The sequence below is a fragment of the Ovis aries genome, chromosome 1 (genome assembly GCF_016772045.2).
Source record: "Ovis aries strain OAR_USU_Benz2616 breed Rambouillet chromosome 1, ARS-UI_Ramb_v3.0, whole genome shotgun sequence".
NCBI lineage: Eukaryota > Metazoa > Chordata > Mammalia > Artiodactyla > Bovidae > Ovis > Ovis aries.
Genome location: NC_056054.1, coordinates 3,765,569 through 3,909,747, shown reverse-complemented (window position 1 = coordinate 3,909,747; position 144,179 = coordinate 3,765,569). Strand labels below are relative to the sequence as shown.

Here is a 144,179-nt window from a genome sequence, read left to right as displayed (position 1 = left end):
CTGTGTATATTTTCTTAAGAAAATAGGATATTTGATATCTTAACTAAAATTGCCAGGAGTTAGCACATGATCGTAGCGATGTGCCAGGTGGTGCTTGGAATGTTAACTCATTTAATTCTCCTAACAATCCTACAGAACAGGTACTATTAACCCTATTTTGCAGATGAGAAAATTGAGACCCAGACAAGTGTTGCCCACACATCGAGTGAGTCCTCTGAAGAGACTCCAGACAGTCTGGCACCAGAATCTAGGCGCCTAATTCAATTGCCTGTTAGCTTCTTCATCTGTTAAAGTATCCCCATTTCACAGATGAGCAAACTGAGGCACAGAGAAGCCAAGTAATGAAACCTTTATAGCTATTTTCAAATCTCTTTAAACATTGTCTCATTCCTTCATGTGCCTGTGTGCATGCTCAGTCATGACCAACGCTTCATGACCCCATGGACTGTAGCCCACCAGGATCCTCTGTTCATGGAATTTTCCAGGCAAGAAAACTGGAGTGGCTTGCCATTTCCTCTCCAGGGGATCTTTCCAACTCAGGGATTGAACCTGCCTCTCTTGCATCCCCTGCATTGCCAGCCAGGTGGATTCTTTACCACTGCGCCACCTTTTTTTCATACTTGTATATTTCAGTGCTTTACTGTCTGAGTTCACAGTAAACTTCAAAGAACTCTTTTAATTCTTCTCCGTAGAACTAAAGCTTACAAAGCTAGTCCCATTTTTATATTTTTCATAAAAACATGTGATGTACAGATTTCTCTTAACAAACATCTCGTAAGAGAAATAAAATGAACATCAAAATATTTTTACCTAAAAATAGATCGAGTCAATTAGATGTTTTTCCTATGGTCACAATGATTTCAGAAGAATCTAAGTAAGAAAATGAACATGTGAATTAAGGCAAAGGGCACTGAGTTCTGCTCTAGTTCTTGACTGGAAAGGACTTGGCCATATGTCCATACATAACTTTACGGGACTTGGGAAGTAGAGTTTCGGTGTGTGTCCACCAAAGAGGAGACTGGGTTTTGCTGAACAGCTTACAACCACTATGGAATGTTCTTCCACTAAAATGTAAGCTACATGAAACCAGCAACTTTGTTTTGCTCACAGTTACATTCACAATGCCTAGGGCAATGCCTAGAACATATTAGACACTCAATAAATTCATTTTAAATGAAGGGAAAATGTGATCATAGGCAAACTTGACTTAAAGGTAATCTGAGAAGGCTCAAGCTACAGTTCAGGGCATATTTGAGAACAAATTCCCTACGACTCACGCTCCTGTTTATTTGCCCATGTGTACTTCTTGCAGATCAGTAACCTCAGAACTCAGGAGACTCGAAAGTCCCAATGTCGCGGTTTCCTTTAGTGGGCCTGATGAATAAAAACCATGATATCCAAAATGTCTGGCATTAAAGATTTACAAATGTATGCCTCAAAAATAGAAGCGAAAGGAACCCTGGCAATATTTTAAGCAGGTAGGTCACTAAGACTCTCCAGCTTTAGAGAGTCTCGAGATTTTTCCATCATTCAGCACTCACCCACACCTTTCTTGATCTTCAATGTACCTACAGAATGGGTTAGACTGATGAGAAGGTATACACACACACACACATGCACACATCAGGAAATCCGTTTTGTTCAGTCCATGTCCATGGCAATGTGCCAGCAAACAGACATGTGTTGAGACAGCATGTGTTGAAACATCCAGTTGACCAATGGGTGGTGCTTTCCAATGTCCATCTTATTCTGTCTCCTCCAGTTCACATCAGATGTGCACACATTTAGGACCCACACTGCAAGTTGTGAGGACAAGTATCTACACCATATCAAGCCCATGCAAGGGAAGAAACAGTTTTAACCAGCAATCCTATACTCAGAGAGTAGTGGCAGCTCTGGATACAATGACTGTGTGTGTGTGTGTGTGTGTGTGTACACATGTGCTCATGCACAGCCAAGCAGTGGACTCTAGACTGGAGAACTTGCCAAGCCTCATTTATCTAGAAACTTCTTTCCTGTTATCTACACAGTCAGCCTTATCAGGATTGGATAAGTAGGTCCTTGTCCAAACTGGCAGCTAGGCCAATTCGTCTTTCCCTAGAAATTGAAATGGGAGAGTTGGGTAGCAGAGGGGTGATGTTTTCCGATGCTGGGGAAGGGAGGGTTGTGTCAGGAGTTCCTGCAAGGTGATGAGAAAGAAATGGATTGGTTATGGGGTCTTGCGGCAGCTAAATGATGTCACCATAAAGCAGTCTTTCATAACAGTGATGATGACTTTTTACTGAAAACACACGATATGCCAAGCAGGGTACTGTTTACTTGTAAGAATTCTAGAAAGTAGATATTATTAACATCCTAGTTTATTAAAAACACTGGCTCTGAGTTGTCAAACTAACACAAGTGTTCTAGAATTCTGCTGCTATTATAGCAAATATACAACAGCAGTAACTTATCTCAATACAATTTTTTTTATTGCACAGTTTTGGAAGCCAGAAGTCTGAAACGGATCTTACTGGGTGAAAATTGAGGTGTGAACAGGACTGGATTCCTTCCTGGGGGCTCGAGAAGAGAGTCCTTTTCCTTGCCCTCTTCTTTAGAGGCTGCTAGCATTTCTTGGGGCTTCCCTGGTGGCTCAGATGGTAAAGAATCCACCTGCAATGTGGGAGACCTGGGTTCAGTCCCTGGATCAGGAAGATCCCCAGGAGAAGGGCATGGCAACCCACTCCAGTATTCTTGCCTGGAGAATCCCATGGACAGAGGAGCCTGGCGGGCTACAGTCCTTGGAATCAAAAAGAGTCAGCCACGACTGAATGACCAAGCACAGCATTTCTTGGCTGAGGGCCTCTTCCTCCACCGTCAAAGGCAAACACCTAGGAGCTCTCTGACCTTGTTTCCATTTTCATGCCTCACTCTCTGATTCTGATCTCTGTCCTGCCTCTTCCACTTTTCAGTACTCTTGTGATTAAACTGGGCCCATCTGGATAATTCAAAGAACTTCCCAGATGGCTCAGTGGTAAAGAATCTGCCTGCCAGTTCAAGAGATGCAGGAGACATGGGTTTGACCTCTGGGTCTGGAATATTCCCTGGAGAAGGTAATGGCAACTCACTCCAGTATTCTTGCCTGGAAAATTCCATGGACAGAGGAGCCTGGTGGGCTACAGTCCATGGGGTCACATAGCGTTAGACACAACTGAGAGACTGAGCACAAATAATCCAAAATAATCCCCTGTCTGCTGTTTAGCAGACTTAGTCCCATCTTCAAACTCAATGCCCCTCTGCCATGTAATGTAACATAATCACAGATTCCAGGCATGGGGATGTGGCCACCTTTGGGGGTGCACCCTTCTATCTGAATCAAGGTTGCAGAGCTGACAAGTAGCAGAGTTTGCATGCAGATAACAGAACTTAGAGTCATAATTGTCACATTCTCCTGCCTCTCATCTGATTTCCCTGCTGCTTGTTTTGCCCCTGGAATGACTTCTTGGGACACTTCAAGCCTGCATCCCATTCTTCAAAGCTCAGTGTGACTTTCATCTCCGCCGGGAAGCATTTCCTGAGTAAAGTTCTCCCAGTGAGCATCAAAGCCCTGGTCAAACTCCCATCTGTAATCTTCCCTTCCAAGTGTTTGCAGAGTCTGGAAGAACTGGAACCCAGCCTTATGCAGCCTACTTCATCTTCCACCATCTACCCATCTGGTTTGAAATCTTAGGACTGAAAAGAACTCTTCTACAGAAAAGCTTCTCACATGTGCAGGAAATAACCAATGACCTGTCACCTCGAATCTTCCCCTTGCCTCCTGGAAGACCTCTGCTTCCTTCAAGCATCCTCATGGTCAGGGACTGGTGCCACCTCCCACAGTGAGCATCCTCTCCTGCACACACACGTTTCCCAATGGGCTTCTTATGGAGCAGCAGTTCCTTTGGTGTGGTCTCACCAGACCTCCACCTAGACATCATATTTCCATAAACTCATGTGAAATCAAACAAGGTTTTCAATGGATATTTAACAGTGTTTACTCTTATTTGACTGAGTGAAGTCACTACAGTCATGTCTGACTCTTTTTGACCCCATGGGCCATAGCCTACCCAGTTCCTCTGTCCATGGGATTTTCCAGGCAATAATACTGGAGGGGGTTGCCATGCCCTCCTTCAAGAGATCTTCCTGACCCAGGGACCTAACCAGTGTCTCTGACATCTCCTTCATTGGCAGGTAGGTTCTTTACCACTAGCACCAGCTTGGAAGTCGCTACTATTAAACTATTATTTCTTTACCCTATATTGGAAAGTAGTTCATTTCTAGGATTTGGGTGAGCAGATCCAAAGAGAATTATTCACATTTATGGCTATCTAAGTGGATTTTTACACCTATGGCTAATTCATGTTGATGTTTGGCAGAAACCAACAAAATTCTGTAAAGCAATTATTCTTCAATTAAAAAATAAATAGACTTTTTAAAAAGTGGATTTTTATAGACTCAGCCCCCATCAATCAACTTCTCATCAGTCTCCCTGCCAGTGCACTGCAGGTGGATTCTTTACCAACTGAGCTGTCAGGGAAGCCCTTCATGCTATCTATAAATGCGAGAATAGTGAGCTCTGTATTTCTGTTCGTGGCCCTGATATAAAAGTCTAGATTTGGAGAAAGCTCTACAACACCAAGACCAAAAACCTTTGGGTGGCTGAGTCAACAATCCCTTTGGACACCGCTAGCCAGCTAGTAATTCGTCTCAGCATCCCAGGCTCGACCTCATATTTTTCCAGCATGTCCACAAGGAGATCTTAAAAAGCTGGTCAAACGTCTTGACAAGGAAGAGATGGTTCACTGTGCTGACCACATTCCCCAGCTAAACTCTGGTGAGAGAATTGAGAGCTGGGTAGTTCCAGCTGTACTGCTAACAGTTACTTTCCCCAGCTCTTCCAATGAACCAAATGCAGTGTAGGGATGTTTTCAAACCAGTCACCCTACATAAAATGGCAAATATCTTGTTTAACATCATGTAAGTGATAGAATCCAAGAACAGGGTCATGGAGACAGGTCTGCCTCTGATGCCTCTGGACACATCAGTGTTCCAGTGAAATGAACACAGGGTCTGCTCCGCTGTCTCCCAGGGCTATGTTAAGCGTCAGTTAGCTGAGATGATGAACTTATGCTTTGAAAGCCGCAGCACTGTACATTTAATGTGATCTTGGGGATGGTGGTTTAGTCGCTAAGTTGTATCCAACTCTGTGACCCCTATAGACTGTAGCCCGCCAGGTTTCTCTATCTAGGGATTTCCCAGGCAAGAATACTGGAGTGGGTTGCCATTTCCTCCTCCAGGGGATCTTCCTGACCCAGGTATTGAATCTGCATCTCCTGCAATGCAGGCGGTCTACTGAATGGCAGGCAGAGTCATTACCTGCTGAGCCACCAGGGAAGCCCAGGGTGATTTTGACATCATCCAAGAACACCTTTCATGGCCCTACCTAGATATCTTCAAGCAGCTCAGGAATGTCTACACATGGATACAAACCTCAGGGGAGTTATAGCAGCAAGAGGTTCCTTAAAAATGCACCTTCTATGTATGGACAGTTTGGAATTGAAGAGCCATTCATATAACTAAAAATAAAACATATGACTTGTTCTTAAGTTCCAAACTACTCATATGTAGTAGGTGCATTTGGGGCTTCTCTGGTGGCAGGGTGTTATAGAATCCACCTGCCAGTACAGGAGACACAAGAGACATGTGAGTTCGATCCTTGGGTCAGGAAAATCCCCTGGAGTAGGCAATGGCAACCCACTCCAGTATTCTTGCCTGGGAAATCCCATGGACAGAGGAGCCTGGACGGCTACAGTCCACAAATAATAGGACACAACGGAGCAACTGAGCGAAGGTGTATTTTTAAGGAACTTATTGAAACCAGAACTACTGCACATAAATAGATAAATAAGGACCTACTGTATAGCACAGAGAAATACCCTCAGCATTCTACAATAACCTAGATGGCAAAGAATCTGCAAAAAGAATACATAGATATAATACTATATGTATAACTGAATCGCTTTGCTGTACACTTGAAACTAACCCCACGTTGTAGATTAACTATGTGTCCTTAGTTGCTCAGTTGTGTCTAACTCTTCGCAACCCCATAGTCGGCCAGGCTCCTCTGTCCATGGGATTCTCCAGGCAAGAATACTGGAGTGGGTTGCCATGCTCTCCTCCCAGGGATCTTCCCAACCCAGGGATCGAACCCAGGTCTACCACATTGCCGACAGATTCTTTATACTTCAATTTAAAAAAGAACAATTCATTTAGTTGGAAACTTTAATAGTACTAATACCAAGAGAAAGGCAAACCTGCTTTGTTTTAATAGAACAAGTTTCATATGAAAGTGCTTCATTTTTATAGTCTGGCATCTTTGGGATGACTTGTCTGAAGAGAAAAGTTGACATTGAAAGGATACCTTTTAGGCACATGTGGTCATACCTGCTACTTGTGTGTGCTAAGTCACTTCAGTCAGGTCTGACTCTTTGTGACCCCATGGACTGTAGCCCGCCAGGCTCCTCTGTCCATGGGATTCTCTAGGCAAGACTACTGCAGTGGGTTGCCATGCCCTCCTCCAGAGGATCTTCCTGACCCAGGAATCAAACCCATGTCTCTTACATTTCCTGTATTGACAGGCAGTTCTTTACCATGCACACCACTTGGGAAGCCCACAACTGCTAGCTGGTGCCATGCAATAACCTGAGAGAGGACCAGCGCGAGGGATGAGGGTGCCTTTTCGCCAACTCTCATTCAAACACACAGAGCAGCAACGGGAAGTGTGCGAAGTGTGAGGAAACAAATGTAACAGACAAAAGACCAGCCCTCCTCATTCATCAAATGTGTGACCCCAACCCAGCCACTCCAAGTCTCAGAACTCAATCTCCTCATCTGTAAAGAGCATTCACCTTCTCTGCCTTGGTATCTCCTTTACAGAACCGTTGTGAAGGCTAAGTGAAATAATGTATATGGCATTGCCCACCCCAAAGCCAGGCTAGACCACAGGATTTTCCGTGACTAACATAGCAACAAATGTTTGCCTTGAGATGAATCATGGCTAATTCACACAAGACTAGCTGCCATGGATGACTGAACTTTGCCTTTGATCAAAAACTTAACATTCAGTATGATGCCAGAGCTTTCAGTCAGTATACCACAATCCTCAGCAAACCCACGTTGGGTGAAAATAAAACTTTATATAATGTATGAACACTTCCGAATGTGAACTTGTCTGCCTTTGCAATAACAAAAGCCCAAACATAAGAAGTCTTTTAAAAGTGGGGGGTGGTAGACGGCTTCACAGCTGAATTCTACCAAAAACTTAGAGAAGAGCTAACACCTATCCTACTCAAACTCTTCCAGAAAATTGCAGAGGAAGGTAAACTTCCAAACTCATTCTATGAGGCCACCATCACCCTAATACCAAAACCTGACAAAGATGCCACAAAAAAGAAAACTACAGGCCAATATCACTGATGAACATAGATGCAAAAATCCTTAACAAAATCCTAGCAATCAGAATCCAACAACACAAAAAAAGATCATACACCATGACCAAGTGGGCTTTATCCCAGGGATGCAAGGATTCTTCAACATCCGCAAATCAATCAATGTAATTCACCACATTAACAAATTGAAAAATAAAAGCTATGATTATCTCAATAGATGCACAGAAGATCTTTGACAAAATTCAACATCCATTTATGATTAAAACTCTCCAGAAAGCAGGAATAGAAGGAACATACCTCAACATAATAAAAGCTATATATGACAAACCCACAGCAAACATTATCCTCAATGGTGAAAAATCGAAAGCATTTCCCCTAAAGTCAGGAACAAGACAAGGGTGCCCACTTTCACTGCTACTATTCAACATAGTTCTGGAAGTTTTGGCCACAGCAATCAGAGCAGAAAAAGAAATAAAAGGAATCCAAATTGGAAAAGAAGAAGTAAAACTCTCACTGTTTGCAGATGACATGATCCTCTACATAGAAAACCCTAAAGACTCCACCAGAAAATTACTAGAGCTAATCAATGAATATAGTAAATTTGCAGGATATAAAATCAGCACACAGAAATCCCTTGCATTCCTATACACTAATAATGAGAAAGTAGAAAAAGAAATTAAGGAAACAATTCCATTCACCATTGCAATGAAAAGAATAAAATACTTAGGAATATATCTACCTAAAGAAACTAAAGACCTATATATAGAAAATTATAAAACACTGATGAAAGAAATCAAAGAGGACACTAATAGATGGAGAAATATACCATGTTCATGGATCGGAAGAATCAATATAGTGAAAATGAGTATACTACCCAAAGCAATATACAGATTCAATGCAATCCCTATCAAGCTACCAACTGTATTTTTCACAGAGCTAGAACAAATAATTTCATAATTTGTATGGAAATACAAAAAACCTCGAATAGCCAAAGCAATCTTGAGAAAGAAGAATGGAACTGCAGGAATCAACCTGCCTGACTTCACGCTCTACTACAAAGCCACAGTCATCAAGACAGTATGGTACTGGCACAAAGACAGAAATATAGATCAATGGAACAAAATAGAAAGCCCAGAGATAAATCCACACACCTATGGACACCTTATCTTAGACGAAAGAGGCAAGAATATAACAAGTGGTGCTGGGAAAACTGGTCAACCACTTGTAAAAGAATGAAACTAGATCACTTTCTAACACCATACACAAAAATAAACTCAAAATGGATTAAAGATCTAAACATAAGACCAGAAACTATAAAACTCCTAGAGGAGAACACAGGCAAAACACTCTCCGACATAAATCACAGCAGGATCCTCTATGATCCACCTCCCAGAATACTGGAAATAAAAGCAAAAATAAACAAATGGGACCTAATTAAAATTAAAAGCTTCTGCACAACAAAGGAAACTATAAGGAAGGTGAAAAGACAGCCTTCTGAATGGGGAGAAAATAATAGCAAATGAAGCAATTGACAAACAACTAATCTCAAAAATATACAAGCAACTTATGCAGCTCAACTCCAGAAAAATAAACGACCCAATCAAAAAATGGGCCGAAGAACTAAATAGACATTTCTCCAAAGAAGACATACGGATGGCTAACAAACACATGAAAAGATGCTCAACATCACTCATTATCAGAGAAATGCAAATCAAAACCACAATGAGGTACCACTTCACACCAGTCAGAATGGCTGTGATCCAAAAATCTGCAAGCAATAAATGCTGGAGAGGGTGTGGAGAAAAGGGAACCCTCCTACACTGTTGGTGGGAATGCAAACTAGTACAGCCGCTATGGAGAACAGTGTGGAGATTCCTTAAAAAATTGCAAATAGAGCTGCCTTATGACCCAGCAATCCCACTGCTGGCCATACACACTGAGGAAACCAGAATTGAATGAGACACATGTACCCCAATGTTCATCACAGCACTGTTTATAATAGCCAGGACATGGAAACAACCTAGATGTCCATCAGCAGATGAATGGATAAGAAAGCTGTGGTACATATACACAATGGAGTATTACTCAGCCATTGAAAAGAATACATTTGAATCAGTTCTAATGAGGTGGATGAAACTGGAGCCTATTATACAGAGTGAAGTAATCCAGAAAGAAAAACATCAATACAGTATACTAACGCATATATATGGAATTTAGAAAGATGGTAACGATAACCCTGTATGCAAGACAGCAAAAGAGACACAGATGTTTAGAATGGACTTTTGGTCTCTGTGGGAGAGGGAGAGGGTGGGATGATTTGGGAGAATGACATTGAAACATGTATACTATCATGTAAGAAACGAATCGCCAGTCTATGTTCGATATAGGATACAGGATGCTTGGGGCTGGTGCACGGGGATGATCCAGAGAGATGATATGGGGTGGGAGGTGGGAGGGGGGTTCAGGACTGGAAACTCATGTACACCCGTGGCTGATTCATGTCAATGTATGGCAAAACCAATACAGTATTGTAAAGCAAAATAAAGTAAAAATAAAAATTTAAATTAAAAAAGAAAAAAAAAAAAGAAACATTTAGCAAATACGGCAGAAGCAAAGGAAAATCAATGGATAACACAAGGTAAAATGAAGCCTCAATTGCTTAACAAAGAAGAAGGGAAAATGCATGAAACATCAGGCTCCAAGGCCCGTGAGGAGGACTGCCCCTCTGGTCTCATAAATCCTATGTAACAAGACAGAGATTACCAGCCATAAAGCATCTCTTTCTCATATGATGTCATTTCCATAAATATAGTATTTAAAGAACACAATGATGAGTGCTAACTCAGGTCACTAGGGAAAAGACAAATGTGTTCAGAAAGGAGTTTTTGTTGTCAAAGTGAGGTTTTAGAATTTGTCTCAAAAGGATGTTACAAAACTGCTTTGAAGAAATAAATACACACATATGCATGAAAAAAATAATAATAAATAAAAGTGGGGGGTGGTAAGACTGTTCACTCTTACTGAGATATAAAATAACAGAAATGCAAATGGTGTTTTAATGGTAATATTTACAAAAGCTTGTTTAGTTTTTTTTTTTTAATTGGAGCATAATTGATTGACAATGTTGTGTTAGTTTTAGGTGTAAAGCAAAGGGAATCAGTTTTACAGGCTTCCCAAGGGCCACAGTGGTAATAATTTGCCTGCCAATGCAGGGGACACAGGAGACACAGGTTCAGTCCCTAGGTCAAGAAGATCCCCTTGAGGAGGAAATGGTAACATACTCCAGTATTCTTGCCTAGAAAATTTTATGGACAGAGGAGTCTGTCAGGCTACTGTCCATGGGGTCGCACAGAGTTGGACATGGCTGAGCACACATGGACACACTCTTGAAAGTCCTCTATCCATATAGGCCATTACAGAGTATTACGTGCAGTTCCCTGCGCTGCACAGGTGTGCATTCTAAGTCGCTTCAGTTGTGTTCGACTCTCCGCAGTCCTATGAACTGTTTCTCTCTCCTCTGTCCTTGGAATTTTCTGGGCAAGAATACAGCAGTGGGTTGCCATTCCCTTCTCCAGGGGATCTTTCCTGACCCAGGAGTCGAACCCATGTATCTTGCATCTCCTGCATTAGCAGGCACATTCTTTACCATGGTGCTACCTGGGAAGCCCCATCTTATATATAGTAGTGTGTATGAGGGGCCACAGAGGATGAGATGGTTGGATAGCACCACTGACTCAATGGATATGAGTTTGAGCACACTCCAGGAGACAGTGAAGGATAGGGAAGCCTGACATGCTGCAGTCTATGGGGTCGCAAATGGTCAGACACGACTTAGAGACCGAATGACAACAACAGTATGTACAATACCTTTTCATAATAAAGAAAAGAATGTTCTGTAGCAGAAAGAAAGTGAAAGTAGCTCAGTCGTGTCTGACTCTTTGTGACCCCAGGGACTATAGCATCCTTGGAATTCTTCAGGCCAGAATACTGGAGTGCATAGCCTTTCCCTTCTCCAAGGAATCTTCCCAACCCAAGGATCGAACCAAGGTCTCCTGTATTGCAGGCAGATTCTTTACCAATGGAGCTATCAGGGAAGCCCTGTAGTAGAATAAAGTGCAAGTGAAGTCGCTCAGTCGTGTCCGACTCTTTGCAACCTGTGGACTGTAGCCCACCAAGCTCCTCCGTCCATGGGATTCTCCAGGCAAGAATACTGGAGTGGGTTGCCATTTCCTTCTCCAGGGGATCTTCCCGACCCAGGGATCGAACCCAGGTCTCCCACATTGCAGGAAGACGCTTTAACCTCTGCACCACCAGGGAAGCCCTTAAATACAAGAATACAGTCTCTCAGAAAACCTCCAAGAGACACAGAACTTTGGATCCAAGTACTAACATCAAAGATTTCAAGGGAGGAAAAGAAGCCAGGTTGAAAGAAGAAGGGGGAGGACGCGGGAGAGGGGGTGAAAGGGGTTGCCTTACAGTCATCTCCTGCCACCTGCAGATGCCCAGGTGTTATGGCACTTTTCCCTGGGCCTGCAGAGAAGGGAGGACTGGAACTCGGCTCTACCAGAAATCAGACCAGACCAGAACCAGAGTTCGAGTTCTCTGCCAAGAGGAGGTGATCAGTCTCCAATCCTCAGCTCAGGCTGAGGGCCCTTCGACCAGATTCCTGCATCCAGGACTGGGGGACTAGAAAAATGGGGAAGAATAGGAAGGGTTAAGGAGAGGAAAGAGAGGGAAGGGGAGAGAAGGCAATAAAGTCTCTTGTTCCTTACTGGTTGGGGCACTCTGGCCAGTTGTCCACATCAGGAGGAGACCAGGGACAAGAGGGTCCCAGTTGCGGCCGCTGGGTCTGGTCTATTGGCAGGCAAGCTGGCCCCTGAGTACCCCGAGGGGTCAGGATGTCAGTCTCAGCGAAGAAGAATCCCACCAGAGTTGCCATTTGTTGCAGGAAGGCGCACCCCTTCCAGGGCCCGAAACTGGGCTCTTGTCTAACACTCGGAAATGAATTGTCTGAGGAGACATATGTGCTGACAAAGCAAGAGATTTTATTGGGAAAGGGCACCCGGGTGGAGAGCAGTAGGGTAAGGGAACCCAGGAGAACTGTAGTAGAATAGTTAATACTAAAGATTTAAAACAAAAAAAAATATGTATTGAACTATGCACATACATTAGGAATCTTCCACAGACATTAGCTCAGTGAACCATTTTTGCAGACAAGAAAACTGAAGCTTAGAGTGGTTAGGAAGCTGCCTCTGCCTACACAGATGTTCTGGGCCCAAGGGGAGATTCAAGTCCAATCTGTTCCGCTCCACAGTGTGTACCTTTTTTGTCCGACTGCAGACTCCAGTAAAACAAGCTGCCTCCACATTCTTAGTTCACCTCTTGCCACTTTTTTCCCAATTATCTGGGAAAAAATATTCAGGATGCTCAATACGTTTACATATTGAGGTCTAAGGAAGTCATTCTGGCTTATGCATGAGATAACTTGAATTTTATGCTGACCAAACATACATTGTGCATTTTCTTTAATTATTTTTTTTAAAAGGGGCACATTGATCAGAAGTAAAAGAATAAATGCCTCCTGCCGTGAGACACTGATGCTGGTCCTCCTTCAATGCTAAGAGCTCCTTCCCAGGTGCCCAGGTTGGGTACATGGCACATGGATGTGCTGAGTTGCCGTGTACGTGCTAATCTGGTCTTATTTTGAAACCTTAAAGAAACACATCCACAACTTGTTTAGTTTTTTTTCCCCCCTTTATTTTCATGTTCTTTTCCATTCTGGTTAATCACAGGACATTGAATATAGTCTCTGTGCTATACAGTAGGACCTGGTTGTTTATCTGTTTTATATAAAACAGTTTGCGTCTGTTAATCCCAAGCTCCCGATCCTTCCCTCCCCTGGGCCTCCCCACCTTGGCCTGTTCTCCAAGTCTGTGAGTCTGTTTCTGTTTCATATATAAGATCATTTGTGTCATATTTGGGGCTCCACACATAAGTGATATCATATGATATTTGTCTTTTTCCATCTGACTTGCTTCATTTGGTATGATAATCTCTGGGTCAGTCCATGTTGCTGCAAATGGCATTCTTTCATTCTTTTTTATGGCTGAGTAATATTCTGTTGTGTGTGTGCGTGTGTATATATATCATATCTTCTTTGCCCATTCCCCTGTTGATGGACATCTAGGTTGTTCTATGTCTTGTTTGATGTTCTTTGTTCTGACAAGATATAAAACTGCGCTGAAAGCCCTGCTTCTCCAGAGAAGTTCCTCAGAGTGATCAGAGAGGCTGGCTTCTGGACTATAGCCCTCGGCTTGTCTCAAATAAAATGCTGTTCTATTCCTATTATAGATTACTTCTGGATGATTTTCATCAATCTTCTGGAACTGCCTCCCTGAGCTCATACCACTGATACTTCCCTTTCTGCTTATGGTCAAGGAAACTGGGGAACAGGACATGCTGGAGATGAGAGTCTGAGTCAAACAGGCTTTGAATTACGGAGGGTGGGACATGGCTGGAGGAAGCCAGGACCCTCATGGCTTGTGTCCAAGTGTGAACAACCTTTCAGCCGAACCCAAGTGGATGAGGATACTGAGAAACAGCCATCAGGTTGGTCTACATATGAATCCGGAGGATCTGGAGGTCCTGTATACTACCTGGCTCAGGTCATCTGCAGACAAGGACTGGAGCAGAGGATCCAAGACCTAGCACTCCCAGAGGGAGCTGAAGTCAGACAGGAGTCAAGACCTCAGCCAAGACTGCGGTGGATCCCGAGCCTCAAAGATAAGAAACTGTTTGCTGCAAACTGAGTGAAGAGGAGTATGGCTGAAGGCCACAGGATGCTCCGCTGAGCAGAGGCACTTAGGCACTATAACCCTTTTTTTGCTTTAATCCAGTAGCATCAGGAACACTGAATGGCCAAGGAGCAGCATTATTTCCTACTCACTGGATGCATCATTGTTATAAGACTGGAAATCTCAGTTCTTCCTAGGGTACTGACCTCTTTAACCAAGAATATTCCAGAGTCATGGTAACACACCCAAAAAAAATGCAGTCAGGTCATCAGGGAAACTTGTGGGAAATTGCATATCCCTTTTCACATGACTGTTCTTAGAGTCATGTATATTAACTTCAGAAGAAAGAGCAGCATCTCTTAGCCTATAGGCCAACCGCTTAACATCACAAGCCAATGGATCTGATTTTCAGTGCTGCTCATTTTGAGTCCCTGACTCTTGTACCATGGTCCAAGAGCCAGTGTAGAGCCTCATCCCTTGCCATTTCTCTCATCTGGTTACCACAAAAGGAGTAAATGTGAGAGGGTGGTGCCTAACACGCAGCTGCTGATGGTTACCTCCCTCCCTGTTCGGATAACTTCGTTGAATTCAGTTCAGCTCAGTTCAGTAGCTCAGTCATGTCTGACTCTTTGTGACGCCATGAATTGCAGCACGCCAGCCCTCCCTGTCCATCACCTACTCCCAGAGTTCACCCAAACTCATGTCCATCGAGTCTGTGATGCAATCCAGCCATCTCATCTTCTGTTGCCCTCTTCTCCTCCTGCCCCCAATCCCTCCCAGCATCAGAGTCTTTTCCAATGAGTCAACTCTTCACATGAGGTAGCTGAAGTGTTGGAGTTTCAGCCTTAGCATCAGTCCTTCCAAAGAACACCCAGGACTGATCTCCTTTAGAATGGACTGGTTGGATCTCCTTGTAGTCCAAAGGACTCTCAAGAGTCTTCTCCAACACCACAGTTCAAATGCATCAATTCTTTGGCACTCAGCTTTCTTCACAGTCCAACTCTCACATCCATACATGACCACAGGGAAAACCACAGCCTTGACTAGAAGGACCTTTGTTGGCGAAGAAATGTCTCTGCTTTTCAATATGCTATCTAGGTTGGTCATAACTTTCCTTCCAAGGAGTGAGCATCTTTTAATTTCATGGCTGCAATCACCATCTGCAGTGATTTTGGAGCCCCCCAAAATACAGTCTGACACTGTTTCCACTGTTTCCCCATCTATTTCCCGTGAAGTGATGGGACCGGATGCCATGATCTTCATTTTCTGAGTGTTGACCTTTAAGCCAACTTTTTCACTCTCCTCTTTCACTTTCATCAAGAGGCATTTTAGTCCTCTTCACTTTCTGCCATAAGGGTGGTGTCATCTGCATATCTGAGGTTATTGATATTTCTCCCGGCAATCTTGATTCCACCTTGTGCTTCTTCCAGCCCAGCATTTCTCATGATGTACTCTGCATAGAAGTTAAATAAGCAGGGTGACAATATACAGCCTTGACGTACTCCTTTTCCTATTTGGAACCAGTCTGTTGTTCCATGTCCAGTTCTAACTGTTGCTTCCTGACCTGCATACAGATTTCTCAAGAGGCAGGTCAGATGGTCTGGTATTCCTATCTCTTTCAGATTTTTCCAGTTTATTGTGATCCACAGAGTCAAAGGCTTTGGCATAGTCAATAAAGTAGAAATAGATGTTTTTCTGGAACTCTCTTGCTTTCCATGATCCAGAGGATGTTGGCAATTTGATCTCTGGTTCCTCTGCCTTTTCTAAAACCAGCTTGAACATAAAGGAGTTCACGGTTCACGTATTGCTGAAGCCTGGCTTGGAGAATTTTGAGCATTACTTTACTAGCATGTGAGATGAGTGCAATTGTGCAGTAGTTTGAACATTCTTTGGCATTGCCTTTCTTTGGGATTGAAATGAAAACTGACCTTTTCCAGCTCTGTGGCCACTGCTGAGTTTTCCAAATTTGCTGGCATATTGAGTGCAGCACTTTCACAGCATCATCTTCCAGAATTCCATCACTTCCACTAGCTTTGTTCATAGTGATGCTTTCTAAGGCCCACTTGACTTCACATTCCAGGTTGTCTGGCTCTAGATGAGTGATCACACCATCGTGATTATCTGGGTCGTGAAGATCTTTTTTGTACAGTTCTCTGTATTCTTGCCACCTCTTCTTAGTATCTTCTGCTTCTGTTAGGTCCGTACCATTTCTGTCCTTTATCGAGCCCATCTTTGTATGAAATGTTCCCTTGGTATCTCTAATTTTCTTGAAGAGATCTCTAGTCTTTCCCATTCTGTTGTTTTCCTCTATTTCTTCGCACTGATCGCTGAGGAAGGCTTTCTTACCTCTGCTTGCTATTCTTTGGAACTCTGCATTCAGATGCTTATATCTTTCCTTTTCTCCTTTGCTTTTCGCTTCTCTTCTGCCCCTCCTGACCTTGAACGTGGAGTAGCAGGATGTCTTCGTGCAAGGTGGATAAGATAAAGGCCCCGAGCTCTGCTTTTAGGGCGTTCTCCCTTCTCTGTAAAGGCCCTGAGTAAGGGCGGAACTCAGCAGCGCGCCACTGTCATGTGCACTGACTCTTCTTGTAGAAACATCTGTACGTCCTGTTCCATTTTTCTTCTCCATCAGCTGTTAACGACACGGGCTGAAGAGTTGGTGGCACTGTGACAGAAGTGGGAATGTGAGCTACTTGCTCTGGCCAGGTTCTGGGGTCTGCAGACCCTGCTCGCTCTGACCTGGATCTTCCACTGAACAATGGAGTGACGCGGGGCACACGTGACTAGATGGGTGGCTGGTGGATCGGGCATCATCTGGCTCATGACTGGGGACCTATGGCACTGTCCCCTTGCACTTAGTACCATGGAGGAGCCATTTCCAAAGGAGAGTCTCTACATTGTTGAGAGTGCATGGACGACTCCAAACTCCACGGGAACTCTGCAGTGATTCCATCCACTGGGGGGCTCATCCTGGCTCCTTGCAACTCCCTCATGTCCATGGACAATTCGGGGAAGTCCGACTGTTGAATCACAGCTGGTCCCCGTATGCTGGTTCCCTGTGTCTGTCTTATGATAAACTCAAAAGCCTTCAAAGAAAACAAGCGGATAGCAGTAAAAATAAATTTAGAAGATCCAAGGCCTGAAGTTCACAAAGTTTAATTTTGGAAGACATGAAAAGCATAAGTAAACAATCTAAGAAGCTTTCACATTCGAAAAGGAAAAATGAAGCCGCGTAAACTGAGATCCTGAACACCCAAGAAGCTATTAAAGAGGATTAAAAGATGACACAAAGTTTTAAAATGATTCAAGAGGAAGAAAGTGAAAAACAATAGAAAGACGAATGATTAGGGAATAAAGTTGAAAAGGGCAGAAAGACAGTGTTGAAATAAGACGGCAGTTTGAATTCCAATGCCTCACTTGACAAAGGGGAAAGGACCCTTCAGGTGGTCTACATGGACCCCCCACCTCTGTTTAGAGGGGAGACCAGGCAAGGCCCTCGAGTTGACATCCAAGCAAATATGTGGCTCCTTGCCTTATTCAAGCAAGGGTTTGGGAACTGGACGCCTTGGAGGCTGAGGCCATTTTGCCCTCAGTAGGACATTGGCACATGGCCATGAGTGTCCCAAGAGATGTCCTAACAGCCTTCACTGCCAAGCGGCCAACATCCACACATTCACTCTCCATTCCAGGCAGATGCATTGAGTAAGGGGTCCTGTGGGTCGTGAGGGACACACGAACTAATCCAGACCCTGGCTACCGAAGACTCATGGAATACTTAGGAGCAAAAGTTACCCACAAAAGTTACTGAGACCCAAACATCTGTTTTCTTTGTCCAGTGACCTTCAGTTTTGATCTTTTCCCATCTGCAGGGTATGACTTTGCCTTGGGTCCCCAACCAAATTTGAGTTAATGTCCCTTTTTGGTGGCTCAGACAGTAAAGACTCTGCCTGCAATGCAGGAGATCAGGGTTTGATCCTTGGGCCGGGAAGATCCCCTGGAGAAGGGAATGGCTGCCCACTCTAGTGTTCTTGCCTGGGAAATCCCATGGCAGGATACAGTAATCCTGGCCAGCTACAGTCCATGGGGTCACAAAGAGTCAGACACGACTGAGCAACTAACACTAACCAACTAACTATTCAAAAGTTTGGGGCTCATAGGAGACAATATATTACAGATAGAGCATTTCACTGAGAAACTCAGACACCACTCACCAGGCCTCTAGTGGTACCCAGCCAGTGGGTACATCCTTACTGCCACAGGTCAGGGGTGACAAACCAGCACCTGAGATGGAGATTTGGGTGCAGAAAGGTTATTTTTTGGGGACATGTCTTGGAGACCAACTCTGCCATCTCTGAGAATGGTCACACTTCTTGTGATGGAAGAGACGGCAATGAAGACAGTGAAAAGGAGGCAGGCAGACGACAGCAAACCAATGGGAGGCAAGAGTTTTCACTGGGCCGGTGCAGGGGTGTGGGGCAGTAATGGCTCTGGGAGGTGATGATGGAAGCAAGATGGCACACGCACCCTCCAGCCCCGGCATCGATGGGATTCAAAGCAAACCCCTTCAAAGGGCTGAGGCAGACGGCATCCCCTGGGGGCGGAAAACTAGTTTTCAAGCAAGGCAAATAGGAGGGGGAAAAATCACTCTGAAAATTTTATTGAAAAAAAAATTTATTGATATAAGGCGAGTTTGCTGATGGCAGCAGTGATTCAGAAGGCTCAGGGGCAAGGTTTGGGAAGCAGGGAAGAAGTGCAGGATGAAGAATCTTAATTAGGTGATGTAGAGGGCACATGGGAGATGATTGCAGGCTGCAGTGAAGGATTAAGCACCCTCATATACTGGCCAGTCCAGAGCTTCTGCAGAAGGGCTTCTGGGCAGCTTGTGAAACCTACAAGCAGCCTCAGTCAATACTGCTCACTCTGCATGTTTCAACCAAATAAGGCACTATTCCAGACCCTACCAGAAGGAAAAGAAACCAGACCTCTGGGGGTCAGAATTGAGAAGCAGAAGATGAACGAGGTACCAGTGGCCACTTCTCCTAAACCCTGCCTGAAGGAAAGAGGGAGATGAGCAGCAGGCCTGAGCATCCAGCCAGTGGGGGGCAAGGCCGGGACTGGTGCCACGTGAGGCTGTAGCAGTACCGCTGCTGCGCACCCATATGCAGAGGCCTCTTTATTCCTGTGCAGGCCACTTAGAGCTGGGGTCAGCCACCTGTGTCTTGTGCCCAAGGATGACCTGAGAAGCTGAGAAACCTGAGGCCTCTGTTCACGATCGCTGAGGTTTCCCTGGCTACAGAGCTTCGGTGAGCCGCCACTCAGTTTCAGCAGGTGGTGCCCGTGATGTCTGTGCCACAGCCTGGCATGCCCAGGCAAGCCACACTTAAGACCCCAATGCCTGAGGGAGGGAGGGAGTGAAAGCCGCTCAGTCGTGTCAGACTCTTTGCGACACCGTGGACAATATAGTCCATGGAATTCTCCAGGCCAGAATACTGGAGTGGGTAGCCTTTCCCTTCTCCAAGGGATCTTCCCAACCCAGGGATCAAACCCAAGTCTCCTGCATTGCAGATGGATTCTTTACCAGCTGAGCCACGAGGGAAGCCCCCAAAAGTGAAAGTCACGTAGGACTCTTTATGACCACATGGGCTGTACAGTCTGGAATCCAGGCCAGAATACTGGAGTGGGTAGCCGTTCCCTTCTCCAGGGGATCTTCCCAACCCAGGGATGGAACCACGGTCTCCTGACTGCCTAGGAACCGTGAAAGCTCACTTCTGTTGATTAACAGCTGACCTGGGGATTTTGCCCTTTGCTGTGGTTCCTTGAGTGAGACATGACTTCTGACACTGACTGGTGGGGGATCAGGATCCAGGGCAGTTGTCAGAGAAGGGGCCCAGGGCCTGTGCAGATGGTCAAGCTACATCTCCCATGCTGTTTTTTAACCTGGAGATAGAGATTGCAATAGGAAGGCAGGTAGCAGAGAAAAAGTTTATTGTTGGGGGAGACATTAGATATGAATTTTCAGTCACATCCAGCTCTTTGCAACTGCGTGGACTGCAGCCCACCAGGCTCCTCTGTGCACGGGCTTCCCCAGGCAAGACCACTGGAGTGGACTGCCATTTCCTTCTCCAGGGGATCACCCCAACCCAGGTCACCAGCATTGCAGGTCAATTCTTTACTGTCTAAGCCATCAGGGAAGCAGATATGCGTTCAGAAAAATGTAAGGTCTTGTAAACAAAAGGAAAATGGTAAGCACTTTAAAAATGTACAATATTTGTGAAAATCATTTACTAAGTAATCTTTCAAACAGAACAATAAATAGGCCCAAAGGAAAACAGACAAAGAAGTCAAGACAGACGTTCAGGCCATGTTGAATTCAAAGGCCAATTTGTCCACCAGCAGCTATATGGCTCAAATCTTCTCTGAGCCTCCACTTCCCTGCCTGCAAAATAAGAGCTGCTACTAGGCTCCTTTCCAACCTCCCTGTTCCCCTTGACATAAGCCCAACAGTCCATGATGACAGAAAGTGGGAGAAGATTGTCCACCTGTGCTGAGATACAATTGTGTCCTTTGCCTGCCGATATCTAATAGTCAATGTCCCTCTGACTTCAAGGTATTAAGCACAACCCTTTTGCATGACGAGTAAGGTGCTTGAAGACCCGTGGGCTGGCTTTCATTCCAGCATCATCTCTACCATCTCAGGCAGGTCCAGCAACAACAAAACTCACGTCTCCTGAACACTTGCTTCTCTCCAAAACCACCAAGCCATTGTGCTCAGGGATACCCCTCATTCTCACCTCCACTGGAGCAAGTATCTTGTGTTTCCTTGTCTGTTCATTGGCCTCTAAACGCTATTTAAGGGGCGGGGCCAAGATTTTCATTTTTTTCATCCCTACGGGCTTTCACAGGCTCATTTGACAGTGGTGTCTCTGCCTTGGGCATTCCTCTATCAAAGCTCTTGCTGTATCGCACTGCAATCTTTAAAACAAATTTTATTGGGGTACAGTTGATTTGCAACGCTGTGTTAGTTCCAGGTATAGAGCAAAGTGAATCAGTTATCCCTGTTGCTGTTTAGTTGCCGAGTTGTATCCTACTCTTTTATGACCCCATGGACTGTAGCTCGCCAGGCTCCTCTGTCCATGGGACTTTTCAGGCAGGAATGCTGGAGTGGATTTTCATTTCCTTCTCCAGAGGATCTTCCCAACCCAGGGACGGAACCCGTGTTTCCTGCACTGCAGACAGGTTCTTTACCACTGAGCCACCAGGGAAATCCATACATATATCCCCTCTTTTTCAGATTCTTTTCCCATATAGCCATTGCAGAGTGTTGAGCAGAGTAGAGCTATACAGTAGGTCCTCATTAGTTATCTAATTTATATATAGTAGTGTGCATACGTCAATCCCAATCTCCCAATGTATCCCTCCCCTTCACTTCCCTGCCCCGGTAACCGTAAGCTTGATTTCTACGTCTGTGATTCTGTTTCTGTTTTGAGGATATTCATTTGCCCTGTGATTGTTGTGTGCCTGTCTGTCTTCCCTACTCGAGTACCGTTCCCCCAGCTATTAACACAGAGTCCATCTGGGTGGGGCACACGCAACCCCCGGCCTGCAGGGTCTGGTACCGCACATCAAAAGAGTTGTCAGGCTCACACGCACCCTCAGGCACGCCAGCATGACTGTTCTTAACATTGTCTGGATTTTGTCATTACCAGATACGACAATGCCCAGAAAGGGCCAAATCTCCGAGGCTGGAGTGAGAAGAAGGAGTTGGTCTGAGCTTCTCTTCCAGCAGCTTCTTCCTCCAGGCACTTCATTTATGATAACATCTTGAGCGTTTGGCTCACAAGACAGGTCAGCCTCCTCTCTCCTCGTGACCCTGAGTGCCCAGCACATTCAGGACACCCCCTGCGTTGTAGCACAGATTCTGTTTACTCTTCCTAGAAACAGCCTTGCTGGACACAATGGATCTTCAGACAACCCTGGCAACTCTCACAGTCAGGCACGTATTTACCATCAGACCTGCAGACCTTGTCATTTGCTCTAATCTTCTGTTGAGGGTCACATCTAGTGATTCTGAGGTCAAGCTGGGTTTTATTTCCAGGCCGCAGCTCAGAGTTCTGCATCGTTGCAGACCAGACACAGCATCAGTGAATGTCCACGCAGCACCTCTAAACCTGAGACTGCAAACTGCTGGCCCGAGGGCCAGGTGTGCCTGGGGGACATTGACTAAACCTGAATGCCCATCCGATGAACCTCTCCCCACGCTGTACCACAAGCTCTTAGCAGTCCCTTCCCCAGCCTTGCTCATCTAGGAAGCCTGCCAGGCCCTTGAAAGATTTGGGTCTGAGAGGCCACCCACCTCACATACTGCATGAGCTCCAAACAGATTCGGAAGCTGAGACTGGGGGCGGGTCTCTGGTCCATCAGGGAGGCTCTCTGGTTGCTAACACTTTTCCTTTGCACCGTCCCATTCTGTCTACTCTGAAGGGTGGGGACCCCCAGGCCCAGAAGCCTAGGAAAGCATGAGCCTGGATGTCAGAGCGATCACAAGAGGGCCTGGCCTGAAAGCCCCGGGCTGGTGGGGCTCCTCTCTGAAAGCAAAAACTAATCTTGGGCTGGGGTTGGCGTTGCAACTTCTGCCAAACAAGGGAAGCACAGAGGCCCAGAGAGACCCAGCAGACGGTTCCTGTATTTTCACAGCAGACGAGAGCAGCCATGGTGGGGAAGACTACTGCACCCTGCCTGCTATTTTTAGCCTCCTCTCTGCCACGCTGGCGAGGCTCTGCTGTGAAACGGCAGGCAATGGGATCCGGGTGTGCAGGCTGGCCCACTCCCAGCAGCTGCGCGTTTCCTTAAAAGGCAGGAGAATGTCCAATCCGACGGCTACGGGGCCGGAGCGTGGACCCCGAGCAGCCGGCGAATTTCCATCCTAGAGGGCTCTTCAGGAACAAGGAAACTGACAAGAGCTTGCGTGTGAGCATCTTTTCAGTGAAAAGGGGTGTTTATTTTGAAACTCAAATAAAGGCGAGGATTTGAGCTGATATACATTACATTCTGGTCATCAGAGGAAAGACTATCCCAGTGTGATTCATCTGTGGCAAGACTAGAGACCTACTCGTATAAATTCCCTTCAGACATTTACTTTACAAACCAAAGCTGTTTGGCTATTTGGTTCAAGTTTGATGCTAAACAGACCGGGACTTACTCCAGCCTTTCCCAGGGTGATCCCACAGAAGGAAACGGTTTTCTGAATATATTTTAACATAGAATAAAATGAGCAGAGTAGGACAGAATGGAGCAGAATTAGAACGTATTCTAATTTGACACCCTTACTCTAAATAGTAGAAAGCAAGCACACGTTTTTGCTTGCGGAAATGGTTGATCCTTATTTTTATTATTCCGAAGTTGCGTCTTATCACGAGTAGCCTAAATTCCATTGATGGGGTGGGAAATTCGACAAGCTATTATACGTAAACAAGGGCCAAGCACTTGAACATTGAATCTCTCTTTTGTCCATGAAAGTGCAAAAAGAAAAAAAGGTGGACAGATCAAAGTCTTTTTTTGCTTGCTGTTTTCCAAGTACTGCCATGGGTTACAAGCATAGTGCTGGCCTTAGGATGAGTGAAGGAAACCAGAAAAATTGAGAAGGTGGGGAACTAGGCATGGGCGGGAGTGTCAGGCAAGGGCCACCGCCATCCAGGTTGAGAGGCAACAGAGCAGGTGCCTCACTGAAGCAGTTGAGTTGACATCTTGGCTTTTCCTGGACCACAGAGAGGGACCACTGTGAGGGACCACAATAGACAGGAAATGTCCGTTAGCCCCATTGGTTCAAGTGCTCTTTAACAAAAACTACAAAGTTCTGTTTCTGCTGTTTGGTTTTTTCCTTTGAAAAAATATCAAGAGCTGATTTACAAGAATAAAGCTTACACCCCTGGGGGAAGGACACACTGTTTATTACATGGCACATGGCACTATGTCATGGACACACACATACACAAACCTGTGCACATACAGCAACGGATACAGCCAGCCCCCAGCCCCTGACCAGAGTCCCACTGACCTTCTCGCCGTGGGCCCGTTTGTCTAAGAGTCATCATGCCAGTGCTCAGATTAGGAAAGGCCAAGCATGCTCAGTCGCTAAGTCATGCCTGCCTCTTTGTGACCCCACGGACTGTAGCCCGCCAGGCTCCTCTGTCCATAGAATCCTCTAGGCAAGAATACTGGAGTGAGTTGCCATTTCCTACTCCAGGGCACCTTCTTGACCCAGAAATCAGATCTACATCTCCATCTCCTGCATTGGCAGGTGGATTCTTTACCAGCTGGGAAGTACCCCCCAGGAAAGGCCACCTGAGCCCATTCTAAACGTCAGAGTTCCAGAGGTGTCTGCTGGGAAGCTGCTGGGAAACACACCATCCCTCTCAAGACAGCCACAGAAAGAGACGGGCCTCCTGTTCCTTTAAATATTGCCATCTCCAAATGGGACCATCTCGATACCAGTGTAAAGGTAGTGCCCACACTGAAAATAGCACAGGTGATGAAAAGCACCTGGTCCTGGATGACATCAGTCAACCATCTAACCGACGGACCCCGCAGCCCATGCTCTGGATTTCCTGTAAGGTGGGGATGAGAAATTGTCTTTACAGGAAAAGCCAATGAGAGACAGGGTTTCCGTTCCTGGCTGCAGAGGGCACCTAACATATAGGTCAGCAACTGTGCAAACCTTCTAGAGACCTCCCTGCCCTCATCTCAGCAGCACTCAACACAGCCGCACACACTCTTCTTCAAAGAGTTTCCTTCCATTCTCTCCAAGATATCCTTCTCTCCTGCTTGTCTTCTAACAGCTCCAGCTGCTCCTTCTCAGACTCTTTAGCTGGGTCTATCTCCTTTGCTCAACCCCTAACCTCTAAGTGTGCTGAGAAGTCTATCCTAAGCTGCTTTCCCTTATCTGTCTACACTCACAGACTGGGGTGTCTCATCTGGACTTGTGACTTAAAGTATCCTGTGCTTAGCCGCTCAGTCATGCCTGACTCTTTGTGACCCCGTGGACTGTAGTCCCCCAGGCTCCTCTGTCCACAGGATTTTTCAGGCAAGAGTGCTGGAGTTGGCTGCCCTACTCTCCCTCCAGGGCATTTTCCTGACTCAGGGATCAAACCGGCATCTCCTATGTCAGCTGCACTGTAGGCAGGTTACTGCTGATCCATCCGGGAAGCCTGCACCATTTTACTTGGCTACTTTTAAAGTTATGTCTTATTCTTTGACTTTTGGTAGTTTTACTCCGATGTGTCTAGAAAAGTGAAAGTGAAGTTGTTCAGTCGCATCCGACTCTTTGTGACCCCATGGACTGTAGCCCACCAGGCTCCTCCACCCATGGAATTTTCTAGGCAAAAGTACTGGGGTGGGTTGCTATTTCCTTCTCCAGGGGATCTTCCTGACCCAGGGATTGAACCTGAGTCTCCCACATTGTAGGTGGACACTTTCCCTGAGCCACCAGGGAATCCTAGATGTGTCTAGAGCTGTCCAGAGAATCTGTGGCTTTCTTTGTATCATATATTCCTCCAAAGTGCCCGATCCGTGACTCTGGTCCCAGATACTGCCCTGAACTTCAGTCGCCCTTCTGATATTGTTGACTTGAAAATTCAACAGGATCCCACGTGGCAAAGCACATGAGGGAATCCTTGATTTCACCACTCGTTTGTAAAAAGAAGCAAATGGCACACCAAGAACACCATTTATCCCTCATTTGTTTCTCATCTCAGTAAAAAGCATCAACCATTTAACTCCCTTTCCTTAGCCCTGTGTCTGATTCGTAGCAAGTCTTTCTGACTCTGCTTATTGACTTATTGATTCAAAGAAGTCCAAACACACCCTCTTTTCTCCGCGTCCTCTGTCTGCTCCAGGGCCGCATTTCCTAACCACCCCCTCCCCTGTGTGCTCCAGCCCCTCCAGTGATCTCTCTCTTTCTCCAACGCACCAGACTCAGCATGTCAGACTCAGCAGAGCCCTTGACCCAGCTCTCCTCCCAACCCGGATTCCTTCTCCTTCAGGTCTTCCTGTGCCTGGCTCCCTCTTGCCTTTGGGGTTTAACTTATAAGCCAACTCCTCAGAAGGACTTGCCTTAACCACCTAAAAGCTCATCAGGTGCCCTCTGCCTGTGGGCACCTCCTCATTTACTGTGAGATCTGCCCATCCCCCCTGCCACATCAGATTCATGCAAGTGGGGTATGTGCATTTTTCACCCCGTATCCCAGGGCCTCATACAATACCTGGCCCACTAGGTGCTCAACAAACATTTGTGAAACATGTGATTGAATGATGGAGTGTGTACCAGTCTAGGTTCTAAGTGGCGACAGAAACTTCTCTGGTTAACACCTGCAGAAAATTATTTTCTTGGGAGGATGTTGAGTAGCTAGCTGATAGACACAAAGGGAAGACTGGAAAACCAGGTCTGGTTCCAAAACGGACAGGACCCAGGGAGCTAAGCAACTAGAGGCACAGCCAAAATTCACACCACGGCAGGTCGGCGGGACCACGCCTCTCTGTGGAGCCACGGACCACAGGACACAGGCTGGTCCTTTACCAAAGCAGGTTGCCAGTCCCCATCTGCCGGGCATACAGTGGGCTTACGGTAGGAGCTCAGATAGTCTGCTGAGTCAGTGAGTCTCCTCCTCTCTCCCCATTGGAGTAGCCAGATGTGCAGTGTCTGTCTTTGTCCTCTCCAGACAACACTCTCTCATCAGCTGGGTTTTATGTCTGTACCTCCATTCCCGTGGATTCACGTCCGAACAGGCAGGTAGCTGTGTTGTTTATGCCACACTCTGCAGCCCACCTCTGAGCGCACAGGCAGCAACACGGTGTTTGCAGGCACTTGACAGCTCTCTGCTTCCACAGCTCCCAGTCTCTCAGGCTGAGAATTGTTTCTAAGAGTGTGGGCAGGGAGCCTGGAACAGCTGGGCCTCAACGACTCCCCCTCCCCGCCCCACAGTCGCCCCACGAAAAGGGAGGGGCGCCAGGAGACAAGCACCAGCTCCCCTTCTCCATCACCTTCTCCCCACCTCCGGCCCAGGCCCCGACGGGCTGCAGCCCCGCCACACACCCCCACTGCAACCACAGCAGTGACCTGCTCAGACTGACACACTTTTGTTCAACGTTTCTGTCTTGCTTCTCAAGGCCCCCATCCATGTTTCTCACTTACTTTCCCATAGAAGCAACTTGCAGCCAAAACTTAGGGTCTGTTTTTAGAAGAACCCACACCAGGACTGTTCCACAAATGACCTGGCAAGTCCTTAAGCCAGAGTTGCCATCCAGCGCAGCTTCTGTAATTTGAATCTTTAAAAACAGAGTTTTGTGGGGGGTTTTTTCTCACGTATATAGAGGTTCCCCAACTTTTCAGCCTTGTTTCTAACATCTTCTAATTTCTGTTTCTAACATCTCCTGGAAAATCCGTGTGGACGCTGGAACTTTAGAATTCCTCTGGAATTCAAACATGCTTGGCTGGTTTGCCCTGCAGCTACCCAAATCCTTTCCACTAGATGACTTTTTGTACCAGTGGCTTAAAGGTTTTCACAGACACCTCTGACTTCAGGCAGGAAAATCCTATCTACTTTCCAGGTTGAGTCTTACTTGGACAGTGTCCCCCTTATGCACAGAGGCCTTTTCTCCTCTGTTTGTTTCCCATCACCAGCTACCAAGTGTCTTCGTGCTATCATGACTGGATTTTTAAATACTCTTTCTCCAGCGTTTCACTCTTGGGCAGTTGCATGCCCACCCTGGGGGTTGCAGAGTCAGGAATAGTATGGAAAGGGATCTCTGAACTGGCTTCAGGCTGGGCTGCAGGATCTCTGAAGGATGGTCCAAATCTGAAGCTGGGATTGCAAACAGACAGGAAGACCCCCCTGAGAATCTGATGGCCTGAAGGACAGCGCTTCAGCTCCAGGGGAAGGCAGAAGGCACAGGCAGCATCAAAGACCAGAGGCCTGAACTGAAACTGGAGCAGGCGTGGACCCATGGACACCCCTGGACACCCCTGGACCAGAGCCCCGTGGCTTGGCACCATCGACAGCACCCATCTTCTCCGGAAGCCACACCCTGACGGCTGGACTCAGAGAACTCGGCTCCTGACAGACAGCCAGGTCCGGCTGGAAATCTGACAACAAGGGAAATTTGGCAGCAAAATCTGAACCATTCCCTGAAACTGAATCGCTGTAGGGCAGAATGTCAAATTGATCTTGAAGTTTCGGGATCTTGGCTTCCTACAGAAAGACTGGCACCCCGTCATACTCTTTGTGATCTTTTTTTAAACTATATAGACAGTTCTAAAGGTGGTGGGGGAGGCACTTATATTCACAAATGCAGTCAAGTTGGTGAAATGATTGAAATGTGCTAATAGTACCGTCCAAACAGATGTCCCAATGACCCAGCCCCAGAGAACCAGGCACAAGCCCAGAATATCCAGCTTCTCTGAGTTCTTCTTGAGCCAGAGCAGCTCTGGATAATGGGAAAAAATGATGGGAAAACTGTCGTTAAAGGAAAAGGGAAGGATAGAGAATTTCTTTCCACTGAGAGTTACAGAAGGTCTTGAAAAGTGTGCTGAGAAGGGCAAACTTTGTGCTGGAAGAAAATGTAGAGTCAGAGCTTGGACCAGCTTCCTGCCAAAGAGCCCCTGGAGAAAGAGAGTGAAGGTCCCCTGGGACCAACACATCTTTGGGAACTCGGGGAGAACTTCTGGGTCACAAAGACTTTGTCAGATGCAGCCTCTGTTAGGTCATAGCTGGGTGACCTGGACCACTCTGACCTTCTGTTTCATCATCTGGACAGCTAGTATAGTGACCGCTAGCAGACAACACGGCCTGAGATAATGTGTGTGAAGCCTGACACGTAGCTGCTACTGGACAGCAGTAAATTGTGTTCATTAAGATTATACTGTCTTCTAGAACAGCCCCAAACCTCAGCGCATTACCCCAGTAGAAGTTTAGCTCTTGCTCACAAAATTCTAAACAGGTGCTCTTTCATGGCAAGCCACCTCCATCCACACAGCCAGGTAGGGGGTTGTCTGCAGCTGCCCCAGAAAGCATTAGGTGGACGCTCAAATCAGGGGCATGCCACAGCTCAGGAGTGAGGATGTGGAGTCCATGGTACAGTCTGGCAAAGACAGGTTTTCAGAAAGAGGTCCACATCTGTCTCCAGGCAGAAGTCCTGCAACTGGGACCACACTTTGCTGAACCAAAGTTAGGACGGATGATCTAACAGGGGGGCTGGTTGTAGTGCCACACTGCTATCAATTCTTGTGTATTTTAGATCACAGTGTCCCTGGAGTCCCCCCTCACTCTGTCTGCCGTTGTTCTGGTCCTTGTCACCACCGCCTCTCATGTGAATTTCTGCCGCAGCCTCACCACGATGTCGTCGCCCATCACTGGTGTCAGCCCCTCATTGATCTCACATCTCATCTACACACGGCAACCGGTGGATCCTGTGAGGTCAAGGACCTTGCTGTAAGTCCCTGGATGGAGCTGCTGAACAATGGCTCCATGTCACTAGTCAGGTGATCTGGGCTCCCAAGGGTTCCCCAGCCCCTTGCTCTCACGCAACACAGCCCAGCTCATAGCATTCTCCTCCATCTAATGCACACCCTTTGCTCTCGGGGCCCTGCCTGCCCCAAACTCTCTCCTCAGTTACCCCCTTGGCTATCTCCCTCATCATCTGCAGGTGTTTTTCCATCTCCTTCTCAACGAGGCCCATGGTGTTCCCACTCCTGAAACATGGCAGCCACCCCAACACAGCACTGCCTGCCTCCTGCCCCACAGCCTGGTCGCCTCCTGCAAAACCAAGTCCACCTTTTGCTTCTTTTAAAAAAAATATTCATTGGAATATAGTTGATTTAAAATGTTGTGCTAGTTTCTGCTGTACACCTCAGTTAATCAGTTACACATACGCATGCACCCACTTTTTTAGATTCTTTTCCCATTGAGTAGAGTTCCCTGTGCTATACAGGAGGTCCTTATTATTTACCTATTTTATATACATTCATGTGTATATGTCAATACCAATCTCCCAGCCCATCCCCCATTCACTCTCTGGTAACCAGATGGTTTTTACATATCTGACTCTGTGTCTGTTTTGTAGATAAGTTCACTTGTATCATTTTTTTAGATTCTGCATATACTTCTTCATAAGGAAAGCTGGGCACTGAAGAATTGATGCCTGTGAACTGCAGCGTTGGAGAAGACTCTTGACAGTCCTTTGGACTGCAAGGAGATCTAACCAGTCCATCTGAGAGTCAATTCCTAGGCAGGCTGATAAGAAGTCCAGGGGTCCCCAAGGAGAGAAGGGTCTGGAATTCTCGAGGAGGAGAAAAGGACAAACAGTTTTTTTTCCCTCTACATTCCTCAGTCACATGAAATGTTTTTATCTTTAAGCCTGGAACTGATGATTACACAACGAACAACTCAGTTTAAACTTTGTACTAAAGATTCAGTTCAGTTCAGTTCAGTCGCTCAGTCGTGTCCAACTCTTTGCGACCCCATGAATCGCAGCACGCCAGGCCTCCCTGTGATCACCGACTCCCAGAGTTCACTCAAACTCATATCCATCAAGTCGGTGATACCATCCAGCCATCTCATTCTCTGTCGTCCCTTCTCCTCCTGCCCCCAATCCCTCCCAGCATCAGAGTCTTTTCCAATGAGTCAACTGTTCTCATGAGGTGGCCAAAGTATTGGAGTTTCAGCCTTAGCATCAGTCCTTCCAATGAAAACCCAGGGCTGATCTCCTTTAGGATGGATTGGTTGGATCTCCTTGCAGTCCAAGGGACTCTCAAGAGTCTTCTCCAACACCACAGCTCAAAAGCATCAATTCTTTGGCGCTCAGCTTTCTTCACAGTCCAACTCTCACATCCGTACATGACCACTGGAAAAACCATAGCCTTGACTAGATGGACCTTAGTCGGCAAAGAAATGTCTCTGCTTTTTAATATGCTGTCTAGGTTGGTCATAACTTTCCTTCCAAGGAGTAAGCGTCTTTTAATTTCATGGCTGCAATCACCATCTGCCGTGATTTTGGAGCCCAGAAAAATAAAGTCTGGCACTGTTCCCACTGTTTCCCCATCTATTTCCCATGAAGTGATGGGACCAGATGCCATGATCTTCATTTTCTGAAGCCAACTTTTTCACTCTCCTCTTTCACCTTCATCAAGAGGCTCTTTAGTTCCTCTTCACTTTCTGCCATAAGGTGGTGTCATCTGCATATCTGAGGTTATTGATATTTCTCCTGGCAATCTTGATTCCAGCTTGTGCTTCTTCCAGCCCAGCATTTCTCATGATGTACTCTGCATATATGTTAAGTAAGCAGGGCGACAGTATACAGCCTCGACATACTCCTTTTCCTATTTGGAACCAGTCTGTTGTTCCATGTCCAGTTCTAACTGTTGCTTCCTGACCTGCATATAGGTTTCTCAAGAGGCAGGTCAGGTGGTCTGGTATTCCCATCTCTTTCAGAATTTTCCACAGTTTATTGTGATCCACATAGTCAAAGGCTTTGGCATAGTCAATAAAGCAGAAATAGATGTTTTTCTGGAACTCTTGCTTGTTCAATTATCCAGCGGATGTTGGCAATTTGATCTCTGGTTCCTCTGCCTTTTCTAAAACCAGCTTGAACATCTGGAAGTTCACGGTTTAGGTATTGCTGAAGCCTGGCTTGGAGAATTTTGAGCATTACTTTACTAGCTTTAGTAAGGATTGTATAACAACAGTGTATCCTGCTTGAGGACAGTTTCTCCTTCCTGAAAACCTTCTGGCTAATCCTGTTATCTTAAAATGTAAATTATGGGAGTGGGTCTAGTAAGATCTTTGCAACCTCCAGACATTCTTTTGATTCACTGTAATAACTAATTAAAAGGTATATAACTCCATTGCTAACACTAGCGAGGGGGCACTCTTTCTGCCCCCTTCTGATGTTTATGTCAGAAGCTTTCTCTATCTCTTTTATACTTGAATAAAACTTTATTACACAAAAGCTCTGAGTGATCAAGCCTCATCTCTGGCCCCTGATTGAATTCTTCTCCTCTAGAGGTCAAGAATCCCAGCGTCTTTCATGGTTCGGCAACAACCTTTCACATCCTAAAGGAGACTCGGTCCTGAATATTCATTGGCAGGACTGATGCTGAAGCTGAAACTCCAATAGTTTGGCCACCTGATGTGAAGAACTGATTCATTGGAAAAGACCCTGAAGCTGGCAAAGATTGAGGGAGGGAGGAGACAGGGACAACAGAGGATGAGATGGTTGGATGGCATCACCAACTTGATGGACCTGAGTTTGAGGAAGCTCTGGGAGTTGGTGATGGACAGGGAAGCCTGGCGTGCTGCAGTCCATGGGGTCGCAAAGAGTCAGACACGACTGAGCGACTGAACTGAACTGATCCTTCTTCATCTTGGTCCTTGCATTCTGTGTGTCTCCCACCAGGAGGACATAAGCCCCATGTGGTGAGGGATCCTGTCCGGTTTGTTCTCTACTTCACCCTAAAAGCCCAGAGGAACACATACAATGTGCTCAGCTGTCATATGAATTAGTTGACTAATTGTCTCCACTAACAAGACAGAATTATGTGAAAATGGGATCTTAGTGTGAGACTGAAAATTTGGGATAACGGAACCCATTCAGGATTGTTCTACTTCTTTTTATAACTAATGTTGGGATAAAATGCAGCTTCAAGATGAGGTCTGGACGTTGGGAAGGGAAAGTGCCATGCTGAGTAGGGCACACATCTGGTGGCTGAATGGGGGCCCCAGGACGGCAGCCCTCCCTCCAGCTGTGCTTGATTCCGCACGTCTGAGTGTCCCTGGTGTGAGTGTGAGGTGTGGCTGCGGTGATGTGTGCGGCCTAATTTAAGCTCTCCCAAAGACCACGTTTTCTCTTCCTGGGCATCCCTACATGCTAACGGCACCACGGGAATCGGAAAGGTGGCCAGGGCTGTTTTTCTCCTCCTCTCTTCCCACCTCCTCACATTTTATAGCTGTATTTGCATTGTCTGGTTCCCCCAACTAGGTCAGTTCCAACGAACTGCATTTCTAGTGCCTAGACCTGGTCTAGCACATGATACACGTTCAGTAAGCACTTATGGAACGAAAGAAAGAATGAATGATGCATGGTTAAGTACGTCCATACCACACAGATTATAAAACAATTAAAATTTTCAAATAGTGTCATTTGTATGTTAAAATATCTTCAATTTTAAAATAACTGCTTGGTAAGAGTCATACATGTTTATTTTAGAAAAAAATTAAGTCTAGAAACATTTAAAGAACATTTAAATCACCACGCCAGATATAACCACTGCTTAAATTTTGTTGTATTTACTTTTATTTTTTTCTCACCAAAGAGAAGTTCTCATGTGTACATGCACACATATGAAAGCATCATATTAAATACACAGATCTGCATATTTTTTAACATTGTAGCATATACATCAATTGATTAATTGCAAGGACCATTTACCTGCATTATGACATATTTAATGGCTGTCTTTTTCTTTTGTTGATTAAGCATCCTTTTCTTGTTGGCCGTTTTGATGATCTCTAATACATATTTGTCGTTGCACATAATGCCATACCCTTGAACATAAATTTTTGTGCATCTCTGATGGTTTCCAGGAAATGAAGATTATGGGATCTGGTCCCATCACTTCATGGGAAATAGATGGGGAAACAGTGGAAACAGTGTCAGACTTTATTTTGGGGGGCTCCATAATCACTGCAGATGGTGACTGCAGCCATGAAATTAAAAGACGCTTACTCCTCGGAAGAAAAGTTATGAGCAACCTAGATAGCATATTCAAAAGCAGAGACATTACTTTGCCGACTAAGGTCTGTCTAGTCAAGGCTATGGTTTTCCAGTGGTCATGTATGGATGTGAGAGTTGGACTGTGAAGAAAGCTGAGTGCTGAAGAATTGATGCTTTTGAGCTGTGGTGTTGGAGAAGACTCTTGAGAGTCCCTTGGACTGCAAGGAGATTCAACCAGACCATTCTAAAGGAGATCAGCCCTGGGATTTCTATGGAAGGAATGATGCTAAAACTGAAACTCCAGTACTTTGGCCATCTCATGAGAAGGGTTGACTCATTGGAAAAGACTCTGATGCTGGGAGGGACTGGGGGCAGGAGAAGGGGACGACAGAGGATGAGATGGCTGGATGGCATCACCGACTCGATGGATGTGAGTCTGAGTGAACTCCGGGAGTTGGTGATGGACAGGGAGGCCTGGCGTGCTGTGATTCATGGGGTTGCAGAGTCAGACACGACTGAGTGACTGAACTGAACTGAACTGATGGTTCCCTTGGGATAAATCTCTACTTGTAAATGTACTGGGGGAAAGTCAGGAACACTGTAAATGCTGTTCATTTACACATGCATGCTGCCGGGTGGGATTATGGGAATGATGGCCATCGTGCACGTGGTGAGGGTTACCTGCAGGTACTCGTTTGTGAGAACTCATCAAGCCACACACAGAAGGGGATGCATTTTACCTTATGTAAAGTTGCTTGTTTTCAGTGCGATGGGTGAACAGGCCCCGTGTGCACCGTGTGGGAAACAAGGGGTCCACCATTCCGCCGTCTCTCGGGTTTTGGTTTTCTGAGGGAAGATCTGAAAACCACTGTGAGGGTGGAGGGGATTCTAAGCAGCTGGAGGAGGGAAGGGGAGGGGAGACTTGCAGTGATGGCTAGGGGAGGAGAACTCTGGGGCTAAGGCGGCTTGTTCAAGAGCGTGCCTGTGAAGTCAAACCATGGACACGTGATGAGCCTTCTCCCGTCCCCTCAAGGAGACTGCCACTAACGGGTGCTGACGCCGGCTCACACACACTTGTGGGGTGACTTGGGGGTGCCAAGGCTCACTCCTAGGACTTCAAGGGGTGTAGGAGGAGCAGTGTTCAGTCTGTGCTAGGGGTCTGGGACTCAGAGAGCTCCACTCCTCAGGTTCCTGCAAGAGGCTGGTGTCAAGTGCCCGATGGACCCTGTTTCCCCAGAGTTGATGGCTGGGGGCCCCGCTCAGAGCAACTGCAGCGTAGCCCCAGTCACTGATGACGTAGACAAAGACCAGGGGAGGGGTCGGGGGCCTTTCAGGGGCAACAATGTGCTTATGAAGACACTGTGCTCTTCCCTCACCTCCTGGGGGGGAAGGAAGGGACCCACTTCAGTGGCATCAGGAAGGGACGTCCACCTGTCCACGGGGACCAGCGCCATATCTGCTGATGGAGACCAGCTCCCATCCAAAAGCCTTAAGAGAAACACCCAGGGCTGAAGACCGGGGTCTGATCATTCCTCCCCACCACCACCAAGTCAGGGGCCAGAAACCAGCTCTCAACTGACCATGGGCCTGACCCCTGGGCCCTAGGACCCTGACCCCTGGCTGAATGAAAGGAAGGGTGTGGCAGTCAACATGGCAAGGTCACGCAAATCTCCTGTGGATTAAGTGACCTGAAAAGCTGGCTGGATCCAAGCTGACTGGCTGCCACTGCTCATCAGGAGGTTGGATTCTTGCACAAAGACACCAGCGCTGAGGGTCTGTGGGGAAGGTGATCCCCAGGAGGGGGTTGTGGGGGAGGAAGAGGAGGTTCACAGAAGCCAGACTTCCCAGGAGTGGGCCCCCCAGCTTCCTCCAGAGAACCGACGACCTATACCCCAAGAGAGAGTCAGCAGGGAACCCCGTGGCAGAAGGGAGACCAGGGTGGGGGCGAATGGTGAGACAGAACAATGGAGACCAACAGGGAAGTTCACCTCCGGAGCCCAGGACGGAGCTCCAGCCCAGAAAACCTCTCCGGCATGGAGAGTAAAGAGGAAGTGGGGTGGGGACAAGCCGAGGGCTTCTCTGCTCCGGTCATCCAGGCCAAGCATCCAGCCGGTGCTGGACCATAAGGGAAAGGCTCTGAGCAGCATCTGGGATGTGAGTGTGAAATGAACAGGACCGGCCTGAGGATCCCACAGCCACTGTTTCAGTAGCCAGGGCTGATAAGAAACCAGCAGGACTCACTCTTCACTGCAGCTTCTGCCCTCCTGTTGGCAGGGCCTCTGCATCTCAGAGGTGGGAGCTGGAATTGGAGCCCCTAAAACTGTGGGATGGCTTAATTGTGTCCCCCCGCCACCCACCCACCAGATTAGGTAAAGCGTCTGCCCTGTAATGCAGGAGACCCAGGTTCAATCCCTGGGTCGGGAAGATCCCCTGAAGAAAGAAATGGCAAACCACTCCAGTATTCTTGCCTAGAAAATTCCATGGATGGAAAAGCCTGGTAGGTTACATTCCATGGGGTTGCAAAAAGTAGGACATGACTGAGCGACTTCACTTTCTTTCTTTCCACCCTCCAAAAAATGATATGCTGAGGTCCTAACCCTCAGGACCTCAGGATCTGAACTTATCTGGAAATAGGGCCATTGCAGATATACTTAGGTGAGATGAGGCTATACACCCTGGTCTTGTGTGGGTGTCCCAGGTGGCACTAGTGGTAAAAACCCATCTGCCAATGCAGGAGACGTAAGAGACTCAGGTTCAGTTCCAGGGTCGGGAAAATCTAAGAAGGAAAAGGCAACCAACTCTAGTATTCTTGCCTGGAAAATCCCATGGACAGAGGATCCTGGCAGGCTGGAGTCCACAGGGTGGCAAAGAGTCAGACACAACCGAAGCAACTTAGCACACACACGTGCTAGTCCCATGTAACCGGCGTCTTTATGAGAAGATGGCCATGTGAGGACAGAGGCAGAGATGGGACTCACATGCCTACCAGCCAAGGAGTGACCAGAAAGTAGGGAAAAGCAAGGAAGGATTCTGCTATGGGTTTCTGAGGCAGTATGGATGGCCCTGTCGACACCTTGATTTTGGACTTCCAGCCTCCACAACTGTGAGGGGATGAATTTCTGTTGTTTGAAGCCACCTGGTTTGTGGTACTTGCTTATGGCAGCCCCAGGAAATGCACACAGACTGTCCAGTCCACTACTCCAGTGAGGCCCCCTTACCTGACCCCCACTGCAAATGTTTCTTTGCTTCATTGAGATGTAATGAACTTGGCCTGACTATACACCTGAGGGGAGGCAGGCAGACCAGTTTCTGTGGAGGGGGGTGATCCTCTGGGGCTGGAGGTCTCTGGGCGGGCTGGCTGAGAAAGGCGCAGGACCCACACTTGCCACCCTGGGTGAACATCCCTCTGGATATCATGGCCATCGTGAGGCTCTTGGTCATTCCATTGGTTTGGCCTTGGGCTAAAAGGAGGGCCCTTCAAAGATGGGGAGGCAGGCAGCGTACCCTAGAGGGCAGGGGTGGTCCAGGGCCCCCCCAACCGTGAGAGCTTCTTGGGAGTCCTCAGAGCTTTGCAATCACCCCCAAAGTTGCCTTGATGGTCACCTGGGCTCTCTCTGCCCCAGCAAGTTGCAGGTAAACTCAAATCCCCAGTGTCATGGATTGTGAAGTGCCAAGTCCTCGCCTGAATTCCTGCAGATTCCAGCAGGGCTCTCCTCTGTCCACACGGTCCTCCCCTCCATCCCTGACTGTCTACCTGCTCTGGCAGATGTACTCAGGGACAAAGCTCAGTTCTTCCTCCAGATGCTAGGCAAATGTGCTCAGTTTGAGTGCATCGGTGAATTTAGAAATTGCACCTAAAGATCTGGGTGGAAATCACAAGGAGTGAAGGGTCTTTGTGACCACCCAGTCTCTCCCCATCCATCTCCATGGCTTGTGACAAACGCTGACTCCTCCTCTCTCACCCCCATCAACAGACTGACAAACCATCCCCCTTCTTACATAAAGCAGTTCTGTCCCCACCCAAGGAGCTCTGCCAAAAGCACTTGTCAGTGTCCTTGTGCTTTATCATAGAAATTCACTTTCCTTCCTAAGTGGAATTAAGGTAACATCTAAATATGCATTTCTTTTTTTCTTGTGTTATTTCTGAAGAAAAGAGAGAGAGTCTTTAAAGGAAAAAGACAGTTTATAGTTTGTCTGAGACTCCAGAAAGGGGATGGGGAGTCCTGGGCCAGCGACCTCCCACTTCTCAGCCACTGTGGATGGAAGCAAACAGAACCCCCACGAAACGGTTATCTTAAAGAGGCAGTGGAGGAGACCCTGTCTCTGGGACACAACTACAAGTCAGAGGGGAGCATGAAGGCCAGTCTGGTACTTACTCCAGGGACCCTAAGCGAAGACTGTGATCCACCTAGTCATGGAGCGCTGGAGGGCAACTGGGCTGGACCCACCGGGTCTCCCGTGCACTGTCTGATAGAGCACCTTTGCCCCTTCACTGGACATCACAGGGTGATATGCAAGACTATGCACCTGGATAGGGCCCAGTTCCCCCTGCCTAGGGGTGATTCTGACGACCAGATGCTATATAGAAACAACACAACCAAGAACGCCAAACCCACACTTTCAATATACTTTATTAAAAAGTTTCTTTGTATAAATTTCCTAAAAATCTTAAAATTAAAATTAAACCCCACCCCCGCACAAAAAAAATTTTTTTAACACACACACAACATTAGAGGAATGCCAACAAATCTTCTCTATCGTGACTTTCTTTTCGTTCTTTAATTAAGGCATTGGTCCCACAACAGTGCACCAAGATTAAGGGATTTTGCTTCCTTCTAACTAGTTTGTTAGAAGCTTTAGAAAAAGAAAATCAGCTCAAAATCTATTTCAGGAGATTGGGGGCAGGGGGGATGAAAAAGTTGGATTCTTGTTTCTTCTCCATACACAGGCTTTCCATCTAAAGTCATGCTTAATAAAGAGGCGAGAAAACGAACCAAGCAGAAGTATATAGGATAGCTGTGAAGTCAGGGGGTTATTTTCTAGATCTTACACTTGCCTGAAAGAGGCATAACGTGAAACTCCAGAGGGAAGTTGAGTCTATAGGAACGTTCACATAAACGCCAGCAGTGGGTAACGGTTACACAACGTTCAGAGTGTACGATGGAATCGCCCGGAGACGAAGAGGGTCAGGTCCACAGACACATGTAGCACCATATTGATAGGTTATGCGGCAGAGACTTCTTCCCAAGTCCGGGTGTAAATCAAAGCATGAAACGGTACAGTGCGAGGGAATCTACACCCGGAGCTCCTACAAAGACGACCGGCGGTGGCTGACTCCTTCTTCTTCAAGAGGTATGTGTCGCTGGTCGGCCACGCCTAGGTCCCCATCGCGGCGATAACCCCGGGCTGCTTGATGGGCACTGGGCGTGGATGGAGGGCAGGGGAGGGGATGAGGATGGAAGGGCAGAAGAGGAGGAGAAAGTCACATTACTGATCCGCAAGAATACCGTGTTTCTCGGGAAAATGGTCCATGGCCTCTGGCTTTCACCATCAGTCTCACTCTTCAGCTCGTTTCCTTCAACGGCTCCCCTGGAGTTTCCTGGCCTGGACTTCAGGGTTCTCTGTGTCCTCTGAGCCCTTTCTCTCTATCTCCTGGTATCACCCGCCTGGCCGTTAAGCAAATTCAGCACTGGCCCCAGACTCCCCGTGTAGCTGTTGTGACTTTATTATCAATCAAGTTGCCTAACATGATAGAGCTATCTGATGACCTTGCTGTCAACAGTGTTATTTAGAGAAAGCAGGACTATTTAAAGATGAATAGACTAGAGAGACTTCCCTGCAGCTCGAATGGTAAAGAATCTGCCTGTGAGGCAGGAGACCAGGGTTCAGTCCCTGGGTCGGGAAGCTCCTCTGGAGAAGGGAATGGCAATCCACTCCAGTGTTCTTGCCTGGAGAATTCATGGACAGAGAAGCCTGGCGGGCTACAGTCTGTGGGGTCGCAAAGGGTCAGACATGACTGAGTGACTAACACACAGACTATACAGAGGCTTCCCAGGTGGCGCTGGTGGTAAAGAACCCACCTGCCAGTGTGGGAGACAGGAGACCCAGGCTTCATCCCTGGGTCGGGAAGACCCCCAGGAGGAGGGCACCGCAACCCACTCCAGTATTCTTGCCTGGAGAATCCCATGGACAGAGGAGCCTGGTGGGCTGCAGTCCATAGGGTCTCAGAGAGTCAGACATGACTGAAGGGACTTAGCACAGACTATATATACAGGCGCTCCCACGTGGCACTAGTGGTAAAGAGCCTGCCTGTCGATACAGGAGATGTAAGAGACGTGGGTTCGATCCCTGGGTTGGGAAGATCCCCTGGAGGAGGGCACAGCAACCCACTCCAGTACTTTAGCCTGGAGAATGCCATGGATAGAGGAGCCTGGTGGGCTCCAGTCCATAGGGTCGCAGAGAGTCAGACACGACTGAAGCGACTTAGCACACAGACTATATAGAGGTTCTTATTAATTTTTCATTACATTATTTTCCCAATAATCATTTTTGTTACAATATTTATGAATAACAGAAACCTAGCAATATTTCTTTTTTTTTTTTTTTTTTAGCCACCAGGGTGGCATGTGGGATCTTAGTTCCCCAACCAGGGGTTGAACCCACAGCCTCTGCAGCGGAAGCATGGAGTCTCAACTACAGGACTGCCAGGGAAGTCCCAGCAGCTTAGGAATATTTCTAAAGGGTGAGGAGTGGTTAGCCATATGTTTCCTCATTGGCAAAATTACAAGTATGCTTTTAGGAGATAATAATAACTCAGAAAATGAATACCATGTATTGTATTTGTACAACTTCCTCATCTGAAAATTCAATTTGCCTTCTTTTTCAAATCTATCAGCATCATTAAACATCTTTAAAAGATGAATGCTTGGCCTGGATCCTTTATCTACAAAAACCACAAATACAAGATCAGAATCACTTACCAGGAGGGCAAACCTTTTCACATTCATCCTGCGAATTAAATCTGTTTTCGTTTCCACCGCAGCCTCCATACCAGAATCTGGCGCAGTTTTCAGTTACGGAATCATAGTACCACTTTAATACAAACTCTCTGCAAGTTCCGCCGTCCTTTGGCAACTTACATATATCTTGAGGAACAGATGGGGAAAGAGGATTAATGTGGATGTATAAGTGACTCTGCTCCTCGCGCGAGGAACTGAAGGTCTAATCCCAGCGCTGTCAGAGAAAGAAGGCTGAAGCGTTTCCAGAAGGAAAAATTCCTTTACCCCACAGAGCTTCAGTCTCTTTACTGTCAGGGGGACATAATAATCACCTACAGCTTCGAGAGCAATAAATACAATCCTATCAATAAAAGGGCTTCACAGACTGCACTTGGAATCTCAAATGTTGGCAACTATTATCAGATGATTTCAGATGAAATGAATTTGTTTTCCCCTTTCCAATCACTGAGTCAGTTAGTCTATGGTTCTTTCAATGCTCAACCCCCAGAGAAGCAACCTAAATTTTAAAACCTTGGAGTTTTCTACTCCTTGGCAAAATAGCAATTATATTCTGTCAGAACACTGTTCAAAAACAAGACTCTCCATTTCACTACAAGCCAAGTTGATGAAAAACAAAAGTCAAAGTGGGAAAAGAAAATCCTTTATGAGTCTGTGCGTACATGCATATAAGCGTGTGTATGTAGCTACTAACTCTGTGGCCAGCCAAAGTTAACAAGCCAAAAGAAGTGCTAACACTGATGTAAAACTCACGACAGTGAAAATGTCACCTAGTAAAGCTATTTTGAAGACAGAGAAGCATTCTTTTGCCAGTTAAGGAAGTCTTTTATGTTTTGAATGCATTTTAAATGCATACTTCTGATACAGCCCAGCTGCAGAGTGAAAGCTACATTTTCCACCATGCCTGGAGAGAAAAGTCTACAGTTCACACACAGTAAAACTTCTGTTTACAGAGTTTTTTTGGCTAACTCTAGATCGGGCTGGGAGAAAGACGCATTAATATTAATATCAACTGTTATCTGAAAATTTGAAAAATGTAAAACAAAGCCCCTGGAGTGGACAGCGCTACTTGTTTATGTAACTAACATGTGTGAATCACTGCTCCACACTCCACACACACACACACACACACACACACACACACACACACACACCCCAGGCTCACATCTCCGGGGGCCTTCTCCCCAGCTGCAGGGGTGGCAGGGGTGGTGAGCTTCTGCAAATGCTGGTTGATACCAAGAAGTTAAAGGAAAGACCTGGGTCTTCAGGTAGAAAACCAAATCTTGGGTCAGCCAAAAGGGACCCGGCTTACGGGCACAGGATTGAAGCTCAGAATTGGTCTAAGACACTGTCTGGTGACTCTGGGGAGGCTGTCACCCCTGCAGGAGGAAGGTGGCCCCACAATTACAGCATCTCTGAATTGCAGACTTTTCAGAGGCCCAGAAGGCTAGCAATGCTACCCAGAGCTTTTTGAAGACCTGAGGAGGCCAGGATAAAGTGATGATAACTCACAAAACCAATGTTCCTCCTCTTATAAGTGCCAGCACTGGGGGAGAAGGCCTGGTTTTAAGGAAAGAGGGGACTGAGCAAAGTAAGACCATTCAGCCACACACACACATCCCTTGCTTAGCAATGGGTCCCCATTAGTGTGGGAACCTGGGCAAAGGGTCACCTCATCCCCTCCTCTTTCTTCCCTACAGCATCCCCCAGGGGCCCAGGTTGGTTCCACATTGTTTATTCAAAGTGCATTCTCATCCTGGCCAACCCTGCTTAGCTCTTTGGGTCCTACTCCACTGTGGTCTTCTAAAGCAGACAAAAGTCTTCCCAGATCTGAGGATGCCCAGCCGGCAGGCAGCCCTGCAGTAGGACACTGTTCCCTGAGCCACTGGCTTTTCCAGTGTCCTTTGCTCTTCACCTTCGCTCTCCAGCACTAAACCACAGCATTCTACATCCTTTATTCCAACAGGAGTCACTGCCAAGATCTGTAAGGTTCACTAATGAAATATCAGGCCACTCTGGACACACAGACACTGAAGAACCAAGAGAAATGAATTAACATGGGCCTCAGTAGTATCCAAACCCAAAATCTTGGGATTCTCCATTTTTTAAATTAAATTGTCCTGGAGTGCAGCTGCTTTGCAATGTTGCCTCAGTTTCTACTGCACAGCAAAGTGAGTCCACTATAGTATACACAGTTGTTGCGTCTGACTCTTTTGCAACCCCATGGACATGTTGCCTCCCAGGGTGCTCTGTCCACGGGATTTCTGGGCAAGTATACTGGAGTGGGTAGCCCTTTCCTTCTCTAGGGGATCTTCCCCACCCAGAGATCAAACCCTGAAAAGAATGAAAGTGAAAGTCACTCAGCTGTGTCCGACTCTTTGAGACCCCATAGAACATACAGTCCATGGGATTCTCCAGGCCAGCATACTGGAGTGGGTAGCCTTCCCCTTCTCCAGGGGATCTTCCCAACCCAGGGAGTGAACCCGTGTCTCCAGCATTGCAGGTGGATCTTTTATCATCTGAGCCACCACGGAAGCCACAGATTACATGTATCTCCTCTTTTTTTAATTCCCTTCCCATTTAGGTCACCACAGAGCACTGAGTGGAGTCCCATAGTAGGTTCTGAGCCATACGGTAGGCTCTCAAGCATCAGAATGGGAGGATTATGTTCTAACATTTTCCTGTATGTTCTGAATTCTTCACAATGAGTATCTATTGTTTTATTACTAGAAAAAGGTATCTCATGGGGTTGCAAAGAGTTGGACACGACTGAGTGACTGAACTGAACTGAACTGAAAACTGAAAACACGTTGAATTGGAAATTCTTGTCTTTTATCAGTTGAGATTTCTATAGTGTCTAAAAGCAGCATTTTTAAAGGCCTCATCTTTGACATTTTCCAAGCCAGGAATTTATCAGTATTTAAGTACTTTCTTAAGCAAAATTGTGGGGGCTAAGAGGAGTGGAAAGTGTTTACAGTGCAGATATAAATATGTGCAATTGTGTTCCTTATTAGTTTAATGGCTTCAAAACAGGAAGGTTTAATTGCCTTCGGACCAGACATTGTTGACATGATGTAAAGCACTTCCAAACCTCTGAAGCAGATACAATTGGCGGGAATGAATAAAACTTTCCCATGTCTATATTTTGAGTACTGACTCAGAATTACCAAGGAAATATTTTCTGCATTTTTTACTTTATTTTAAATGTTGTTGTAGCTGTATGTTAAATGTAGTTTCAGGTCCTGACCAATAAAGTTTCATTTCATAAGACATTTATGGTTCACAGTAAAAAAAAAAAAAAAAAAGCCAAATGCCCTTGGGACCCCTCATAATTCAAACATGGTAGCTGACTTAGCTACCTTCTCATGCAGCAATAAACACGCTGCCTTGAAGATGGTTATGTCTCTTCAACCAAGAAGAAGAAGTGTTTGTAGCTATTTAATGTACCTGAACTTGTGGGGTTAAGTTAGTTCTTTAAATTATTAACATAAAGTCATATATTTTCCACATCACATCATTTTATGGCAGCCAATGCTATGTATTCATGGTGGAACATACAAATACTGGATTTCATCAAATCTAAGATACCTTAATTTTATGATGCGTTATTATTTTATATTCCACTAAGTAAGAGGAAATGCTGCCAGTAAGACACAACATGTCATCAACTTCAAGTCACATTTCCATTTTGGAAGTACTACAGTGGGAAAATTTGTGCATCTTAGAATCAATAAAGTAAGCAAAACATCGGTGAACTTATTTCCTTCTCAGCTGTGTAACGGACCCAGCAATGCCTGCTCAGACAAAACATGGTCATTTCTACAGACTGCTAATTTCTAGAGTAACTAAAATGAATGCTACCGATTTTGTTAGTTATTTGACTCCCTTTGGCACTGAAACATCTCTTCATACATAGGCAGGTCAATAATTTAGGATTCATTCTATAATACTAAAAAAGCAAATTTTCTGAGGTTTTTTTTTTTTTTGCTGTTTGAAACCCTCAGTGTCTTTGCTTTACTAATCATTTGCATATAAAATATCTCTCCAAGGCTTCTGCAGCCAAAAATAAGAGAAAGAGGAGAGAGACGGTTAACAGAAACCTAATACAAATGACAGTGTCCTCAAAACCAGCAGGAACAAAGCGCGCTACAAAAAATGCTTAGCATAGTCTGTGCTTTTTTTAAGACTGTGATAATCACTGAAAGATTCATTTAATTGCTACTAAATGCTATTTTCAGGCAGCAAATGCATCCCAGAAAAGTGGGTGTGTTTCTTTTAGATGCTGAGAAAAGCAAAAAGTGGGCAGGGATTTTTTTTCTTTTCGCAGGGCTTGTTATATTTTGTTGAGGAAAAAAAAAAAAAGTATCAACCATTTAAAATGGAATCATGGGGCTTCCCTGGTGGTCCAGTGGTTAAGAATCTGCCTGCCAATCAAGAGGCCCTGGGTTCAATCCCCAGTCGGTGAAAGCTGCACATACTATGGGGCAACTAAACCTGTGCATCCCGACTCCTGGAGGCCACACACCCAAAGCCTGTGCTCTGCAACAAGAAGCCACTGCAATGAGCAGCCCACACGCCGCAAGGAAGAACAGACCCCCACGTGCCGCAACTAGAGAAAGCCCACACACAGCAACGGAGACCCAGCACAGCCGAAATGAATGAATAAATGCGTCTTAAATAAAATGCAATAGAACGGAACTGTGTAGTACTGCCAAGCCTGGACTCCTCGACGTTAGTAATGATGCTATCGGTCTGCTGCTGTAGTCAACCTTCGTCTCAAACCGGTGCCTTACTCACATTCCACCTCACACTGATGCTACAGCTCACACTCCATGCAAAACAGGGCCAGGCCTCATCAGGGGAGACAAAGAATCCTTTCGTGAGGGTGTCCTCACGTTCGGGGCCTGGGTCACACTTCTGGTAAAGAAGTGTCTATTAAATGTGAATTTCCAAAGCGGTGAACAGTAACAAATGCCAACGAAAACTCAGGTATTAGTACTGTCCAGCCTTCCTCCCCCTCACTGGATGCCGTGGATCCGAGACTTGTTCATTTCACAGGATTTGGGCCCACAGATTCCTGCACAGATTCAAACACTGGTCACCATGTTCCCCAAACCCAGAGTGGCTAACTATGACAAAATTCATTTCCCAAAGACAGAATCAAAACCTAGTAAATCTTTTATTCACGAGGTAAAAAAGGCACACACACATAAAAAAGTGTCTAGCATTTACTATACAAGAAAGGGCCACATCTCTGCAAGCACAAACCACGTTTCTAGTGAACTGGTGCTGCAAAAACAACAAAAAGAATCAAACCGTATTCATGTTCACATAAAAATGCTAGCTTTAAAAATGATACTTGCCTGAACCGTCTTGAAAATACAGGTTTGCAGAAAGAATGCATATTGTGGCAACTGACATTTAGATGTGAAATATACATACAACTAGGGAGGAAGATACAGTTACTGCACTTGTAAAGTTTCTCATAAATGATTTGTTGTTACTCCTTTTTCCTTTCTACCAAAACATGAATATTGTTAAAATGTTTTACACCCTGGGAAAATTTCTAAAATGCCTTAATTGTATGGGAGAGAGTGAAGGGAGGCACTGGGAGGGAGGAAAGCAAGCTTCCATCTCCTGATCTGTTTATGCATTTTAAATTTATACATTCTAAAGCAAATACCCAATTAATTCAATTCAAGAAGAGCTTTCAAGATGGGGTATGTGTATATGTGTGTGCGTGTAACTCCATATGTTCACATGCAAATGTTTACCAAGTGACTTCTCCAGGCACAGCACTGTTTTGTTACTTGTGGGCTAGAGATCAGTTGTGCAGAAGCTTGTTAAGAAGAGCAAGTAATTTAAACTTTCAGACTGACTTGAATCACTGGAGGAAAATAGACATACATGTTCGCACGCACACACACACACACACACACACACGTGAAACAGCATTCAGGTCCTGGGGCTGAGGGTTCTGTACAGGTCAGAAGGAAGGAGAAAGGTTTTGGGTTCATACACATCTAACTACCAGTCGTCACCTTGAAAGACACACAAGCCCCGGTTTTAACATCTCTTTTCTCTCCATCACGTGAAGAGATGAGACCTAAGCATTGAAGGTGTGGATTGAGAATACCTTCCTACTCCTGAATCTGTGACTCAGTCTTAAAAGACAAGACAGCCCAGCAAGATGCCTGTTTAAAGACTGTGTTGTTTGTATTAACTCAACACTGTTTATATATTCTTATCCCTTCTGGACCACACATAAGACCAAACACAACCCCAAATCTCACTGTGCAATTTATTCCCAATTATTTTCTCTCACCGAAGCATCACATTTGCTAGAAGTTTCACCTTCCCCGCACTCTATGAGGGGTGAAGTTACCAACGAGTGGCAACAATGTGCGCAGATCTCAGGGACTCTGAAGTCAGAATGTCACCAGTCCTGACCCCTATCTTTGGTGAGATCCTAGCGGATCCCTTACGGCTTCTCTGAACTCAAGCGCCATGTTGGGTGCGCTAGGGGCTGCAGAGAACCCCCAGAGCAGAGACAAAAGCGGATCCATGGTCACTTGATGATAAGCCAAAATCAAAGGGATTGAAAAAACTCTAATTTGAAAAGATACATGCACCTCAACGTTCACAGCAGCACTATTTACGAAAGCCAGGACATGGAAGCAACCTAAGTGTCCATCAGCAGAGAAACGGATAAAGATGTGGTGTGTGCGCACAACGTAATGCGACTCAGCCACAAAAAAAGAACGACAGAAGGCCACTGAGCAGCAGGGATGGGCCCAGGGATGGTCTTCCTGAGGGAATGAAGCCAGAGAAATAGAAACACCGTGCGATATCATCACACGTGGAAGCTAAAATACGACACAAAGGAACTTACCAAACAGAAACAGCCTCACAGACAGACATAAGAAAGAAGCCTACGAACCCGAGGGGCATCACAGGGGAAAGCAGGCAAGGGAGGAGAGGTAGACAAGCAGTGTGAGGCTAGCAGATCCAAACCACTACTCATAAAGCAGACAAGTAAGACCCTTCTGTTCAGCACAGGGAACTATATTCAGTACCATATAACAACCCATATGGAAAAGAATATATATGTATATCAGAGTCATTTTGCTGTGCATCAGAAACTAATACAACATTGTAAACTGTAATTCAACTCTACTTCAGTAGCTCCGAATACATAGACTTCAATAATATATCTCAAAAGAGAAAGAACAAAAAGAAACAGAGGCACTGAGACTTCAGTTTCCTTCTGCCTCTCAAGCCACATCCTTACTTCCATTTTTTCAGTCTAAGTTAAACGTCATAACATTGAAAGTTTTTATAAAGTTTTTTCACACAATTCTTAAGAAGTTGAAACTGAATCACCCAATGTAACATGAATTTCTGAATTATTCCCATACATTTATATCAGGAAAGAACTTGGAAAGCCCAGAGGAGCCTGAAAAACACCTGGCTCTCTGATGCTGGGAAAGACTGGGGGCAGGAGAAGGGGCGACAGAAGATGAGATAGTTGGCTGGCATCACCGACTCGATGGACAGGTTTGCGCAAACTCTGGGGGACAGTGGAGACAGAGGGGCCTGGCGTGCTTCTGTTCATGGGGTTGCAGAGAGTCGGACAGCTGAATAACAACCTCTATCACAGACCAATTCCTAATCTTGTTTCCAAATATAAACTATTTTGAAACATTTTGCAGCTTTATAAGTAGTTGGTTTGTTGACCCTTATTAAACATCTATGTATGTAAGAGTTTCATAATTCCTGTATTGACTTCATTATCTTCTCTCTAATAACTCCTTATGTCCAAAGTCATTATGGGTTATGGCTGAATTAAGAGATGATAGATAAATGTGAAAATACAGATGTAGATATATACACATGTATACACGGACGGGGGAAAGTCCCGTATTCAATGGAATAAAATACTATCATAGTAAAAGACAAGACTCCTCCAGAAACAACTAAAAGAACCAAGTCCTATATTTCCAAGCAGGCCCAAAGAGATGGAGGTGTGGAGGAGGAAACCACCCAGCTTCACTTAAACGCAGGTGAGCTAGGATACAGACTCTACAAGAAGGGTGAGGTGGAGAAACAAGGATCATTTTAAAACTTGCAATGGAAAGAGTAAAATGGGGAATCCTCACAGCTCAAAAAATGAGCATGCTGCTGCTTCTGATGATACAGGACAAAGTGGGAAAGCACAGCTGCTTTTACAGCTAGGATCTACAAAAGCGGCTTAGCACCCAAGAAATGCCTTTCACCCTAATCCATAAGAGAAACAAACTCTATAAAGAAATACACCTTCCTCCTCCTGACTGAGGCCAATAGGTTGTTGTTGTTCAGTGGCTAAATCCTGTCCAACTCTTTGTGACTCCATTGACTGCAGCACACCAGGCTTCCCTGTCCTTCACCATCTCCCAGAGTTTGCTCAGATTCATGTCCATTGAGTCAGTGATGCTATCTAACTAGCTCATCCTCTGGAGCCAACATATTAATTTCAAAACTAACAAACTGTCCCCATAATTAGTGGAAACCCTTTGCTTTGGGGTCTATAAACCAATAAGGTATCTAAATCCCATGGAATTTGACTGTGGAATTAATACCAATATCTTTGGCAGAATACTCTTAAGCAAAGCATATTGGCCATTTCAATAACCGTTTCCCACAGATGAACAATCACAGCTCACGTTCCCCTGGAGAGGTTATGGGTCACCCAGAGTTCCACTGCCCAGGAAGAAAAACAAGAAACAGCTGTCACTTCCAGAAACACGTCTAACTTGTCACAGATTTCACATAGAGCATGCACATGCTTGGCTCAGGCCCAAGAGAAGGGTAGGCTCGATTAAGCCAGGGTATATGCAGAGGGAACTGGGACCAGAGCAGCGACCCCGTGGGTCACTTCCAAACCCGCGAATTTCATGGATTCCAAACTGAGCTGTCTCGTGTTCTTCTGAGTAGTTTCTTATTAAATTAAATCACTGTGCAGATGAAACCCTATGCTGTGCTGCATCACAGATCACAAATAAACTCAAGTCCCAAGATGAGGCACTGGGGAAATGACTAAGGGACTCATGAGTTCCTGGCTACAGTTCCCCAAAGCCGCCCTTGGTCAGCTTTTTCTAAGAACCTCGGGACAGGCAAGGTAAGTCACCATTTGGAACTTGGAATATGGAAGTTAAGACCAGGATGGACCACACAGAGCCACTTTGGAACATTCTCCATACAAGTCACTCCTGGTCTGAGAATTAGAACCCCAGCAGATTAAACTGTTCGGAAGAATTCTCTTTTTTAAAAAAATAGTATGATTTACTGGACTTTCTCCTTTTAAGTATGAATGGGCCGTGGAGTTCTGCTTTTAGCTCCGCTTTTGTTTTCAATGTTTGGCCTCACCACACAGCACGTGGGATCTTAGCTTCCCAACCAGGAATCCAACTCATGCCCCCTGCCGTGGAAAGACGGAGTCTTAACCACTGAACCCACCAGCATAGCCCCAAGAATGCTTTCTTAGCGCTGCAATGCACCTAAGGTTTTCAACGGCTCACCTGCTTTACTCCCAGCCAACCGGTCTGTGCTCACCACTAGGTTGACGGTTGCACTAGAAGCTGACCGCTCTGCTTGCGGAGGTGGAAGCTGAATTTTCTCTGAAAAAGAAAAAGATTCACCCCTAGTAAGTAATTTGGAAAAGTAAGAGACTGAGGCAGGCTTGCTTTTCTGGATCATGTCTTATGTAAGCATGGGCCACTGAGACACAGAGCCCCAAGAAGTCTCTACACACATGACTCCTATCCGGTGTCTGCACGTCTGATTCATCTCATCAAGCAAACAGAGAGCCTCTGAACTTGGGACAGGTCCTCACAGTTTCCACGTAACTTCTGCTGTTTCCATCCTAGGAAACAGAGCCCTGGGGCTGAATGGTCTTTGGACTCATATCTTTCTGCGTTGCATGGTAACAGATGGGAACTGCCCATCCTCATTCATAGTTCCTTGATGTGAATGACACTGGCCCAGGGGAAAAGAGTGGGAGCCTCCCCCTCCACGTCCCAGGTGCGGCAGGGGTGGAGAAGAGCCGGGGCTAAGGGAGGGGTGTCCAGGAGAACTTGGGGGTGGGGCATTGTCCTGAACAGAGACCGGGAAAGCACGCAAGGGCAAACCCCGGGGCAGCACGGGCACCACGGGGCCCACACGGCAGAGGGCAGAGCAGGACACCCTGGGCCCAGGGGAGGGGCACGCCGGTGCCCTTTCTGCAGGGCTGTGGACGTCCCGCAGTGCTGGGACGGTGCAGCTCCAAGGGCTCTCTGGTTACTCCCTACGGAGCGCGACTGGGGTGTTTTCCGTTCACTGAACACGAAAACATGCCTCTGACGCTCAGGCACGGCGGGTGGCTGAGACCCAGCCAGGTTCCGCGGGCATATTTCCTCCTCCCTGGGAAGTGGCTACACTCGGGCCCCGTGGGTCAGGGCTCCTCCATCAAGTAGCCCAGGACCCCAGAGGCCGGGTAATAGTTCACAAGGAACCCCGGTGTCTCTTTTGTTAATTTATCGAGTTCGGTACAAGCAGGAAGTGCAGGATCTCACTGTAACCTTGTTGCTGTTTTTCAGGACAAGGTCCAGTGCGTGGGGATCGTTCCCCTGACCGCCCCGTTTGATGTCTTGTGCAGAGAGGGGTACCGACTGTCCTTCAGGCGACCGAGTACTTACTCGTGCTGAAGCTGCCTTGGTAGACGGCTCTGACCTGAGACCTCAGGGAGCAGGTCACCGTGACGTGGTAAGTCTGCCCGGGGACCAGGCCCCCGATGACGCGGTCCGTGCCAGTGAGGTTCTGCCTCAGGACCACAGCCTGATCGTGGGCCGAGGTGACGGTGAGGTTGTACAAGTAAGGGCTGGGCGGCTCGGGCCTCTCCCAGTGCAGCCTGGCACTGTTCTCTGTGACCTCGGACACGTGGACCTCGCGAGGTGCCTTCACTGCGGAATAGAGAGAGTGTAGGGAGCATGAGGTACAATATGCTACCCTGGGGGCTTTCCCTGGTAGTGCAGTGGATAAGAATCTGCCTGTCAGTGCAAGGGACACAGGTTCGAGCCCTGGTCCAGGAAGATCCCACTCACCAAGGGGCTGCTAAACTGGTGTGTCACAGTTTCTGGAGGCCGTGCACCTAGAGCCCATGCTCTGCTCAACAGAAGCTGCGGCACTAAGAACTGTGACCCATAACCCAAGGAGGGCCCTGCTCATTGCACCTAGAGAATAGCCCTGGCATCAAGGCAGACCCAGCACAGACAAAATCAAACAGATACACAATTTTTAAAATGATCTTCATAAAAAAATCTTTAAAAAATTAATTGATAAAAAGTAAAACCCTAAAGGACTGTAACACATAGGCCAGAGATGAAATCTGAAACCTGAAAGACATGTGCCAGTAGACAGCTGATCTGAAGCTTAGGGGAGGCAGAGGAATAATTTCTCATTTAAGCTCCTGAGAAAGACTGATGCTGTAACTACCAGCATATGCGAAATGTGAAATTCACAGTATTCAAAAATCTCATCATTCATCCACCAGGTATAACACTACCTTTTTTTTTTTTTTCTGTTGAAAATCTAATTAAGAAGATACTTTGAAAATGCACAGTCCAGCGTGCTCAATCTGAAATCTTCAAGACAGAATAAGCCCCATCATTAACAGTCTATTAAATACACATCATGGAACTTCAGGGCATGACCTGAAATTCTTGGAAGGAATCCCTGCTCTCTCTCTGTTCATAAAATGAAGACAATGTCCACTTTTTCAGGAGCACATACATCCTGCCTTCACTTTTCAACTCAGTTTGTGACTCCAAAGGAACTTCTAAGTGTCTTCTTTGAGGGAAAAATAAAACAACACAGTCTGAGTCCCATGAAGCCCACCTGCCCCGGGTAATCCAGTCCAGCCTGGAATGTACTCTTCCCCAGGGCAGTACCAGCACGCAGTCCAGCCTGCAGGGACAGACGGATGGTCTGGCTCTAACTTTCCTCTTTGCTAAACAAAATGCCCCAAGGTAACCACAGCACAAAGCCTGGGCTTCCTTTCTGTGGGTATGAGCTTCACAGTGGGGACAAAGCTTGTAACTGCAAAGCTCCATCCAGAACTTTGGGGGTCATAGTCTGAGAGAGGGAGGTCTAGCTCCAGAACTAAAGCCTAGAGACATCTTTTTCACTGCCTAAGAGCTGACAACAGGCTTTATCCTTCTCTCAGTCCCTCAGCGGGGTCTAAAACTCTACATTGGCTTAGAACTTCTCCCTTTAGCCTAAGACAACCACATCTCCAGCTGGGGCGGGGGCTGGCCACATGCTAAACCCCGGAGAGAATGGGTCACTACCGAGCTCACCTGGTGCAGGCTTGGGGTTGGGGTGGGGAGCATGGGAGAACAGGCAGCAAAGGCAGGGGGATTTATTTCACTTGCTCTTTGCATGGAACTCATCAGCCTCGCAGGGTGTGCGGCGAGGGAGAGAAAGATTGCTTTTGAATACAGAAAATAAGCGATGTTCTGGTAATTCCATGCTCAGATCAGCACCTTTCAAGATACTGCATCTAGATGTCAGATCCCAGATCAAGGACTGTGTCTGCTTTGCTTTGTAACAGGCTCCGGGGACAAGCCCTATATGCAATAAATGGGAACAGCGCAAGCTGGCGGCTTTCTTACCCACGGGCTTAGCAGTGGCGGGCCTGCTGGCAGCCATTCTGGCTGCCTGGGGCCTGGGGGCCTCGGACCTCGTGGCCGTGGATCTGGCAGCAGCAGGGGGTCTGGCAGGGGCAGGTTTGGCTGCTGCAGGCTTCGCGGCCGCTGCAGGTCTGGCTGTGTCTGCCTTTGCAGCCTCGGGCCTGGCAGCCACAGGTTTGGTGGCCTCAGTCTTGGTGGCCATGAGCTTTGCAGCCTCGGTCTTGGTGGCTTCAGTCTTGGTGGCTGTGAGTTTTGCAGCCTCAGCCTTGGTGACCACAGGTTTGGCAGCTTCAGTTTTGGTGGCCTCAGTCTTGGTGGCCACTGGCTTGGCACTGTCAGTCTTGGTGACCTCTGTCTTGCTGGCCACAGGTTTGGTGGCCACAGGTTTGGTGGCCTCAGCCTTGGTGGCCTCAGTCTTGGAGGCCTCGGATCTCCCAGCCGTGGGTCTCTCACCCGCAGGTCTCATGGCAGCTGGCTTTGAGGCTGGCAGGTTCACCACTGTTACTGGTTTGGTGGTGGTGATTACCGGCTTTGTTGTGGTCACCAGTTTGGATGTAGGACTTGAAGTGACGTTATTTGGAACATTTCTGTTAAAATATATTAAATGTTATTTTGACTTGTACATATTTTGTCCTGCCATTTAAAACAAAGACATAATTCCATGTGCCATGTAAAATTTGCTCTCTCAGCAAAACACATGCAGTAGCTTATATATATTACATATAGTATTACATATACTAAATGTGTCCTTTTAGGATCTGTGCCACAGAAAAGACATTTAACAGCATATAAAAAACAGAATTATTAAAAGTGAAACTTCAATTGTACTATAAATATACTTGTTGTCTTATTTTCAATTTATAAAGTAAAACCAGGGAGAGAGTAAAGAAACAAAAATAAATATTGTCATTTAATAATACTTATGAATAGTGAATAATAAAAAATAAAATAATATTTAAATAATACTTTAAATTCCAGGAGATAGTGGAGCACAGAGAAGCCTGGCATGTTACAATCCATAGGGTCAGAAAGAGTTAGGCATGACTTAGCAACTGAACAACAACAAACTAATTATAAGAACTGACCAACTGAAAAACACACCCCCAAAACTAAGATCATTTAACAGCTACTCTCATTGTAAGCAGGTATCCACTCAACAAGATGCTGTGTTGAGCTGGAAAATACGAAGTTGACATATATGTTCAGTCCCAGTATTCACTGCGCAATTTTGGTTTTACTAATTTCTGTGTGTGTGCTTGTTTCTCTCACAATGTATTAATTTATTCTGAATCCTTAAAAAGAATAACAACATAACCAGCAGACACGACAGCACAGACCCAATTTTGTTTGTTTCTTATGCCGAGACAATCATTATTGTCTTATAGGAGTGTCATGCTATATGGAATATACAGTATATTTTGTTCAAGATGCTATCATAAAACTTCAAACACTAGGTTGCTTTGTTTATTCTGTTTTCCTAAAGATAAAGTTGAGCCGACGTGATGGAATATTCGAGGGAAATTAGATAGATTGTATTAAAAGGCTGGGAAGATAGAGCCTGTGGACCAGCACCAGAGGAGGGTCACTGTTGGATTAGGAATGATTTCCAACCTGCCAGGCTCACCACGCTTTTACCCTTATGGCAGGAAATGAAGAGGAACTAAAGAGCCTCTTAATGAAAGTGAAAGAGGAGAGAGAAAATGTGGGCCTAAAACTCAACATTCCGAAAACCAAGATCATGGCATCTGGTCCCATCACTTCATGGCAAATAGATGTGGAAACAATGGAAACAGTGACAGACTTTATTTTGGGGGGCTCCAAAATCACTGCAGACACTTTCTCCTTGGAAGAAAAGCTATGACAAACCTAGTCAGCATGTTAAAAAGCAGAGACATTACTTTGCTGACAAAGGTCTGTCTAGTCAAAGCTATGGTTTTTCCAGTGGTCATGTATGGACTTGAGAGTTGGATCACAAAGAAAGCTGAGCACCGAAGAACTGATGCTTTTGAACTGTAATGTTGGAGAAGACTCTTGAGAGTCCCTTGGACATCAAGGAGATCCAACCAGTCCATCCTAAGGAGATCAGTCTTGAATATTCACTGGAAGAACTGATGCTGAAACTGAAACTCCCAATACTTTGGCCACCTGATGTGAAGAGCTGACTCATTAGAAAAGACCCCAATGCTGGGAAAGATTGAAGGCAGGAAGAGACGGGGACGACAGAGGATGAGGTGGTTGGATGGCATCACCGACTCAATGGACATGAATTTGAGCAAGATCTGGGAGTTGGTGATGGACAGCGAAGCCTGGCATGCTGCAGTCCATGGGGTTGTAGAGTCAGACACGACTGAGCGATTATACTGAACTGAGGCTGACATAAAGCACTCCCTCTGAGGACAGAGGCAAGAGCTGAAGGAGTTAACGGGTGCAGAGAGAAGTACGTAAGGGTGGTAGGAAGAAGCCACCTGGGGGTCAGCCAGGAGAAGCCAGGAAGTCACTTCGCAAGGCTAACTCAAATCTGCATCTCATTTGGACTCAACAGCCAAAACCTGCCTTTTCCCCAGAGTGTGACACTCCATCCTCTCCCGGAGGGCATGGATTGTTGGCACAGTGCTTGGCCCCGGTTCCTGTCACCATGTCCCCCTCGTGCAGCACCCCCATCACACGGCCACCCCGCCCTCCTCTCTGCTCCTGGATTTGGCGTCAACAATGGTGCTGGGCATAAGACCACAGAGCATGTGCCAAGTGGCCAACATCACTGTGAGCACCGCAGCCCTACCCATCTCTCAGCCCCCTCATGGCTCTTCCCAGGAGATCATGCATGTCGCCTCCTTCAGTCGCCACCATCACCTATGCTAGTACAGCATTAATCCTTTTAAGAAGAAGACTGGAGTCCATTTTTTGCTTCATGTGTCTAACCCTTCTATAGGAAATCCTTGCACACCGGTTAGATATCTGGGACATATGGCCCAATGGCCCACCTTTCTCTGTACCCATGCTCTTAAGTGTGATGCAGCGGGTCTCCCCAACAGGTCCAGCTCCCTACTCTTGAATCTAGCAAGGCTGGCTTTGGACAGGCTTTGGCCAGTGGAGCTGAGCATAGGGAACAAGTGTGCCAGCTCCAGCCTGGACCTCAGGGGGGCTTGCCCACTTTCATCTTCACTCTTAGAACCCTGCCCAGTCTCCTTGGGCACAAATCCAGGCTTGCCACATAGAGCAGAGACGAGTGACCCATGTCAGACCACCCCAGACCATCAGTCCACAGCCGACCAGCAGCTGATCACAAGCATGTAAATGAGCCCCTTAGAGGCCAGAAGAACTGCCCAGCTGAGCCCAAACAAAACCCGCCAGCCCACAGAATTGCAAATTAAACAGTTGTTATTGTCAGCCACTAAGTTTCAGGTAGTTTGTTACACAGCAAAAACCAATGGAGACAACAGATTCTTCTCCTGAAATGCTCCACGTGACCTTTGGGAAGTCCCATTTTCTGGATTTCAACATCCTCACCCCATAAAGTTATCTGTTGGCTACAGGACCTGTGCGTGCCCCCTAGCACTCTAGCTTCTGAGACACTTATAATCACTTACATTTGTTTGTAACCAAACTGCACAAGATTCTTTGCCGGTTGGTCTGCTTGGAACCAATCACATTGTTTCCTGACATCTGGGGACAGGTAGAAAGCATCTTTACCTAGAGAGAAAAAAAAATTTAGTGCATGTGAACCACATGCAAATTAAAATTACTCTGCTAAGGAGTTAAATGGATCACACAGTAGGTAGTCCATAAATACTTGTTGAATTAATTCATTCTTCCAGATGATCTAAATCCAGTGATCTGAAACATGAAGTGTAATAGTCCTCAGTCCATAAAACATCTTAAATCAGTATCTTCTATTTGGCAATATTTGGGTGATCAGGTTAAAGGTAACATTTACTCTGTGTGCAGGAAGACAGGGATAGAGGAGAAATCAAGTGCAGAGGTAAGTGAGCTCCAAGCTCTTGAACGTCAAATGAGAATCAACATTTACAATGTTGATTATTACTGTCAACATTTTCTCAATGCTATTTAACGAGGCTTCTGTTTTTAAACTTCTGAAAACAGGAATAGTGACCCCTGCGTGAACTTGCCGCCCTAGCTTTGCTTTACCTTTTTTTTCCCCTAAAATTTTATGCAGTGGAGGGGGCAGTGTATACTTTATAAAGCTCCCTTGTTTGTAAGACTTTTCTTTGCTGACTCTGGACAAGGCAGTGGTGAATGACACAGCTCCTCCAGGACGTGTGGTCTACGGGGACCACAGATCCAGAAATGAATGACGAGAGGCCGTGTAACAAATGCAGGAAGTACAGCATCCAGATCAATGATGCTCAAGCCCTGGGCGTGGGGAGCATCCTGGTGAGAAGGGGCACATGGAGGGAATTTTTGAAGATGAACGTGGATTCGCTGCTGAAGCAGGGTGGAGAGCATTTCAAGGAGGGAGAGCCCCAACAGCAAAGGCTCAGAAGCAGCCAAGTGTGGGGTTAGGGGGTAAGATCAGATCAACTCTGCTCCGTCTAGAAGCTTCCCTGGTCCCCCTCAGGACACATTTCAGTGTGACGTACCAGCATAGCGTCGGGCTTAATAAATGTGCACTTGACCCCTGTGCCCGCCTCGACCATTAACCCCCAGGAGCACAGCCTGTGGCTGGGAGAAGCCTGGTCAAGTCTGGTTGAACAAACAAGTGAAAAAAAGGCAGGATTCCCATCTATGTCCACTGCAACCCCGGCTCCTACCAGTGTGTCTGGGACATGGGAGATGCCAATAGATACCAGTTGAATGAATGGACAGGTCAATGTGGGGACACCAGCTATCATTCCCAAACCCACGGGCCCACCCCTGGAGTCAAGGGCACGCAGGACTCACTGCTGACGAAGGACGGCAGCAGCCTCCCGAAGCGCATTAGGGGCTCCTCATTGAGCTCCGTCGACTTGTCCACCAGCTTGAAGAAGACGTCGTTGGGCTCGCTGGCAGAGCTGTACAGCTCCTTGACGTTCACCTTCCTGCCAATGCCCAGGATCACGAAGAAGTAGCCTTTGCACTTGGCCTGCAGGATGGCTCTCTGGGCCTCCTCCAGCTGCTGCTTCTGCACCTCGCCCGTCAGCATCAGCACCACAATCTTCAGGTCCCGGGGGTTGGGCACACTTTCAAAGATGTTCTGGATGGTGTAGTCGATGGCGCGGCCCAAGGCCCTGGTCCCCTGCAGCTGGGTCATCCTGCTGCCGAGGAAGGCCAGCAGCTTCTCCTTGGAGCCATAGTCAGTCAGGGAGAACTCCACCTTCACGGGCGGCACGCTGGCGTTGTCCACCGCCTCGTAGGGTGCGTGCTGCACCACGGCCACGCGGGCGAAGTGCTGGGAGGCCTTGGGGTCCGGGCTTACGTCCAGCTGTCGGACCAGGTACTCGATGTACTTCCTCATCTCGTTGAACTGAAATGGGGTGGTGGACTCGGAGCTATCTAAGATGAAAGCCATGTCGATGTCCACGTCGCTGCCTGCTGCCCTCCGGTCCCTGAAGGAAGGCCTCCAGCTGCCGAATCCACAGGATGGGTCGATGTCGCAGATGTCTAGAAAGAAGCGTGGCAGCCTGTTTATTCTGTCACTCTCAGAGTGAGAAACCGCATGTCAGTCTGCAGGGGGTCTGGGGTCATTAAAATTGTCACATAATGTATAAACTGTATACCTTGCTGACATTATCGTGGCCAGATTTCAGTTTTTCATCACCTAACACTTACCAGGGGAAACTAATCAGCAAGCTAAAATCCTTTTTAATATGGCTTTGGGTTCGATCCCTGAGTCAGAAAAATCCCCTGGAGGAGGACATAGAAACCTACTCCAGTATTCTTGCCTGGAGAATCCCATGGACAGAGGAGCTTGGCAGGCTATAGTCCATGGGTTCACAAAGAGTCAGACATGATTGAGCAATGAACACTTTTGGCATAATGAAAGAGTAAAAAAAAGGGGAAAGGAAAGAAAAACACCTTACTCCTTTGCCACTCCTTGAAGAATATTTTCCAGAAAGTCACAAAGCCAGATTATTAAGTTCTGGACTCCAAGGTCAAAACATAAGCAGAGCCCTCTTGCTCCTTTATTACCTATGGAATCCAATGCTCTCCTAACAGAGACAGGCTCTATTTGGGGGGAGTCAGCTTCAAGCATGGAAACCGCATGTGCACCATTTACACTGGTAAATACAGGGCCATGTGAGTCTTCGTTTAACTCAGGCTTTTTATACAGATGGTGATTATTCACTCAATGTCTCCCTGTGGACGGTGTGTTTCACAATTGCAGCTGGACAGGCTTTCCTCTTGGAGAAGCAGCTTACCCAAGCAGACGTGACAAGTCAGGACATTCTTCAAGAAGTCTGTGAGGTCTCCGCCAGCAGGAAGAACAAGGGCATGTCCCACCGCTGTGTTATTGATCTGGTTTAAACAAAAAGAAATGTTCATATACTGGAATATACTGGATGTTACCATAAATACAGCTGAAGAAAACATTAGAGTCACATCAATCAAATAACCCCCCAATAGCTTCTCTTTCTTAGGAAGTAGGGTTAGAAAGGAAGGCACTGATTATAATAGAAAAACATAGGTTTTCTTCCAACGAGATGAGCTGGAGTTCAAACCCCTCTCCTGCACTCTCTGCTGGACCTGAAGCAAAATTATTTAGCTTCTCTGGAATTCAGTTTCCTCTGCTGCAATCTGGGATTAATGGTAGATTCCCATGAAGTTATTTGGAAGATTAAATTAGGTAATGAAGCTAAAGTGCCTGGTATAGTCTCCAGCAAACAGCAGGGACCTCAATGTTAACTGTTATTTCTAGCAACAATAATAGCAACTAGCCAATGTTGGCTCCATCCCTCTTTCATGTGCCAAGGTCCAGAAAGGGATTTTACAACAAAACAAGCAATCACTTCCAGAAGATTTAAAAAGTCCTGCCAATCACAGCTTCTGACACACCATCAGTAATGATTTATTTTGTGAATAATTGAATGAATGAATAATTGACTGCCTGAAACTATCCTTTTGAGAAACACACATGGTGGCACTTCCCTAGTGGCCCAATGGTTAAGAATCCACTTGCCAGTGCAGGGGGACTCAGGTTCAATCCCTGGTCCAGGAAGATCCCACATGCTTCAGGGCAATGAAACCTGTGTGCCACAACTACCGAGCCTGTGCACCTGCAGCCCGTGCTTTGCAAAAGCAGCCACTGCAGTGAGAAGCCCAACTCCTCCAACTAGAGAGAGCCCACGTGCAGCAGCAAAGACCCAGTGAAGCCAGTAAATAAGCAGATAAAAAGGAACACGCAAGGTTCTGGACCACCTGGCCCTCACAAGGGAGATGTACACACATGAGACCCTGCTAGGAACAAACAGCTGATGAACCCAAGGCAGAGACCCAGCCCAATACTTGGTGCTCAAACTGGCCTGAAGTTTGGCAGAACAAACCCTGAGAGATGGCACCAGTGACCCAACTCTCCCTGGCTAACGTGGCACTGATAAAACCATAGCTACTTGGTTTGGAAAGGAAGATGTTAGAGACCAGCTCGCCCCTCTGCATCTGTTGCAGCTGAGAACCCTGAGCCACAGAGAGGTAAGGGGGAGGGCCTTGTTACTTTCAGTGACTTGAAGCCAGAAGGTGACTGAACTAAAACCAAGCCAAGATCCTGGTCCCGCTGTTTTCCTTCTTGACCATCATCCACCCATCCTGGACACAACCAGGATCGGCATTGGGCAAAGACTGATTGACTGATTAATCAATTATTTTATATATGTATGTATCATTATAACAATTACACAAGTTATTTAAGCAAATGACAAGGAAGTACTTAGCTGCTTCACAGGCAGAAGCTAAAGCTTCCTTGTTCTTTGTTTAAATGACTTTTTTAATTGTTAGATGGCAGCCTGGCTGAGAAACGCCTGAATAGGGATGCAGTCTGGGGGCTGGCTCGCTGATGTCCCTAAGGGAGGGAGGGCTCCCAGGGTCAGCCTGGGAGCATCTCTTCCAAGGTTCGAGGAGGGACCTGGTGGGAGTAAGTCACAGGCACAGTAAGTCGCGCTAGTGCCAGAGCCATCAGGCTGTTCTAGAAATCCCAGCTTGGATACCAGCCTCATCTAGATGCTTTGAGAAGCTATAGGGTGCAAACTGGTCCCAGATTTGGGCATGGATGTGCCCGAGTGCCTGCTCAGAGGCCCGGAACACAGACCTGTAGGGCGTTGATCAGCTGCCGATCCTCCTGGCTCGTGAGGAACAAGGGTGTTATCCCGGCATCTGAGAGCTTGAGCACAGCCTCCCGGAGCTGCGGGGACGCCCTCGTGGGCCTATTACTGAAGAACACTGCCACCTTCCTCATCAGGAACCCGCTCCGCACCCGCTTAAACGTGTTTCTGGCTACAAAGGACATGGCGGTTTCCAGGCTCTGCTGCTTGGAGGTCAGCGACACCTGCAGGTTCTTGATCTTGTCCAGGAGGATGGACTTCTTCTTGGAGTCGGCAAAGCGGATCTCCGTGGTGACCTCGTTGTTGTAGGTGACCACAGCCACGCGGGCCCCCCGTGGGCAGTTGCTCTCAGCGATGGTCAGGTCGTCCAGAATCTTGAGGACCACCTCCCTCATCCGGCTGAACGTATCCTGGGTGACCCCCTCGGAGGTGTCCAAGGCGAAAGCCAGCTCCGTCGGGAAGACGGGGCACTCCAGGGGCCCTGTGGGAAGTGGGTGGGGGTGGGGGTTCACAGACACACTACTTACCGGAAAAAGGGACTTCTGCTTCCCTCAGAAGGAAGTCCAGTCACCGAGATAACTTACCGTAACAGCAAGCTGGAAAAGAACAGAGGAGCATGAAAGCCACATCCACCGGGCTTTCACACGCAAGAATAAAACCGCGGTGCAGACAGCAGAAAACAGCGTACTTACGGCATTTATCTTTGATGCTCTGGACAAGTGCACATTGCTGCAAAAGGGAGGAGAGAAGACATAAGAAGGCGGACAGGAGGCTCACAGGGCGAGGGCGAGGGCAGCACGCATGCAACTTACGTCCATCGAGTCGCCTCTGCTGCCTTTGTAACCCTGCAAAACAAGGACGGGCGGCTGAGACCTCGCACACGTGGAGCATCCTGCAGAGGAAGAGCCCAGGCCCACGGACGCACACCAGAGGAAGTGAGGGGGTCCCTGGCTGGCCTTGATTGTTCACAGGCTCTCCCTCTAAATTTGACTCAACTGCTCCAGGAGGAAAAGGGAGACAGAAGTGTCTCCAGTTGAAGCTAACAGCCCTGCACCCTGGAAACCAGGATGCTCACCACCAATCAGGGTAAACCACACATTCGAGCTCGGGTCTAAAAGCCACTTCCCCCAGAACAGATCTGCCTTTCCCTCTAATCTGCCCCTAGGCTTCCCACGCCCTGTCGCAGGAGGGACACCCGGGAGTCAACAGAGCTACCTTGAGGCTCCGGGTCTGAGCACTCTGGCTGGATTCCACCCCCAGGATACACCCAGAGCTGCCCTCGACATCTCATCCCAGCCTGGGGCTGCCGAGGGTCAGGCCGTCGTCTCGTGGGCTAGCCAGCATCTTTCCGTCCAGCTGTGCCTGCATACCTCCCACTGCCACTGGACTAACCATCGCCCATTACAGGCTCCCCTCAGTTAGACCCCTGCCTCTGCCTTCTTCTCCTGGGTTCAACCAGTTCAACCCTTTAACATGTTCTTTCAGGGATTATTTTCCCTCCTGCGGTATCTTCCCCACTCTTCTTTGAACTTCATCAATTTCAATGTCAGGAGACAGTATCGGGAGAAATTCAAGCAAGGAAACAAAGACATTTGTAATGAAGGATGTGTACAGGCTGGAGAAGGGTGCCCCCATGGTTCCAGGTGGCAGGTCACTAGTGGGGTTCCGACTATGAATCCCTCGGGGACTTTATAGCCCAAAGGGAGTCTCCTCCAAACCGAGATCTCTACTAACCTTCCTCAAGATGCAATCAAGAGGTATTTAGATGTGTTTACTTTTCTTTGCCCACTATACAAACCTCAAAACCTACACTAGGAAATTTTAAAGGCAACTTACAATACACCCTGGATTACAGAATTTTGCATGAAGTTTCCTTTACCGTTGTCTTGGTACTCTAAAATTCAAAAAGTCTTTTCTTCATTGTGATATCAATAAGGGAACTGGTTAAAAAGCAAATAAACAACAAAAATGCAGACAACGCTTTCATAAGGAAAGGAGATAGTGGAAAGTCTTCAAGGACCATGTGGAAGGCTCCCAGCCCTCAGGCAGCTTGACTGGGAATGGGTAGGTACTTACAGATGGCCCTGGGTAACCGGGGTCTCCCTTCTGTCCAGCTATCCCTGGAGGTCCCGAGTTTCCCTGGAAGCAGAATAAACATGTCTCAGTTGTGACAGAAAGTGGAGAATTCTCAGTTCCTACAGTTGGACGGTATAGTAGATGTGATCTTGTCCAATGTCCCTCATCACCAAGAGGAATCTCTCATTTCAAGAGACCTTCAGTGTAGGGACAAGTGGCCCTAACAAAAGAGAGTGCATCTCCCCAAACTCTGTTCTCTGGCAGGTCAAGGGGAGAAGATGCTGGCCTGAGAACCTTTAATAAGACCACGATGGACGTGCAAGAAATCAGTAACTGACAAATCATGAGCTTACTCTTCGAATGTAGAGAACCAGGCCAGTGTTTTCAAACTCCATCATGAGTAGTAAGTGATTTAGTTTGAACGTCCTCACTGAGCAAATTAATGCTCAGTGATGATGAATTTAACTGTATTTTAACCTAAAAATATCTGTGAGACACCTTTCCCTGTTTCTAGGTCATGAATTGCTAATTCAAGACTCAGTGCAATTTTAGAGGATGAGTAGATATCCTCTAGGGAGAAAAACACACAACGGAAAGTAGCTTAAGAAAGAGGAGTCTTAGTATGATGGGGAGGCGAGGGAATACGTGGTCTCAGCCTTGCTCGACCTGAGCCTGGAACCCTGGTGAGCACTTTGTGCAGCTCATGGAATCCTGTCTGCAACATCCAGTGGGCATGACCGACTGTGTCCACACAGACTTTCAACGTCACTCATTCTGAGTCCCCTGGTGCCAGGCATGGAGTGGATCGTGGACTAGTGACCCTTGAGATGCATCAGAGGAGGGGGCCCTCCAGGCCTCCCTGCAGGGGAGCATAACCAAAGGGAGACAGCACTGGCACCACTGCAGGGGGTCAGGGGGACGTCCATCCAGGGTGAGGGCTCCTCTGCTCCCACCCCCACAACTCCAGCCAGGTCACAGTGAAGAAGGGTAACTCTGAAAGAAGCAGTGGAGTCTTCAGGGTTCAGGCCTGCTGCCATGAAGGTTCTGATTCTCCACCTTCAGCCAAGGGACAGGCAAACTTACCCTTCGGCCTCTGACGCCTTTGGGTCCCGGTGGTCCGTCTGTCCCTGGCTCACCAGGATTGCCCTGGGAAGACAGCCAGGAAGAAGTACATTAAGCTCTGGAATGGCAAGTCCAAGTGAGGGTCCCTGGGGACCTCCGAATCACACTTCCCAGGGCAGCCAAATGGATGTGGCTGGACTTTGATGGACTTTTCCACTGAGTTATCAGATTTAGTCTAAGGTTACTGAACTTAGAATTCACATTAATGACAGCATTATATAGATTACTGGAGAAAGTGAAAGTGAAGTCGCTCAGTCGTGTCCAACTCTTTGCGACCTCATGGGCTGTAGCCTACCAGGCTCCTCAGTCCATGGGATTTTCCAGGCAAGAATACTGGAGTGGGTTGCCATTTCCTTAAACCGCAACGTACTCCAGTGTTCTTGCCTAGAGAAGCCTGTGGACGGAGGAGCCTGGTGGGCTGCTATCCACGGGGTCTCACAGAGTCGGACACGACTGAGCGACTTAGCATGCACGCACGCATGTGTACAGATTATATTTTGTTGTAGTGTCATTTCTTTTCATCCTCACAAGGGCCACGCCAAGTGCTTATTGTCATCTTCATCTCACTGATGAAGGAAGGTCTTAGAGAAGTTGGGTCTTTCCCAGGGTCACTCAGTTCGCGTCTAACCCACGACTAGACCCAAGATACGGTGACCTTCAGTCGTGCTCCCATCAGACGCATTCAAAACAATGAAGATGTCTACCCACTAGGGGAATGCTTACCTTTGGACCTGGGTATCCAGGGAATCCTCTTTCTCCCTATAAAAGATAAATAAATGACTCAATATTTGGGTCCCAAAGTAAAATCATCTAACATAAATTATTCTCAAGCAGAAAAGGAATCAATCTAGTGTCACCAAGAGAAGAAGTTCACCATGTTACGATTAAATTCTGTGAGATAAATCTTTAAAACTACAACATGTCAGAGTTCAAGACTCCTCGGCAGATACATACTTTCTTGCCCCTGCGTCCTTCACTGCCAACTCCATCTCGCCCATCATCTCCCTGAAAGAATGGAAAGACGGCATTGCTGCAGGGACCCATGTCAGGCGCTCCACGACCTTCTTTGTCTAAAGCCTTGAGCAGTGCATCAGATCAAGGTATAGTTCAGGGGAAGTTCCTACACCCACCCACCCTTCAGTGTGAACTAGACCTAGACCGTGTCTATAGGTGGGTGAGCTTCATGGACTACAATGTAAAAAACTGCTACAAGCTATTGGTAACAATGCTGTTTGGATGTAGAATCAAAGAGTCATGGAGCCAGGGAATCTTAGAGTCCATAGGACTCTTGAAGGTCACCTTGACCTATGGATCTATGAGTCTTTGTTGTTGTTGGTTTAGTTGCTAAGTCATGTCTGACTCTTTTTCATCCCCATGGACTGTAGCCCACCAAGCTTCTCTGTCCATGGGACTTCCCAGGCAAGAATACTGGAGCGGGTTGCCATTTCCTTCCCAGGGGATCTTCCCAACCCAGGGGCTGAACTCACATCTCCTGCGTTGACAAGCAAATTCTTTACCACTGAGCCACCAGGGAAGCCCCATGAGTCTTTGATTCTACTTCAAAGAACATGGGACTCAATCTATACCTTCCCGCGTCTTCTTTGCTCAGCCCCTGCTCCCCTCTCCTGGGCGCCCCTTCCCTTCCTTCCAGGTCATGGCTCTAGATTTCGTTTCTTCCCAAAACCCGTCTCCCTGTACTCAGAGACTTGTCCCTATCACTGTCTCCTGGCGGGGGGGGGGCTCTCCGAACTGGACACTGTTCATTATTCCAAAAGAATCAGAAGAATGTACTTGAAATATACAATAATACCTCTAAAACGCATGCAGAACATGCCCCTTAGTTAATTCACAGTTTTAAACAACCAAAGAGCTGTTGCCCCAAATTAATCGAGACAGAATCAAGAAGAGATTTTTTTTTCAATGATTTGAGTCGTTTTTAAAGTTCGATTTATTTTTCCCCTCTGCTTCTGAGACTAAGCAATAGCAATGGATTTTTAAGCTGCCATTCACTACAGAGAAATTACAAACACAAGAGTAATATTTTCAAGCTTTGGGATCATGAGTCAGATCAACCTGGCCCATGTATGGAGTATTTAGGTGTCATAACTCATCTTAGGAAACTTCCCAATGTGCTGGAGATATTTTTTTTTTCCTAGATATAAATATATGTTACAACATTATTGTAAGTGAGCAGTTAGAGGATTTTTTAATATTTTTAAAATGAATTCCCAAAGTAAGAATTTCCATTCTGGGATATCTCATTCCTTCCCGGGTGGCTCAGATGGTAAAGAACCTGGCTGCCAACGCGGCAGGCCTGGGTTCGATCCCTGGGTTAGGAAGGTCCCCTGCAGGAGGGCATGGCAACCCACTCCAGTCTTCTTGCCTGGAGAATTCTATGGCAAGAGGAGCCTGGCAGGCTACAGTCCATGGGGTCGCAAAGAGTCAGACAGGAGTGAGCAACTAACACTTTCGCTTTCATATCTCATTCAAGACAAACTGTTTCAGTCTGAACTGAGATCTTATCAAAGCTCACTCCATTTTAAACCAAGGACATTTATTTCTTTACAGAAAAGCTCCATCTAGTCGGACTTGAAAAGCATTTGCAAGACCTGAAATGAAGGTGGTTTGAGGGTCAAGACACTACCACATTCACTCCTCAGGAAAAAAAAAAAAAATCTAGAAAACCTGCCTTTATTCACTACCTCTCCAATGAAATAAGAAGTATTTCAAAACTCATATGCACCAAGTTTCACTATTTTCAATCATATCCCCAGTAACATAAGAAGCAGCTTGTCACTGCATGGAACCAACCCAAGCAGCAATGACAAAGCCCAGCCCAGCCCAAGGCCCAACTGCCTGCTCCCCGAGCATCTCAGCAGAGTTGACAGAAGCCGGGGCCCCATGCACGTGGCGACCTTACCGTCTCCCCACGAGGACCCCGGTTCCCGATGCTCCCCTTAGGTCCTGGATCTCCGGGCTCACCCTAGATATGAGAAATGGGGCTAAGATGACTCAAACTGTGGTTTCAGGACTGTGCTTGCTCTGCGTGATGTCACTGGCAGGCTGCCACAAGCTGCTAGCTTCACCTTTTAGATTTTGAGGTTAGTGAGTTTTTTACATTGCAGGGCTCATGCGTGAACTCCTGGAAGAGAATCCAGGCAGGCTTCTATGCTTGTTCTCTCCATCATTACAGCAAGGGGACAGGCTGCCGGGGAGGAGAGAGAGGCAGGCACAGGAAAGAGGGCTGCGTGGAGTCAGCAGTGAAACCCCGACGCCTCACTCAGGGCAGAGAGGCGAGGCTGAGTTGCCCGAACTCACTGCTCTCCCCGAGAAATGCTGCATCTCAGACGAAGGACAGCAGCTCTTCCCGGGGCTTGTAGACTGTCAGCCTGCATCCAGCAAGCTGCTGTTACCCAAAGCCGCTGGGCTCTGGGGCCCTTGGACCAGCTGCATGTGGCCAGCGAGGCTGCTGGACCATCTGGAGAACACTCGAAGCGTCCGGAGGCAGTCCTGGGGGCTGCCTATGTGCCCTGGGCTCCCTGAGCCATCCTCACAAGCCCGGACTTAGATGCGGCAGGCCAGTAGTGGCTGGTATCATAGCTACGTGAATACACACCAATCTACTGCTCACAGCCCATGCACACCCTCGAGGCGGGGACGGTGATCCCCCAGCCCAGCCGCTGTCAGCAGGGGCGGCGGGTGGAAGAGACCAGAGGGGAGAAGGATGTGCACACCAAGCAGCTGGACGGACTGACAGATGAGGGAGCCGGGACGGGGTATTTGGGGGAGGGGCGGCTTGGCCTCCAGAAACATGCATTGCCCTTGTCCCGACAAACCTTTCTTCCCAGGGGCCCGGTTCTGCCGCGTTCTCCAGGAGCACCTGCGGTTCCCCCGCTTCCCTGGAGCAGGAGGAGGGGAGAGGGGCAGTGAGACACCCACCCCTCCAAAGCCAAAGGGTCCGAATCCCACTTCCTGCAGCCCCCACCCTGCCTCTGCATGGAGGTCAGAACCTGCAGCTCTCTGCCACTTCTAGCCCTGGAGGCCCCCGTGCAAACATGCATGGAGAGGGCCTATGCCAACCTAAAATATGAGCGTGACCTCTTTTCACATGTGTGCACACATCCCAGGAATTAACGTTCACCTCCTGAGTTGCTGACTAGGGACAACCACGCAGCTGTATACAGCATTCCCTCCCCTCGCTTTCCACACCTCCCCACAAGCACCTGATTGTGCAGGTGTGGAAACCTACACACACTCAAACGTCGAGTGAGAGAATAGATCAACAAAGGGACACGGCTCTTAAAATACAGGACAGCCCACAGAGCCCAGAAATGACCCCGCCGGGCCCAGCAAATCCAGATGGTGATGGCTGTTTGTATTGCTTGCTATTTGAAGAGTTTCACCTCACCTCTGCACCATCAAAAAAATCTTGACTAATCAGAGCTTAAATATATGTTAGGAAAAAAACACGCAAGCTTTTAAAATAGGTATCTATCAGAGTTCAAATTGAGGAAAGACTTCCCAAGCAAATAGCGGTTCTCACAAAGTTCCTATTGGCCCTGTAAGACACTTCTGGGCGTTTACCTAGCCTCGGGTCAGTTCTTCGCCAGTTTATTAGTCATGACTATTTTCTGTAACAAACAGTAGGATGGCTCCCTCAGGATCACAGCAGACCCCAGGGACACCAAAGTGTGGAGTGTGAGGGCACCCAGGCCCGTCTCAGCTACACCAACTTGCTTCTGCTCATCATCGCTAACAGCTGAGACAGATGCTGACGTCTGCAGTGGTGGCCAAGTTTAAGGGCCATCTTCCATGTCACACTTAAGGTTGGGGAGTTTCTTTACACAGAATATCAGAGCACAGAAATAATTTCCAGCAGTACGGTGTAATCTGAGCATCTTAGTAGATTCACCTGACTTCCTGAGTCCACCCTAAGACTTCTGCAGCGAGGTCCATCCTTGCTTTGCTCACCACCCACCCGGCCTATGTCCATTGGAACTTAGCCCAAGGAGTCCCAAGAAAAACGGTCTCTAACTTCCTCAGGGCGGGTGAGCCAGTTACTATGAGAACTAAGGTCTGTGTTGCGAAAGTGTCGGGCTGAGGGGTCCCACCATCCACGAAACACAGGCTATCCATGCTGGCTGTTTAGGGAAAGAGGGGTCAAGACGGACTTACCCGAGGTCCAGGAATGCCCTGTTCACCAATCAGGCCTGGAGGACCGGTGGGACCAGGCGGACCCTGAAGAAGTAAGATGCCCACGTAAGTACTGCATGGAGGCAACCCGCCACGACCACCACAGGACCCACACAACGGGAGGTTACTCTGCACGGGAAGGAACAGCTCCCTGGCGCAGGCCACAGCATGGATAAACCCCAAACACGTGATGTTGAGTGAAGGAAGCCAGATACAAAAGGCCACCTGGTAAATGCTTCTGTTCGTATAAAAGGTTCAGAAGATGCCAGTCCACCAAGGCAGAAAGGGAATCAGTGGTTGCCAGGAGCTCGGGGGGGGGAAGGTGCGGCATGACTGCGTAACGGGCACAGTGTCTCCTTGAGGGACAATAATCGTGCTTTGAAACCTGATAGAGATGCTGCTTGGGCAATGCTGGGAATGCTCTCAGTGCCCCTTCAAAAGATTAAATTTTGTGTTCAATTTTGAAAAACTGATTGTCACCTCAATTTAAAAAAAATATAAGGTAAGACGCGGCTCGGTGGTGAAGAATCCGCCTGCCATCGCAGGAAATGCAAGAGACATAGGTTTGATCTCTGGGTTGGGAAGATCCCCTGGAGGAGGAAATAGCAATCCATTCCAGTATTATTGCCTGGAGAATCCCATGGACAGAGGAGCTTGGTGGGCCACAGTCCATGGGGTCACAAAGAATTGGACACGACTTAGCTACTAAACAACAACAGCAAGACATCTGGGAACGTATCACAGGACACGCGGGCATGCCGGGGTACTGACCTGCGCGCCTCTGGTCCCCTGCTCTCCCACAGGGCCCTGCGGGCCGGGGCCTCCCTGGTTGCCCTTTGAGAGGAGAGAAGAGGCAGGGAGAGGTCAGCCATCTGTGCTCCGGTCACATCTGGAGGAGGGCGCAGGGAGCTGTCCCAGCTGTTCTGGGGGGTCAGAAGTAACACTGCAGCTCCAGGGAGAGGCATTGGACATGCAGAGCCAGTTGTCACTTGGCACCCTTAGAATCGATTGCCCCACTCATCTCACCTTTTCCTCAAGATGACTTCATGACATGAAGCTATTTCGGCCCACACCTGTCTCACAGAGACAGCTGAGAGGCAGAGCCGCCGAGACCAGTAAGTGGGCACATCCCCAGCAGGAGATGTCCAGGACACGGCCTCCTGCCTCTTTCCTGTTCCCTCTCCGCCATCCCCCATTCCCACAGCCACTTTCATTCTGATAACCATTCTCACTGCATCATCAAGATTCTCCCAAGCCTTTGCAGAAAAGGCTAAATTCAAGGAGATGGTAGGAAAGCTGCTGTTGGAGCCACAAGCCTTGATGGCGAAAGAGAGTCCCTCTTAATTTCTGGGTGGGACGGGAGGGCCAGCCCCTGGGAGCCCCTGGTGAGTTATACAGTCATGACATCAAGGAGATGGCGACGGAGAGGCTTTACCTTAGCTCCTGCTGGTCCCCTTCGGCCAAAGCCACCCTGGGGAGAAACCACACAACTGTGAAGGGGAGGCAGGGAGGCTGGAGGAGTGGGCACCTTCGCCACACCCGCTGGGAGCCAGACACTGTGCCTACCGGCCCGCAGGAAACTCTCATGAGTGACACCTTTCCCCTCCTCCCCCCCACCCCACCGAGGGAAGGGTGTGCTCCCATGCTGCCCTTGTCAATCACCTAAATGGAAGATTTGAGAATGACTTCAGACCTGCCAAGCAAAACAAGGAATCCTCGGGCTACGTGGCCCCAGCCAGTTTCAAGAAAACAGGAATGCCGACCTGGCTATTTTTCTTACATTTTCCTAACGGGAGGGAGGTAAGACAGCAATTATAATGGAAGGAAGCCCCAGACTCTCCACACTGCCCCGGCCAACTATAACACACACTCGGTTAAGTAACGTGTCCGGAGCACATGCGCGTCAACCTAATAGCCCGGCTGTCTCGGTTTGGGCTCAAGACTCGGCAGCATCTTCCCCGATGCTCCAGAAACGAACCTCAGTTCAAATAAACGTGTGCGTGCTTGTCAGTACTCCGGTAAGTCCCACCTTATGATTCCTTCCTCTTTGGTGGAAAGGTTTGGGGGTGGGCCCCCATCCTGGATACATCTTGGCAAGGTTAGGAGGTGGAATTCCAGAGCCTGTCATCAGCCAGCCTGTGACAGGCATGGCCCGTCTGCTTCCTCAACCCAAGAAGCACGTCCACGGCCCGCAATGGATCACCCAGCGATATTCTGGGGCTGCCGCTCTGCAGTGACTCACTGCAATGGCAGCTCGTCCAGTGAAGACCTGGGCCTCCGTCTAGGGATGAACTGTGGACAGGTGGGAGAGGTGCCGCCAGGCCACGCCTCCACAGGGCAGCAACCTGCTCGCTCCTCACAGTCATCCCCGAGTACGACCGGAGGTCACCTGTGCTCAGGCCACACGGGACAGGAGGCAGCCCAGGAGAGGACGGCTTTCATCTCAGCGTGAGCCTCACTTGGGGAGCTCCTAACAGAAGTCCCAACTTGACCACACTGAACTCAAACCCCAAGCTCCCACCCATGCTTAGAAATACAACTGAATTCTGTGCTCATCATGGAAACAAGTTTTGGCTCTGTTCACAAAGCTGGACAGCACAACAGTGGAGTGTTTCATCACTGCTTTCCATTGTATAGATCAATAGTATTACTCAAAATTTATACTCGAGACTTTTAAGAGAGCAGTTTTCAAAATTTAAGTTTTCTTCTGAATGTTGAAAGTAAGGTGATGCCCATAGTATATCATCTGCTTACAGGTAAGAGTCATTTCTTTTGAAAGCCCCCGTTAGCATGAATCCTGTCATTTCTTTTAAAAGCCGCTGCCAGCAGACACCCTCGAGTGATCCAGCTATGGATCCCACAGCGTGTGACTTCCCCGGGTGACACAGAGGAGGGGGCCCCGGTCTCAACCCTCCCCACCACCATCCCCAGTGAGATGCTGAGCAAACACCTGTCTCAGGCACTCACCAGCACCCTGAACTGACTAAGGATTCACAAGCTTCTGGACCATCTTCTTCCAGCTAGGAGGGCCGAGCTCCGGGTACCCCCTGGGCCCTGGAAGCATTCAAATGGCTTCCCAGTGATCATCCATCCCCCTCTGACCTCAGCAATTCTTCAACAAGGCAAAGACGAGGCAGTGAGTGGTCTGCAACAGGCATTTCTGAAATGCCTTGGAAAAGCAACGGTGAGAAGCATTTCACTGGAAAACTGGCTCTGGTTTCACTGCTTGACTTACAGCAGCGGAAGAACAACAAACAATCGTCAAACAAAATAAACATACACCCCGTCTGCCTCCCTGCCCCTAATCCCCTCAATCTTTCTGTATTTCTGTTTGGATTTTTTAATTATTCAGTGGGATAAAGCCTGACCGAATAGTCAAAAGCAGCAAAGATATTACTTTTTAAAGTGTCTGTTTGGTCTGTTTTGGAGAAGGGCATGGCAACCCACTCCAGTGGGAGATTCTCTCTTGCCGGAGAATCCCATGGACAGGGGGCCCTGGCAGGCTACAGTCCATGGGGTCCCCAAAAGACGGACAGGACTGAGTGACTTAACACTTTGGTCTGTTTCGGGAGGGGAAGGAAGCAGATTGGGGGTGGGTCAAGAGTAAATGAAAATGACAAAGGGTATGAAGAAGCAGCAACAGGTGGCTTCTAAAATCCCTTAATTCCCCCAATAAAAAGTTGCTCAGTAGCTCTGAGTAGGAAGTCTGGCAGAGCTGGGCAAATAGTTCAAAGCCTACTGGGGGTCCACAAGCCCCAAGAGACACTCACGCTCTTCCCAGGTTCTCCAGGCCCTCCAGACACCCCGTCTCTCCCAGGGAGACCCTGGCGTGGGAAAGAAAACTGGTGTAAGATTCCCCACAAAGAAGACTGTGTAACTCAAGTTCTGCCCAAGACGCCGGGGGACGGGGGTGCATACAGAGAGGGCCAGCCACCCACGCGAGGGATGCCTCAGACACGGGTGCTCTCTGCCCCCCACGAGGCTTTGGCTTGACACACACTCTCTGGAAACATCTAGGGGGCACAAACTCCACCCGGAAGAAACCCCTCTTGGGAGGGGCTGTTTGAGCTCCCCTTGGAGACCCCTTCTCAAGCACGCACGCTGGGTTCCAGGCTCTCTGCTCCCAACCCCGACCTTGCGCACCCACAGCCTCAAGGCCCCCGTCCACGGCCCCCGGGGCTGGCAGTGACCCAGCGCAAGGCTAGCCCCCCGGGCCTGCACCGCAGGGAGGGTCTACAGCGCAGAGCACTGTACCACGGGGCCGATGTCTCCGGTTTCCCCTTTGGCTCCTCTCTGCTGGCTGTCCTGTCCTGAATTGCCCTGGAAAGAGAACAGGAGGGGAGTAAGTCACACATGCGTATACAGAAAGCCACTGCTGCAGGGGGCCAGGGACCAAGAAAGTTGCAGTGACGTCTGCAGCTCAGTGCTTCAGCCGCATCCCGTTCAGGTAATGCCCATCCCTCCCGACAGAGCTTGCTGTGGGGTCAGCCATCGCTCTAAGCCCCAGATGGGGTGGGGGTGATGGCTCTTCCTCTCTGTTCCTTCTCCTGGGGAGGACGGCAGCCAGGCTCACGCTTGCCTCGTCCTGTCTGCACCCCCAAGAGGCTGGCCCAGTGGTGGTCAGTTGCTGACAGGTTTCATAGCCCCATAAAACAGGAAAAGCTGTAAACGCTTCTCTTTCTCTAACCCAAACTTAAAGCATCCCGAGACCACACTTTAGGGAAGCTTCTTGGGTCCTAATAGGAGAGGCTTTGCAAAGAATTATCTTGCAGTTAGAGAGCAAAGACATCTCTAGCCTCCCCAAAATTCTAAGAAAAGGACAAACCACATATTTCGCCAGCATGCTTTAAAGCAATTTCAATGGTGAAATCCTTCCTTTCAATCCACCTCTCCCCACACCCCTGTTCCCCAGGCTCAAGTCTCGTATTAGTGATGAAGAGTCAGCTCCTCTTACCGGGTCGCCTCTGATCCCGACATCACCTCTCTCCCCTTTGTCGCCTTTGGGTCCTTTGTCACCCTAAATAAAAACCACAAGCAGAGCCTGAGAATTAGTCTCACATTTTCATCTCGCCCTCAAAATTGCATTCGTCCCATCACAAATCTTAAACTGAACAGTGTTCCAGCAGTTACCATTTACTCATTTGTCACAAAGGTAAAACTATCTCCAAGTATTTCAGGTAATCCCCAAGTACTTATGGAGACCTGCACTGTATCAGGCACTGGGGATTTATTTCAACAAAACATACTCGGGTCTTGCCCCATGAGACATACTCTCCAAACAAGAAAAGACAACATAAATATGTCATGACTGACAGGGGAGCTAGGAGATGCCAAGAACGCACCCCAAGAGGAGGTCAGGGAAGGCTGCCCAGAGGAAGCGGTCTTATACACAAGTGAAAGAAATCATCGTTGAGTGAAGCATTCGTCGCTTCTGCAGGACAGCCACACTATGGACATATGCTTACCCTCCTTCCTGGACTCCCTTTCTCTCCAGAAGTGCCGGGCAGCCCTTTGTCGCCCTGCCAAAGGCAACAATAAAATGTCAGTCCTGGCGCAATGTCTGCCGGAGACTGACGGATCAGTCACCAGCATCTTCAGGCCCAAGCGCAGTTTGCACTTAAGAGTGGAAACTCACTTACATCTTCACCATTAAGACCGTCCAGTCCAATCTCTCCTAATTCACCCTGTCAGGGGACAAGACGCATGAGTGAGCGCAAACTCTGGCAGAGTACTGGGAAAGTTTTAAACATACAAAGAAAACCAGGCTGAAGTACCTTCTCTCCTGGGAATCCACGCGAGCCCTGGAAGGCAGGGGAAGAAGGAATGTGAGCTCCTTCCTGGAGGCTGGAGAGGGTAAGCCAGAGTAGGCTACGGGCTGACCCCTCCCCATCCCCAATACGAAGGGCGGGGTCGAAAAATTCAGTTTTAGAGATTCACTTGTTGGGATAGCTTTCTCTCCATCAAAAAGGGATCATAGGCTAACCTGCCTGGACCTGAGTACATGGGTGTTGTTGGACCCCTGGGGTTGGGGGGCTGCAGGCCAGGGGCAGGAGCTCCAAGGAGGCCCCTTTGCAGCGCTGCAGTGTGGGGGCTGGTCCCTTGACATGGGCTCCCAAGCTCCAGCAGATGCAGAAGAGTCATCCGCCCTCGATCCAAGTATTTCACATGCAGAAACTTCCAGCACGGGAGTCCTCTCCCAATCTCCGCCCACCCCCCACCTTCCCTCACTCCCCCCAGGTCCGTGGCTCTAAAGACTCTGGGCACCAGTCCTCTCTCAGCCCAGCCCAGGTTCTCTCTGTCCTGTCAGTACCTGCTGGTCACTTCACATTGCCATAGGCAACTTGTCTCTCCAACCTCAGGTTCCCTTCCCAACACAGCCTGTGCTCCTGAACCCACCAGGCCTGGGGCCACCTCCATGCGAGGCAGCCGGCTGCCCAGCGCTGAGCGGAGAAGCCGGGTGGGCATCCTCCTGCCCCAGGAGGTGCTGGGAGGGGCTGCCTCCTTCTGCACACGTGCGGGGCTGCAGGGGTCCCCCCCACACCACACTGAGGGGCGTCCACACTCCACCTTGACTCCTCTCTGCCCGGGGCAGCCCTGGAAACCTTGAGTGCCGTTCACGCCAGGAGGACCGCGCTCACCCTGTGGGGAGACACAAAGGGATTCTGTAGGTTGGACCTTCTTGTCGAGTGTGTCCACCGAGCGGGCATCGTTGAGGAGGGCTTGCATTAGGTGGGGCTGATGGGTGATGTGCCAGGCGGGCCTCCGGGCTCCCTGCACTGGGCCTGGAACCTGCAGATCCCTGCCCCGGAGGGAGACGGGCTGGGGCAGTCAGCAGCACAGGGCGCCTCCTGGTGGGCAGAGGACGAGCAGGCCCTGGGGGACTGCGTCTGGTGAGGACTGGGCCCCTGGAGGACCCTCAGGCTGGCTGCTCCTCAGTGTGGTCCCTGGTTTCAGTTCTCCAATGAGGTCCAGGCCCAGCGCTGACACCCAGCTCTGCTGATGGGACCTTTGTGGCTTCCAGTCCTTCCAGACCTTTGTCCTTCCTGGGAGGACCTTCTAGTCCTCCCACTGGGGCTCTCTGTCCCCACCAGGAGCTCTCTATCTCCACCAGGAGCTCTCTATCTGCATCCCAAGGCTGGGCCTTGTCGGTTCTCAAAAACCTCTCAAGTCACCTCTGGGTCAGGTTCTGCTTCCCAAAGGCCCTGCTGCAGATTCCACCCACGCCCACCAGACGCCTTGGCTCCTGATAACCCAACCACCCTCAGGGAGGCTTCTCTCAAAGGATGTCACCCCTAAAATCCTGCCGAGGTTTCCCCTGCACCCCAATCCAGCCCGCTCGCCTCTCGCCTGGGTATCCGAATTTGGCAGATGCTGGGTTTGGTATCCCCGGTGACCCTCTGTCTCCAAAGCCACTCTGTCCCCCTTCTGAGATGGAATAAGTGAAGACCTGCACTTCATACCCACATGCTTCAGACCAGTTCCTGTAGCACAGAGCTCTGAGTTGAGTTGTTAAGACAGATAGGAATTCATGGTTTTCCCAAGGGGAAAGATTGGAAATGAGAAAGATGAACTCCACAATTCGGTCCCAACATGTAAGGAACAAGGAGGGAATATAAAGACTTAGGGAATAAAGCAACATTGACTTACAGGTCCACCTTCATCACCAGGATAACCTCGGTAGCCATCTTCTCCAGGAATGCCCTAGAACAAAGTCATCAGTTGCTTGGTTAAGAGCTGTGGTTTTCTTTGTTCCCTACTTGAGCAGCTCCCTGATCCTCCTTCACGCAGCAGAGCCGTGTATTAGGTATCCCTTGAAGGTGACAGCTTTCCACACATTATTTCAGTGCAATTATTCTATCAGGATCTTTAAGGCTCTTGATCTACCAAGAAATACTGTGTGTTTCCTGTAACTTAGAAGCAAATGCAATGGTGAATGGAATTGTTTCCTTAATTTCTTTTTCTACTTTCTCATTATTAGTGTATAGGAATGCAAGGGATTTCTGTGTGTTGATTTTATATCCTGCATCTTTACTATATTCATTGATTAGCTCTAGTAATTTCTGGTGGAGTCTTTAGGGTTTTCTATGTAGAGGATCATGTCATCTGCAAACAATGAAAGTTTTACTGCTTCTTTCCCAATTTGAATTCCTTTTATTTCTTTTTCTGCTCTGATTGCTGTGGCCAAAACTTCCAGAACTATGTTGAATAGTAGCGGTGAAAGTGGGAACCCTTGTTCCTGACTTCAGGGGGAAATGCTTTCAATTTTTCACCATTGAGGATAATGTTTGCTGTGGGTTTGTCATATATAGCTTTTATTATGTTGAGGTATGTTCCTTCTATTCCTGCTTTCTGGAGAGTTTTTATCATAAATGGATGTTGAATTTTGTCAAAGGCCTTCTCTGCATCTATTGAGATAATCATATGGCTTTTATTTTCAATTTGTTAATGTGGTGAATTACATTGATTGATTTTCAGATATTGAAGAATCCTTGCATCCCTGGGATAAAGCCCACTTGGTCATGGTGTATGATCTTTTTAATGTGTTGTTGGATTCTGATTGCCATTGCAACAAAAAGAATAAAATACTTAGGAATATATCTACCTAAAGAAACTAAAGATCTATGTATAGAAAACTATAAAACACTGATGAAAGAAATCAAAGAGGACAGTAATAGATGGAGAAATATACCATGTTCATGGATCAGAAGAATCAATATAGTGAAAATGAGTATACTACCCAAAGCAATTTACAAATTCAATGCAATCCCTATCAAGCTACCAGCGTTATTTTTCACAGAACTAGAACAAATCATTTCAAGATTTGTATGGAAATACAAAAAACCTCGAATAGCCAAAGCAATCTTGAGAAAGAAGAATGGAACTTGAGGAATCAATTTGCCTGACTTCAGGCTCTACTACAAAGCCACAGTCATCAAGACAGTATGGTACTGGCACAAAGACAGAAATATAGATCAATGGAACAAAATAGAAAGCCCAGAGATAAATCCACACACATATGGACACCTTATCTTTGACAAAGGAGGCAAGAATATACAATGGAGTAAAGACAATCTCTTTAACAAGTGGTCCTGGGAAAACTGGTCAACCACTTGTAAAAGAATGAAACTAGATCACTTTCTAACACCACACATGAAAATAAACTCAAAATGGATTAAAGATCTAAATGTAAGACCAGAAACTATAAAACTCCTAGAGGAGAACATAGGCAAAACACTCTCCGACATAAATCACAGCAGGATCCTCTATGATCCACCTCCCAGAATTCTGGAAATAAAAGCAAAAATAAACAAATGGGATCTAATTAAAATTAAAAGCTTCTGCACAACAAAGGAAAATATAAGCAAAGTGAAAAGACAGCCTTCTGAATGGGAGAAAATAATAGCAAATGAAACAACTGACAAACAACTAATCTCAAAAATATACAAGCAACTTATGCAACTCAATTCCAGAAAAATAAACGACCCAATCAAAAAATGGGCCAAAGAACTAAATAGACATTTCTCCAAAGAAGTCATACGGATGGCTAACAAACACATGAAAAGATGCTCAACATCACTCATTATTAGAGAAATGCAAATCAAAACCACAATGAGGTACCACTTCACACCAGTCAGAATGTCCGTGATGCAAAAATCTGCAAGCAATAAATGCTGGAGAGGGTGTGGAGAAAAGGGAACCCTCCTACACTGTTGGTGGGAATGCAAACTAGTACAACCACTATGGAAAACAGTGCAGAGATTCCTTAAAAAATTGCAAATAGAACTGCCATATGACCCAGCAATCCCACTGCTGGGCATACACACCGAGGAAACCAGAATTGAAAGAGACACATGTACCCCAATGTTCATCGCAGCACTGTTTATAATAGCCAGGACATGGAAACAACCTAGATGTCCATCAGCAGATGAATGGATAAGAAAGCTGTGGTACGTATACACAATGGAGTATTACTCAGCCGTTAAAAAGAATACATTTGAATCAGTTCTGTTGAGATGGATGAAACTGGAGCCGATTATACAGAGTGAAGTAAACCAGAAAGAAAAACATCAATACAGTATACTAACACATATATATGGAATTTAGAAAGATGGCAATGATGACCCTGTATGCAGGACAGCAAAAAGACACAGATGTGTATAGCGGACTTTTGGACTTAGAGGGAGAGGGAGAGGGTGGGATGATTTAGGAGAATGGCATTGAAACATGTATACTATCATGTAAGAATCGAATCACCAGTCTATGTCCGATGCAGGATACAGCATGCTTCGGGCTGGTGCATGGGGAGGATCCAGAGGGATGTTGTGGGGAGGGAGGTGGGAGGGGGTTTATGTTTGGGATCCCATGTACACCCGTGGTGGATTCATGTCAATGTATGGCAAAACCAATACAGTATTGTAAAGTAAAATAAAGTAAAATTAAAAAAAATTTTTTTTTAAAAGAAGCAAATGCAAAGAATTGTTGCTGCCCATCGTAGTGAGGCTGCCAGTCAATGATGCCACTGCTCTCAACATGGTTTTATAAGTTAAAGAAACAATGCAGAACTGGACCCGATGGAAAGGAGGCAGGAGCAGACACGGGGAAGGGTCTGCCCCTCAGACCCCTGTCCTACAGCACAGCTATTCCTGCTCCTCCCTCTCCATCTCCCCGCCATGACAGAGGAGAAATCTCTCAGCCAGAGCAGCGCCAGCTCTGAAGCTAGTCTCAGGTGGAAAAGAGGGTAAAGCCACCTACCTTTGGCCCGATGCTGCCTATGGGCCCTCGGTCTCCTCTTTGTCCAGAGCATTTGCAGGGAATCCCACAGCAGGCTTTCTCAGCGATGTTGTCCTATGGAGACAAAATGCAAAGTTCACCCCTCAGTAAATGCCTAGGAAAAAAGCATAAGTCTGAGGAATGTGGCATTCATAGCAAGAAATCGCATACTCCCCGTGACATTTCCTCAAAGACTTAGCCATCAGCAGGCTATGGGATGTCACAAACAGAGTCTGAAGAGCTGCCAAAGACAATACATCCTATTCATAAAATATTCACCTAAGGCTGGGCCTTACTTCTAAAGTTTCCAGCATAGATACTCAAGCTTCAGTTGCTAAGTATAACATAGATATCTTCAAGCTGCAAAAAGCAAAGCCTAACAAACCCTTGCAGATGGCCATGATGGAAGGGGGTTTTAGAGCAGACCATATGTCTTTCCCTGAGCCCTGCGCAGAGTCCCAGAACAGGGTGCCTTCCTAGAGAGAAGGCCTGGGAGTGGCCATGGGGTGGGGCCCCTGCCTGAGCGACGAGCACCCCACCTCTGGTCACCAAGGCCTCCAACATCCACCAGATACCCTGGACATGACCTCCCAGCCCAGCCCCTGGCCTCATGTGGGAAAGCGCACACCCAAGATACATTCCCACCTGCTGAACTCATGAGGGTCAATGCATTTGCTTGCAGTGAATTTCCTAGAATTTTCACGCTCTCCCAAGTCCCAAATTTGTCTACTAACCTCCTTCCACTCAAAAAAAAAAAAAAAAAAAAATCCTAACCCCAGTCCTAGGTAGAAGGCAGGAGGGAAAGAATGGGCAGAGTCACTGAATTCTGCGGTTCACTGCTGCCTCCACCAAATAGTCTCTGAGTTGAACGCTCAGGCCCACATCCCAAAGCCCCCAGGCTCACCTCTAACCCACCAGCTGAGAAGTTGAACTCAGGGGGATTAGGAAGCCTCATGGTCTGTCCTCATTTGCAGCAAAGGAAACTAGAAGAGAAGGCAATAGAAGCCCCTTTCCACCTAGAGATGATCTTTCTTTTCCTGCCTACTCTTGTTTTCCCTGTTTCCGGCTTGGAGAGGGTTGATCTCAATGCTGACTTCTCAGCCATCTTATAAAGGGAAAAACGTCTCATTAACAGAGTAGAGGCTGCTCTGAGGCAACAGCCGCCTGGACACCCGTTTCCCAGGTGGCTGTCTTTCCAGTCCTCAGACAGCTCCCTCCCCAGGACTCGCGTGATGGCAACAAAGCAGGTCCCTAGTGAATCAGAGGAGTTAAGCTGCCCACCCAGGAGTCTCTCCTCCATTTGCCTGGTGATGACGGACTGTATTATCCTGAGATGCCCCAACTTGTGGCATCTAGACCAACATGTATACAGATACACAAAACACTCACAAGCTGCTCGGCTAGTTCGTAGTCTAGGTCCAGCAAGTTCAGCCTCAGGGGCCGGTTGTACATGAATCCTCGCCCGAACTCTAGCTGCATGAGCTGCTCCAAGTTGGCGACGCGTTCGAGGCCCACCAAGATCAGAGCTCGGACACCTGTAGGGACAGGTCCACTTAAGACTGCTCACATGGGCATTCAAGAAACACAGCGCTTTCCTCCCACCTCTATTTTTTAAAGAAAACTTCAGTATAAAAATTTGGCTTTATAGTGAGGTGGATGAACCTAGAGCCTGTTACACAGAGGAAAGTAAGTCACAAAGAGTAAAACAGATATCACATATTAACACACATATATGGAATCTAGAAAAATGGCCCTGGTGAACCTATTTGCAGAGAAGGAATGGAGACATACAGACATAGAGAATGGACTTACAAACACAGCAGGGAAGGAGAGGGTGTGGGGAATTGAGAAAGTGGCACTGATACATACACACTCTCACGTGTGAAATAGATGTTAATAACTAGTGGGAAGCTGCTGTATAACACAGGGAGCCCCGCCTGGAGCTCTGTGATGACCTAAAGGGGTGGATGGGAAGGGAAAGGGAGGTTCAAGAGGGAGGGAATATATATATAGCTATGACTGATCGCGTGGTGTTGTACAGCAGAAACCTATACAACACTGTAAAACAATTATCCTCCAGTTAAAAATAATAACACAAATAAATAAAAGTTGACCTTTAACTGAAACACATGTAATCACACTATTAGCTATTCTGCAGAGTTGCAATGCTAGAACTCTGGACTCCTCTGAGAAATTGTTCCCAAGATGTCAAAAAAGTACACTGATGAATGCAACTATAGGAAATGACACTGTCATTTATGACATACATAAATTCTCAAGTTCTGGTCCTACCTAACACAGATGTGCTGTGGGAAGAACTGAAATCCCACCCCTCCAAAATCATTCTCCATTGCTCTGGAGAAGCAAGCTAATAAACTGAACATTCCTGAGCTAAGTCATGCTTCCACAAATTCTTCTTAAACCTCTGATGTTAGTACTTACTTTTTCTATCATCAGTGCTATCAAATTCCAAAGCAAATGGTCAAATAGTACATCTGGTAACAGGTACCACTGCAAAGCAGTCACAGTAAATTTGGGAAATATGCTTTCATTATTTTATGTTAACTTTGTTTAACATTATACTATTTTTGAGCTGTGATAACTGCAAACCAAAAACACAGTAATTCCTAATTTATACGATAAATGTATAAATGAATCAAATGTACAAATGAATCAAAACTTAATGTTATTTTGCAAAAACATCAAGCTTTCTAGACACTGTACCACATGACTGGGCCTAGGACACCATGCAGTCTGTGTCAGGACTTGGTCTTTGTAAGTGAGGGGTACTTGCTGGTTCATCCCATGCCCTCAGGCAGGTGAAAGAGGACCAAGATGCTGGACAGAGGTGCCCGCAGGACAAGCCGCTGCCCCAGAGGGTCTGTTAGCGAACTCGCTTCTCTCCAGCCCAGCAGCGCACCTGCCCCCCATTCAGAAACTCCCCAGAACCCACCGTCTTGTCGGAGTTCCTCTGATGCTCTTTGTACATCAGCCAGATCCCCATCCACTCCATCCGTAAAATGAATGACCACCTGAAGATAAAAGATGTGTGAAAACCCAGCTGAGATTAAAAATAAACATCACAGACCCTTGCAAGGAACATTAGCCAGTTCAAATCCTTCACCTCATGGTGGAGGAAACAGGGGGCCAAGGTTGAAAACCAATCACCCCCTATTCATAGTTCCCTGATACTGGATGGGGTATAAAATAAATGGGTATGTTGCAGGGCTTGATTTGTTAAAAAGCACAAGCAACAATGGAAATAAGAATTTTGTCTCTTTCTCTTATTCAGGGGATGTAGCGTCACACATGCATGTGGGGGAGGGGTGTGCATGTAGGGGAAGGGTGTGCGTGGGGGGGGGTGTGCGTGTGGGGGAGGGGCATGCATGTGTGTCATGGGCTGGACTGTGTCCCTCTGAAATTCACAGTTTGAAGTCCTAAGCCTCAGTGCTTCAGAGTGTGACTGTATTTGGCAACGGGGCTTTTAAAGAGGCAATGAAGTCAATGAGGTCATCAGAGCGGGCTCCCATCCAACGTGGCCGGTGTCCTTCTAAGACGAGGCAATGGGACACAGACACAGAGAGGGGAAACCACTCGGAGACAGAAGAGACAACACCGTCTCCAAGCCCAGCTGAGAGACCACCCAAAAAACCTCCAGCCTCCCGGGCTGCGAGAGAACAAATTACTGTTGCTTAAGCCACCCCGCCTGCAGAGCTCTGCTATGGCGGCCCTGGAGAGCTGGTGTGTGTGTGTGCAAACACAGAAGGAAAGATAAAATTATATACGAATAGAGAACATAACGTATTTAAAGGGCAGGACTATGGTTAAACATGCATTAGTCACAAATTCAACCCATTCAAGCTTAACTACTGATTTTCAAGTTTTGTTTTTTAAGAGCTTTAGTAAAACAAAGATATTTCATTTCAGCTCAGTTGATGACAAAGGACTCTTATACACAGGCACCACCAACCCCACCAAACATGAAGAACACCCACAGAAGAACAGTTTGGGGATGGGGCTTTTGGGGCGTCAGGGTATGACCCTTGCCCAGTAAAACCCAGAGGTGACACAGGAAGCAGAAACGCGGTGGCTGCCCTGACCTTCACGTTGTCCGACGAGGCCTGCTGGAACTTGTTCTGGTAGAGCTTCAGTGTATCCGCGGTGAGGACGTAGGGGTGCTGGGCACGCATGTTCTGGAACTTCTCAAACAGCTCCGACTGGTACTCAGCAAAGTCGAAGGCCTCAACAGGACCCGAGGGCGTGAGGGCCACCACGGACACCCGCACCGTGGGCAGCTGGCTGCCGCTGCAGCTGATTTTCTGCATCTGACTGATTCTCCTCAAGATGGCGTCCATCTTGGACTCGAGGCCCTTCTGAGCCACAAAGACATTCTGATCTCTTGAACCATCGAAGCCCAGAATCACATCCAAGTTACAGGCTATAAAGGGAGAAGAAGGCCATGAGCTCAAAGTCAAGCTGCTGAGACACTTTCAACGTACAGGCACAGCTGGGGACATGGACCGGGAACACGCTCACTCAAGGGCAAGATGAGATCATCTGTGTACGAGCTCTGAGAAGCAACTGGATCTGCTTCTCTCACCGGGAAAATGCATACTGACTCTTAGGAACCGAAACTGTTGGCATTTTAGTATGTAGGCTTTGGGGACTTAATCAGCTCTAGCACGGAATACAGCCAGTGTCTAGATGCATCCCAAGTGTCTGCTTTAGACTAAATACACTTGAGAATTCACTCTGGTCTCAAATAATCTAAGGAACCTACAAATTGAAATAGACATCAATCAGTCTGAATTATTTAGGGGAATTATTTAGGGGATTTGACAGGAGGGGTAAATCTGGCAAGAGCAAGAAAAGACAGACGTCCATTCCGATCCAAGAAACACATCCTATCACAGAGGCAGGTGACAACCAGGACCCAACCACATGGATGTAAGTTGGTCCCAGAAGCAGCAGGTGCTGCAGGAGACCCAAGGCCAGCTCTGGGCACCTGGGCAACCAGATAACTTGCCAGCATTGAAAAGACAGGATTGACTATATGCACCTAAAGGACGTTACCTTTGGAAACATCAGTCATGCCTGGACATAAGGTCTCATGCATCGCATCGTGCAGAGTTTCCAAAACCTGTTCGCTCAGTTCTGACAGCTCCTGGACGTTCCCCACCCGGAAGGCCGTGGCGCTGTTGGACGCTATCTTCCCAACCTCCTCCGAGTCGATGTTCCTTACACCCACTGCGAAAACCTTGACGCCTCTCTGTGTGAGCGCCATGCTCGCCTCCTGAGCGTCCTCCACCGACTTGCCCCCCGTGATCACAAAGGCGATCTGCGGGACCCTCTGGTCCAGGCGGCTGCCTGCCTCGGGCACGAAGTGGTTCAGCCGCAAGTGCTCCAGGCCCACCTTGGTGTTTGCGTGTCTCCCCCCTTTGTAGACCACCTTGTTTATGGCGTCGATAATCTGCTGCTTGGTGGGGAAGTCCTTCAGGAAGAACTCGTCGGTGGGGTCAGAGTTGTACTGGACTAGCCCCACCTGGATGGAGTCGCCCCCTTCATAAACTGTGTCCACAATTTCTGACACAAAACGGAGCACTTCCTGGAAACTGTCTCTCCGGAAATTGATGGAACCATCCAGCAGGAACACGATATCAGCTTTCTTCTTCTCTAAAGATGATGACGATGAGAAAAGGGGAAATTCAGTTTCCATACCCAAAACAAAATCACCAAGCAGAAAATGACTAAAATAAGGCCTTCCTGTCATTCATTCACAGTGAACACCTTGGCTCTAGTCCATGACTCTGTAGTTACCAGATTCACAGCCCTCAAACCATCATGCCCAAAACAGGAAGATAAATGATAAATCATCTAAATGAAAGGAAAGGAGATGTGGGAACTCAGCAGATCCCCAGTTATCCCATGCAAAATGGGGTTTTGCCATGGATTCATCAGTCCATGGTGTCAAGTGTTTTAGGAAATGCCACTGAACTCTTTCTTCCTGGTCAAAAGCAAATGATAGTGTCTGGCAGAAGGGGGGATGTGTCCTAGAGGCAAGGCAAGGGAAGGCTGGAGAAAGACTAGAAAACAGGAAGCAGACTGCATGCACCTTTGGAGGACTGCTGGACAGCATGCCAAAAGCTTTGTTGAAGAGAATTTCCCAATTCTAACCAAGGAGTTGAGAATAGAGTCGAGAGAAGGGAGATCCAGGGCAGTGTGGGATATTCCACCACCAGCACAGAAAGAGGACATGAAAGAGCTAAGTGGAATGTGATGCCTCATGGAAAAGTAACCCTAATCATTCGCTCCAGATGTCTGCATGGCCATCACCTGCAGAGGAGCTGAGAAAGACATGGGTTGGTGGAGGAACTCAACTTGCTCTTGGCAGCACCCAAGGTCAGATCCAGGAGCATGATGTCAAAGCTATAGGTGGACAGCTCTCAGTTCCCCCAGGGAGGTGCATTCAGTCCAAGGAAGGAGGATTGCCTCTGTACCTAGGACAGAGGCTGCCTTTCAGTCGTGTTTGGAGGGGCATGGACTGAACAACTTCAACAGTGCCATTTTATTCTGAGAGCCAATGAGTCTGTGGCTAACCCTCGATGCACTATTACAGAACATCTCAATAGGGCTGCAGTTAGTCTCATGGAAACTCATGGAAGAAGCAAGGACCTTTTGCTTTCTGAAATGGTTCTTTCCATTCCTCCTACAATTTCAACTGAGTTATTCTTCTTGTATTTAATTTCTGGGGATTTCCCAGGTGGCTCAGTGATAAAGAATAAACTTGCCAATGCAGGAGACTTGGGTTCAATCCCTGAGTGGGGATCCCCAGAAGAAGGAAATGGCAACATACTCCAGTATTCTTGCCTGGGAAATCCCATGGACAGAGGACCCTGGCGGGCTACAGTCCATGGGGGTCACAAAGACTCAAGCATCACTTAGCAACTAAGAAAACATTTAATTTGTAACAGTATCACAGCCACAAATCTGAGAGAAGAAAACCATTAAAATGAACGTTGACTGCTTTTTTGCAATTAAAAAATAGTTGGTGTTCCCTCAGAATGGCCATCATCAAAAAATCTACAAAGAATAAATGCTAGAGAGGGTGTGGAGAAAAAGGAACCCTCTTGCATGGTTGGTGGGAATGTAAATTAATGCACCCAATATGGAGAAGAGTATGGAGATTCCTCACAAAACTAGGGATAAAACTACCATATGACCCAGTAATCCCACTACTGGGCATATACCCTGAGAAAACCATAATTGAAAAGGACATATGCAACCCCAATGTTCATCACAGCACTATTTACAATAGCTAGGACATGGAAGCAACCCAGATGTTCATTGACAGATGAATGGATAAAGAAGCTGTGGTATGTATATACAATGGAATATTATGCAGCCATAAAAAGGAACACATTTGAGCCAGTTCTAATGAGATGGATGAACCTACAGCCTATTATACACAGTGAAGCAAGCCAGAAAGTAAAAAAAAAATAAATATCATATACTAATGCATATAGGTGGAATCTAGAAAGGTGGTACTGATGAACCTATTTGCAGGGCAGCGATGGAGACACAGACATAGAGAACAGATGGACACGGGGCAGAGCAGGGGAAGAAGAGGATGGGACAAATGGAGAGAGTTGCATGGAAACATGTACATTACCATATATAAAATGCATGGCCAATGGGAATTTGCTGTATGACGCCGGGAGCTCAAACTGGAGCTCTGTGACACCCCAGAGGGGTGGGACGGGGTAGGAGGTGGGAGGGAGGTTCAAGAAGGAGGGACCGTGCGTATACCCATGGCTGATTCATGCTGATGTATGGCAAAAACCAACACAAAATTATGAAGCAATTATCCTTCAATTAAAACTAAATAAAAATAAAATAACCACTTTGTATCCCAGGGCCCCCAGCACATACCTGGCCTTGAGGGAGAGGGTGTGTCCACTCCCGAAGGTGCAGGGGTGGCCCTGGAGGACCCAAAGGAATTCATGACCCTTTCTTCTATGTTGGGGAGGTCTCTGAACTCCCGCACCGTGAAGACCAGCCTGGGGTCACTGGTGATGGTCTGCAGCTCTGTTCTGTCAATGTTTCGGTCTCCAACTCCTAAGCTTGCAATTCCCGCAGATTTTATCACCTGGGAATACCTGGAAATATCATCCTGCGATCTTCCACCCAGAAATAGAACCAGGTGTTGGGGCACCCCATCTTCTATCCGGCTCCCGGCAGACTTGACAAAGTAATTCCTGGCCACGAATTCCAGAGCTTTGCCAGTGTTGAGAGGAGACCCCCCTTTGAACCTCAGGCGACGTATGGCGTCCAGCACACTGGCCTGGGATTTGTAGGTCTTTAGCTGAAATTCTGGGAAGACATCGTTGCTGAACTGCAGGACCCCAATTCTCACTTTGTTGGGACCAACGTTGAGTCTCTGCACGATCCTGATAACAAAGTCCCGGATGTGTGCGATGCCATCCGGCTTCACGCCATCAGAGCTGTCGATGAGGAAGACAATGTCCGCAGCATCGGCTTCCACAGCTGCGGGTGAGGAGGAAAAGGAAAACTCAGCACAGGACTGGCGCGCATCTGGTTTCGTTTCTGAACTTAAACTCCATGACACCATCACGCTAATTAATGCGAAAACTACCAGCCAATGTGCATGTGCTTGTCTCCCACGTTTTCTAATCAGTCATTACAAATCGGGCCTTTTGCATCAAAACAATTTCTGCTCCTTGAAATATTGTTAGTTCTCCAAAACTTCCCCTTTCTGAGTTTAATGGTGGCTTTGCAGTCTGGGTTACAACTTCTTTCAAAAGCAACAGCACTTAGAAACAAATCCTGGATGACCATAATCTATGAATCATGACTGTTACTACCAGCAGAGACTGAGATCACACAGACCAGCATCTCTTATTATTACACAAGAAAAGAGAGACCGCTCTTATTATGACGCAAGAAAAGAGAGGCATCTCTTATTGTGACGCAAGAAAAGAGAGACAGCTCTTATGATGCAAGAAAAGAGAGACAGCTCTTATTACACAAGAAAAGACAGACAGCTCTTATTATTATGCAAGAAAAGAGAGACAGCTCTTATTATGACGCAAGAAAAGAGAGACAGCTCTTATTATTACGCAAGAAAAGAGAGACAGCTCTTATTATTACCCAAGAAAAGAGAGACAGCTCTTATTATTACGCAAGAAAAGAGAGACAGCTCTTATTACTACGCAAGAAAAGAGAGACAGCTCTTATTATTTCCCAAAAAAAAGAGAGACAGCTCTTATTATGACGCAAGAAAAGACAGACAGCTCTTATTATTACGCAAGAAAAGAGAGACAGCTCTTATTATTACACCTGAGGACAAAGGCCACCACTTAGCCAGTGGCAGCCAGGGGAACCCCGACTCTCTCCCAGGGTGTTTGCCTCACAGTGTTTCCCCGACTCTCTCCCAGGGTGTTTGAGTCACAGTGTTTCATTTTCCTCACATATCTCTAGCATTTACACAAAATTTTCATTTTCACTATTATTTCCCTGTTTTCTTTGCATGAATCAGTTTTTTCACTATACAATTAATCAAAAGTCCTAGGAAAGATAAGAGACCCTGGTGGCTCAGATAGTAAAGAAGACCCAAGGAGATCTAGGTTTGATCCCTGGGTTGGGAAGTACCCCTGAAGAAGGAAATGGCAACCCATTCTAGTATTCTTGCCTGGAGAATTCCATGGACAGAGGAGCCTGGTGGGCCACAGTCCATGGGGTCACATGACTCAGCCACTAACACTTTCACTTTTCAGGAAAGATAAACCATACCTTCCTATTAATTAGATTTCTAGGTACTTCCTGGATGTCATTTATTAAATAGCTCACATCTTGCCTCTCAACGAATTCAACCTTTTGCCTCATAACACACTGGCCACTTCTAGTGGAAAAAATAGCACAGCAAAAGCTGAGCAGGTCGTGGAATGGAACCATTTTATGTTGAAAACAGAAAAGCTGGCCTAGCACACACAGCCAGGCCCTGGATTCTCCAGTGGAACACCAAAGATTTCACAGAACACCAACATCAGGGAAAGCCACGCTCTTTTTGTGTCTGAACACTGACAAAAAGAAGCCAAAAGTAACCAAATACCCACCTCCCATCTTGGATCACAGGTGTGACTACTGTTTCTTTACCAATCACAACTTTAGCCATGAGAGTTAGTAAGATACCCAGCCAAAGAACTACTCCCCCTTCTCAACAACATCCAGTCCAGGGCAAAGTCCCACTTCCTCAAGCCTTCCACAAAACCGTCTTGGGCAAATTCAGATCCTGCCATCAGCCCTTCCTGATGCCCTTCTTCCCTGCAACAAGCCACAGTCCCAACCGGTTCCATCACAGGTGCCTGTTATCTTAGCTTTACTTGTGAGCATCATGGCCTTTGAGCCCATTTATATATATATGTGTGTGTGTTTGTGTGTGTGTGTGTGTGTGTGTGTGTATGTGTTTTTTTTTTTTTTGAGAAGATACAACAGAAGAGCAATAGCCAACACCCAGTCTCACCTGGAGGTGGGTAGCGTGTGCTGGCCAGGAGCTGCTGTATCTGTCCGGCAGTCAGGGTGGTGATGGGTGTCAGCAGTTTCTGCTCCAGGCTGGGGAGCTCTCGGAAGGTGTTCACTGAGAACACGTACTCGGGGCTCAGCGAGATCTTCACCAGCTCTTCCTGGTCCACGTTCCGGGCAATCGTGATTGGCGCCACGCCAAACTGCTTGAGCTCTACGGCCGAGTCGTCCACCTCGTCATCCGACTTCCCGGAGGAAATGAGGACCAGGAACTGAGGGACACCCTCCTCAATCCGGCTCCCCAGGGGCCTCTTGAAGATATTCCTTGCCACGTACTCCAGGGCACCCCCGACGTTGACCTGCCTCCCGCCTTTGGGCCGCAGCCGCCGCACCGCGTTCTGCACCTCGTCCTTGCTGGAGTGGACGTTCAGCAGGAACTCCACCCTGGGGTCATCGCTGAACTGGATGACCGCCACCCGGGTCGTGTCGAAGCCCACATCCAGGTAGTCGACCAGCCTCTCGATGAGCGTTCGGATGTACTGGAACTCGGGGCCAGCACTCTGGGACCCATCGATGAGGAAAACCACGTCCCTCTTGCCGCTGACCACTGTGAATCAAATGTTATCATAGGGCTTCAACTCCACTGGCACCAGAGCCTTTGCGATGATGAACCGCCTCCCAGTGTGTCACAGAATTGACACCCAGCAGGTGAGGCGTCCTAATTCAGACTATTCAAGTTAAAATACCAGCCCCAGGAGAGGATCCTGGGGAATCCAGTGCTGACACAGCAGAGAAGAGGAAGCAGCAGCAGAGGGTAAGGAAGAATGGCTGCAGGAGGAAGAGCCTAGACACGCAGGAGCCGAATCTAGACCGAGGGAGCATGGCGTTCCAGGAGGGAGGGGGTCGCAACTGACCCTCACCCGGGTCACCCCGGGTCACCCCGATGACACTCACGGGTCAAGCGGAACAGCGCCCAACACTAACCACTAGGATTTGCCAGATGGAGGGACTTTGCCCAGCACACTTTCTGTGGAGCGGGGAGAGCGAACAACAGGTTAGGGCGAGTTCAGAGAGAACTATAGGCAGTGAAGATGATGCTTATAAAGGAGACCGGGGTGGGATGGTTTGAGAGAATAATGCTGAAACATGTATATTATCATATAGTGAACTAGATCACCAGTCCAGGTTCGATGCATGGGCACTTAAAGCCAGTGCACGGGGACAACCCAGAGGGATGGGATGGGGCGGGAGGGGGGAGGGGCTTCAGGACGGGGGGCTCATGCACGCCCGTGGCCAATTCATGTCAGTGTATGGCAGAAACCACACAGTACTGTATAGTAATTAGCCCCCGATTAAAAGAAGTAAATTAACTGTTTTTTAAATTTTTTAAAAAAGGAGACTGGGACCCTCCTGGAGGAGTGAGCAGGGCATCCAGGGGGTTTTTACAAGAGAAGGAAAGGCACTGCGTACATATCATGAAAGGATCCATCCAGCACGTTGGAGAATCGATGATGCAGGAGACAGGAGAGCTGCGGGAGGCACTCTTGACTAGGGAGGAGGCAGACTGCCAGGGGAAGCAGAGACGTTCTTCTTTGATTTTATTTATACTTTCTCAGTGAAATGGAACCAAGATCACCAGCTCAGAGTAAACTGAAGAGGGAGAGGTGTAGATGAAGCAGGATGAGGAAAAGGTAGAAAATAGTCATCCTGAAGAGGGGGAAAGCAGATGGACCAGGAGTCACACTGCTGTAGAGACGTGTGCTTGTGTTTAAAGAAGCTGCCACACATGATGCCAGCATTTCCAAAGAGCCTTCCTGGGAGCGCCAGTGCCTCAAATGCACCATAAAAAAGGTGGTGAGTGGGGTGGGGGATAAAGTCGGAGTTTGGAGTTGACATATATGCACCACTATATTTAAAAAGATAACCAACGAGGGCCTACTGTATAGTACACGGAACTCTACTCAATAGGCTGTGATAACCTAAATGGGAAAAGGGATTTTTAAAAAGAACAGATATATGTATATGTATAACTGAATCACTCCACAGTACATCTGAAACGAACACAACATTGTAATTCAATGGTATTCCAATATAAAATAAAAACTAAAAAAAAAAGAGAGAGAGAGAGAGAGATTCCTGCAGCCAAGCAAGTCACACAAAACGCATCAACTAGGGAACAGCCAACAAAACCCTCACTGCATTTATCCCACAGTTACCCCCAATTTATTGGATGGTGAGCCCTGTAGAATATTCCAAGGAAGGCTTACAGGGAGTGCTCTGTTCTGCGTGGACACCAGCGAGGGGACGCTGCCCCCCTCTCTCACCCGCCCTAATGGTTTCCTGTATCTCCTTTTCTCTCAGTTGCTTTCACTCTTCCCTCCCCACCCCGCCGACCCCAGCCTCCCCATCCCTGGATGCAGACGCTGTTCTGCAGCACGTGAACCACGCAGGGGTGACATTGTACATGCCTGTTCTCCACTGTGCCCTCCCCACCCGAGGGCCCAGGGAGAGGAGGTCCTCCGTGCGCATTCTTGGAGGGGTGGGCCTATCTGAGCCCCCTTTCTTCTGCATCAAGCCTGGGGAAGCGGAACAGGAAGAAGAATAAGCCGAGGTCAGGAGAGCCAGGAGGCCTTCCTGCCAGTTCAGACACTCCCTTCTCTGCGCCAAGCAAATTCAAACTCCATCTTCACACTTGGGCTCTGAGAATACCAACATTTCAGAAACGGTGCCCAAGGTTGACAGAGGCACCTGGGACGAACACCCTCCCTGACCATCGGAGGCTGCCAGCTGAACCCACAAGGGTAACGAGGACCCGGCATTGAACGGGAGTTTTATCAACTAGATGGCCCCTCTCTTCAGTTATCAACACAGAAGCCTTCATGCAGAGTTAGGGGTCTGAACTGTAAACCAAGCCCACTTCTCTTTTGAGACTTAAATTTGGCTAAAAACACAACTCTCAGCCTCTCTCCAAGTCGTTTCTGGCCACCAAGGCCAAGCGGCTCCTAATTCTTCATGTAACCCTAGTTTTCACTCCCCATGGCCGAGGAAACAAAGCTGAGAAGCCTTTGTAACCCACAGTCCCAGTAGCCCCAGATATTTTAAAGAAGGAAGTGCCAGAGAATTGGCTCCTTACCCGGAGGGGTCACGGGGCTGACAGACGCCTGCAGCCTGCTCAGCTCCTCGCGGCTGAGCTGGGTCACTCTCTCCGAGATGACCTGTTGGATGGTCCCCAGCTGCCGGAAGGTGGGGATGGCCACAGCAAAGTCCGGGATGAAGGAGATGGTCTGCATCTCAGTGATGTCAGCATTTCCAATGCCAATGCCAATGGGCACGGCCCCTCCCCTCCTCAGGACCACAGAGGGGCCTCTCACGTCATCCCCAGACCTGTCGGCCGTGAGGACAATCAGGAGCTGGGGGACGCCTTCCTCTATGCGGCTCCCGGCGGAGCCCACCAGGATGTTCCTCAGGACGAACTCCAGGGCGGCCCCCGTGTTGGGGGCTGGCCCCCCAAGCAGGGCCAGCCCGCGGATGGCTCCCACCACGCTCTGCTGGTCCATGTAGGAATTCAGGTAGAACTCGGGCCTGGTCCGGTCGCTGTACTGCACCACGGCCACGCGCACCCGGTCTGGTCCCACGTCCAGGCTCTCCACCACTCTCTGGACGAACTCCTTCAGCAGCGGGAAGCCGCTCCTGACCCCCTCGGAGCCGTCAATCAGGAACACCACATCCTTTTCAACTGAAACTGCAAGGAAGACCGCCTCTGTGACTCAAGGCAGGAAAGGGACAATTTCATACCAACCGTGGTACACTGAGTAACAGCCCCCAAAGATATCCAACTCTGAATCCCTGGCATTTGTATGGTAGAAAATGTTCAGGGGTGGTTAAATTAAGGATCAGGGGCATGGGGATGGGTACTGGATTATACAGGTGGACCCACTGTAATCAATCGCGTGTCCTCTAAAAGGCAGAGAAGAGGGTTAGAGTCAGAGAGAGATGTAAGGAAGGAAGCAGAGGTCAGAGACAAGAGAGGATGCTACCCTGCTGGCTCTGCAGATGGAGGGGAAGAGGCCGTGGGTCACAGAATGCACGTGGCTTCTAGACCCCAGAAAAAGGGTTATCAGCCAGGACCTCCAAAAGGAAGGGTGACATCTTGATTTTAGCCCAATAAAACGGGCTTTGGATTTCTGACCTCTAAAACTTAAGATAGTAAAATCATTCTGTTTCAAGCCATTGAATATGTCACTTAAGTCAAATTTGGTGGCTTTACATTCTAAAAGAAATCAACTCAATAAACATTGGAAGGACTGATGCTGAAGCTGAACCTCCAATACTTTGGCCACCTGATGTGAAGAGCCAACTCTTTAGAAAAGACCATGATGCTGGGAAAGATTGAAAGCAGGAGGAGAAGGGGGTGACAGAGGATGAGATGGTTGGATGGCATCACCGACTCAATGAACATGAGTTTGAGTAAGCTCCAGGAGATGGTGAAGGACAGGAGAGCCTGGCATGCTGCCGTTCATGGAGTGACAAAGAGTCAGACATGACTGAGCAACTTAACAATAGCAACAAAAATCACAATAATTTTTAAAGCAGCCATAGGAAATTATTAATAATTAAAATAACAAAAATTATTTTAGAATTTTTGTACGTTTGAACAGTATCATTAACATTCAAAGCTGTACTCAAGAAGAAATGTTGAGGGTGGGGAAGAGATACGGGTTGGCAGAGTCTGCATAACCATCACACCTTATAGATGAGAGATTTCAAATGAGTTGCTGCAAGTCACAGCGGGTCAATGGAGGGAAATGTAACCCAGATGTCCAGTTAACCACCCAAAACCAACAGTAGATATGCCCAATCATCATTGAAGAGAAGTTCTAGGTTCTGTATTTTCAATCTAAGAGATTATATGTGAAATTAATTACTCTTGTTCCTGCATTTTTATCACCCAGTGGAAAGTGGTTAAACATGAAGTCATGGTAACAAAGATTATTACTCAGAAACTTTAATATAGCATTTATAATGGGAATGTGCCTGTCTCAATTCATGCTTTGTGTTTCTAATGAAAATAGAGCATGAATTATAACACAGTGACAGCCACTTAAAATAAGATATTTGGGAAATATGTGAAGAAGAAGACTCTCTTAGTTCTAATGGAACCATGTTATATGCCTTTTATTATGCACATAATAAAAGTATTGGTTTTAGAAAAATAATTATTTTTCATCATTGATATGTCTAAATCTTTATAATGCATCTTATGATGAAACAGTCTAATGTCCTGAAAAGTGATCACCCTGATTCTTCTGTTTTTCCCTAGAGAGAAGTCAGAGAGCCAACCTGGGAACGAAAAGTCATATTTCATTGCAAGGAAATCAAACCAGTCAATGCTAAAGGAAATCAACCCTGAATATCCATTGGAAGGACTGATGCTGAAGCTGAAGCTCCAATACTCTGGCCACCTGATGTGAAAAGATGACTCATTGGTAAAGACCCTGGTTCTGGGAAAGATTGAAGGCAGAAAGAGAAGGGGGTGAAAGAGGATGAGATGGTTGGATGGCTTCACTGACCCAATGGACATGAATCTGAGCAAATACCAGGAGATAGTGAAGGACAGAGAAGCCTGGCATGCTGCAGTCCCATGGGATCACAAAGAGTTGGGCATGACTTAGGGACTGAACAACGAACAACTGCAGAAATTACCTATCTTTCTTGGAAACCAAGGAGGGCTTCTACCTGAGGACCTGGAGCCAGCAGCCTAGAGGCTGCTCACGCTAGGGAGAGCTGGACTGCAGAAGCAACCAGATGTCTTGTGCCTTACCTGGAGCTGGTGCCCCATTTTGCACTGATTTTAAGAGGTTCACAATCTGTGGCTGCAGGTCTCCAATCTTAGGAAGAGACTCCGCAGCCAGAATAAAGGCTGGGGATGGTACGATCAGCTCCAACTCAGCAGGGTCCGCGTTCTTCGCCTGGATGATGAAGGGCACCACCCCGCTCTGCTTCAGGTTGAGTGCAGGTGTATCCACCCGGTCCGATGACTTTCCCGCCACCAGCAGCACCAGGAACTGAAGCACTCCGTCCTCGATCCGGCTTCCAGCAGACTTCACAAAGATGTACCTCTGTGCGTAGTCCAGGGCGTAGCCCAGGTTGAGGGTTTTGCCCGTCTTGAGCTTCATCCTCTTCACGAGATTCAGGATCTCAGGCTTATTCTGGTGCTGGTCAAAACGGGACTCCACCTTGACGTCGTCACTGTACTGAGCCACCGCGATCCGGGTCCCGTCAGGTTTCACATCCAGCTCGTCGATGACCTTGTAGAGAAAGTCGCGGGCGGCAGTGAACTGGCCCATGAGGTTGGCTGAGCCGTCGAAAAGGAACAGGATGTCTCGCTTGCTCTCTGCAACAAAAGTGGGTCGTGGGGCACAGTGAGGGACAAAAACACAAAAGGCACCAAACCGACCTCAGCCCAGCACTGCCAGCTTTCGGTCACGGGGATTCAGGCAATTCACCTGAGGACCACTGTACCAGCAAGGGAGGAGAAAACCCACACCAGCTGCCATTCAAATGCCCCCTTTCAAAGCAGTGCACCTGTGCACAGGGCTAGGACAACTGGACCCACCTGCCCAATCTAGTGCCCTGCTTCCTCAAGGCTGCAAGCCAAAGAAAAGCCTGGGGGGGGGGGGGGTCTGTTCTAGCATCAGGTGCCAATCATTCTAGGAGAACAGATGGTGTTTCCAAATTGTTATCAACTTCTGAAAACATGGTATTTATCATCCTTGTGCTTAAAAATTGATCTGTCTCTAGTGACAAAGGCTGCTATGGATTATCCACCCAAGTGTAACTGACACATAATCAGGTGTCATCAATGCTCTATTTGGATTCTCTTTCCATTAAATTTGAGGTTATGGGTTAGAATCCAAGATAGTGTCTATCACCACTCTGTGGGTAAGGATCTCTGTCAGCGACTTCCAATCTGCTGTGGTCAGACTACAGAAAACACAGCAGCCGCCAATCAGGGGCTACAATGCGTCACATGCACATTATTTTCTGTTCAAGCCACTCTTAGAACTATTTTGATTAGGCTTCAGTGGGCTCCATCTAGCTACCCATCTGTGTGATGTCAGCAACTGGTGGAAGTAAGGGTCCGTAATTCATCATCTTATTAATTTGCCACCATAGTCATCATCACCTAGACTGCCTTTGGAAACCACTCCACCATCACAAAAAGACACAACCCTTGTTAGGTTTATGACAAATATTTTTCTAGATACAGCAGATTTGGAACATAAAAACATCCTATCAAGAAAATCAATTCCACTTTTAGATGTTCCCAATGTATACTCATGTATGAAAGGGGATCCAGCTTTCTGTCTCTCTGTTTTTCTCCCATTTCCATCCAGATTTGCACGCCAGAATCTTCAGAGACATTGGGGCAAAAATAAATAAATAAATGAGTAAAAGCTTCTGAATCCAGGGTGGGATAACCTGGGTAGAACATAAGCTGGATTTTCTACTTTCAAGGACAAACACCCTTTAGACAGAGGACCTAAGCTTGCTGGTACAGTGTCTTGAGCCTCCCTTCAAAAATCCATGAACCAAAGGGACCCCATCATCTTTGCACAGCTCGTCGCCAGCCTCTGGAGTTCAGCCCAGGCCACCTGCCCACCAAAGAGGTGTCTGGGGGGGAGGGGAGAGGGAGCCCCGAGCAGTCACAGAGCTTTACCTGGCTGGGCGAGAGGCACCTCCTCGACACCTCCGCTAACATAAGTGGTTAGGGGCTGAATCAGCTGTTGAGGCAAAGCTGGCAAGGAGCTGAAATCATCCATGAGATACACCAGGCCCGGGTTAAAAGCAATCTGCTCAAGCTCCGCCCTATCGGCCTGGCTAGTGCCCACACAAAAGGTCAGGATGCCCGCACGCGCCAGGGCGTTGGCGGCTTGCAAATAGGAGTCCTCAGACTGCCCGGCCGTGAGCAGGAGTAGCAGCTGCGGCACGTGGTCCTGGATCCTGCTGCCGCCAGCTTCGGTGAAGTGGTTGGCATGCACATAGCTCAGGGCCGCGCCCGTGTTCAGGACCGACCCCCCCTGGAGCTGCATCTGCCTCAGGTGAGCTAGCAACTCTGACTTGGTCGGGTAGGTGTTTAGGGAGAACTCCGTCACCGGAGTGTCACTAAATTGCACTAGACCGACCCGAATGTGGTCGCTTCCAACATCAAGGCTGTTAACTAGGTTCATGACAAAGTCCCGCACATAAGGGAAATTGGTCTTTCCGACGTTGGACGATCCATCCAAAAGAAAGATGATATCCCTTTTGTTTACGTGAACTGCAGTGGAGCACAGAAAACACAGTGAGACACACACAACCGCAAAGGGCTTCCTCATGTGTGCCCGTACGTGGGCACACATGCCAACACGTAGAATACAGAGAACACCAGTGAGGCCAAGCACGTCCATCTCATAAAATATGGCAGAAGGCTGCATATTTTCCTCCAGTGGGGGCTGGTGATTGTGAGGTGTACTGATAGCCGAGGTTACGAAACCCAGCTGGGTCACAGAGTGATACAGTGCCAAAGCTAGAATGTTTGCAACCAACCATAGTGATCAGAATCCTTGAAACAGAGCATTCCTTCTGTGGAAATGAAAGCTACAAGGGTGCTGTGTCTTTCAGCATCAGTCAGTTTATAGCCACGAACAGAGACAGGTTTACCTGGGTGAGACTGGGTCCCCCAGGGAGTTCCTCTACACATCTACACAGAGATTTTCACTTACAGACAGAAGTGTTAGCCCACGTTAACCTGAGAACACAAGTTCCCTAAGGCTAAAAAAAAAAATAAAAAATAAAATTAGGTTGCTCTCATCTTGAAACTTTCCTAGGAAGGTCCATTTTTCATTCTCTACTGAGACTCCTCTACGGGGAGTTATGGCCTTGCCAGGCAATAATCCAGCAAGTGCCCATGAGGATTCCTCCTGAGTGAGATCACGGAATGACTGAAACACATTAAAATGCAAAGAAACTCTTTGCTATGCTTGGCCAAGGAGGCCCTCATCCTCATGAAGGATAAAAGTGAAAGTCGCTCAGTCGTGTCTGACTCTTTGCAACCCCTTGGATTATACAGTCCAGGGAATTCTCCTGATACTGGAGTGGGTAGCCTTTCCCTTCTCTGGGGGATCCTCCCAACCCAGGAATCAAACCCAGGTCTCCCACATTGCAGGCAGATTCTTTACCAACTGATCAGGGAAGGCTGAAGAATCAAAAGTATTTCTCAAATCAGAGTGTTTTCCCCAACACAAGCCGCTGGGGGGAAAAAAAATTCTTTCCCATCTGTTCCCTGATGTTTCCCTAAAATTGGAACCAAACAACTACTTTTAGCCTATTTGTTGCATCAAATTGAACTTCAGCTATGAAAGTGTAGATTAGAAGTTTTAAGGAAATGAGAGAGAGAGAGGGAGGGAGGGAGGCTTTTGGAAGACCAGAGTGCTTGATGAGTGAGCATGCATCCATGCACCGTGGGTCATGCATCGAACATTCTTCCAGTGGTAAAGGTTGTGAGGCAGGGAAGCTTGTTTCCGTGATATCCATCTTCATTAAGGACGGTGAATTGCACTCATTCAATTCGTAAGCTCATAGATCACTACTGTGTCTTTAAAAATAACTGTTCACTGATAACCATAATAAAGGAGGGGTTTGGAGAACCACTTGCTTTTTATCTGCACACTCATCCCCTTACTGTGCTTCCCCATCGAAGGAATTCCTTCAAGAGAGGAAAGGGGAATGCTCTACACTGGTCAGCTTCGGACCATTTACAAGCGGACCATCTGCTTGGGAAGGGAGCAGCCAGGCTACGCTTGGTGGTTGGGGAAGGCGGGGCTGGACGGGAGTCACCAGTGCAGACAGAACACTGGGAACTCGTGAGAGGTCAGGACTGAGAAGTGAGCGCCTCGGCCAGAAGCTTTGGCCAAAGACAGATGGCCCCTGGTCCTACAGTTTAAGTGACATGTTCTTACTTTATGACAGTTTACGACACACAGTTGTAGCACATGGCATTTTAAGTCCTGTCTTTGTCAAGTCAGGGTATGATGAAACTCAAAGTAGATCTAGTTGGTGGCTTCAGTTCCATCATTTAAGAGTCTGATCTTAGTCTAACACAAAATAAATTTGCTTATGCCCCAAAGGCTCAGCCTGGTGACAGCCCTAACACGTGTCTGACTCCCCACCCCCACCCCCTGCAGACCACCGTATCACGTCTGTGTCTCCGCCCTATCACGTGGCTGTCTCCACCCTATCACGTGCCTGTCTCCACCCTATCACGTGTCTGACTGCCCACCCCCACCCTGCAGACCGCCCTATCATGTGTGTGTCTGGTTCCCCCGCCTCGTACCTTCAGTGGTTCCAGTGAGGGTCCTGAGAGGCCCGAGCAAGCCGGGCAGCACGCCCTGCAAAGGGGCGGGTCGGAACTCGGTGGCAGTGAACACCAGGGAGGAATCGAAAGCGATCTCTTCCAGTTCAGCCTGGTCAGCCACCTTGTTTCCGACGGCGAAGGCCAGGATGCCGCTCCTCTTCAGCTCCTGGGCAGGCTGGCTGACCGCATCTAGGGACTTACCGCCTGTAACCAGCACCAGAAGCTTAGGGACCCCCTCGGCAGCCCGGTAGCCGGCCGCCTCCGTGAACAGGTTGTTCCGAACAAAGTCCAGAGCGGAGCCCGTGTACAAGGCCGAGCCATCCAAGGGCTTCATTTTCCGCACGGCGTTTATGACCTCCCTCTTGCTGGGGTAGGTATTGAAATAAAACTCTGGCCTCACTGTGTCTGCATACTGAGCCACTGCCACCTGGATAAGATCCTGTCTGATCTCCAGCCTCTGGATGACCTTGGCAATGAAGTCGCGGATTGCATTGAAGTTGGTCAGTCCCAGTTTGGAAGAGCCATCCACCAGGAAAACTATGTCCCTCTTGTTGACTTCAATGACTGTAGGTAGCAACGTGACAAGGTAAGTGGAATGGCCTGACCCCATCATGTTCAATATGACCCTCTACATAGCTAATTCCACCCAAGGGGAGCTCCAGTTGCTCTTGCCAGTGTCAAGCTGGTGGGAGCCCCTGAGGGGTTTATCCTAACTCATGCATGAGTAACAGCCGTGTCCTTCCCTACTGCTGGCAGGTGGGGCTCCCCAACCCCCCTACCTTCTCTTAGAATGCTTTACAAAACATTTGTTCAAAAATCAGTGTATTAGTTTTATTCACCACTTACTTACTATATTGACACTAAAAAAGTCAGAAAGCTCTTTTCTGCCATAAATCCATTGCTGGGGCTTTAGATGCTAGAATGAAGCCATGGCTCAAGTAATTAAAGAATTGATCCGTGCCTGCTCAGAGGGTGTTGTGTTTCACAACCTTGATTTCATAAACACCTCTCACCAAGTACAAAACTTGAAAGAGCACCAACACCCTATTCCCTTCATTTCTCTGGTCTATGCCTTGATGTTTGCAGTCAAGGAGAAAAACACTAATTATTTGGCATCATAATCAATGTCAAAAGGAAATCAGTGTCAAAACTAGCCAGTAGCCCAGAAGTATTTTTATTTAAGAGACCTGTGTTGTGAAGTTCCCACATTACATGTTAAGGTTTTGATAACTCAAAGACAAATCACAAAGCAGAAATGCCTCAACAAGATCACTGCCTCAAAGTGACTATGAACTTGTGTCCACCTGTTGTATCAACTCTCAGGCAACTCGCCTGAATCTCGGGAACCAAGGCACGTATCAGACCTCAGCACCTGATCCAGAAACCAGAGAAGGCTTCTGAGACTTGTAAGATGGTAAATGGTGCAAGCAGAGGCAGGTGTGTCTGCAGCTTACTGAATGATTATCTGAATATGAGGAGCCCTCATTGCTCCATGCAGTCAGATGGATGGTGTGTAACATCTTAGTTTACTTAATGTTGACTACATTGACATTGTTGGTCCAGAGTCTCTTCTTTAAGAGAAACATGTAAGGTAGCGTATACACAAAGCATCCAGGGATAGGCACGTGAGGACCACTGCTTTGGCATTAAGTTGTGGTGTGAACAGTGTATCCCTAGTCCTCCAACTCTCCGTGAAGGCTGCAGACACATGAAGCCACATCCCCTGCCTCCTTCCTCTCCCTCTCTCCACAGGTACATAAAAGCCACATTACAGCTGTGCAGGTAACCACGTGTGTGCCTCTAGACACACGCGGACATTAAGCACACCTTAACACACGCACTGTCACACATGCCCCGTCTATACTGTAGGTGCAGGTGCTAAAACCACAACTGCAGAGCTTCCTGTCCTCACTAAGATGTATGAACATGTGAACAGATGCAGAGAAAGGCGGATCCCTTCATCTGCCAGTCACTGGGCTGACTCATCCCATCTCCTCCCCTGCACCCCCCAACTCTGCTCCAGGAAGGGACTTCCTCTTCACAGGGTTCTGCTGGGGCTGGTGCACAACCCCCTTGATGAGGTGACCCTGAAGGTCCTGTAACCAGTCGGCTGTAGCCCTCAGCTCCCTGTTGATTGACATCCAGCTGGTCGTCGAGTCCCCTTCTGCCCTCACAAACCAGGACTGGAAGTGGTCATCTCTCTCTTGCTCCTAAGCAAAGTCACCTCAAATGTCCAGTCCCCACAGCCCTTCTTTGCTGCTGTCTTCCTCTGCAACCACCTAGGGTGACTCAAGGCTACTCTTGGGCAACTCTTTTCAGTGACTCAGGGACCCCAGCCTCCAATAAAGCAGGTGCCCCTGTACCCTGAGCTTCACTGAGAAAACAGAAGCCCCTGGAAGACTCAGCCAAGCTGGTGATGCTCACCCCCTAAACCGAAGGTTTCTCCAGGGGCCCAGGCATCAGGGAACTCCAGGCCACCTCCTCTCCACAGTTCTGGGTGGGGCCAGGCTCCCTCTCGTTGCAGGACCAACCACCTCCCCTGGCACCTGTTCCCTCTGCTGCCCTTCTGCTTCTGTCCTGCAGTTTCTCTGATCAGTCTTCCCTGGGCACTCTCCTACAGCTCTTTCCCTCCTTCTTTCCAAGACAGCCCCCTTTCATGTCCTCCTCTGGCATACTCTGGGAGTAGTTTTTTCCACTTTTGTGATCTGTCTCCCCATTTCACTGTTATGAACCAGCGGCCACATCAGTCTGGTCCACCAGCGCTGGGGTCTCCAACGCTTGGCATGGTGTCCGGCACATACCTGATTGCCAAGAGTATTTGTAGAACATTTACAAATGAATCGCAGAAACCAAAGATGTTTTTGTAAGTGAGGAGTGAGAGTTAGCTAAGGAAAGCTGACATGAGGGCCTGGATTGCCATGGATAAGAACGAACCTGAAACTTCTCCTGGAATAGAAATATCCTTTCATCCTTTGTCATCAGTTGAAAAACCTGGAACCCACAGAGGCTGTGTGGCCTGCCCAGGATCACACAGCTGGGTAACGTAAGACCCAGTACCAAAGGTCCAGTCTGCTGCAGTGGCACCTCCTGAGTAGTTACAAAACCTATGGACGTTGTTCGTTTGTTTCCAAAAGCATGCCAGCCCAGGGCAAAACCTTACGATATTGTATTTCAGTCAGACAGGTGTCTGGAAATATCAAGAGAATTTTCAGGATGTAATTTGGCACCAAATCTTAATTTACCCCACCCAACAATATGCCTAATGCCACTGGCAATACAGTCTCAGACAGGTGAGGTTACCAGTGGTGGGAGTTGGTGCACCTGAGTCCGTCAGACTTTTACCTGCCACTACACCAAGAGCCACTGGGTTCTTACTTAAATTTTGGAATATACCTCCCCCCTCCCACATTGGTGAAATGTATTTTGTTATATGACTTGACAAGTTTCATGTTTCTTTGCATGACTCCAATCGGACATTTTTGCCAAAGGCCCGCCATCTGAGTGTAGAATCCCTCCATCAACAGAATTCCTCTTCAGTTCAACAAGAGGAGGGGGAAAAAAGTCCCATAAATACCCCCGAGTGAGAGCTTTGTTACTTCTTACTTCCAGAAGTGCCGCTGCTGTTACCCGTCACTAAAGTGAGTCTGGGGAGACAGTTCTCAGAAGCCAGCACAGTCTAACAGGCTGACTTTCAGAGCTTAACCCTGTTGTCCTGCAGTAATTTTCTTATAATCGCAATGATCCACTGAGATCCATTTTTCAGACGAGTGCAATAGAGTAGATCACACCTGCGCACGTGTGCTCGGTCGCTCAGTCATATCTGACACTTTGCAACCTCAGGGACTATAGCCCGCCAGCTTCCTCTGTCCATGGAATTCTCCATGGAATTGTCCATATTCATTGAAATAAACAAGACTACTGGAGAGGGTTATCGTTTCCTCCTCCTGGGGATCTTTCCCACCCAGGGATTGAACCTGTCTCCTCTGTCTCCTGCACTGAACAGGTAGATTCTTTACCACTGAGCCACTGGGAAGCCCATGATAAGTAAATGGTATAATGATGTTGCCACAGGGTCGCAAAGAGTTGGACACAACTGAGCGACTGAAATGAATGAATGAATGATGGTGTTGAATAACCTCAAAGTAACAGGTTTGTTGAATTAGCCATGAAAGCACACTTCCTTGACAATTCGTGTTCCACCAAGAGCTTTCCACGCACTCACAGATCTTTGGGGGTGTTTTGGAACACCGCAACCATCCCAGACACCACATCCAAGAACTAGCTCATCTAGGAAGGACTGGACCGTAGGTACTTACAGGTTCTTCCAAGGCGAGTCATCCTGCAAGGCGCCCGCCTGACTCCTACAGAACCAACACACAGAACACCCACTACCACACAGATGGTGAGAAAAGCATACGTACCTTGGGTGACAATGGTTGGCGGTTGCAAGACAATGTGCCTTTGGGCCACGCCAACAATGTACGGCAGTAATTGTTCCTGGACGTCCCCAAGGCTACGGAATTCCGGGACAGTAAACACCAGGTTGTCATTGGTAGCTATGTGCTGAAGCTCTGCCTTGGAGGCGGCCTGGGCTCCGAGGCCAAACGAGAAAACGCTAGCCTGCTTCAGTGCTACGACCCCGTCTCGGATCTCATCACTAGAAGGCCCAGCACTTATGAGGACCAGCACCTGGGGAACCCCTTCCTCCGCTCGGCTGCCTCCCGCCCGGGTGAAGTGATTCTCCACCACAAAATCCAGGGCAAGGCCAACATTGGCCAGCTCTCCACCAATGAACCCCAGGGCCTTCACTGCATCCAGAACCTGAGCCTTGGTGGAGTAGCTGTTCAAGGAGAACATGGTTTGGGGCTCATCACTATACTGCACCACCCCCACTCGGATCTGCTGAGTTCCAATTGACAGTCTCTCAAGGAGATTTACAAGGAAGTCGAGAATGACTGCGAAATTGACACTTCCGGTGTTGTTTGATCCATCAATAAGGAAAATAATGTCAGCAGAGTCTTGTGCTTTAAAAGAGAGAAATGCAAAAAATGTGAAAGCATTAGAACAAGTGATCACATGCATCGTTCGGTGTTCTGACATGTTTCTTGAGAAACCAATAAGAAACACGAAATATGGACAAACAAAACACATGTTGATTAAGGAACGTGAAATTCTCTTTTAGTTCTGCATTCTGAATGGATAAGAGGCAACTTCTTAACAGAAACGATGGTGTTCAGTAGGGGCATTTATTTAATAGCAAAGTTTCCTCTGCACCATCTTTGTAGTTAAATTGCAAAAGATCATGTTTACTTTTCTGGGAGAAGTCTTGGGTATATTCTGAAATTTTCTACTGAATTTGGAGGGAACCATAGATACACAGAACTGAGTCTTACCTGACCTACAGGAGAAAATTAAAGACCACAATAACAAAGGTCTAAAGATGATTTTGAATTTCAGGACATTTCTGTTATAATCCTCAAGTGATCGCAAGAATTTTCTTAGTCCAGATCCACAGCAGAAAACGGAATCTCAGATTTAGGCTTTGGTGACTCATTGTCCCAGTATGTTAAATACGTGATTCCTCGAGCAACCATTGTTTATGCTTTGCTTTTCTTTAGAAACCAAAATGGCTATGAACCTTCCACTTGGGAAATATGAAAAGAAGAACTCAAACTACATCCTCAGTTTTTATCCAAAAATACTCGCTACATTTTGGGTTAATTTTCTTTTCTCAAATGTTGTTTTCATTGTGTAAAACTCAAATGCAGACCTGGGGTTGGGATGAATGTGTTCTTCATTTAATTTTACCTTTGCCTCTATATTCAATCACAAAATGCAGAACAATGTTAAGCAGAGTGATATGAAACCAGTCATGACATAATTATCCAACCTTATTTTTATGACATCCTAGACCAAGTGCCTGACAGGGCCGTGGGTATCTAGGCGACCCAGAATCAGAATTAGTTCTGGGCTTGGACAAATGGACATAAAAAGGCTGACCAAGACCTCTTTCCTCCTCACAATGGCAAACATGAAACGTCCATTCTGTGACTGAGAATGGGGGTTTCACAGAAGCACTGAGCAAGGAATTGGCAATCAATAAACTACCAACCTGGGTGGAATATTTCAAAGCCTCAACTAGAATGTTTAAATCAGCCTGATTTAAACCATAGGAAAAGCAAAATTATTGTAGTAAGTGTTTTTTTAATAACTTAAGTGTGTGTTAGGAATAGGCAGAGATTTTATGTAAGCATAGGCAGTATTTATAGTTTGGATTTTAGGAAGCTATATTTGGGGTATAATTGTATTATATGTAAACTCATTCATTCTGATATTTGTAATGACAGTGAACATTTTATATGTAAAATTAATTCTTCCTGGTACTAACAAAATTCCTTTTATTTCCAAATGGAAACAGAATACAAATCTTGTCTCGTGGGATGTTCTTCTCCAAGCTTTCTGCTTGGGTAAACTGAACCAGGAATGGCTGGAATTAGGATTACTGGAATCAGAACTGGTCTTTTTCTCTGCTTACAGGCAAGAAACCCCTAACAACAATTTTGCAGAGGAATTCCTTGCATAGGGAAAGATACTAGTGTGGAAATATCTTGTAAGATCATATAAGATATTAACTTAGCCTTTGCTAAGGATTCCAGAGCATTTTACTCTTCGGTGGAACCACAAGGTTCCCGAGGGACCTTTGGGAGGATGTGGCTCCAGCAGTGTGAATTACACTGCAGGCTATAGCAATGGCTCACTTTCTCCCAGGAGTTCCAGGCTCCGCAAACCATACCACAAAATTCCTCAGCACTGCCCAGACCTAAGCCAATGACCCTGAGGGACAAAGGAAGATTTACCCCTTACTTACCAAACCAAGACCTTTTCAGGAAAGACTAACTCTGAGCCTAAGATCAGTAAAAGGAAAATGACCCTAAATCGCAGGATGACTCATTCCTTATTAATTTGTTACTTCCGTTTTGATTGCAGTCCACAATAGAATAAATAAGATAAACAAACACTGAGGGAAAACCCTTGAGTGTTGTCTTCTAAAAAGCTGAACAGCAGCAGGTCATAGAAAAATGTTGGATAATTTGTCATCACTGAAAAAACAACATTGTTCTCTTATGCACATGATGGGACACACACAAGGGCATGCTGTTATCCAGGAGAGCTGAAGCCTCAAACAGACACGCATTCACGGGTTCTTGTGTACAGCAAGGCACACCAGGGACCAATATTAACTCTAAGAGGAATCAGATCTTTCTAACATTTAACATATAAAACTGTCTGGTTTTCTACTTTTATGGCTCATGTATTAGTATCACACCCTCAGTGGTATTTTCTATGGAAAAGTTTTGAAACATCCATGGAAAAATTGAAGGGGCTTTCAACATTGTTGGAAACACTTTTCCTGAGCACACTGGTGTGAACACAGTGCCTTCTTTAGCTAGTGGGATGCTCCTTTTTTCAAGAAAAATATAAAAGATCATATTTGTATTTCTTATGCAAACACAAAATCGCAGATAGCTTTTGCTAGTTTTCTAAATCTTTGTTTTGTAAAGAAAAGAAAACTCGTCCTCACTGAATGTAGGCCACCTTTTTAGCTTTGTTATAGTAAAGCTTTTGTATCTTATGTCCATTTATAAAAGGGATTTTCAAAAGCACAGCTTTCAGGGATTGCTTGAGTAGAGTTCATTAAGAACAGTGATGATCATATGTACATTGGTGGGGGGAAGTTACCTAGTGGACAGATAATGGAAAGAAATGGCCCTAACTTACTAGCTATCTCCATAATGGCTTCCTGACTACCTTTTCCAAAAACTTTAAGAAAGGATTTTTTTTCTTCCTGCTGTGGAACACGCAGTGGAACATGATACAAGAGAAATTACAGAGTAAAGTTAATTAGAAAAGACAATATAAATGGATTAATATTCCACCCTGGAGCTGCTAGTGGCTTGGGCACTAGAAGACAGAGATGCTTTCTTGGCATAAAAACAAAGGTTTTGTCATCTGTGTGGAAAGAGACTATGTTGATAGGCTTATTTTGCATTAATGTGGTAATCTAATTGTTTATCCATTTATATAATGGTTAAACATAAAGGCAAACTCATCCACCCATTTTCTTGAATTGGCCAAAACATCAATAAAGAGAAGATGTTCCATTTCGCTCCTAATCCTCTTCATTGATTTTTGACATGGATGAGTTGTGTTCAGAAACGCAATGATTAGTGGACATTGTAGCGAACGCAGAAGGTCATTAGACTTGCCATCTTGTAATCTCCTTGTAACCTGCAGTGTTTGGTTTGGGGTGCTCTTGGAGTGCCACCTTCTTTCCCTATAATCTGGCAGAGTTGACACTAGTGTCACAAGGCAGAGGTGAGACACACCATTTGAAGCAGGGAATGACCTTCAGGTCTAACGCAAATCATCCAGACTGTCCCTCACTACTCTCTCAGAAGCAGACCCACTGGTAGCGCCATGAGTCCTTCCACCCCTATCAAAGCTGACATCACAGGTAACCACTGGGGAAACCATCTTACGCACAACTTCTGGAACAAAATTAGCTCAGCTTACTCTACACGCCGAAACACCACTGTGTCTCCTGCTTTGTCATCTCTTATTGAAATGACTGATGCCAGCTCTAGCTGAACTCTCCCAGCTTCTTCCCTTTCCACTTCAATATCTTAGCTACATGACCCCTTTCTTCTCCTTTTCCTTCTGATCTCGTTCTTCTCCTTTCCCTTCATCCTGGGGGATGCACATCTCTCCTTCTGGAACTCATCTCAGTAAGAGGCCCTTGGTTCCACCTTAACTTTCTGCCCATTCTAGAATTCCCTCCACCCTGCCTGTTGCTGATGAGGAAACCTAGTCCTGGGCATTGCTCAAAATCGCAGTGGTGCAACACATGTAAATTTACATGGAATTCCTTCCCTATGAGTCTCTTTGCACCGGCAAGAAAGCTAATGGGGGTGACTGGTTAAGTAACTTGCCAGACAATTAGTTCTCTGCATGTCACTGGACATGAACACACAAACATCAGGACACTGACGAGAACCACTGGAATCAGAAGCATCTCTGTGGGTACAACGATGGTGACAGTGTGGAGGAGAAGAGAGAAAAACCCCATCCAGAGCCAACACATAAGTGACTTCAGCTCCTGGACTCAATTCCTACAAAATAGACTGGGACTGGATCATCTCTAAGGCTTCCAAGAGCCGACTCACCCGAAAAGACCCTGATGCTGGGAAAGATTGAGGGCAGGAGGCGAAGGGGACAAGAGAGGATGAGATGGTTGGATGGCATCACCGACTCAATGGACATGAGTTTGAGCAAACTCCAGGAGATGGACTTAGGGAAGGACAGGAAAGCCTGGCATGCTGCAGTCCACGGGGTCGCAAAGAGTCGGACACAACTGAGCGACTGAACAACAAATCTCTAAGGCTTCTCACAGTTCTGAGTCTATCAAGTCTTTGAAATAAATTCCATAGCGTCAAAGAGAGGAGCTCTGTGTGTTGCTTCACTGGACCCAAAAGTGGATGCCCGCTTCCCCTCTCACTTGAGCTCTTTCAGACCCTGAGCTTTCTTTAAAGGAAATGGACTCTTTCCCAGGAACAAATGGAGGGACTTTTGTCAAAGTCCTGCCCAGCCACGCTGAGGCTTTTTGTCCAAGAAGCACTGCTTGTGGGGTCATAATATCAGCATGTGTGTTTTTTGGAGTTGGACTATTAATTGTTTTAAAGGCAGAACTCCTTTTGGAGGGAGTGAATGCTCTATTTTGGAAGGGGATGACAGAGAATATTCAAACCTTTGTTTTTAGGCCTGTGAACAGGCATCTCTTCCCTAATCCACCCCACCGCCTTTTAGCAAGAGGATTGCCTTAATGCCAGCGGTTGCCAAGCTTATCTCCAGAAGAAGAGCGAGGCAGGCAGCAGGTTGGTGACGTTGCCATTACCTGTGATGTCTTTAGGGGTCTCTGTGCCTCCAGCCCTTTCTGGAGTCATGGATGAATGCACACAGGCCACTAAGTTTCCTACTATGTCATGAAGTGAGGTAAAATTCTCTAGGTTGAAAACATGCATATTGAGCGGTTCACTTGCTATTTCTTTTAAGGCTCCTTCATCTGCATCCTCAACTCCAATTGCAAACACGTTAACATCAGCAGACTTAAGTTCCGCTGAGGGTAGAGCAAAGCCGTCCTCCGAGTGTCCATGGGTTAACACTACGATAACCTGAGGGACTCCGTCACTGGCCCGGCTTCCGGCAGCCTCAGTGAGGTGGTTCTGCATTACGTATGCTAATCCTTTTCCAGTCTGATTGCTGCCCCCAATATAAGACATGTTGGAAACATGGGAGAGGACTTCTTGTTTAGAACGATACGTATTGAACAGGAACTCGGTATGTGGGTTGCCGTTGAACTGGACCAGAGCAAAACGGAAATCATTGTCTCCCACTGCTAAAGATTCTATAACATCATATAGAAACTCTCGAACAAGTTGGAAATGTTCCTTGCCAATGCTCCAAGAGGAATCCACTAGAAATATTATATCGGCAGCGGCACCATTTTTGACATCTTTAAAAGAAGACATTGGTTTAGATGTTTCTCCTGTTCAAGAAATGACCTCCCATCAGCTCACTCAGTTTCTACGTTGCTGTGACTGAATAATTTACGCATCACGTGTGAGGCAGGTGGGGACACTGACTTACCTGAGACACGGGGACCTGGACACGTGGACTCAGCAGCTGCTGGTGCCCAGTCGCTGGCCCAAGTTCCATATACAATGACTGCCACACGTGAGCCAGTAGCAGGTTCCAGAATGGGGACAAACGTTCCCTGGGGTGCCCTTTACCTCCAGATGATTCCTTGTGGCAGTTTGAACCCCAAGACCCACCTGATCAGACAGGAAGGATATCCTACTCCAGATAACCAAACATCACCTTAGAAGCTCATTCTTCAGTCTGGGGCCTTGGCAACATGGAATACTGAAACATACTACTGTTTTACCTGAACTAGTCTCCCATGCTTTGGGAAATTTGCAAGAAAAGTAAATGTCATGAATACATCTTAAGTGAAGAAGACTTGTATAACGGTAGCAAAGGGCAAAGGCTTGGTTTTTGTTTGTTTGTTTCTTTGCTGAGATTCCCTAGCAGGAAGAAAGTTACCTTAACTCAATACGACATTTCAGAGCCATCTAAGCCCTCTGAGACGTTGAACAGTATTCACCCCTTTCAAAGATGAATCCAGGTCTCTTAAAAAGTAGGAGCAGGAGGCTCCAGGTTCCAGGCTGTGAGTGGCTAGGGAATGCCCTCCTGTCCTGGGCCAGGCTGGCGGGGCACAGCAGACTCCTGGACTCTACTTACCTGGGGCTGACCTGATGCCCCAACCCATGTTCCCCTGGCATTGGGGTGGTCCTCACCTCCCTGCTAAGAACTACCAGATCTGGAGGAAGAACCCCATCAAGACAAGGAGAGGGACCCAAGTCAAACCTTCCGAGCTTGTAACGCATACACCATTTCTCATTTTTCCAGAACTCTGCAAGTTCTTAATAAGATTAGGTAGGATCTATTTTTACACAGTTTCAGGAAACTGACTTTTTTAAAGATTTGATGATTCTAAATAAAAATGTCTTTCTGTGTCCAGAGTGAGAAAGACTGGTTTTTTTTTTTTTTTGTATTTTTTTTTTTTCAGAAAATACAATTTTTACTCTTAATCATTGTCTTCTCTGGGATTTATGTGCTGAGACACTAACCAGTGCCAGAAATGTGGAAAAGCTCTTCCAATGGCAAAATATTTTCGATACAAACTTTCTGCTCACACCCAATGTAAAAACAAACCACTTGCAACCCACCACCAAGACAGCAAACCCAAGTTTCCATTTAAAAAAAAGCCTCTCTCTCACACCTGGATAAAGAGGAGCTGAGAAAGTCTGTAAAATAAATGAACACCCTGAATCAATGGCTTGGCTCTCTCTTCAAAGCCTATCTAAGCTCTCTCTCCAGCTCATGATGTCTGAGATCTAAAACAGAACGCTGTCCCCCTTAATAAAATAAAGAGGTGATTCTGGATCTTACCTGGTTGTTGTTGACCATGAGTAAAGGAGAAGCCTGAGAAAAAGAGGCAAAGAATGGCCACTAAGGGCAAATGCCGATGTTTCCTCATTTTGATTTTGTCTAAGCACCACGTGAGAACCTGTGAGAGAAAACAGGGGAGATGAGAGCCATCAGGTTTTGACTCTCCAGTTACTAACAAGTGAATCAAGGATTTATCCCTTGGATGAAAAATAGTTTCAGCTAAACAGAGACACGAAGTCTCTGAGTCTAGTGACTGTAGGACTTTGGCCATAGCTAAGAAACTGTGCAGTTCAACCTTTTTTTCTCTCAAGTTAAGGCAGGTAACAATAGCATATCATGAAGCATATGGCAAAATGACAAAGGGTGGGGAGGAAGGGCACCCAGAGGCACAAAGGGGAGGCTGCTGATGCCCGGCCTGTCAGGCACGTCTACAGGAATCCCACCGGGAAGCTCCACTTCTTGGAGAGATTGGGCTTTGTTTGCATCCCATTGTGCGCAAAAACACCACAGCAGCTGGGACCGTTTTGAATCTTGCCTTTATTCTCCGTTACTATTTACCACTTTTCCTCCAACAAAAACCTGCTGTGTGCCCAGTTCCAGTCGCAGAGTGGAGCATGTCCAGAGATACTGAATTAGCAAGACTGAAGCCAGTCCTGAGGGCTGACAGCCTTATAGCGTGGTCTCCCTGCAAACTTGACATCCAGCCAGCCAGGGTCATGTCTGGATGGGCCCAGTAGCTGGTGGCACGCTCCCTTTTCCCTTCAAGCAAACACCACGTTCTTCCCACCCCGCACCTCACAGCATCCCCACCCACAACACACCTTCGTCACCCTCCAATCTCCAGTGAGCTCAGCTCGAGGGTCTCGGCTTTTCCTAATGACCCTCCAAAGAACAGGCCTAGGTCTTCTCCACTTAGGTCCCCTTGCAAGACATCACCTCTTTTCTCTTCCCGTTGATCCAAGGCTCGGTTTCCCCTGACTCTTTCTTAGGTTATGGATATCTGACCTGTGCAGTCTCACAGGACCCCATGCTTGGTATAATGGTTTGGTGTTGCTTAAAAGTCTTAATAACTTCAGGGCAAAGACCCTTCATGTTCACTTTGCACCAGGCACACAGATTCTGGAGCTGGTCCTTGCTGCATCTGTGCATGTGAGTCAATGACTCTTCTTACCCCTACCCAGACTTGTCAGGGGTTCCCTGGTCAGAGGCTTGCACAGAAGCATTAGAGAGGAGGAGTGTGCCAATCAAAATTAGTAGTTATTTTTTTAATTCATTCAAGTAGATATATTCAAACTGCAAACAAAAAAACCAAACCAACAGCACCTATAAAAGAGTTTGGGATAGACAGGTATGCATGGCTACACTCAAAATGAACAACCAACCAATAAGGACCCGCTGCACAGCACAGGGACCCCTGCCCAATGCCATGCAGCAGCCTGGAGGGGAAGGAGCCTAGGACAGTCCCTTCAACAAATGATGCTGGGAAGCCTGCATGCCCACATGCAAAAAGAAAAAGGGACCTGGATCCTTACCTCACACCACTTATAAAGAACTAACTCAAAGTGGATTAAAAATCTAAATGTAAGACCTAAGACTACTAAACTTTTAGAAGAAAATATAGGAGAAAAGTCTTCATACCATTGGATTTGGTAATGATTTTTTCCGTATGTTACCACAAGCACAGACAACCAGAGCAAGGACAGACAAATGGTACTGTATTATTGTCTAGTCACCAAATCGTGTCTGGCTCTTTGCAGCCCCTGGACTGTAGCCCACCAGGCTCCTCTGTCCATGGGATTTCCCAGGCAAGACTACTGGAGTGGGCTGCCGTTTCCTTCTCCAGGGGAGCTTCCCGACCCAGGGATCGAACCCACATCTCCTACATTGCAGGCGATTCTTAACCACTGAGCCTCCAGGAAAGCCCACACGAGAGGATGGTACTTTATCAAACTTTTCACAGCAAAGGAAACAGTCGACAGAGAGAATAGGCAACCTACAGAATGGGAGAAAATGTTTGCAAACCATATAACTGATAAGGGCTTCACATCAAGAATATATAAAGAGCACCCACAACTTTATAATGATAACAACAAACTCTGATTTAAAAATAAAGGACTTGAATAGACATTTCTCCAAAGAAGGCATACAAATGGCCAATGAGAATATGAACGAATACTCAGCATCAGAGAAATGAAAATCAAAACCACAGTAAGATATTATGTCACACCCACTGAGATGGCCACTATCAAAAAGATAGTAAACAAGTGTTGATGAGAGTGTGAAAATGCTGGAACTCTTAGGCACCATTAGTGTGAATGGAAAATGTTGCAGCCACTACAGAAAATTCTATGGAGTTTCCTCAAAAAGTTAAAAGTGCAGTTACCATATAGCCCATCAGTCCTACTTCTGGGTATGTATCCAAAATAACTGAAAATAAGATTTTGAAGCGATATGTTCACACCCAAGTTTAACGCAGCGTTATTTACAATAGCCAGCAGATGGAAACAGCCACGCGTGCATACTCAGTCATATTTCACTCCTTGAGATCCCCTGGTCTGTAGCCCGCCAGGCTCCTTTGTCCATGGAATTTCCCAGGCAAGAATACTGGAAATGGTTGCCATTTCCTCCTCCAGGGGATCTTCCCAACCCAGGAATCAAACCCACACCTCTTGCGTCTCCTGCACTGGCAGGTGGGCTCTTTACCACTGTGCCACCTGGTCACAGGGTAGAAATAACATCAAATAAATGCCCATCAGTAGATGAATGGAGAAAATGTGGTGTGTATATAGAAAGAAATATTATTCAGCCTTAAATAAAAGGAAGAAGTTTTGTCACAGGCTACAACATGAGTGAACTTTGAGGACATTATGCCGACTGAAACGAGTCAATCACCAAGAGATTCCACTGACGTGGGGTATCTGAAATAGTCAAGCTATGAGAAATAGAGAATGGAATGGTGGTTGCTAGAGGGTGGGAGAGGGGAATGGGGAATCATTGTCCAATGGGTAAAGAGTTTCAGTTTGGCAAGATGAAAAAGTTCTAGACATCAGTTGTAGACAAGGTACCTATAGATAACATGAATATACTGTTCACTTAAAAAGAATTAAGAGAGCAAAATTCACATCATGAATGTTTTACTACAATTCCTAAAAAAAAAAAAAAAAAAACAGGAGAAGTTAACCTGTGGTTTTTAAAAACTATGGGTAATTCTGTACACCTAACAGAGTTTTGCCAAGAGAACGCACTGGTCATAGCAAACACCCTCTTCCAACAACACAAGAGAAGACTCTACACATGGACATCACCAGATGGTCAATACTGAAATCAGGCTGATTATATTCTTTGCAGGAGAAGATGAAGAAGCTCTATACAGTCAGAAAAAAACAAGACTGGGAGCTGACTGTGGCTCAGATCATGAACGCCTTAATGCCAAATTCAGACTTAAATTGAAGAAAGTAGGGAAAACCTCTAGACTATTCAGGTATGACCTAAATCAAACCCCTTATGCTTATACAGTGGAAGTGACAAACAGATTCAAGGGATTAGATTGATAGAAAGAGTGCCTGAAGAACTATGGATGGAAGTTCATGACATTGTACAGGAGGCGGTGATCAAGACCATTCCCAAGAAAAGAAATGCAAAAAGGCAAAATGGTTGATCGTCTGAGGAGGACTTACAAATAGCTTGAGAAAAGAAGAGAAACTAAAGGCAAAAGAGAAAAGGAAAGATATACCCATTTGAATGCTGAGTTCCAAAGAATAGCAAGGAGAGATAAGAAAGCCTTCCTCAGTGATCAGTGCAAAGAAATACAGGAAAATAACAGAATGTAAAAGACTAAAGATCTCTTCAAGAAAATTAGAGATACCAAGGGAACACTTCATGCAAAGATGGGCACAATAAAGGGCAGAAATGGTATGGACCTAACAAAGGCAGAAGATATTAAGAAGAGGTGGCAAGAATACACGGAAGAACTATACAAAAAGATCTCCATGACCCAGATAACCATGATGGTGTGATCAGTCACCTAGAGCCAAACATCCTGGAATGAGAAGTCAAGTGGACCTTAGGAAGCATCACTGTAAACAAAGTTAGTGGAGGTAATGGAATTCCAGGTGAACTATTTCAAATCCTAAAAGAGGATGCTGTGAAAAAGAGGATTGTGCTGCACTCAATATGCCAGCAAATTTGGAAAACTCAGCAGTGTCCATAGGACTGGAAAAGGTCAGTTTTCATTCCAATCCCAAAGAAAGGCAATGCCAAAGACTATTCAAACTGCCACACAATTGCACTTATCCCACATGCTAGCAAAGTAATGCTCAAAATTCTCCAAGACATGCTTCAACAGTAAGTGAACCATGAACTTCCAGATGTTCAAGCTGGATTTAGAAAAGGCAGAGGAACCAGAGATCAAATTGCCAACATCTGTTAGATCATCGAAAAAGCAAGAGAGTTCCAGAAAAACATCTGCTTTATCGACTATGCCAAAGCTTTTGTGTGGATTACAACAAACTTTGGAAAATTCTTAGAGATGGGAATACCAGACCACCTTACCTGTATCCTGAGAAATCTGTATGCAGGTCAAGAAGCAACAGAACTGGACATGGAACAACAGACTGGTTCCAAATAGGGAAAGGAGTACGTCAAGGCTGTATATTGTCACCCTGCTTATTTAACTTCTATGCAGAGTACATCATGCGAAATGCTGGGCTGCAATAAACATATGCAGATGACATCACCCTTATGGCAGGAAGTGAAGAGGAACTAAAGAGCCTCTTGATGAAAGTGAAAGAGGACAGTGAAAAAGCTGGCTTAAAACTCAACATTCAGAAAACTAAGATCATGGTATCCGGTCCCATCATTTCATGGCAAATAGATGGGGAAATAATGGAAGCAGTGAGAGACTTTATTTGGGGGGACTCCAAAATCACTGCAGATGGTGACTTCTGCCATGAAATTTAAAGACACTTGCTCCTTGGAAGAAAAGCTACGACCAACTTAGACAACATATTAAAAAGCAAAGACATTACTTTGCCAACAAAGGTCTGTCTAGTCAAAGGTATGGTTTTTCCAGTAGTCATGTATGGATGTGAGAGTTGGACCATAAAGAAGGCTGAGTGCTGAAGAATTGATGCTTTTGAACTGTGGTGTTGGAGAAGACTCTTGAGAGTCCCCTGGACTTCAAGGAGATCCAACCAGTCCATCCTAAAGGAGATCAGTCCTGAATATTCATTGGAAGAACTGATGCTGAAACTGAGACTCCAATACCTTGGCCACCTGATGCAGAGAACCAATTCATTTGAAAAGACCCTGATGCTGGAAAAGATTGAAGATGGGAGGAGGAAGGGACGACAGAGGATGAGATGGTTGGATGGCATCACCGACTCGATGGACAGGAGTTTGAGTAAACTCCGGGAGTTGGTGATGGACAGGGAAGCCTGGCATGCTGCAGTCCATGGGGTCACAAAGAGTCGGACAGGACTGAGTGACTGAACAGAATTGTACACCTGTAATGTAGCCGGCAATTTAACAGGAATGGTAAAAATGTGGCATCTCCTTTTTGAGACGTGACGGTCTTTAAGATGGGCCTCCCTGGTGGTTCAGTGATAAAGAGTGCACCTGCCAATGCAGGAGGTGGGAGGGCAGTCCCTGGACTGGGAGGATCCCCTAGAGAAGGAAATGGCAGCCCACTCCAGGATTCTCACCTGGGAAATCCCACGGACAGAGGAATCTGGTGGGCTGCAGTCCACGGGATCACAAGAGTCAGACACGACTTAGCAACCAAACCACCACCACCAGTCTTTAAGACCTAAGTTTTCTCTAAAACAAGAACACAATACAACTACACGTCTTTTTAAAGCATGTGTATGTGCGCCTATAATTAAATAACGTAACATTTCCTTGGCACTAGAAAACAACCGGAAAGGAAGAAAAAACAGTGTTTGCCAGCAAAATGTTAAGGTTTGGGGAAGAGGACTTGAATCTCAGGAAAGTGAAAAAGAATCTGATACAAACACTAAGACCTGGAACAAAAGTTATTTCTGTCCCAACTGTTAATAGTGTCATCAGAGCTGTGAAATCCACTCCACCTAAGGCCTAGGCTTCTGCACCTGCTTGATCTTCCTACCTTGACTTTCCTCTTGCCATGGACATGCCATGGGCTGGGTGATTCCGTTCGCGGTTGTCCACTGTATACATAATTCAGGAATCCCATTGTCCCTTACTGCTGATGAAGACATGTTAAGGATGGTCTCAGGTTCTCCTGTTTCATTCTAGAGCAGTGGAACTAATGACAGCAGAGGCAAGTCTGTCTGGTAGAGGCGTGGCCTTGGCAGGGCACTGGTGTCTAGATGGACCTCATAGCAAGATAGCACAGAGGGCGAAGGAGAGCAAAGAGCCCCTTGCTGAGGCGGTCACCCAAGGTTGTGGATGAAGTGGGCTCAGCCTCGTGGTTTTTCCTGTCTGAGGTCAGGCCCAGAGGGAGGAGCTGGGGGCCAGCTGTGAGGAATAGCAAGAGCCGAGTGTGGGCCCCGGGCCAGTCCAGCCTGCCAAACTGGTGGAATGGAAAAAGACAAAACTGTAAACAAGAGCATGGATTCCAAGTCCTGCAGTTGCTTTGGATGTCCCGGGGAAGTTGACCAAAAGTATCACCTGTGATAAGACACATTTACCCTGTGATTCAAATTCCAGGAGCTTGAAGACACAACACCAGTGGCTAATACAAAACCTCCCGTCAATACAACTGTTTTTTTGGAAATGTATTAACAGTGAGAAGAAAAGGTTGTTCTGAAGATAATCAAAAGGCCAGTCATCAAGAGAACATATTTCTTTCCACAGTGAAGTGACAGCCGGTGGTAACATTCCAGCAACACAGCCCAGTCCTCTTGGCTTGAAATAGTTGACACGTGTTAGACAGGGATCTGTATGATATAGGAAGGGATTTCCCCAGCATCCAGAGCTTTTGTTCCACAGGGTCCCCAAACTGTAGTCAAGTCCTACTCGGTGCTCAGGGAAGTCCCCACAGGCACATGTAGAAACCCACGCATGGCTGGCTGCTCTGCTTTCTTCACTATGGATGACCCACCAAGCCACTGTCCCAGCACTGCCCCGGTGTTCTCTACCCTGGGAATCTTCAGACCTTTCCATCCAGCCATACCTTTCTTTCTCAAATTCTGCTTGACCTATTCCTGAGTTTGTCTTTAGTGAAAAAAAAAAAAAAAAAAAAAAAGCACATACAGTATTGTAGTCTTTGTAGGTTTTCTCAGTTGAGGATACACACTTTAGAGCAGTGTAAAAGTACATCGTACATATGCTACTCCTGATTCCTTCCCTTAAAAGTGAACGGCAGGTTTCTTTATCAGCAATAATCATCCTACTAGAAAACTATTTTATGGGAAAATTGTCCACCTACATTATTTACATTTTACTGAATTCTTTCTAGAAATATAGCCTGTGCTTTTGAAGACAACTTGTAATATTCTAATAGGTCAAGAATCTTTTTTTTTTAATATGGATCCACAGATTTCAAAGGATTTGTCAACCTCCCACAAATGTATACAGCATACCTGTGTCTGTGGGGGTTTCTGGGGACAGGGTCCATGTTTACCTGTGATTCTGGCCTCATCTCTTCTAACTACCCCCTGAAGTTTAAGCACCACTGCTTCAAGAAAAAGATCTGATGCAACTCTTCTGGGAGGTCCAGTTCAAGATGCAGGATTTTAAGTAGTAGTTTTGTTTTGGAATGAGGGCATGAAAATAGTATAGGACCTCATTGCAAAGCACTGGACAATGTAATCCATGAAGAAAAAATAGGATATGAGACGAGACCTGTTCAGCCACTGGGTGTGGGATGGGGCCAGCTTCAGGCAACTCTGTAGACAGTCTTGACAGAGAGCATGGGTGAATTGGGCGTTGAGTGGTTTTTGCTGGTTTTGCTTGTTTTTAGCATCCCTACCTATATCTTGGGCTCCCCTTGTGGCTCAGCTGGTAAAGAATCCATCTGCAATACAGAAGACCTGGGTTTGATCCCTGGGTTGGGAAGGTCCCCTGGAGAAGGGAAAGGCTACCCACTCTGGTATTCTGGCCTGGAGAATTCCATAGACCTATGTCTTACAGCAGGCTCAGATCCAACTTCATGGAACCCGTGTATTCTGCCATATCTTAAACACTGGGTGGAGTCTCTATTGACAAATTCTAAAATAATTGTCCAGTCTGATTTGTTGTTTAGTTGCTAAGTCATGTGCAACTCTCTGAGACCCCTTGGACTATATGTAGCCTGCAAGGCTCCTCTGCCCATGGGATTATCCCAGCAAGAATGCCAGAGTGGGTTGCCATTTTCTTCCCCAGGGAATCTTCCCAGGGATTGAACCCACGTCTCCTGCACTGACAGGCAGATTATTACCACTGAGCCACCAGGGAATCTTCTGAGGCATTAATTACTACTATTCTCTAGGGGAAATGCACTTTAAATTGATTGAAAAATATGTGTTAAGATTTTTATTTCAGAGATCTTAATCTCTAGTAGAGGAGACTTCTAAATGAAGTGCTTCTGATTGGGACACAAATAAATGAAAAGTATATATGGTGTGGTGCGATTGCCTCCCCTAAAATCTACCCAGATGTTGAAGAAAGGGAAAGAGAGGCGAAGACAGGAGGGGGAGGCAAGGAGAGGGCAGGGGGGAGATGATCTCCCAGCTCTGGCAGCAAGACAGAAGACCTGAATGCCGGACGGTGAGGATTCCAGGCTCCACGGATGATTGATGAGCTCACATGTTGGGCTGAGCTGAATTCCCAGGTGGGAAGAATGCCTTCAGCTCCCCCACAGTCGTCCTGCTGCAGTGCTTGGGAGCCGGTCATGTGGCTCAAGCATGCCCAGCCCAGCTGCTGAAGATTTGCGCATGGTTTTGTTTGCAGCTAAATCTCTCCTATTGTTTATCATGTCTTGGCATCCCACTTTTTACAACTGAAGTTCTTGGCAACCAATCTTGGAGACTTTTTTCTTTCATTTAGATTATTAAAAGATGTCAAACATCATCTCCCCAAATGATCACCCAGCTTGTCCATTTTAATAAGGAGGAACAAGGCAGCCACTCCCTGCCCTTCATTGTCCTCCTCTAACTCTCCCTTCCACGCCCAAGAAACAGAGACAAGAGGGCACAAGTCATATTTGCTAAGCCCCTGTCTCAGCGGTGGGATCCCATGCCCTCCTCCCACAGCCCCATGGCTGTGTTTTCCTTCATTTTATAGCTGGGAAACTGAACCCAGGTGAGACTAAGTGTTTTGTCCACTGCCACTTAAAAACAAGATTGAACCAGAATCCTAAGGAAAGTTTGCGTTTCCAAAGCCCAAAGGCAGGAAATGCTAAGAGGCTGTGCCAGACTTGGCCCCAGTCTCAAGGAAACTCCCCATGTCTTTTCTTTGGCGGGGGTGGGAACAGACCTAATTTCTTTGGTGGTGACAGACCACAGATTCTGTATCAACAGAATTCATTTGTCTGCTGCTGTCCTTTCAAATATGAAAAAAGTCAGAATTGGCTGCCTAAGACCCTTGGGTTGGATGGGGTGTTATGCAGCTTTGCGTCATAGATCCTATGATCCAGTCCTAGGATCCAGTCCTAGGATCCAGTCCTATGATCCAGTCCTATGATCCAGTCCTATGATCCAGTCCTAGGATCCAGTCCTATGATCCAGTCCTATGATCCAGTCCTATGATCCAGTCCTAGGACTTCATTCAATTCTTATCTGTCTATTGAGCATTAGTAAGCCTTTTTTTTTTTTAACTGGTCTCATTCTAAAAAGAATTTGAGATGCCTTTTTCCTTTTCATAGCTGTCCACTTGAAACTTAAAAAGACACCTCTCATTATGAAGATTACTCTCCATGGCCCTTCAACTCAAAATTGCATTCAGAGTCCAGTGACATTCCCAAGCTATTCTGCAATTTCATGAGATTAATTTTCATTAAGTCTACTCAAAAGCTTTTTCATTTTCCATGTCTGGAAATCTTTTTTAAGAAAGAGACACACATGCACACAAGGAAATCATTTTCCAACAAAGACTTAAATGTATCCAGAGCTCCCATTTTGAAGTCATTTATTTAGCCTTCTCCAAGCACTGCTTTTTAAAACCAGGCTGGTCCTCCTATCAAGTTCTAGCACTCTGTTAACTCCTGACTGTCCTGTTTTATGTGGGAGCTGCGGAAATAGTGGAAGACCGCAGCCAGAGAGCCCTGCCATCTGCTGTGAGATGAAAAGTCACATTTCTCGCAACCCCGGAGGCCGCCAGCTTGCAGCACCCTATTCTCTCTCTCTTTCTCTTGTCCTTCTCCTCTTTCTTCTTCTCTTTATTTTCTGAATCTTGGGGAAAATTCTTGTCCCAGAGAGGAAGCTAAAAGAGGGTTTATTAGATCCTTCAGTTAGGGAGGGAGGACATGGGAATTTAACATATTACTGCTACTGAAAGAGCTTTGGGGGAAACTTCTAAAGCAAGCAATTTGGAACAACTGTAAGAAGACCCCCTCCAAAGAAATGCATCAGAAGCTTCTTTTGTACCATTTATTTTACAATTTGAATCTCACATTTCCATTCCATGAAATTGTGCTACAGAAGAAAATATTAGCCACGCATTCACATCTGTAAGCAATCATCTCCCAGGCTCTGAAGGTGTGTCCTATGACAGCAAACCTTAATTCTTCTGATCCTAAGTGTCAGCCTGGGCTCACTGCCACTTACTGGTGTCCTTGTCAGACACTGAGTATCAGATTCAAGACCTCTGGATCTTCCTGGTAATGTCATGTAAAACAATGTCTGTTCATGTCTTAGCCACCGTAAACAGTGCTGCTATGAACACTGGGGTACATGCATCTTTTCAATGTAGAGTTTTTGTCTTTTCCAGATATACACCAGGAATGGAATTGCTGGATCATACAGTCGACCTATTTTTAGTTTTTTTAAGGAAATTCCATGCTGTTCTCCATAGTGGCTGCACCAATTTATATTCCCAACAGTGTAGGAGACTTCCCCCTTTCTCCACACCCTCTCCAGCGTTTATTATCTGTAGACTTTTAGTGTCCATCGACAGACAAATGGATACAGATGTGGTATATATGCCCAGTGGAATATTCCTCGGTCATAAAAGAGAATGAAATCGTGTCATCTGCAGCAACATGAATAGACCTGCAGATTATCATATTAAGTGAAGTAAGTCAGGCAGAGAAAGAGGAATAACATGATATGTGGAATCATTATATGTGGAATCTTAAAAAATGATACAAATGGACTTATTTACAAAACAGAAACAGGCTCACAGACATAGAAGACAAACATGGTTACCAAGGGAGAGAAGCGTAAATTAGGAGCTTTAAGATGAACAGATACACAGCACTGCATATAACATAGACACACGGGAAGGACTCCCTGCATAGCCCGGGGAACTGTTTTAGTAGGAAATGGAAACCCACTCCAGTATTCCTGCCTGGAAAATCCCCTGGACAGGGGAGCCAGGTGGGCTACAGTCTACCGGGTTGCTCTAAGAGTCAGACAGGACTGTCTGAGCATGCATGCACAGGGAACTCTACTCAATATTTTGTAGTAACATAATGGAAAAGAATCTGAAAAAGAACGTGTGCATAACTGAATCACTTTGCTGTATACCTGAAACACAACATGTAAATCAACAGTATACTTCAATTTTTAAGTGCCTGTTAGAAAAAAAGAAAAAAAAAAAAAAAAGTCTGTTCAGCAGCTCGTACCCTGGAATAGAGCGATCCAGAAAGGAAAGATGGGACTGTGCCCTCACAGGTAACCTCTTCCCAGAACGAGGGCCCATGAGGCTCTGCCAAGCACCATCTGGGGCCACCTTCCTTTTCCCCATAAAGGCACCTTGAAGAACCTCCAGATTAACCACCCAGATATTCGGAAATTTATTTAAAGACATACTGCTAGGGTCCAAGATAATAAACACGAAGCAGGAAGTTCCACGTTCGCTGTGGTTGGAAAAACTAGATAGCACGATGCACACGTAAATAACTTTCTACCCTTTTAAATGTGAGGTTTTTCTTGCTAGTGACAAGCATTAGGCAGAGACTAGTTCAGATTTAATGTAAGGGAAGAGAATGCCTTAGAAGATGCTTCAAAAGGAATTGCAGGAACGTCCCGTTCCATCCCTGCCACGTGACACACGGTGCTGTCGGCTCCAGGGCAGATGCCGGTATGTCCTCCCTGCCTGCGCCAGCCAGGAACTAGGGGCCACTGGCCTCTCCAAACCATGGGGTTCTGTTGTAGGACTGTTCAAACAAAGCGGCTAAAATGTCCTCAGATGGTAAGGGAATTTTAACCACTTTTGTTTGTTTTCTAATTTGATTCATGCTCAAGTCCAGATAATTATTTTAAATAGTTCATTTTAATTAAATTTAAGTAGCTGATAAAATATCACCGTGGATTTAGTATAATAGCTTGGAAAAAATCTACTGCATTCCCGTCTCAGTCAGTAAAGGTCAGTCCATCTCTCCCAGCCGCCCCAGCTTTACGTGTAGAATGAGGCTGACTCCCGATGCTCTAACCAGCAGTGGTCCTGCGGCTGCTTTTCCATCTGTTGCCCTAGGCTCTGACTGCTGGTGGGTTTCCTTCTGCCCCCATGAGAAACAGAGAGCCCACCAAGTGCTGGTTGGGGGGGTGTCTGTGGGCTTAGCTGAGCTGGCTCTGGGCTGCTGAATCAACTGATGAGGATTGCAGAAGAGAAAGCCCGTTTCCTGGAATGGCTTCTCTTGAGACCTGAGTCATCTCCAGCTGCTGTTCAGTTCTGCATTTGAAATTAAATCAGTTCACAAGCTCTCCCTTTCAGTGGCCAATGCTCGATGCCCGGGGTCCGTGAAAACCGAAGGTATGGGCTGAACCAGGGGGGCTGGACAGAAGCACTTCTTTCAGACCTTTCCCTAGCCACACCTACCTTGCAGATGTTTCTCTGTACTTCATGAAACATCTTAAAATTCAGGAGAACACCAGGATCACACTATGTGAAACGCAGCCAGGCCCCAACGAAAGACTAACAGCCTTCGGGAGAGGGCTTGGCAGAACTTTTCATACTTGTCCTATTTTTCTGCTTTTTTCTTTTCTTTCCAGTTTTTTTTTTTTTGGAAGCAACAATTACCTCTCTGCTAAATAAAATATGATACTCTATAAAAGATTGGTCGATGGCCAAAAAAAGCACCTTTCTTCTCGTGATACTCCAAAATGTACTCCTGAAGATGTGTTCTCGCGTTATGTTCCTGGTCCTCAACACCCACCTGTGAGGGCACACTGGCATGTCCAGGGAATGCTGATTCTGCTTTGGGACCCAGATCGGGAAGATGCTCTAGAGAAGTGAGTGGCAACCCACTTCAGTATTCTGGCCTGAGAATCCCACAGACAGAGGAGCCTGGCGGGCTGCAACCCATGGGGTCGCAAAGAGTCGAACACGGCTGAGCAACTAATACTCTGGGGACCTCAGACAAGCAGTTCATCCCTCTGGGTTCCATTTCTTCATCTGAGGTGTCAAGGGTGTGGGCAGAACATCCACCAAGGTAGTAATTTGGGGATATTTCAAGTAGCCAAACGGAAGTCAATAGCCTGCCAAAGTCAATAATTTGCCCTAAGGCGAGGGCAGGGCCGGAGTCTTAGTCATTTTTGTCCCCTCCTCCCACCCCAGAGTTCCCCGCCCTGGAGCACAATGGGGTTTATTAAGCTTAAAGGAATATGAGACGCATGGGCCAAAGTTTGGGAGTTACTGGGTTAGTTCCGTCTTAACATCCCTTCTATTTCTAAAATTCAGAAACCCTACCCGGATACAGCAGACTGGGTTCTGGAAAAGCATCGTGTTAGTGTAATCTCTTTCTCAGGAGATACCAGCAACATGCTTCCTCTAAAAGTTCTTACTTGGTTAACGCCCTTGCATGAGGGTACTTTAGGATACAGCCTGCTTCACCGCAAGCAGCCGTTCACCTCAAAAGAAAATAGTGAAATCCTAACGGCACATTTACTTCAGATATTAGTCACATTTTTTTAAAACTAGGTATTGAAACAGCCTCTAGGTGGGTCCCAACGTGACCCAAGGAGCTCTGCTGAGACTAACTCAACAGATTGCCTGTGAGCCCCCAGACTCCCTGCACCGCGCAGGGCTCAGAGGGATGCGTCGCCCTCTAGAGGACAGAAAGCAGAATGCACGTTCAGGAAAAGCTTTCCCAGGAGGAAGACACTAATTCACCTTTTCCCGTCCTTCCCGAAACAGACCAATGAGGCCAGAAGGTATTCAAATTACATTCTCAAAAATTAATGAATTCCCCAGAAGAACTCCTCTTTGCAAATCGGGGTGCGGCGGGTGCTACCTGAATTTCAGATGGTCATCACCCCTGGTTCAGAGGGGACAAACAGTGGTTTTTTTCTTAAAAGGGTAGGATCATCTCCCTGATGTTTGGAAAGAGAGAATCCGTATCTAGAAAAGTGGATGAAGACAGCCCAAGACTGTCTGAAGAAGCAGGAACTTTTTTAAGCTTCCCTGCTTGAAAACCTGCATCATTTTTGAGTGTTCCTTTCCTTAAGTGAGAGCTGCTAATGGGATTTTTTAAAATGCCAGCTCCTCGGGTCTTCAGCTATTTACATAGCAGTGGTGTGGGTGTTACAGCCTGCTGTCCACAGCAAAGACACCGTGAAAATTTCGCTCCTGTAGGTTTTGGTGGAAAGGCTGCTGGGACAGAAAGTCCCCTTCAGATGGGAACCCGCCCAAGATTCTTCCCCAAGAGATAACCGATCCCTGGGTTCTTCCAAAAAGGAAACTGACACTACTTTTCAAGTGAAACGTTTGCCTAAAGTGATTAGCATGTGGGCAAGACAGCCTCCTTCGAATTCAGGACCTCCCAGTGGATTTTAAATCCTAAATGTGGAATTTCACATAAAACTGGATAATGACAAAGATCACTTTAACCAGTTGAGCGAGGGCATGGATGAAGCCTCCCGGGCGAAACTCTGCTAACTTTCAAAAGGCAGGAGGTCTGATTTCAAGCTGGCTTTAAAATCAAAATCAGATGGGGAGCCTCCTTGGAGCCACAAACCCACCATCAATTGTCCGTTGAATAGAGGAGTTTCTTTCTACTTTATCATCAGTGATGTATTAGGTTCTAAGGTACAAAATCACAGATGGCACTTATGATGAGCGAATGAGAAGCAGTGAATCCTCAACACTTTGAAAACGAAGGGAGGTGCAGAAATAAGAACAATTCCTATTCAGAAAGATGCTTATCTGGCATCAAAAGCATCCTTAAGACCCCCAGTTTGGATATTCACCATATATCTCACCCACTAAGGGCCACAAGCATGGTGGGGTGGGGCACACACCCTCCCAAGTGCTGGAAGAGCCGGGGGCCAAGGGCTAACATTCTAGAGGCTTCCCCGGCCACCTCCCAGGAAGGTGGGCGTGGCCACACCCTCCATTTCCCCCACTGGAAAAAGAAGAGCCACCCTCACCACCCTGTGATGAGACTCTTCCCCAAGCCTCCTCTCCACCCAGGATCTTCTTAATGATTTTCTCACTGCCATGAGTGGAGAGAGAAAAATAATAATAATAATACACCTTCTGGTAATGGAAAACCTTGGCCTCAACAAAGAAGAGCTCGAGACCATGTGATCATTCCTAGATCTTGAATTCCTACAAACACCCCTCACCTTCCCACCCCTCTGCCTTCACCCTCAGCAAAGTCCACGCAGGAATAGGGCAGCATGCAGGTCCCATCCCTCTGGGCCCCATCCCCAGAGGTGGCCTGAATGCGGGAAGCCAGCCCAGCTGCTCTGGTTGCAAACCCAGGTCTGTTCTGGGGATCAGCTCTCTCGCCTGGCACTCCTCTCCCTGTTAGCTGGGAGAACCCTGGGGAGCATACACCAGTTCCGCCATCACTTTTCATAGAATATGACAGGAGGGCATTCTCTCCTGGGAGAACAGAATCAAATGGCACATTTCAAATCGCGATGCAAGCTAGTAAGGGGGCCTCCACGGTTGGGCCGTCTGCCTCCCTGAAATGGTAAAGACTGGACTGCCTTCTGAGCCGCCTACTGGTGCCACGGCCTCTGCAAGTAACTGAGTATCTCAGAGCCCAGGAGCATCTTTAAAGCCAGGGAGCCGCACCTCAGCACTCCCACCAAGAGTCTCTTCCTTTCTCTTTAGCCCAGCCAAAGAGCTCAGGAGTTCCAATAGCACCCAACAACCAGCTGGTTTTCAATAACATTTTGCTTAGGAACCAAAAAAAAAAAAAAACCACACACACACAACCTGATTTTAAAGTCATTTCTGTTCAGTTTTATAAAGTCACAGAGATGGGGGATCCCTGAGTGAGAACTGTCTCTCCCTTTGGGGTCCGAGCACCCTTGTAGCTATGGGACCCAGTGGTTCTCGTGCAGAGTTAACTGTTCAGCAAGAGAAGCGGCTGGCAAGGGCCAGCTCCGCCGAGTCCCCACTGGGTGGAGGACACTCCCCTGCGTCCAGAGCAGTTTGTTCTTGGGGTCCAGACCAGCCTCTCAACTCGCTCCTCGCTCCTCGCTCCTCGGGCTGGCTGTGAAATGCCAATCTCGGTTTACAGCCCCCAGGGCTCCGCTGGGCCCTCTCAGGGAGCCCACCGCACACAGTAGCCCCTGACACAGGTCCCCAGAGCAGACTTGTGACTATCAGGGAACACTTTCCATCCTGGGCGAGAGGACCGGGGCCCCACCCTCCCAGCCGGGGAACAAGCCCCAGGGCCTCCAGGCTTGGCACGCGCCACACATCTGGGCAATGCAGGCCGGCTCGTGGCCCCAGGGGCCCTGCCTTATCCACCAGGCCTGCTGCCCAAACACCAAATTCCTTCTCCTTCTCTGACCCTGGCAGCTCCTTTAGGCAACCCCAGAGGGGACCAAGGCACCAGCAGTGACTTCAGATTCCTGAAAAGATGGAGCCCTGATGGTGAGAGCTGAGGAGCCTCCACCTGCCCCTTGCCCGGACAGCAAAGTCACCCCCGTCTCCCGGTGGGCAACAGAGGCGCTCAGCCAGCCCCCCCACACCGGCCACCTCGGAGAGAGTCTCTCCAAAGTGGCTCTGGGATCCCTGCACAGGCACTTCTGCAAACAAAGCCGATTCTCAGATTCCAGCTGAGCTTTCGAAGGAGGAGGCAACGTCAAATAAAATAAACCATGAGCCCAAAAAGCAGGGAAGGATGGACAGAATAGACCGCACTGCAGGACTCGGGAGCTCCAGCCCTCAGCCCCGCCAGGGGAGACCCAGGTGGCACACACGGGGAAAGAAAAAATCAGCTGGAGCTTCCAGAGACCACAGCTCCTACTGAAAAGGGACTCTCAGGGCAAAAACCTGAGAGCCATCGAGACGCGGTCAGCGGGGTTTGAAGCCCTTCCCTCTGGCCACAAACCCGAAACCGGGGGAACAGGGGCGAAGGGGCACTTACCCTGAGCAAACCTGGAGAAGCCTGCGTCCCTGGGCTTCGATATTCAATTATGTGCGATTCTGACGCATGGTTTTCCCCCACGGGCTGCGTCTCCTTTCCCTTCTGCAGGAGAGGGGGGACCCCGGGCGGGGAGAGGGGACCCTGGGCGGGCGGAAAGCTGCTCTCGTGGTCTTCGCAGGAGGCTGGCGCGCGGGAGAACTGAGCGGCCTTTGGTGGAGGACTGAGCTGCAAACTGGACGGGGTCCAGGGATACAGTCAAGGCTCCCTCCAGCTCCTCCTCCTCCCTCCTCCGCCCCCTCCTCTCCCCCTCCCCAGCGGGCCTGCCCCAACACTGTAAATGAAAACCAGACTCCTGCTCTGTCGCTTCTGGCCTGGACCACGAGCTGATGTCACCTCAGAAGGCTGTCTTCACCCCACCAGCCCAGAGCTGGACGCCTGCAAACCCCAACTCTTGAAAAAAAAAAAAACCCACCCCTTCTACTCATCACCTTTGGGGCTGGGCCCCCGGCGGCCACAAGGAGAATGAATTCTGGAATTTTTTTCATGGGTCTCCATGGTTTTCCAGCAGTGTTTCCCAACACCATCTGAAAGGAAAACAGGAAATGCAGTCTCCCCCGTCCACCCTTACCACACCCTCCCACTTCTTGAAGTTTCTGAATTGAGACTTCTCCTAATAACCTCCCCTTTCAGATATTAAAAAACCAGCCATTAAAATCGCCTTGGCGTTCGGCTAACCAAAGCTCTGTTTGCCGGTGAAAAGGCAAGAAAAAAAGGCTACATCCTTTTTTTTTTCCTTTGGTCATTCTGTGTATAATGATTCCGATTGTGAAGCGAAAGGTCCCAACTCCAGGACACACACAAGGGGAACAAGAAGGGTTATCATGCTCAGATTTACAGGAAGACCCTTGAGAAAGAACTTGTGTTTCTGCAAAGCTGGTACAGTTCACAGTGCTTTGATATGTGTTATCTCTCTCCGCCTTTGAAATAGATACAGGTCATGTTTTCTTAAGTGAGATTATGGTCCCATTTGACAGATGGGAAGAACCTGGCTTTGTAGCAGAGCTCAGATCAGAATTCTGGCTGTGGACGCCTTAAACTTCTCACTGCCCACCCATCACGTGACCCTGCTGAAAAGTCATGTGAAATATCAAGAGACATCTGCAGAAACAAATTTACTGTTACCAGGGAGTGGAGGTGGAGGCGATAAGTTGGGACTGTCATACACACGTGATTATATACAAAACAGAGAATAAGGACCTACTGCATAGCAGAGGGATCTCTTCCCAATACTCTGTAATGATCTACATGGGAAAAGAATCTAAAAAAAAGAGTGAAGGGAGCCCTCTTGCACAGTTGGTGGGAATGCAAATTGATACATCGACTCTGGAGAACAGTATGGAGATTCCTTTAAAAAACTAAGAATAAGACTACCATGCGACCCAGCAATCCCACTACAGGGCATAACGCTTGAGAAAAGCATAATTGAAAAGGACACCTCTGCCCTCTAGTCGCAGCACTATTTATAGCTGGAACATGGAAGCCACCTAGATGCCCATCAACCGAGGAGAAAGATGTGGAGCACACACAGCGGAGTGTTACCTGACTGTATGAAGGAGCGCACGTGAGTCGGTTCTAATGCGGTGGATGAACCTACAGCCTTTCACACACAGTGAAGTAAATCAGGAAGAGAAAAGCAAATAATGTATATTAATTCATATGTGTGGAGTCTAGAAAGACGGCGCTAAGGATGGTACTCGCAGGGCAGCGAAGGAGACGCAGACATGAAGAACAGACTTTTGGACCCTGTGGGGGAGGGAGAGGGTGGGATATTTGAGAGAGTAGCTTGGAAACAGACATGTTACCATATGTAAAATAGACAGCCAACGGGAATTCGCTGTCTGACTCAGGGAGCTCAAACCTAGAGGGGCGGGATGGGGAGGCAGCTTCAAGAGCGAGGGGACATATGTATACCTAAGGCTGATTCATGTTGGTGCATGGCAGAAACCAACACAATATTGTAAAGCAATTATCCTCCAATTAAAAAAATTTTTAAAGAACTCTTTTCCTTAAAAAAAAAAAAAAGAGGAGTGGCTATATGTATATGTATATATATATCAGATCCACTTTGCTCTACACTTGAAACTAACACAGCTTTTTAAATCATACCTCAATAAAAAATCTTGTAAAAAGAGAAAGCGAGACATCTGAAGGATACTTTTCACTTGGAGATCCTTCCAGAGCAAGTTTGGGGAGTCAAGGTATCATTAACTCCTTTCCAGACGATTTCCTGCATTTAGGGAGGAAGGGAAGATGGTGCAGGAGAGACGGTCCCCACTGTCCCCCTGCAGCTCAGGGGCCCCCCTTACTCACCCGCCAGAAGGCTCACCCCTTCTCTACACCCCGGGGGCTCGGCTGGAAGAATGTCAGGATGGGGATGAAGAGCTGGACTGAGGTGCCTCCCTGCCCGTCTCCTGCAGGGGAAGAAGAAATGAACAGGGGCTCTGAGCAGGAGCAGCACGGCCCACGTCACGTGTGGGCAGTCAGGGTTCCCACACAGGAAAGCACATGTCCCAGCAGCGTCCCCACTCCGAGGGGCTGGCATGGACTCGTATACCCATGCCAGGACACGCGCTGCCACTTCACTGGCTGGGTCTGCTGGAGCCACCTCTTCGAGGCACATCACAGGCTGCAGATGAGGGAACATTCGCTCACCACTTTCTGTCCCAAGCAGCACCACCCAGAGAGGTTCACAGAACAGGTGTGGCCTCTGTATCTCTATTCAGCGGTTCCTTTTTTCAAATACCAATACAGCTATTTCTTTTCAAAATCACAGAGAATATACATTCCTTGGTATTAAGAATGACTATCAACATTATTTAAACAGCAATGGCAATGCATCATTTAGAACAAGCATTAAAGAAACTGAAGTGAAGTCGCTCAGTCATGCCCGACTCTTTGTGACCCCATGGATAGTAGCCTGCACCAAGCTCCTCCGTCTATGGGATTTTCAAGGCAAGAGTACTGGAGCGGGTTGCCATTTCCTACTCCAGGGTAAAGAAACTAAAACCCTTGCTTAATCAGAACCAGGTCTCCGTAATATTTAACTGTAACTAATCACTGACAATCTAGACTCTTGCCAACAGAGCCCGTGGTCACAGAAACTTCTGGAAGCTGGCAGCCTTTGGTGGAAACCCTCCCACATCCTCCCAGGCACTCAATAGAGAGCACTGTGGCTCCCATGGGTTTTTCACTGAATCACTGGGATCCGGGATTCTTGGTGAAATGACCAGTTCCTCCTGCCACCTGGTTCCAAGACAAAACCATCCCAGAAGTCAGCTCTGACTGCAACATCGACGGTCCTGGGTCTGGGCCTGGCAGCCCCTCAAGGGAACTCAGAAGTCACCGAATCTCACAGTCTGGTTTCCCCGTAACTGCTGTGTTGAACCCACACTGGTACCTCCTCCCTTCTCCTTCTGCACAAGTTAGAAACTTGTGACCCCTCTTTCCCAGGCTCCACTGTAGCTAGAGCTCCAGGTGAGGATGCACTGGAGTGATACTGGGGACAGGGTGTGGGGGTGGGTTGGGAGGTGGTGGTGATTTCTCTGCTCCTTAGGCTGGTCTTTTCCCTGGCGGCCAGTACAGAATGGGGCTCTAGCCCCTCCCAGACCCCTTCCCAGGCCAGGACAGCTGCCCTAGCCGCAGCTCCCTCCTTGGAGGATTACCCCAGCTGCTGGAAGCTGCCTCTTCGGGAGGCGTTGGGGTGGGTGTGGTGGGTCTAAGGGAGACCCCAGCTTCCTGGGTGCCGAGGGGGAGTTACAGGGAGGCGGTAAAGGCAGCAGGCTCCCTGACGGCTCAGTGGTAAAGACTCTGCCTGCAGTGCAGGAGACCCAGGTTCGATCCCTGGGGCAGAGCGGTCCCCTGGAGAAGGGGACGGCAACCCACTCCAGTATTCTTGCCAGGAAAATCCCATGGACAGAGGGGCCTGGAGGGCTGTATTTAGTCCCTGTGGTCACAGAGTCAGACACAAGTGAGGGACACAGGCCCCCATACTGTGAAGGCAGTAGCAACAGCCAGACCCCAAAGCCCAGCATGGAGTGGAGTAGGCTGCGGACTGCCCCGCCCCGTCTTCCTTCCCGTAACCCTGGATCGAAGCCATGATCCTAAACCCGGGCTCCGAAGTGCAGCACCCCGCTTCCCCACCTCCCAGAATGAAGCAGAAGGCGATGCCGGGCGGCCCTGGGAATTACTCCCGGAGGCCCCGCCCCGGCTCATGCTGCTGACCCCTCCTGGTCATTCCCCGTGATGGATCCCTTTCTGCTCACAGTAAGGAGAGAGGTTTCTGTTTCCTGACTGAAACCCCGACTGGTACAGATTATTACATCAGCTCTGAAGCTTCCTGCAGTTCCAGCAGCCTGTGCTTATGTATTTTATATGACTGAACAAAAAGGGAATAGCGCTGTGCCCAAACGGGACTGTAGATGTAACACGTGTGCCGTCAGCCTCTGGCTCCGTGACGCACAGAGTTTCCTGTACCCAGTGGCCTCTCAGCCTGTGAGTCTCTTCCCTTGAATGCGGGCTCTGTTGTTTGTCTTGCACTTCTCTCTTGGCGCTTCTTTCTGATAAAGCCTCTCTGCCCCTTGCAGACTTCACTGCACTAGCGAACACACAGAGTCGGCCCACAGGGACACAAGCTCTTCCAATGAATTGCTCTGTCTCAGCCATACATGTGGAAGTCTACACTTAAATGGATTTCAATTTCATTTTTAGAAGAAATGTGAAATGCCTTCTCCTCCAATGCCGTCTCTTCCTTTTCATTTAAGTCCATGCTGAGGGGGAGGAGAATGTACCTAACACCACTCGCGTGACCCTGAAATTGTAACTGGCATCACAGTTGACATGGAGCCCCAGGGAGCTCATGAGAATCTTAAGAAATAACCCTGACAGACGCCTTGGGAGCAAGGGGTCGGATGATTCACAACCAGCTCACAGGAATGAGCTTCTGTAAGTGCATGTGAGTTAAGCCCTTTTCCATTTGGTGTCCTCAGTAATCCCCTTGGATCAGTTCTCTACTACCACGCCCATCCCCTGTTGGTTGCCATAGCAACCAGCATCCCATAACAGGCACCGATAGCACTAACAGAGTGTAAGGGAGCCAGAAGCCCCTGCCACGGTGGCCAGAGCCTCCAGTTCAGAGCTGTGTGCTCCAGGGCTTCACCCTCTGAGCTCAGGGCCTCTTGACAAGTCAAGGGGCACCTCGCTGGCCTCCACACTGGAGCCAGCACCCCGACGCTTCAGCCCCAGGACACTGCTCAAGACCAAAGACCTCGTCTCAACAGGAATCCATAGACTTGGGAAATGACCGGCAGACATGGAAAAGACAGCACTGTGGGAAAGGAAGAATCTCAATTCTGCATAGTTACGTCCTGAATGTAATAACCCTAAAATAAAAGGAAAAGCACATTGTCACCAGTTGGGGCATTCACCAAAGAGACAAATAGTCCCATGTTCCTTGGGTGAGAGTGGGGAGGGGTAGGGTCTCAGATCAGGGCACATAGTCAGGGAGGCTGTCCCATCACAGCAGCCTGGAGGGGCCCTTCGTTTGTCTGGATGTGTGCAGACAAACCTGGGCATTAAATCCTGCGCTTGCTGATGCGTAGGAAGCACTGAGCAGGGAAGAAAAGTTACCTGGCATTTCTGCCTTTAAGATAAAAATCAAGTTCCTAGAAGAGACAGAGTCCGGGGTAGGGAGGGGAGGAGAGACTCTAGAGGGCTCTCTGCTCGCCTGCAGAGCTCCCGCATTCAGAGCCCACAGCAAGCATCTGCCTGTGCGATTGTCTTCATAGATTTGCTTGTTGTGAGGTTGGAGTTTCATCCCAGGGGAGATGCGAGATTCCAAAGTCCGCTTAAAGAAAGAACCCAGGAGGTAACTCAACTATTTCAAGAGAAGAAGGATTTTGAGTCCAACCAAGGGGGAGGACTTGAGGTTTCCTCTGACCCCGCGGCTGGAGGGTGCATGGGAGTCCTCGTTCCATCCCTGTGCAGGTTTTCGGCCTCCGTGAGCAGCCTAGTGGAAAGTGAGCTGCCCGGCTAGAAACGAGGCCCTAGTCCTTCCCTGCCATTAACGAGCCACAGGTCTGGGGCGGTAAGGCTCCACTTTCTCCTCTGCGGACCAAGTGCAGCCGTGCCGGGGGTGTCCAGCACGGCGCAGCATCAATGCCGGGCACTTGGGGATGGAGCAACCACACTTGCTTCAGCCTGGTTTCCAGCCTTTACTTCCTCCTCCCCTGCCCCAGGCTGCAAACACAGACTCTCCACCCCCAGTCAGCCCCACCCAATCCCAGGCTCTGGAGTAAGGTTAGAAACACCCAGTGGGCTCGCTGCCCCTTCTCCCAGCTCCTCGTGTGTGCCCTTGACGTGCGCATATTGGCACAGTCCTCACGACTCAGTCTGCTGTTCAAAGAACGTAGTTGTAGCAATTTGGGCTCTAAAGCTAAATGACGTCTCACCTTCAGTTACCAAAGCACAGCAAGCTACCTAAAGAAGGTGTGGGGTATATCTACAATAGGATATTATTCATCTATTAAAAAAGAACAAAACAACGCCATCACAGCAGCACAGATGGACCCAGGGAGAGTCACGCTGAGTCAAGTGAGTCAGACACAGAAAGACAGCTATCACAGGACATCGCTTGTATGTGGAATCTTAAAAAAAAATGAACTTATTTATAGAACAGTAGAGTCACAGATGTGAAAACCAAACTTATGGTCACCAGGGCATAGGGGGGGATGGACGAATTGAAGACTGGGACCGCGATATACACATGGCTATACCCTGGTGGCTTTATTGACTATGCCAAAGCCTTTGACTGTGTGGATCACAATAAACTGTGGGGAATTCTGAAAGAGATGGGCATTCCAGACCCCTGACCTGCCTCTTGAGAAATGTATATGCAGGTCAGGAAGCAACAGTTAAAACTGGACATGGAACAACAGACTGGTTCCAAATAGGAAAGGGAGTACGGCAAGGCTGTATATAGCCACCCTGCTTATTTAGCTTCTATGCAGAGTACATCATGAGAAACACTGGGCTGAAAGAAGCACAAGCTGGAATCAAGATTGCCAGGAGAAATATCAATAACCCCAGATATGCAGATGACACCACCCTTATGGCAGAAAGTGAAGAGGAACTAAAAGGTCTCTTGATGAAAGTGAAAGAGGAGAGTAAAAAAGTTGGCTTAAAGCTCAACATTCAGAAAACGAAGATCATGGCATCCGGTCCCATCACTTCACGGGAAATAGATGGGGAAAGAGTAGAAACAGTATCAGACTTTACTTTGGGGGGCTCCAAAGTCACTGCAGATGGTGGCTGCAGCCATGAAATTAAAAGACTCTTACTCCTTGGAAGAAAAGTTATGACCAACCTAGATAGCATATTGAAAAGCAGAGACACTAGTTTGCCAACAAAGGTCCGTCTAGTCAAGGCTACGGTTTCTCCAGTAGTCATGTATGGATGCGAGAGTTGGACTGTAAAGAAAGCTGAGTACCGAAGAATTTATGCTTTTGAACTGTGGTGTTGGAGAAGACTCTTGAGAGTCCCTTGGACTGCAAGGCGATCCAACCAGTCCATTCTAAAGGAGATCAGCCCTGGGATTTCTTTGGAGGGACTGATGCTGAAGCTGAAACTCCAGTACTTTGGGCACCTCGTGCGAAGAGTTGACTCATTGGAAAAGACTCTGATGCTGGGAGGGATTGGGGGCAGGAGGAGAAGGGGACAACAGAGGATGAGATGGCTGGATGGCATCACGGACTCGATGGACGTGAGTCTGAGTGAACTCCAGGAGTTGGTGATGGACAGGGAGGCCTGGTGTGCCGCCATTCATGGGGTCGCAAAGAGTCGGACATGACTGAGCCACTGAACTGAACTGACTGATACCCTGGTGGCTTAGTAGTAAAAGGATCTGCCTGCAAAGCAGGAGACCCAGGTTCAAATCCCTGGGTCTGGAAGATCCCCCTGGAGAAGGGCATGGCAACCCACTCCAGTATTCTTGCCTGGAGAATCCCACGGCAGAGGAGCCTGGAGGGCCACAGCCCATGAGGTCACAAAGAGGCAGGACTGAAGCGATGTAGCACTCCCACACATGTGCCTACATAAAACAGAGAACTAATAAGGACGTACTGTTAGCACAGGGCACCCTACTCATTACTAACGACCTCTATGGGGAAAGAATCTGAGAAAGAGTGTATCTATATGCATAAGTGGCTCACTTCGCTGTACATCTGAAACTAACACAGTGTTGTAAATCAACTGTACTCTCATAAGAATCATGCAAAAATAAAATCAGAAAAATTAAGCTCAGCAAGCTCTGAAGGAAAGCATACGCAGAGAGTGGACAGACATCCGCTTTGCCGTTCGTCTAGATGGGGCACTGGCCTCCTGGGAAAGGCCTTTCCTGCTCACCATGTGCTTCACAGGGGCCACCGTCTCCCCGCAGAACCGTCCGGCACCGCCTCCGCTGGTCGATCCAGGGATGGTGCGGGACACAGGGGTCCGCACTGCCGGGCCCCGGGTTTCCAGGTCGGGCCTGGAGCTGTCTCCGGACCCCAGGAGCGGCCATGTTTGCCGCCGTGGGGAGGAAGCCTGCGAGAGAGAAGGAAGCCGCTAGGAGAGAAGAAAGAATACCGTCAGCTTCCTGGTTCCCGACGTGCAGACTCCGAGCCTGTCCTGGGGCTGGTCTCATCCTACCTACCGGCAGTCTCCCTTTGATCTTGTGAGCCTAAACTTACTCATTAGGATCTCGAGATCAGTGATCAAAGTAGTCTTGCCTGATCCATTAATAAAAACTCTTCACATAGCAACCTGCTAATTTAAGTCCAAGGGTAGCAGATCAGTCAGGCCATCACAATAACGACCACGGCAATTCCGTGATCGCTTCTGCTGTAGTACAGATGGACCCTGTCTTGATTTTCCTTGATTTCTCTTCTAAATTATTGTTGATTTAAATGTTCTGTGAGTTTTGGGTTTACTGCAAAGCAATTCAGATATACACTGAATAAATTTATATATATTTTTTCAGATCCTTTTCCATTAATTCTTTGACTTTTCTTAGAGCCACTTTCTCTAATCAAACGGACAGGAAGGCATTGTCACAGGGTGTCACATGGCCTCAAACGCCTGCCATGGAAATCAGACATCCAGTGATCTCTCCAAAGCATCCACCCAGCGAGGCATGGGGGAGGGCTTTGCTTCCTAAGGCAAGTCTTCAACTGTAAGGGTTCAGAAAACACCTCGTGACAGTACACGCTCTTGCAAAGAACTGCCTAACAAGAGGAATTTCCTATTTATCTTGCTTAAATAACTTTGGGGGAACATGTGAGCCCCTTGCGTTTGGGGGAATGAGAAGATGCATGGAGCAGAGGTAGCCTGCCAGCACTGAGCTGGCTCTAGGAAAATCTGTGTAAATAGCCCAGTCAAAATTATAACATTCTTCCTAGAATTTTGTGAGCTATAAACCATGCTCTGCTGATTCATTTTAAGGATGGCAAACCCAACTGTGAGAGTGGCCAAGAAACTTTTTGCAGTTGATTGGAATTCAAAAATTCCAGCAAGGAGATGGATGTTTGGTTTTATAATTATCAGACTCCCAGAGTCCCAATTTTGACTCTTCTTTTTTTTTTTTTTTTTTTTTAGCTTTGAGATATAAATTTCCATCCGTAAAGAATGGGTGGGTTGGTTTGTTTTTTTTTTAACAATCTTAGCCTTAGGCATAAAGTCAAATGTCTTCTCATTTTAGCTTCAATGTCTTCTCAATCCATTCATTTATCCAGCAAACACGCACTGAGGACTATTGTGTGGAAAAGTGCTGTGCGGGGAGGATGCATCAGATAGAAACGCATCCTTCCAGGCCAGGCGGGACCTACAGGAAGCCTGGCGCAAATTCTTGGGGAGGCCAGGAGAGGGCGCCCTCGCCTCCTTCCGCGAGGGCTCAGGGATTCCTGGAAGCCATGACCTCTGGCTGCGGGCCTTGAGAACTGGACACTGGTGTGCAGAGGCAGGTCTTTCAGGACTGGGAGATTCCCGTTGCTTTTCAAGAGTGAGCTGAGGCTGAAAGCACGAGGATTCGTTGGGAGTCCGAGTGACGAGGACACAGGCTCCACAGCCCTGCCCCGCGAGCGCCACGCCTTTCTCACCCCCAGAGGAACCGGGAGGTTCACCCCCAGGGCGATGAGCTCCAGGCCCAGGGACCCGCGGACACCGCACAGGGCAAGGGCCAGACCCTCAGCTGGGCTTCCCAGGCGGTACAGTAGTAAAGAATCCACCTGTCAGTGCCGATCCAGGTTCGTTTCCCGGGTGCGGGAAGATCCCCTGGAGAAGGGAATGGCTACCCTACTCCAGTATTCTTTTCTGGAGAATTCCATGGACAGAGGAGCCTGGCAGGCTACAGTCCACGGGGCCTCGAAGATCAGGCAAGACTGAGCAGCTGGGCACACAACGCATGCCTGAGACCCTCAACTAGCCTGAAAGGATGTGGGGCTAAATAAAGCCTGCCTCCTGAACCCACTTTGTAGAGGATGGGTCCTCTCCTGGACCCCTGCCCCCTCCCACCTCCTCCCCTCTCCCAGTCCCCTGCCCCCGCAAGCCCCCCTCCCCCCTCCCCAGCTCACTGTCCCATCCTGTCCCTCTCCTGCCCCCTCGGCGCCCACAGCAAGCAGCAGCTGGCTCCTGCCCTCTGGAATACTTTCCTAGAACTGCTGTAGTGGAGTGCCACAAGCAGGAGGCCTAAACAGAGATGTCTCGTGTCTCAGTTCTAGAGGCTGAAAGTGCAAAATCGAGGTGTCAGTAGGGCCGTGCACCCTCTGAAACCCCTGGGAGAGGGACCCCCTTTCTTCCTTCAGCTATGGTGCCCCTGGCACTCCTCACCCAACCTCTGCCTCTGCGTCACAGGGCTTCTCCCCACGTGCCTCTGTCTTCTTACAAGGACACTCGTCAGACCAGATCAGCGTCCCCCTACTCTTCTGTGATCTCATCTTCACCAATTACATCTGCAACAGGCCTGTTGCCTAATGAGGTCAAAGCTGAGCACCAAAGAATTGATGCTTTTGGGCTGTGGTGTTGGAGAAGACTCTTGAGAGTCCCTTGGACTGCAAGGGGATCCAATCAGGCCATCCTAAAGGTGATCAGTCCTAAATATTCTTTAGAAGGACTGATGCTGAAGCTGAAACTCCAATACTTTGGCCATCTGATGGGAAGAGCTGACTCATTAGAAAAGACCCTGCTGCTGGGGAAGATTGAAGGCAGAAGGGGACGACAGAGGATTAGATGGTTGGATGGCATCTCTGACTCGATGGACATGAGTTTGAGCAAGCTCCAGGAGTTGGTGATGGACAGGGAGGCCTGGCATGCTGCAGTCCGTGGGGTCACAAAGAGTCTGACACGACTGAGCAACTGAAGTGAACTGAGCCCTGTTTCCTAATAAGGTCACCTCTGAAGCCCAGGGGGTTAGGACTCGGACGAACCATTTTTGGGAAAGACAGTTCAACCCATTACACTCTCCCCACAGAAAACCAGAAATTTCCTCCACAAAGAAAAACTCACTGGACAAAGAGATAAAGCTGAGAAGATGCTGATACATAGGAGACCCTGCAGAAAAATAGGCAGATCTTCACCCCACTGTGGAAACCATCATTCAGCAAGCCCTATCCTGAACACAGATGAACTAAATTCAGCTTACAGGAGAGAGAGACACTGAAGGAAGCAGAGAAAACTCCTCTGCAGAGTAAGGATGGATATTCATAGCAGTTCATGGAGAGAGAAACCAAGGAACAAGAAAAGGATGCTGCTTCTTAAATGAGAATATTTAGTGGATAAGAAAGCATTTATCAGTAGTAGATAAAAATAAGATAGCAAATGCAACTCCTATGTGGATTCTAAGGAAGCCCAGAGAGTGAGTGTTGGGAGAGACAGGGAGATGCTGGCAAGAATTCAGTTATAAGAGAAATGTGTTCTGGGGGCTCTAATGCACAACCTGGTAATAATAGTTAATAAACCTGTTTTGGACACTTGAAATTTGCTAAGAAAACAGATCTTAAGTGTCCTCACCACACACACACACACACACACACAAAAGGAACTGTGTGAGGTCATGGATGTGTTAATTAGCTTGATCGTGGTAAAATGCAAAAAAAAAAAAAATACTTTAGGAAAACTAAAAAATTTGATAGAAATTTTTGGACAATTAGCTAGAGGAAATCCCTCAGCCAGTATGACAAAAATCAAAAAGACAGAAAAAAATGAAACAGGAAAGACAAGAAAATTACAGGCTCACCCAAGAGGTCCAAAGTCTGAGAAAGAGAAGTACAGAGTGAAGGAACAGAAAACAATAGGGATGAAATTAGCAAATAATACAAAAATAAATAAATCCCAGAATTGGAGGGTCTGAGTTTCTGGACCATAAATGAAACAAAGAATGAAGAGGGATCTCTGCCAAGGCACATCTCTGTCACATTTCACAAAGCACTGCAAACAAAGAGAAGAGTCTGAAAGCTCACAAAAAATCAAAAAGGGAAAAAGGGGATTGA

At 47.3% G+C, this 144,179-nt stretch overlaps 1 protein-coding gene across 6 annotated transcripts; it reads right to left on the bottom strand.

Moving 5' to 3' along the window:
• Positions 1 to 38,634: 38,634 nt before the first annotated feature.
• On the bottom strand, positions 38,635 to 131,826 carry COL6A3 (collagen type VI alpha 3 chain). 6 transcript variants are annotated; one of them, XM_027967270.2, is made up of 44 exons: positions 131,605 to 131,826; positions 114,156 to 114,273; positions 112,039 to 112,656; positions 106,508 to 107,110; positions 102,066 to 102,650; positions 99,411 to 100,010; positions 97,512 to 98,084; positions 94,824 to 95,432; positions 91,692 to 92,297; positions 89,081 to 89,695; positions 86,225 to 86,824; positions 85,252 to 85,589; positions 84,105 to 84,183; positions 82,541 to 82,686; positions 81,134 to 81,226; positions 78,029 to 78,082; positions 76,949 to 77,020; positions 76,156 to 76,182; positions 76,021 to 76,065; positions 75,847 to 75,900; positions 75,336 to 75,398; positions 74,636 to 74,701; positions 74,152 to 74,205; positions 71,817 to 71,852; positions 71,153 to 71,215; positions 70,364 to 70,426; positions 69,025 to 69,087; positions 68,109 to 68,171; positions 66,143 to 66,193; positions 65,912 to 65,947; positions 65,150 to 65,212; positions 64,067 to 64,129; positions 62,803 to 62,835; positions 62,683 to 62,719; positions 62,575 to 62,586; positions 61,978 to 62,471; positions 60,098 to 60,194; positions 58,641 to 59,339; positions 57,329 to 57,431; positions 53,724 to 54,328; positions 51,750 to 52,013; positions 50,595 to 50,693; positions 41,002 to 41,166; positions 38,635 to 39,441 (listed from the first exon to the last, which is right to left on the bottom strand). In XM_027967270.2, exons 2-44 carry the CDS (start codon positions 114,241 to 114,243, stop codon positions 39,398 to 39,400), a joined length of 9,741 nt encoding a protein of 3,246 aa, XP_027823071.2. In that variant the 5' UTR covers positions 114,244 to 114,273; positions 131,605 to 131,826; the 3' UTR covers positions 38,635 to 39,397. The 6 variants fall into 6 exon arrangements, with proteins under 6 accessions (XP_027823071.2, XP_042100654.1, XP_042100664.1 ...); XM_042244720.1 differs by lacking the exon at positions 99,411 to 100,010; XM_042244730.1 differs by lacking the exon at positions 112,039 to 112,656.
• Between the last annotated feature and the right edge of the window lie 12,353 nt (positions 131,827 to 144,179).

Excerpts from the sequence above, each read along its gene's own strand:
- COL6A3 (XM_027967270.2), bottom strand. The coding sequence starts at position 114,243 with ATGAGGAAACATCGGCATTTGCCCTTAGTGGCCATTCTTTGCCTCTTT. Across the intron at positions 107,111-112,038 it reads GACCCCTAAAGACATCACAG|CACAAGACTCTGCTGACATT; the intron begins GTAATGGCAACG and ends TCTCTTTTAAAG. Across the intron at positions 92,298-94,823 it reads CAGCCCCGTGACCCCTCCGG|TGGTCAGCGGCAAGAGGGAC; the intron begins GTAAGGAGCCAA and ends TTTGATTCACAG.